At 41.0% G+C, this 125,178-nt stretch overlaps 6 protein-coding genes across 16 annotated transcripts; 2 read left to right on the forward strand and 4 right to left on the reverse strand.

The window, feature by feature from the left end:
• Positions 1–11,149: 11,149 nt before the first annotated feature.
• Positions 11,150–36,533, reverse strand: LOC117550340. 4 transcript variants are annotated; one of them, XR_004569613.1, is made up of 7 exons: positions 36,269–36,533; positions 30,280–30,642; positions 30,006–30,077; positions 23,969–24,343; positions 23,650–23,733; positions 12,667–13,250; positions 11,150–11,186 (listed from the first exon to the last, which is right to left on the reverse strand). XR_004569613.1 is itself a non-coding variant. In XM_034222739.1 (6 exons), exons 1-6 carry the CDS (start codon positions 36,345–36,347, stop codon positions 13,141–13,143), a joined length of 1,083 nt encoding a protein of 360 aa, XP_034078630.1. In that variant the 5' UTR covers positions 36,348–36,533; the 3' UTR covers positions 12,517–13,140. The 4 variants fall into 4 exon arrangements, 2 of the variants coding, with proteins under 2 accessions (XP_034078630.1, XP_034078629.1); XR_004569612.1 differs by lacking the exon at positions 11,150–11,186 and adding an exon at positions 23,275–23,536 and having other exon boundaries at positions 12,929–12,988; XM_034222739.1 differs by lacking the exon at positions 11,150–11,186 and having other exon boundaries at positions 12,517–13,250.
• On the reverse strand, positions 28,607–56,868 carry LOC117550341. 4 transcript variants are annotated; one of them, XM_034222741.1, is made up of 7 exons: positions 56,300–56,868; positions 47,779–47,930; positions 47,170–47,541; positions 46,896–46,967; positions 41,066–41,440; positions 40,747–40,830; positions 28,607–29,501 (listed from the first exon to the last, which is right to left on the reverse strand). In XM_034222741.1, exons 2-7 carry the CDS (start codon positions 47,831–47,833, stop codon positions 29,365–29,367), a joined length of 1,095 nt encoding a protein of 364 aa, XP_034078632.1. In that variant the 5' UTR covers positions 47,834–47,930; positions 56,300–56,868; the 3' UTR covers positions 28,607–29,364. The 4 variants fall into 4 exon arrangements, with proteins under 4 accessions (XP_034078632.1, XP_034078633.1, XP_034078631.1 ...); XM_034222742.1 differs by lacking the exon at positions 56,300–56,868 and adding an exon at positions 53,947–53,963; XM_034222740.1 differs by lacking the exon at positions 56,300–56,868 and adding an exon at positions 48,040–48,456 and having other exon boundaries at positions 28,608–29,501.
• A 532-nt stretch (positions 56,869–57,400) lies between these two features.
• LOC117550344 (Fc receptor-like protein 5) lies at positions 57,401–62,513 on the forward strand. 3 transcript variants are annotated; one of them, XM_034222748.1, is made up of 6 exons: positions 57,401–57,521; positions 58,454–58,711; positions 59,550–59,789; positions 60,028–60,144; positions 60,823–60,894; positions 62,367–62,513. In XM_034222748.1, the coding sequence occupies exons 1-6, from the start codon at positions 57,491–57,493 to the stop codon at positions 62,405–62,407; spliced, it is 759 nt and encodes a 252-aa protein (XP_034078639.1). In that variant the 5' UTR covers positions 57,401–57,490; the 3' UTR covers positions 62,408–62,513. The 3 variants fall into 3 exon arrangements, with proteins under 3 accessions (XP_034078639.1, XP_034078640.1, XP_034078641.1); XM_034222749.1 differs by having other exon boundaries at positions 60,031–60,144; XM_034222750.1 differs by lacking the exon at positions 60,028–60,144.
• A 3,565-nt stretch (positions 62,514–66,078) lies between these two features.
• Positions 66,079–81,840, reverse strand: LOC117550343 (crossover junction endonuclease MUS81-like). Its single transcript, XM_034222747.1, has 15 exons — positions 81,824–81,840; positions 81,519–81,651; positions 81,143–81,259; positions 80,983–81,063; positions 77,067–77,155; positions 76,724–76,921; positions 76,037–76,204; positions 75,825–75,952; positions 73,807–73,919; positions 73,056–73,175; positions 69,701–69,796; positions 69,327–69,455; positions 68,353–68,456; positions 66,656–66,739; positions 66,079–66,465 (listed from the first exon to the last, which is right to left on the reverse strand). The coding sequence occupies exons 1-15, from the start codon at positions 81,838–81,840 to the stop codon at positions 66,399–66,401; spliced, it is 1,644 nt and encodes a 547-aa protein (XP_034078638.1). The 3' UTR covers positions 66,079–66,398.
• Positions 81,841–95,369: 13,529 nt separating this feature from the next.
• On the forward strand, positions 95,370–102,619 carry LOC117550342 (Fc receptor-like protein 5). 3 transcript variants are annotated; one of them, XM_034222744.1, is made up of 5 exons: positions 95,370–95,425; positions 96,997–97,254; positions 97,955–98,194; positions 100,258–100,374; positions 102,413–102,619. In XM_034222744.1, exons 1-5 carry the CDS (start codon positions 95,395–95,397, stop codon positions 102,475–102,477), a joined length of 711 nt encoding a protein of 236 aa, XP_034078635.1. In that variant the 5' UTR covers positions 95,370–95,394; the 3' UTR covers positions 102,478–102,619. The 3 variants fall into 3 exon arrangements, with proteins under 3 accessions (XP_034078635.1, XP_034078636.1, XP_034078637.1); XM_034222745.1 differs by having other exon boundaries at positions 100,261–100,374; XM_034222746.1 differs by lacking the exon at positions 100,258–100,374.
• Positions 102,620–103,380: 761 nt separating this feature from the next.
• LOC117550345 (high affinity immunoglobulin gamma Fc receptor I-like) lies at positions 103,381–110,674 on the reverse strand. The gene is made up of 5 exons (XM_034222751.1): positions 110,633–110,674; positions 108,980–109,240; positions 104,862–105,119; positions 104,166–104,300; positions 103,381–104,075 (listed from the first exon to the last, which is right to left on the reverse strand). The coding sequence occupies exons 1-5, from the start codon at positions 110,661–110,663 to the stop codon at positions 104,059–104,061; spliced, it is 702 nt and encodes a 233-aa protein (XP_034078642.1). The 5' UTR covers positions 110,664–110,674; the 3' UTR covers positions 103,381–104,058.
• Between the last annotated feature and the right edge of the window lie 14,504 nt (positions 110,675–125,178).

Below are 125,178 nucleotides of genomic sequence, written 5' to 3' on the forward strand. Positions count from 1 at the left end.
GGAACTGCTTCTTCAGCCCCGCGACAGACATCACTTTGGTGGAAACAAATGAAGAATAAATGAGATTACATTAATATTGTTCCTGCAGTTTGTTGGGAGGAAGGACCCTGAGAGAGGGGGGGTGGGGGCGGGGGGAGACACGGTGTAAAATCCTCCGGTGCTTTACGGTTTAATGCTCGGTATTATCCGTTTATTTTGGTGAAATTGGTGAAGATGATCTGCGGCCCGAACCCAGCTGGATCTGTTTCCAGAGAGAGAGAGGAGATCCTGTGATGAGAGGATGCCTCACTACAGAGGAAACCGACTCTCTGGGATCCGCTGGACGTTTTGGGAGTTTTCTGAGAAATTAATGATAAGTTTACTTTTTAGACATACGTGTTATCAGAGGGAAAAAAGCTAAATATATATGCAGTTGTTACATGGTGAAAAATATGTGAATAAAGTATGAAGACATGTCAAAATAATTAAAAATAGCCAACATTTTCCTGTAAATTGTGTGAAAAAAATCGTATGAAATGTAATTTAATACAAAAAATAAAAATAATAAGCAAGGAATCAATTAAAACAAGATTTAAATGGGACTTCATGCGTTTTAAATAATCAATAATGTGGAAATATATTTTTTTAGTTTTGTATTAATAGGTTCATTTCCGTTTTTATTTACCTCCCAGCAGACCATCTGTCAAACACTCGATCTTCGGCAAGGACCCAGCGTCACGTTATTTGACGTCACCGCGTAGCCCTGTTCTCTCCACCCGCGCGCAAAGAGACGTTTTAATGAAATAAATAAAAAGGAAATATAAACCAGTGTGATCACGTGACGTCACGAGACGGAGGGATCATTTGAATATGTAATGAGGGAGACGACGAAGAAGAGACGTTCAGGGACTTCAGCACCACGGACAGCTCATCAGGGGCTCACGGTGCGTTCAAATGCAGCTGGGAAACGGACTTCTTTATTTATATTATGTATACATATTTCTATATTATTTACACATTCATAATTTATGTTTGTATACATATATTCTTTTATTGGACATTTATAAATTACGTTATGTTCATATAAATATCTCCAATCTACACGTTATGTAACTTACTTCTGAAAACGTAGCATCTCACAAAGACAGTATTTTAATATCAATAAACAATTATTCATTATTTAGAAAACTCATGTTACTACATTAAAGATACAAATGATTGAACTCACTCAAATTAATTCTAAAACGTTTAACCATGTTCCCTTAAAATAAATACTAAATACAATCTATGATTTGAGGATGCATGCTCTCTTTGTACCACTAGAGGGAGACAACACTCACACATCTCAGTGCACTTTATAAGAACCAGTTAGTTTTATTACCAAGTATGTTGTAATTTGTTTTGGTGTAAGTGCTGCATTCAAAGTCACGGAAATAATTATACGTAACCAGAAATGAATAAAGACAATATTTACACAAAATATAATGATGTGGGAAACTGAGTGAGTGAGTACACACATAGGTGTAACAGTCAGTACTAACAGTCAGTACACACATAGGTGTAACAGTCAGTACACACATAGGTGTAACAGTCAGTACACACATAGGTGTAACAGTCAGTACACATAGGCTATAGGTGTAAAAGACAGTACACATACAGGTGTAACAGTCAGTACACATACAGGTGTAACAGTCAGTACACATACAGGTGTAACAGTCAGTACACATACAGGTGTAACAGTCAGTACACATACAGGTGTAACAGTCAGTACACATACAGGTGTAACAGTCAGTACACATACAGGTGTAACAGTGAGTACACATACAGGTGTAACAGTGAGTACACATACAGGTGTAACAGTCAGTACACATACAGGTGTCACAGTGAGTACACATACAGGTGTAACACTGTATAGGTGTTAGAGGCGATGGAGTGCAAGACGGGTTATTATATATCAACTAGATCAGGCATCCTCAAAGTCCGGACTTCGGTCCGGATCCGGACCGAAGCACAACTGTCTCTGGACTCTGAGCAAATTATACTTTTCATATGTATTATCTCATCTGTGTCATCTGCGAGACATCGCCACAACGCAACGAGTCAAAATGATCCGCTATGTCCATAGACTGCAAACAGCGCTCTGCATGTCCTGTTCCACTGTCTGTGTCTGTCAACGCTTTGGTCCAATCACATTCAGCATCCCGTCAGCGTTTCCCCCCCCAAACAATCTGCGAATCAGAGGCACAGTAAGGCGAGTCTTCGCGGAATGCGGGTGGGAAAAATGTGTGTGTCTCTTTCAACCTGTCTGAGTCAGAGCGAGAGTTTAAAAAAAAACAATTCAGATTGAGAGTTAACAGCTCATCTAGTTCCATCTGTACTGTAGCTAGTAGCCTAGTTTCACCTACCGGGGTGGCAACTGACACCCTAAAAATAGGCCTTGCCACCCCAGCTGCCACCCCAGTTGGCAGCTTTGTTTTGAAAGAAAAGTTGTGGCTCATCGGACATTTATGAGAGAAAGTCTCTAATGTCCGAGTGCAAGTGAATGCAGCACAAGATGCACGTCATGTAACCCCTCCCCCGGTTCTGGCGCGAGCGTGGACATATGATTGGCGGCGATTTCATTTGAACGGGACGGCGCAAAACGAGAAGCATTCGGACCCAAGCACTGAAGGAATGAGGTATTTGCGGTCTGACAGAGAAGAGACTGTCAGTGTGTCTGTACTCAGCATTGAATCAAAACGCACTAAAGCTCAGTAGCGTGGCGTGGGGGGAAATGTAGGGGAAGCCCATTTTTTGGGTCGGGGGGTGGTCAATAACGTAACCAGATGAGTGATTACAGCGCCTGGTATCATTTGACACACATTTGTATCACACAGATGCAGGACTTGCAGACGCCTGTTATCTAACCGAAAGGTCCGCACGCGCTCTCCAGCTGAAACTCTCTCCTTATTAATTTAAGCATTTTACTTATTAATGTATGCAGACAATAACACAATCTATGTGATTTTTGGATTTACCGTGCCTCTCAATTGCCCGTGACAGGTTGATGAATCCTGAAGTTGCCCAAGGATTGTTCAGGGAGCACGAATCCTTGTCAAAAAGAAGACATGGCCAGCAAAATAGACGCTGAAGTTTAGCGCTTCCAGTTAGCCACTCCGTGCGGACATAATTGTCCTCATTGAACGTCCGATTCCCTCCCTTTTTCCTCTGTGTACACACAGCTCGAGTGCGGGCATTGGCCTGTCATCTGATTTCATTTTTAGTTGCTGCTGTAGCGGAAGTTTAGTAAAAGTTATGTTTGATTAAGTACGCCAAATCTCCACCCTCCATAATGCTTCATTTGCTTGATCATTTCTAACGGCGGTGATGACAGTTACAGTATTAAAACTGATGTGATTTGATTGGATGGCAGTGTCCAATCAAATCGCCAGCCGCCTCTGAAGGGAAGCAAGAGGCGGCTGGCTTCCCTTGGCATGGCCTTGACCAATCACAGGTTGGCAGGGGCATCACGTGGGCCTCATCTGATTGGTCAATCCCTCCATTTTTTTTCACCAAGGGAAGCCAGATTCGGCTGGCCTCCTCTCGCAACAGTGAGTGCAATCTACTGTTTCACCATAACATCTAGAGGGGCGCTGTTTCAGTCTTTGTAAAGTACTCAATGAGAATGGGGGAGAGACGGGCCGGCAGCAACACACAGCAAAGGAGAATGATCGAAACAAAACAAAGTGTTTTTATTTATTTATTTAAATTATAACTACAATCCGAAAAAACAGGGGAAGCCTGGCTTCCCTTGGCCTCCGGGAGAAAACGCCACTGCTAAAGCTGTTGATCTTAATACGTTTGTGAGGCGTTTTGCTGAACAAGATGGTAATCGCTGCATTCAGCTGTAATAGACATGTCAACTTGATGCTCTGCTCACGGATGAGCATACACAACTATTAAGATGATGACCTTACGTGTGTATATTTTTTTCTTTGAGGGGGTCTGCCCCCAAAAAACTGTTTCCAGTCCTGAGAAAGTCAAATAAGACGGTGTTTAAAACTACACTGCCCAGCCAACAGAAAGTAACCACTTTGATTGAACTAGGCCAGTAGGTAAGGGCTTTCCACTGGATAATAACTGCAGTATAAAAGAATGACTGAAGTGATGGAGACCATGTTGAAGGCAAACAAAAAGAGGAAATAACAGGTCAAGCAAATCCCCCTCTCAGATTCCACAGCAACCAGAAGAACATAAAGACTGGCTGGTGATTTGATTCATCAGCTTTGTGATGGAATAAAAAACGCACAGTGCATTTCCTTAGCTGTGGGTGAGTCCACTGACACCACTGACAATGCTCAGTTGCTGGTGTTTGTGAGTTGTTATGATGAGGCAAAGGGAGAGTTTGTTGAAGATGTGTTGGGCCTGACAAACCTCAGTGGACACACAAGGGGGCAAGACATTTATAAAGCAATAATGGGAATGCTGAATGAAAGAGGGTGCAGCTGCCTTTATTCATAACTGTGCAGCTCTTACACTGCGACTCTGAGGGGTCAAGCACAGACACAATAACAATGAAAACGGCTGCATACAGATTATTTTTGTTTTTGCAACCTTGTGTTAAGAATCTTGTTGCAATTGTTTAAAAGTTTGAATGACCGTAATAAACGGACCTTTGTCTTATTGAAACATTTATTTTGGACCTTTAAGATTTGTATTTGAGTACCCCTGAACTAGATGTTTGAAAATGTGCTGACCGCATGCTGCTGGGCTTTTTGTTGCTTCCTCTGCTTGGTGTTGACACTGTGCAAAGGTGTGTGCTTTCTCAGAAAGGTTGGATCTGTTGAAAAGGGGAATCTGTAATCTAAGGAGGAGCTTTTCTTTCTATGTGCTGTTCACTTTGGAAAAGAGCTTTCAGCTCACCAGGAGTTAGAGCATTTTAGTTAAAGGTCACCTCTCATGCTATTTCTAGGCAATAGCAGAGGTCTCAGATATATACAAATATATAAAAACATGAAGTGTTTTGCTCCAAACACCAAACAGATCATTCTAGCCATGCCTCATATCCCTCTATTCCACTTCCTGTTTCTAAAGTGCTGATTCTGGGTATAAAGCTTTAAAGAGGAGGGGTCTGAGCTCATGCGGGACCCGGCAGCTACCGTCTAAACTAAATGCTGCCGTGATGAAACGCCATATCAAAGGCTTTCTCTCTTGCCGGTTATACCACAAGGAAAAAACCCACAGCAACACAGAAAAGATGGTCTTAACATGACCCAGCGGTCTAGTAGTTAATAAAAAACAATAATATCAAAACAAAATATTACTACTAACTTTATTGTGAAATTCAAACTGAACGGTAAAAGAATAGTTTCCGGTCTATTCTGAGCCCGATCTCTGTCGATAAATAAAAATAAAGAACTACGACAGATGTGTAATATATTTAATGCAGCCGAACCATTTATTACAATGCATTCATGTGATGACGTTCAAAGAGTAAAGCAAGCACTGCTGAATAAAGTATGATTTTATCTTTTACGAAACGTTTTTTTTCATATGGAATGCAGTTGGAGGTCAACCAATCACAGAGCTTGAGAACTAATCACGGGGTTTGTCAAACAGAGCACATGGTGTAGTCCTAAACGATAGCTGGGGATTCTGGGTAGTGTAGTGTCTTCTGCCATCCTTTACTCCGAAAAAATATTTGTTTCTCCGACTCGAAGGGGAAAAATACAAAAGCATTGCACACAATTTAAACCAATCAATGTTGTGTAATTAACAAGGATAATCTGGTGTGTTTGAGTTGATGAGTAGTGCAGATATCACTGTAAAATCAATCGACAGTAAGAGGAATACTTACTTCCGGGTGTACAATTCTCCGTTATCCAATGGGAATGGACGCTCACATTGCCTTTAAGGGCAGCCGACACAAACGAATGCCGTGCTTCCATGAGCGTCAAATCCCGCCGCAGATGGGAATACATTGCAATCAGTTGAAAGCTATTTGCGTCCCTTTATGACGCTGAAGGAGCCGAGGAGCGTCACAACTGCACGCCACGGACACTGACCAAACGTCGCTCCTGGACGCTTAGGGAGTGAGAGTGTGTTGGCCGTGAAGCTCCAGAAAGTCCAGGAGAAGCCCAGCACGAAAACCCCGAAGTGAACCATAAAAACTCTGTGTTTAAAGTCTGGAAGATAATAAAGTATTTCCACTGCTGCTCAAGGAAGGAATGAGTCATGTGTTGCGCACACTGATCTGCAAGTGTTCAATGGGGTAGATGTCAGGACTGCAGGCAAACCATAAAGGTGTTACTCTATCCGTGCGGCAATCAGCGAAGCGTTCTCCGCATCTTGACCCTACAACCCAAGTGCTGTGGGCAGAACGGAAGGGGAAGGCAGAACGGAACGGGAAGGCCCTCCTGGCCACCGTAGAGACCGGAGACTGGCCGCTGTTTGGCATTGGCAGGGGAGATTTGTCCTGGGCGTAAGCCACAGACTCCACTCTGCTGCTCATCCCACAAAGGCTTGTTCCTCACAATGTGGTACCATTGGAAAGGTAAGATAACAGGCTTTCCAACGGTATAAGACTTATTGCCAAAAAGCTTTGTTACAACAAAGACATTATCTACCAAACTCAAATGTCCTTACTTTTTGTGTTAAGTATTAACATGAGGAATTACCTTTGGTATAAGTGCTGCATTCAAAGACACAGAAAGAAGAATACATTACCAAACATTAATAAAGACAATATTTACACAAAATATAATAATGTGGGGAACTGAATGCAGTAAAATATAATAAAGTATGACAATATACAGTATTTAAGTGGAGTGGAAAGACCCCCATCACCCCAGCCACAAACGGTTCAGTCTGGCAGGCGCTACCGCAGCCTCCGGACAAGAACAACCAGACACAGAGACAGCTTCATCCCGCAGGCCATAAGACCGTTAAACACCTGAACTGCTGAAACAATTTCATAACATTCATAGTACTTAGTAATTATTTATCTATTATCTAATATATCATTCCAATAACTTGTATATAGACTCATATTGCACTATTCCACTTTTTTAAAACTATTTTTCTTTTTGTATTACTTTGAATATATACTTTAATATTGTCTGCTTATCTGTATTATTGTGTTGCATTGTTAGAGAAGCCTGTGACGTAAGATTTTCTCTGTAGCTATGTTGGTTTGACAATAAAGAACCTTGAGTTGTGCTGATTCCAAAGAGGAGCATGAGATGTTCAGGGTTTACACATTTAAAAAAGAACAAGATGTTGTTCCCATGACGCGCATTAACGTAATGCATAGTGTTATTATGGGATGGATATAAATCAGAAGCTGTCCTGATGACACATGTATGTAAAAACACAGCAGACACACACTGTAGTCGTGTTCAAAGAAATATTTATTTTCAACCTTTATGTCAGAGACTTGTCTTCTGAAGACCTCTAGCGGAACAAACGTTCCTCTTTCAATTCCTCCGTTTCTTTTGTATTCAGTGCTCAAACAGAACAGAGGAGACACATCTAACCCTTCTCTTGCGTTTCGGGTCAAAAGTGACCGAGTGACTTTGTTTTATTCATAAATATTGTGTTTTTCATCCAACTGCCTCAAGACCTTATGATCCTCCACACTAGGCCTCTGAACACTTGCTTTGATTTTTTAGTGATTTATTCAACAGTGAAACACCCTTGATGTTTTCGGTCAGAATTGGCCGCCATTGAAAATGAATAGGTATAAGTTGCAGATGGAAAACATCTATATATACACACAACTCTCTACACACACACACACACACACACACACACACACACACACACACACACACACACACACACACACACACACACACACACACACACACACACACACACACACACACACACACCACACACACACACACACACACACACACACACACACACACACACACACACACACACACCACACACACACACACACACACACACACACACACACACACACACACACACACACACACACACACACACACACACACACACACACACACACACACACACACCACACACCACACACACACACACACACACCTCATCGGGGTTTAAATGCTAAACAGAATCTATTGTTTTTTTAAGGATGCATGCTCTGTTTGGTACCACTAGAGGGAGACAAACCTCAGTGCACTTATTCAGAATCAGAATGGATTTTATTACCAAGTATGTTTACATCTACGAAGAATTAGCAGCGACGTGCAGTCAGGGGAAAAACAACTAAAGAAAAACTAAATAGTAATAATAATAAAATGTCTCCACTGATCTGTGTTGTAAATGTGATTTATCTTTGATTCCAATCGCTTTTTATAGTCAAAATCAGCAAATTGGCCGAGCTCCGCTACAACTACGGGTAGCGATGAGGAGTGACGCAGGGACGAGCTCTGCCTCACGTAAGCCCACAGTAACTGGCTGGAGCGCGGGCACTAATTTAGCGCGGGCACTTATTTTGTGAGCGCGCTCAAGCCAGTTACTGTGGGGTGAGGTGAGGCACAGATGAGCTCTGCCTCACCTCAGAAAGCGTCACCCCACAGAAACTGGCTGGAAAGCGGGCCCTAAGCGCATGCCTGCACCATCTCACTGTATGTCACCAATGTAATGTTTGTAGATCCCTTTATTACATTTATCCTCGCCATCCATAGTCTCTAAATAACTTATTTCACGTATATATGATATTTAGGCCCGCTGGTCTCATCATACAACGGCAATGAAAAAAGCACCAGGGGAGGCAGCCATAACCTCTGCCGCACTGAAGGGGGCGCAAGTGAGCCCACAGGTTCTTGTTGCTACTGTTATTCTACGCAGACGCAAACAACAAGTTAGACTTTTGAAACTAGAGGAAGATAAGGAGGACTTTTACAAAAAAGTAATAGAGATTGTTGTCCAGAAGGAGAGCATGGACTTCATCTTCAAGTCAAGGTGAGACCACAATTGTAATGAAAATGGGATCTTACTAAGAAAGAACAATCCCATATTTAGATGTTGGGTATCCTTTTGTTGAACGGTCTGTTTGAAATGAATCGAAGCATCAGACTAAAAAAGCTTTTGAAAATAACAGAATATTTCGATTAAGGTCAGAATATAATATTTGTAAATGTGACTCTGAAAGAGTCCGTGCCTCACCAGCCATGAACCTCACCGCTCGTCACTGAGAATTAGCTTTGGTGTAAATGCTGCATTCAAAGACAGAAAGAAGAACACGTAACCAGAAATAATTAAAGACAATATTTACACAAACTATAATAATGTGGGAAACTGAATGCAGTAAAATATGACAATATACTGCATTAAAGTGGACAGTTGTGCTGATTTCAAAGAGGTAGCATGATGTGCAGGATTTAAACATTTAAAACTGAGCATGATGTGTATTAACGTAATGCATAGTGTTATTATGGGGTGGATAAAAGTCAGTGTCACTTGTTGATGTGAGGTGCAACCTGATTTAACTTAGTTTCATTTAAGTGCAAAAACTTGTTAGACGAGGAAGTTTGAACCCACAATCATTCAGTGCAACAGGCATCTGTGGGACAATATAGTAAACAAACATGTATATTTGTAAAGGAACACTCCTTCAGGCAAGAAGAGGACGACGGACATAAAGGTTTGAGTGCAAAAGAAAATCTTCACAAATATCATTCCTTTTGTCAGTGGACTAAAGTTAAACACACTTAGAGCAAGTCGATGTCCTCTAATGTCATTTCATTTCAAACCTTTATTTAGACAGATAGGTCCCTTGAGATCACGGATCTCTTTTACAAGGGAGACCTGCATCAATGTAGTTCCACATGAAACATAAAAACAACATAAAAACAAACAATAGAGGACATCATATTCACCAACACTTACAAACACCCATAGTGTCAGAGAGCATCTCGTGCAGACGTGCCTTAAAAACATTCAGAGAAATAAAATTGCTGAAATTCAATTTGGACTGTAGGCTGTTCCAAGCAAGTGGAGCTGCGCACATAAAAGCTGTCTTACCTAAAACAGTCCTTGCTCTTGGTACATCTAACAAGACTACATCCTGCGATCTCAGACAATAGCTGCTTGCAACTTTCTGCTTTACCAGAGAACAGATGTAATACGGGAGTTTGCCCGACATGGCTTTATAAATAAAAGTGTACCAGTGACTGAGCCTCCGTACAGAGAGTGATGGTAAACCTGCCTTGGTATACAGGGTACAGTGATGTGTAAGCGCTTTACAATTTGTGACAAATTTCAGAGCACTGTGATACGCAGCATCTAACTTGCTCAGGCAATAGGCAGGTGCATTCATGTACAACAAATCACCATAGTCCAGCACAGGTCAAAAGGTCACAGAGCCTTTTCCTGGCCTCAAGCGAGAAACAGGACTTGTTCCTGTAGAAAGAAACCCTAGCCTAACCCTCAGCTTTTTAAGCAGGTTATTGACATGAAGTTTAAAAGAGAGGCAATCATCAAGCCAGATACCAAGGTATTTGTAACAGGTAACCACTTCAAGTATTATTCCTTGCGTAGTTACAATATCTAAAACAGGCTCTGGTGTCTTTTTTGCTTTAGAAAAGAGCATTACATTACATTTAGCTGACGCTTTTATCCAAAGCGACTTACAATAAGTACATTCGACCAGGAAGACACAACCTTGAAGAAAACAGAATCATATAAGTACATCAGGTTTCATAGAGCCACACATTTCAAGTGCTACTCAACTGGCTTTAGATAAGCCAGCCCTTTATTAGTATAACAGTGCTTTGTTAATAGTTCTATCGCTCAAAGTGGAGTCGAAAGAGATGAGTTTTCAGTCTGCGCCGGAAGGTGTGCAAGCTATCTGCTGTCCTGATGTCTATGGGGAGCTCATTCCACCATCTTGGAGCCAGGATAGCAAACCCACGTGTTTTTGCCAATGGGAACTTGGGTCCCCCTCGCAGCGAGGGTGCAGCGAGTCGTTTGGCTGATGCAGAGCGGAGTGCACGCGCTGGGGTGTACGGTTTAACCATGTCCTGGATGTAGGAAGGGCCAGATCCATTCGCAGCATGGTAAGCAAGTACCATTGTCTTGAAGTGGATTCTAGCAGTTACCGGAAGCCAGTGAAGGGAGCGGAGGAGCGGAGTGGTGTGGGAACATTTAGGAAGGTTGAAGACCAGACGAGCCGCTGCATTCTGGATGAGCTGCAGAGGTCGGATGGCACATGCAGGTAGACCAGCCAGCATTACCTTGGTTTTATCAACATTTAAAAGAAGCTTTAGTTCAGAGAGCTGAGTCTGAATAATGTTAAAAACAGCCTGTAATTTAACACCAGCCTCTTTAATGGAGGGACCTGCACAGTACATCACGGTATCATCAGCATAAAAATGTAAAGTAGCTTAATCCACATTTTCACCTAAACTGTTGATATATATGGAGAATAAAAGTGGACCTAAAACAGAACCTTGTGGTACACCATTAGTGATGTTTAACCACTCAGAAGACAGCCCATCAAAGTGAACACATTGGGACCTTTCAGAGAGGTAGTTCACAAACCACCCACTGCATGGCTGGACATGCCGATACTGAGTAGCCTCTGCTTTAAGATATGATGATCGACGGTATCAAACGCTTTGGACAGGTCAACAAATAGAGCTGCACAACTCTGCTTATTGTCTAAAATACTCGTAATGTCATTCACCACTTTCATTGTGGCAGTGATGGTGCTGTGTTGCTTTCTGAAGCCTGACTGATGTTTAGACAGGATGTCATTTGTACATAAAAACACCTTTACCTGTTCACTCACTAAGCGTTCAAGAACCTTAGCCAGAACTGACCACTTAGAGATTGGCCTATAGCTATTTAAAATAGTTGCCTCCCCTCCTTTTAGCAAAGGCAGGACATAAGCTGACTTCCATACTTTTGGAATTGTATTCGTGCTGAGGGAGAGGTTAAAAAGAAAGGCTCTACGTTGTCCGGACCAGCCGGCTTTTTGGGATCTAACTTGGATAATGCTTCATGAACAACATTAACAGTAAAAGGAGTAAAACTGAAAGGGTTTTCCAGACCACATTGTTCAGAGTCACGGATTGGAGCGTTCACAGAAGCAGAAGTACAGTGAGTGACAGAATCAAACAGAGAGCCACAGGACACAAAATGCTTATTAAAGCAATTTAGCATAGTAGCCCTGTCCGATATAGAGCCAGATACTGTGGTGAGGCACGGAGGTAGCTCATTACGGATCTCACCGGTGGATATCGATTTTATGGCTTTCCAAAATTTCCTAGGATTATTCAGGTTTTCTGTGGTAACTGACAGATAGTACTTTGATTTAGCACTTTTTATTTGAGATGTGAAGCTATTCCTTAGCTGCCTAAAACGTAGCCATTCTACCTCTGAGCCTGATTTCCTAGCCTTAGCCCAAGCATTACTTCTCTCATGAAGGAGACTGGACAGCTCAGCAGAAAACCAAGGATTGTCTCGTCCCTTCACTCTAAATGTACGCAGAGGTGCATGTCTATCTATAATTTTCATAAAACCAAGATAAAAATAAGACCATGCGGTTTCTACATCAGCACACAGATAGATTTGACCCCAATCAAAATCAAACAGATCATGTAAAAAACCCTGCTCCACAAAGTGTTTTTTGTCTCTCTTTGTGATGATACGTGGTTTAACCTTTTGGACCTTAGTGTCCCTAATTGTGGCGACAACACAGTGGTCACTCACATCATTAGCAAAGAAGCAGAAACAGGCAGGAGCAGACCTTCACACCGGAACCAAGACGGGTGGATGGCACCAGAGCAGGCCTCCGATCCAGCAGAACACGGGCCCTCCTCCGTGACAATCCTCCTCCGCTCCCAGCACACGACAAGCGAACACGAGCCCTCACAACGCCTCCACAAACCGCCTCCACAAACCGCCTCCACAAACCTCCGGTCCGAAGCAGCGACGAGCGCGCAGGAGCAGCGACGAGCGAGCAGGCAGAGCTCAGATGAGTACCTGGAGTCAGTGTTTGGTACTCCAACTTCTGGCTCCACTCAAAGTTGGAGTAGTGACTGATCGTCTGTCCAGAGATTTAAAGTTCCTCTAACAGGATGTTCTTCTTTCCACAAACCTGTCTTCTAGATTCCTTCTTCAAATCCACTTTGAGCAGCGAAGCAGGAATTGGTTTCATCAAATGATACAACTTTGGTTTCCTTCTCACGTACACATCGTTTTAAAAAGGAAGTGTGTAACTCCAAACCCAACAACTACCATGACGAGTACGATGCAGACGGAGAGAACCAGGGCCCGCAGTGGAGGCTGACCAACTGATGTGGAGACAAGGAACACAGAGAGATATTCAGTAACGGCTAAAACACAAATTCATCAAAGTACACACACACACACACACACACACACACACACACACACACACACACACACACACACACACACACACACACACACACACACACACACACACACACACACACACACACACACACACACACACACACACACACAACACACACACACACACACACACACACACACACACACACACACACACACACACACACACACACACACACACACACACACACACAACACACACACAGAAACAGCACCAGTAATCCAGCTCACACTGTCGGCCCCTCGAGCCTCAAAGGGCGGACAGTGTAACAGCACACATCAGAGCACAGTGGGCTCATAGGGGGGGGGGGGGGCAGGAGCTCCAACAAGCCGTGTAGGACAGAGAGTGAATACACAGACTCTACAGAGATGCTGTGAGAAACCAATGTGAGTTTGGAACATTGAACAGTTATAATCTATTCTAGTCGACTCAACAATGGAGCTATGATCAGTAGAAATGGCCATCTCATGGGACCTTTAAGACTTAGTTATTTTCCTCACCTTTAACATCCGTCTCTTGGTTTGGATCTGGAGTTTGTAATTCTGTCTTCAATGTGCTGTTGGGTTTTGCTTCTACAAAAAACAAATGTAATTATTTATAGAACAATATTCAGAAGAAGCAGCAAAAATAGTACAGTGGTACCATAACAAACATCTCAATGTCCCAGTGTGAAGTAGAGGCCAATCCGTCCCCGACTTCCTGTGTTTGGAGTCTCTGGTTCGTTCCAAACTCCCAACTTCAACTTAATAACAAATATTTGCAGAGCCGACTCACCAGTGACGTTGAGGGAGCATCTGTTCGAGTTACTCCCATCAGGTATGACGAGTATGTCACACCGATACAATCCAGAGTCACTGGTCCTGAGTCTGGAGACATGAAGTGTGAGGCGTCCTTCTGTGAGGACGTCTTTGTCCCACTGGAGTCGTCCTGCAAACTGAGGATCCTGAGACTCTGGGGATTCAACTCCTTCATTTAGATGAAACAGGACTAAGGTTCGGTCCTCAGTATAAAGGTAACAGAAGGTAGAAATGGATCTGAGTGAAGTGTCTCTTCTGGTGCTGAAGGTCCACTCCAGGGTGATGTTCTGGTTCTCCTCTGCCTGATAGGACGTCTGAGTCACATTCACTACAAATGTTCCTGTGGAGGAGAGACAGAGGGACTCTTTAAACTGCAGCTATGTTCCTGTGGAGGAGACACAGAGGGACTCTACATGACCCACAATGCATCTCGTTTTGTGACATGCGCACTGAAGAGACTTGCAATTATTTGGCCTGGACTTCTGCTTTCAAATGTAGTTAGTTATTACCCTATCCGATAATAATCCAATTCAGAGGCAATAATGTAATATAATACATTATTTTATATATATATATTATATAGTTACAACCGGCCCTTTGAGTGCAACCATAACGCTGATGTGGCCCGCGATGAAATTGAGTTTGACCCACCTGATCTAGAGAATTTGAACGGCACTTATCATGGCTGCCACTGAGGGACTTCCGGGTCATTTCACTCGGTTAGGAAGGTTCCTAAGCTGAACGGACTATTCGACTGCAGCCGAGGAGGGGTATTGAGACGAGCCTTCTGTATGTTTAGTCATCAAAATACTTCAGCGGACTGACACCAGGAACAGTAATATATGTCTGACACTAGGTGGCGCCAGATATCAACATTATCATTTATTTGAGCTGAATCAGGAAACACTTTCTGCTTTGAGATCAGTGAACAGTGAAAACAGCCATATGGCCTCTAGTCTCAACCACACCTTAATATATGATAATAATATAAAAACCCCAAAATGAAAGGGTGTGTTTTTCTTCTTGTTCACTGAACATTCTGGACAGAAATCTGCAGTTTTATACAAAATTAAATATGTATGTTAATTAACCCTTAAGAGACGACCATCACGCCGGTGTGATCAGATCATGTGACCTGTCATCTGAAGCCAGTTCAACATACCCTGGATATGTTTGAGTTATCTGAAAGGTCCCCTATTATACTGTGTTTCATCAATATATTATAGGTCTCAGATATATCCAGAGCCTGTCTCTGATTGGCTGAAACAACAAACAGATCATTGCAGCATTACCCATAATCCCCTCTGTTTCAGCCCTGTTTCCAAAGTGCTGATTCTAGTCTAGAGGCTTCTCAATACTCAAATGTCCCCTCCTCGACTCCCCTCCTCGAGACTTAGTCCCGCCCACAGGAGATGCGAGCGGAGGACCGAGGAGGGGAACCGAGGAGAGAGGAGGGGAAGCAGCAGACGTTTAAAGCAATGAGAACTCCTCTCCTCTGAGCGGTCATTTTAAAGAGACGTCTGTTCATTATTACGTGGCAACAGCTGCATCAGCTGTCGAGTGTTTTGTCATAGCGCTGTATCTCTGTTAGATCAGCTGAACATTGTTCCCCCACATATTTACTTTGAATTCATTGAGAGTGCGGTATAATGAGACAATAACAGGCTACAGACACACACACAAATATATTTATATAAATATATACAATTTAAAGTATGAGAGCACTCTCATAATAACGTAACACAATCAGAGACTGGATATATCCCCCCCTCTCTCTGGTCGCTGAAATGGGGAATTGAAATTACGGGCCAAAAGTTGTATTTACAAGTAGGCCTATTAAAAGTAAGCAGAGGACACCAAACCAACTGAGACCCGTCTGTCCGCCGCATTTACGCACTGTACAACACACACCTACACACTGTACCACACACACCTACACACTGTACCACACACACCTACACACTGTACCACACACACCTACACACTGTACCACACACATACACACACCTACACACTGTACAACACACACCTACACACTGTACCACACACACACACCTACACACTGTACCACACACACCTACACACTGTACCACACACACCTACACACTGTACCACCACACACACACCTACACACTGTACCACACACACCTACACACTGTACCACACACACACACCTACACACTGTACCACACACACACACCTACACACTGTACCACACACACACACCTACACACTGTACCACACACACCTACACACTGTACCACACACACCTACAGCTCCTAAAGCATAAGCCGTTGTGTATTTTATTTTGTGAAGCACTAAATGGTCTTAGAAACATCTGGACTCTTTGTTTGTAGATATCTACTAAACTAAAGCAAATAAAGAGAGTAGGCCTGTTATACTGAGTGATATTATACACACTGCTCTGCTTTCTGCACGGACCTCTCAGCTGTTCTCTCTGGAAACATCGCGACGCGATGAAAGCAGTTTCTAAAATAATATCCAGGGGATGCATGCAGAGCTGTGATTGGCTGAGATAAGTCCGGCCGTGCGTCACGCCTCCACCGTTCCCGGAAATGCATCCGTGGAGGAGCCGTGGAGGAACCATCAGTGTATCCTCGGTTAGAGCTCCTCCAGAGAGCCTCCTCGACGCTCGATCCTCGGTCCTCGATCCTCGAAGTGCATTTAGAGAAATGAGACGTCCTTCAACATGGCGCGCTGAAATTCATTTCCGGGTCACTACCCGAGGACCGAGGAGTCGAGGAGCGGAAATTTGAGTATTGAGAAGCCTCTCTTGTCTGTTACTTTAGATGAACATAAGGAGCCCCTGCCCACGCCCCTCTGAGAGAGATGTGGTTACAAAGAACTCAATGGTGCTCTAGAGGAGATTCAGGTGAAAAGGGGGGGGGGGGGTTACCTTGGTTGCTGATTGGCTAATGGTTACACAAGACAACACATCGTTATGACATCATAAAGTGGCCAAAATCTGATCAGTTCATTTTCAGACAGGTTTTTATAGAAATGGATCAAAAAGAGAGAGAATCTTTGTTCCTGAAACTTTCAGAGTCTCTTTCCACAGAGGGGACACATGTTGATGTAGAAGAGACATGAAGAAGAGGGGACACATGTTGATGTAGAAGAGACATGAAGAAGAGGGGACACATGTTGATGTAGAAGAGACATGAAGAAGAGGGGACACATGTTGATGTAGAAGAGACATGGAGAAGAGGGGACACATGTTGATGTAGAAGAGACATGAAGAAGAGGGGACACATGTTGATGTAGAAAAGACATGGAGAAGAGGGGACACATGTTGATGAAGAAGAGACATGAAGAAGAGGGGACACATGTTGATGTAGAAGAGACATGAAGAAGAGGGGACACATGTTGATGTAGAAGAGACATGAAGAAGAGGGGACACATGTTGATGAAGAAGAGACATGAAGAAGAGGGGACACATGTTGATGTAGAAGAGACATGAAGAAGAGGGGACACATGTTGATGTAGAAGAGACATGAAGAAGAGGGGACACATGTTGATGAAGAAGAGACATGAAGAAGAGGGGACACATGTTGATGTAGAAGAGACATGAAGAAGAGGGGACACATGTTGATGTAGAAGAGACATGAAGAAGAGGGGACACGTGTTGATGTAGAAAAGACATGAAGAAGAGGGGACACATGTTGATGTAGAAGAGACATGGAGAAGAGGGGACACATGTGATGTAGAAGAGACATGAAGAAGAGGGGACACATGTTGATGTAGAAGAGACATGAAGAAGAGGGGACACATGTTGATGTAGAAGAGACATGAAGAAGAGGGGACACATGTTGATGTAGAAGAGACATGAAGAAGAGGGGACACGTGTTGATGTAGAAAAGACATGAAGAAGAGGGGACACATGTTGATGTAGAGGAGACATGGAGAAGAGGGGACACATGTTGATGAAGAAGAGACATGGAGAAGAGGGGACACATGTTGATGTAGAGGAGACATGAAGAAGAGGGGACACATGTTGATGTAGAAGAGACATGAAGAAGAGGGGACACATGTTGATGTAGAAAGACATGAAGAAGAGGAGACACATGTTGATGTAGAAGAGACATGAAGAAGAGGGGACACATGATGATGTAGAAGAGACATGAAGAAGAGGGGACACATGTTGATGTAGAAGAGACATGAAGAAGAGGGGACACATGTTGATGTAGGAGAGACATGGAGAAGAGGGGACACATGTTGATGTAGAAGAGACATGGAGAAGAGGGGACACATGTTGATGTAGAAGAGACATGAAGAAGAGGGGACACATGTTGATGTAGAAGAGACATGAAGAAGAGGGGACACATGTTGATGTAGAAGAGACATGAAGAAGAGGGGACACATGTTGATGTAGAAGAGACATGAAGAAGAGGGGACACATGTTGATGTAGAAGAGACATGAAGAAGAGGGGACACATGTTGATGTAAAGAGACATGAAGAAGAGGGGACACATGTTGATGTAGAAGAGACATGAAGAAGAGGGGACACATGTTGATGTAGAAGAGACATGAAGAAGAGGGGACACATGTTGATGTAGAAGAGACATGAAGAAGAGGGGACACGTGTTGATGTAGAAAAGACATGAAGAAGAGGGGACACGTGTTGATGTAGAAGAGACATGGAGAAGAGGGGACACATGTTGATGTAGAAGAGACATGGAGAAGAGGGGACACATGTTGATGTAGAAGAGACATGAAGAAGAGGGGACACATGTTGATGTAGAAAAGACATGGAGAAGAGGGGACACATGTTGATGTAGAAGAGACATGGAGAAGAGAGGACACATGTTGATGTAGAAGAGACATGAAGAAGAGGGGACACGTGTTGATGTAGAAGAGACATGGAGAAGAGGGGACACATGTTGATGTAGAAAAGACATGGAGAAGAGGGGACACATGTTGATGTAGAAGAGACATGGAGAAGAGGGGACACATGTTGATGTAGAAGAGACATGAAGAAGAGGGGACACATGTTGATGTAGAAGAGACATGAAGAAGAGGGGACACGTGTTGATGTAGAAGAGACATGGAGAAGAGGGGACACATGTTGATGTAGAAGAGACATGAAGAAGAGGGGACACATGTTGATAGAATAGACAGGAGAACTTTAAGAAAATATAAATATACAAAAATGTAAACAAATATGTATATCCTATATAAACATATATATATATATATTTGACTTTTGGTTGATTTCTGGTCACAAAACTAAGATATAGCATGAGTTGAGTCTGGACTGTGTTTTGTTGGCATACTGCGAGGCTGTGGCTCAGTGGCTGATCTTCCTGCCAGTTTAACCGTCCTGCTTATCAGATAACATGTTGGACGGGCTCCAAAGGTTTAAGTTAGAAAATAAACACTACGTCAGGTCTGGGTCTAATTATAGTTAACACCCCCTCAGGGAAAGACATGATCTCTTGAGTCTTGAAATCAGTCTAGAATAGTCTAGACTGATTCTGCTGTGAGTCAGATATTGAATCAGCCTTCATTAAACAGTCCCTGTATGACCTGGAGATGAGTCAGATATTATTACAGCATGAGTATTTTTACTCTTTGTACTTTTTCATGAAGATACTTAAATACTTTTACTTCAGTACCACTCTCAATGAGTGAGGACTTTTACTTATTATAGGCTCTGGTATGTATTTACTGTTAGCATAATAACATAGAAATAAAATAACAAAATGAGGAGATAGTATTACAATGAAAAGATGACAACGTGATACGTCATCACGCACGTACATGTGAGCCATGCTATGAGCACGCAGGTCCCACTTAAAAAGAGAAAGGAGCGGTTAGAGTCGATAAGAGAAACTTAAAATGATATAACAAATTAACTTATAAAACATGTAACTGTCCGTTCCCCACTCACAGACGCTGTTTGACCGGAGTTTAGCGATATATGTCGGTTTGTGTGGTTTTTAAAAGTGATCTTCTGACAGCCGTTTGAATGAATAACAAGCAAAACAATAAATGGAGCTTACCTTCATCCTCTCTGTGAGCTGCCGTGAAGCTCCAGAAAGCCAAAGAGAAGCCCAGCACGAAAACCCCGAAGTGAACCATAAAAACTCTGTGTTTAAAGTCTGGAAGATAATAAAGTATTTCCACTGCTGCTCAAGGAAGGAATGAGTCATGTGTTGCGCACACTGATCTGCAAGTGTTCAATGGGGTAGATGTCAGGACTGCAGGCAAACCATAAAGGTGTTACTCTATCCGTGCAGCAATCAGCGAAGCGTTCTCCGCATCTTGACCCTACAACCCAAGTGCTGTAGGCAGAACGGAACGGGAAGGCAGAACGGAAGGGGAAGGCAGTCCTGGGTTGCGTTCCGATAATCCAAAAATCAGCTCCTAAATTCTAACCCTATCTCCTATTCCTTGACCTCTGAGTGAAACGTCACGGGGTTAAGGGATAGTGGATAGGAGAATTCAAAAGGACTTAGGAGAAGAGACCGCGGGTACTTTAGAGAATCCGAATGCACTTTCACTATCCGACGTGTTTATGACTACAACATGGATGTTTAATAAGAACGAGGGACTCCTGTAAACTCATCTAGAGACTCTGTGCTCTGATGCTGTTGCTTTATGCTTTATGAACGGGGACAACAGAGAAACATATTATTCAGGACTAAAGTTGGAATTGAAATAAACAAGGAAAGTGAAACTTCTGCTCGTCACCCTCTCCCTCCGGTCCACATTAATACACATGATCCCAATACGTATGATTGTATGAAAATATCTTAAAATCAATACAAATGTATTTATTATAAACGTTAGTCCTTAACATCTATCACTGTGTATATCACCATTCAAACATCTTTTAAAAGTTGAACAAACCCCCCACAGCTCAGTAAAGACTGTGAGATGTTGACTTTATTTGATCATTTCAGTAAAAACTAACGTTCATATTTCTCTCTTTGATTATAATACTGATGAACGTTCAGAACAAAGCACTTTGGCAACTTACCACCTACGTTTTAAAATGCTTAATAAGCACCGTAACTTTCATGATATAATTTCTCGGTCATAATCGGTTGTTTCCGTGAACGGCCGACTGTTGAGTGACGGCAAATGCTGCGGCTGCAATGCATTGTGGGGCAGCATTTTCTCCTCTCCTTTCGGTGAGGGAGGTCCAGTGGTTCCTAAGCTAAAGGAGGTTATAAAGGAAGTTTGAAACCTCCTTTCCTTTCATTTGGAGAATTGGAACGGCACTTATCATGGCTGCCAGTGACGTACTTCCGGGTCATTTCACTCCGTTAGGAAGGTTCCTAAGCTAAATGGACTATTGGAACGCAACCCTACATAATAATGGCCGCTGTAGAGACCGGGGAGTGGCCGCTGTTTGGCATTGGCAGAAGAGATTTGTCACATTTGTCCTGGGCGTAACCCACAGACTCCACTCTGCTGCTCATCCGACAAAGGCTTGTTCCTCACAATGTGGTACCATTGGAAAGGTAAGATAACAGGCTTTCCAACAGTAAAAGATGTATTGCAAAAAAGCTTTGTTACAACAAAGACATTATCTACCAAACTCAAATGTCCTTACTTTTTGTGTTAAGTATTTACACGAGGAATTACCTTTGGTATAAGTGCTGCATTCAAAGACACAGAAAGAAGAATACATTACCAAACATTAATAAAGACAATATTTACACAAAATATAATAATGTGGGGAACTGAATGCAGTAAAATATAATAAAGTGACAATATTCAGTATTTAAGTGGAGAGTTGTGCTGATTCCAAAGCATGGAGCAGAGATGTTCAGGGTTTACACATTTAAAAAACAACAAGATGTCGTTCCCATGATGCGCATTAACGTAATGCATAGTGTTATTATGGGATGGATAAAAGTCAGTGTCACTCAACGTTTATGTAAAGACTCAGCAGACACACTGTAGTGTTCAAACAAGTGTTTATTTGCAGCATGCATGCAGTTTAAACACTTCTGAAGACCCGAGAGGAACAAACATTTCTCCTTTCAAATCCACCGTTTCTTTTTCATTCAGTGCTAAAACAGAACAGAGGAGACACATTCAACTGAAGCATGTCTTCACCATGAACAGAGTGCGGAACCTGCTTTTTCATTCACTAAATGCCTTCCGAATGGTTTTACAATCAGTCTGTATACAAGAAATACAAAATAGCAGAACAACACATCCTAAAAAAACAACATATTCACACTTTTACAGAATATAATCCGCTTCGATAGGACGGGACATCCGTTTCCTCTGGTTGTAAGTAAGACCGTAAAAAATAATAAATAACCTTAAAAAAACAGAATATTCTTCAAGTCTGGATTTGGCTTCATCACTGATTTACTAAATCAGGTCGCACCGTGAAAACTTAGACTTTATTTGATAGAAATGGGTTGCTAAGAATGAGTTAGAATAACATAACAGAATTATAACAGATTAAAGGTGGTTTTAAATCGTGTTTAGTCCATTTATCGGGTGTCCTCAATTAGACAACTCTTAGCCGATTCTTTCAATCATACAAACAAAAGTTACTCCAAATTTAAATCAACATTTGAAATGATTTCCATATAACGTTTGCTCTCCTTCTTGCTGCACATTAATACATGTAATAACAGCAACCAAATTCACATTTAAATTGTTCCTTTCTTTTTAAACATTCATAGCGTCACTTGAATGATGTACATTTAGTATCGTCTTAATCATTCACAATATTTTCGAATTGTCTCAACATAGATTACTGCTTTTGGAGGTGTGTTATGTTCGTTAATAAACACCAATCAAAAGGCAGAGATTTCAGCAAGCTATGTTTAACAGAAGCTAGCGTTGAATGCTAAACCCTACTTTAGAAGTACTTGGTGAGGTGCACCCTGGTTCAATTCAGTTTAAGTGCAAAACTTGTTAGACGAGGAAGTTTGAACCCACAATCATTCAGTGCAACAGGCATCTGTGGGACAATATAGTAAACAAACATGTATATTTGTAAAGGTACACTCCTTCAGGCAAGAAGAGGACGACGGACATAAAGGTTTGAGGGCAAAAGAAAATCTTCACAAATATCATTCCTTTTGTCAGTGGACTAAAGTTAAACACACTTAGAGCAGCGCTGCCATGAAGTCGATGTCCTCTAATGTAGTGACTGATCGTCTGTCCAGAGATTTAAAGTTCCTCTAACAGGATGTTCTTCTTTCCACAAACCTGTCTTCTAGATTCCTTCTTCAAATCCACTTTGAGCAGCGAAGCAGGAATTGGTTTCATCAAATGATACAACGTTTGGTTTCCTTCTCACGTACACATCGTTTTAAAAGGAAATGTGCAACTCCAAACCCAACAACTACCATGACGAGTACGATGCAGACGGAGAGAACCAGGGCCCACAGTGGAGGCTGACCAACTGATGTGGAGACAAGGAAAACAGAGAGATATTCAGTAACGGCTAAAACACAAAATCATTTTTTCATCATTTTGTTCCTTTTCGTTTATTTGAAGACTTAGTTTTTCCCTCACCTTTAACATCCGTCTCTTGGTTTGGATCTGGAGTTTGAGAATTCGTTTGTGTTTCTGTCGTCAACGTGCTGTTGGCTCTGGGTTCTAAACAAAACAAAAACATGTGTTATTATTTACAGAACAATATCAAAGTCAACTTTATGGTCAATCTTTCGCTTTGTGTGCAGACAGAGACATCGAAATACCGTTTCCCACAATCCCGAATACAATTATATATATCCTATACACACAATCAACAGACACATGTATATGTCTTTATATATATTAATAAGAAGAAACACAAATAGTTCAGCGCTAACATTACAAACAATCTTCTCACCAACAACGAGTCGTACGACCGCCTCCTTCACGCCGCCCTCTAACTTTGGGATGAAACATCGGTATTTTCCGGCGTCAGCGAGCGTCACGTTGCTGATCTTTAACGAGATGTTTCCGACCTTCAGCTCGTCCTCGAACAGCTCCGTCCTCCCGATGAACTCCTGCAGCTTCATGTCCACTTCCTCTCTCCTCCTCCGGTACACAAAGACGTAGTCGACGCGACTGAGGCGGTCCGAGGGGTCGGGCTTCAGGTCGGGAAGGGACCACTCCACCGTCAGATCCTCAACGTTGTAGTCGGGCGACACAGAACACGGGAGGATTACGTCATCGCCCACAGAGGCCTCGATTGGCTGTCCTGGTCCAATCAGATGACGCCCTGAAAAACACAGAGGGGAAATATAAACCTGTTGTGAAAATACTGAATGTCCTCTTCCAATGTGAGAGTCCACATGATAACAAAGGTATCCCAACTGTAGCTGTGTGCATGATGACTGCTTCCATTCTGGAGAGGATCACAGATACATGGATCCTGATGTTGAAGCTCAAGCCGGGGACCAGGGAGACTTTTATAACAAAACCTTAGGAATTGTATCGTTTTAAAAAATTCTGCTTTCTGGGGTTTTCCCTCTCCTGTAGTTTGTTACAGGTTTGTGTGCATGTAAATGGTCTGCAAAGGCTAAAACCCCGGAGTTAAGGAACATGGTGACATCACATTGCAACACTCGTGCTCCTATTGGCTAGCACTTCAACACATTGTACGTGACATCTCTCAGCGTCTGACCCATCACAATCCAAAACACAGAGGGGAACTATAAACCTTAAAAAATAGGAGTCAAGTCGTATTTTTGATTAACTATAATCTTTCTGCTAAATACAGCGGGGCAAGGATGAAGTATCTCTGGAGGCAGCATCTCCCTGGTCCAATGGGATTTGTCCATTGGATTTGTGCAGATAATGTTCATATTTAAGAAGCAGAACAAAAACATTTTCAAGTGGTTGATTTCTGGTCACAAAACTAAGATATAGCATGAGTTGAGTCTGGACTGTGTTTTGTTGGCATACTGCGAGGCTGTGGCTCAGTGGCTGATCTTCCCGCCAGTTTAACCGTCCTGCTTATCAGATAACATGTTGGACGGGCTCCAAAGGTTGAAGTTTGAAAATAAACATTACGTCAGGTCTGGGTCTAATTATTGTTAACACCCCCTCAGGGAAAGACATGATCTCTTGAGTCTTGAAATCAGTCTAGAATAGTCTAGACTGATTCTGCTGTGAGTCAGATATTGAATCAGCCTTCATTAAACAGTCCCTGTATGACCTGGAGATGAGTCAGATATTATTACAGCATGAGTATTTTTACTCTTTGTACTTTTTCATGAAGATACTTAAATACTTTTACTTCAGTACCACTCTCAATGAGTGAGGACTTTTACTTATTATAGGCTCTGGTATGTATTTACTGTTAGCATAATAACATAGAAATAAAATCACAACAAAATGAGGAGATAGTATTACAATGAAAAGATGACAACGTGATACGTCATCACGCACGTACATATTTTCCGCGTGAGCCATGCTATGAGCACGAGGGTGCATTATTCAAAAAGAGAAAGGAGCGGTTAGTCGATAAGAGAAACTTTAAATGATATAACAAATTAACTTATAAAACATGTAACTGTCCGTTCCCCACTCACAGACGCTGTTTGACTCTTTGAGTTTAACGATATATGTCGGTTTGTCTGGTTTTTAAAAGTGATCTTCTGACAGCCGTTTGAATGAATAAAAAGCGAAACAACAAATGGAGCTTACCTTCATCCTCTCTGTGAGCTGCCGTGAAGCTCCAGAAAGCCAAAGAGAAGCCCAGAACGAAAACCCCGAAGTGAACCATAAAAACTCTCTGTTTAAAGTCTGGAAGTAGAAAGTAGCTCCACTGCCTCTCAATGAATGAATGAATGAATGAATGAAGCAGGTGTTTCCACTACGTCTTTATATCAGCGTCCCTGCTCCCCCGCCCTGCAGGTTTCACTTGCTTTCCTTGGCCCAGTTCCAAACCGCTCCCTAATCATAATACAAAACAAAGCTGCTTTATTAGCATGGTAAACATACACGTTCATTCCATTCGCGTCATGGTTACAACTTCATGGTTACCTCATATTTGTTTTACTTAGGATCATATACCTCTAGTCTAGAAAACGGGTCCATTTTATTATAATACATTATAAATATGTTGTATGGGACTATTTCAATAACTAATGAGCTATAACATCAGAAGTATTTATTAACACTGTTGAGGGACCCTGGAGTTCACTCTGTAGGAGGGGGCGGTTTGGAGTGGGGTTAGTGAGCCATGCTGAGAGCAGAACCTCCGGGTACTTTCACTCTCTACGTCATGGTTTGATTGATTGATTGAAACGTTTATTAACAGCTTGTATATTGGGTACAGTACAGTACAGCTCAAAACATACAATTGTTAAGGGGATGCAGACCAGATAAAGACTTTCGTCTTGTTTACATCAGGGCCCCCCATTTCCAATTCATCATATCCTTTAAGACATATAAGACATACAGATGGCTTATTTACAATTTACATACAGGTGGTTTTTTACATACAGATTGCTTATTTACAATTTTCATTTTAGATTTCGTTCTAATACATCCTAACCGGACATTTAAGACATACCAAGTCTACAGATATACAGTTAGTAACAGAGTCTAAAATGCGAGTATATACATAGATGGGGGGGGGGAAGCTGTCCATTGAACGACAGGTTGATTTGTACCATTACCGGGGCCAGTTTTGCAATGCTCTCCCCCGAAGGTGCTCTTTAAGAGAGGTTTTGAAGGTAAGTATAGTTTTACTTTCCTTTACAGTTGTGGGAAGAGCGTTCCACCTTGATGTGGCATAATTGCGAAACGTGTATTCCCCCTTTTTTGTGCCAAATCTGGGTTTCACATGATTTGTGGAGCTCCCTCTGGTGTTATGATCATGGTATTCCTTGACCTTTGGGAAGAATTTTGACATGTACATGGGTACCATAGAGGTGTAGTGGATCTTGTAGACCAGGCCCATTGCAAGTAGCTGTACTCTGTCGTCTACTCTAAGCCATCCTAGGTTGTCAAAGTGGGCAGAGGTGAGGTGGGTTCTAGATGAAAGGTCAAGCAGTAGTCTGACCAGTTTATTTTGCGATGTTTGAAGTTTTATTTTTAGCGCCTTGGAGGTGCTATGGTACCATGACGTGCAAGCATAGTCATAGTACCCTTGAATGAGTGCTCCTGCCAGAGTTTTCAGGGTGTTCTTGTTTACCAGAGAGGAGATCCGGTATAGGAATCTAGTTCTTTGATTGACTTTTTTTATTACATTGGATGCCATTTTGTCACAGGAGAGGTTTGCCTCAAGAATAGATCCTAGGTATGTAATTTCCTTCTTACAATAATGTCGCCCACTGCAACTGAGAAGTCGTCGGATTTGCTGAGATTATGTTTCGAAGAGAATGGACTCTGTTTTACCCAGGTGTAATGATAATTTATTATCGGCGAGCCAGGTGCAGATTCTGCCGAGCTCGGAGCTGAGGGTTTTTTCAACCTGCAACCTGTTCCTGTCAGAGACCAGCAGGGCTGAGTCGTCCGCGAACAGGAACAAGTTGCAGTCACATGCTGATGACATGTCATTTACATAAATTAGGAACAGTAACGGACCTAATATGCTTCCTTGTGGAACACCACAGCTCACTGGGAGGGGGGGAGGGGGGACAGAGTACCGTTTACCTCCACCATCTGTTCTCTCCCCTCCAGGTAGGATTGCATCCAGCTCACCGATAGTCTATTAAAACCAATTGCTTTTAGCTTGTCAATCAGAATGGGGTGATTGACAGTGTCGAAAGCCTTTTGTAGGTCCAGCATCACCATGCCGCAGTACTTGCCCTCGTCCACCTCTTGTTTGATGTGGTCGCTCAAATAAAGAAGGCATGTGTCAGTGGAGTGGGATGTTCTAAAGCCAGATTGAAATTCATAGATTAGTTTCTTTTACTGTGTGGTGAGGTGAGGCACAGATGAGCTCTGCCTCACCTCAGAATGCGTCACCCCACAGAAACTGGCTGGAAAGCGGGCCCTAAGCGCATGCCTGCACCATCTCACTGTATGTCACCAATGTAATGTTTGTAGATCCCTTTATTACATTTATCCTCGCCATCCATAGTCTCTAAATAACTTATTTCACGTATATATGATATTTAGGCTCGCTGGTCTCATGGTCTCATCATACAACGGCAATGAAAAAAGCACCAGGGGAGGCAGCCATAACCTCTGCCGCACTGAAGGGGGCGCAAGTGAGCCCACAGGTTCTTGTTGCTACTGTTATTCTACGCAGAGACGGTAGACGCAAACAACAAGCTAGACTTTTGAAACTAGAGGAAGATAAGGAGGACTTTTACAAAGAAGTAATAGAGATTGTTGTCCAGAAGGAGAGCATGGACTTCATCTTCAAGTCAAGGTAAGACCACATTGGTAATGAAAATGGGATCTTACTAAGAAAGAACAATCCAATATTTAGATGTTGGGTATCCTTTTGTTGAACGGTCTGTTTGAAATGAATCGAAACATCAGACTAAAAAAGCTTTTGAAAATAACAGAATATTTCGATTAAGGTCAGAATATAATATTTGTAAATGTGACTCTGAAAGAGTCCGTGCCTCACCAGCCATGAACCTCACCGCTCGTCACTGAGAATTAGCTTTGGTGTAAGTGCTGCATTCAAAGACAGAAAGAAGAACACGTAACCAGAAATAATTAAAGACAATATTTACACAAACTATAATAATGTGGGAAACTGAATGCAGTAAAATATGACAATATACTGCATTAAAGTGGACAGTTGTGCTGATTTCAAAGAGGTAGCATGATGTGCAGGATTTAAACATTTAAAACTGAGCATGATGTGTATTAACGTAATGCATAGTGTTATTATGGGGTGGATAAAAGTCAGTGTCACTTGTTGATGTGAGGTGCAACCTGATTTAACTTAGTTTCATTTAAGTGCAAAAACTTGTTAGACGAGGAAGTTTGAACCCACAATCATTCAGTGCAACAGGCATCTGTGGGACAATATAGTAAACAAACATGTATATTTGTAAAGGAACACTCCTTCAGGCAAGAAGAGGACGACGGACATAAAGGTTTGAGGGCAAAAGAAAATCTTCACAAATATCATTCCTTTTGTCAGTGGACTAAAGTTAAACACACTTAGAGCAGCGCTGCCATGAAGTCGATGTCCTCTAATGTAGTGACTGATCGTCTGTCCAGAGATTTAAAGTTCCTCTAACAGGATGTTCTTCTTTCCACAAACCTGTCTTCTAGATTCCTTCTTCAAATCCACTTTGAGCAGCGAAGCAGGAATTGGTTTCATCAAATGATACAACGTTTGGTTTCCTTCTCATGTACACATCGTTTTAAAAGGAAGTGTGTAACTCCAAACCCAAAAACTACCATGACGAGTACGATGCAGACGGAGAGAACCAGGGCCCGCAGTGGAGGCTGACCAACTGATGTGGAGACAAGGAAAACAGAGAGATATTCAGTACACACACACACACACACACACACACACACACACACACACACACACACACACACACACACACACACACACACACACACACACACACACACACACACACACACACACACACACACACACACACACACACACACACACACACACACACACACACACACACACACACACACACACACACACACACACACACACACACACACACACACACACACACACACACACACACACACACACACACACACACACATCAGAGCACAGTGGGCTCATGGGGGGGGGGGGGGGCAGGAGCTCCAACAAGCCGTGTAGGACAGAGAGTGAATACACAGACTCTACAGAGATGCTGTGAGAAACCAATGTGAGTTTGGAACATTGAACAGTATAAATCTATTCTAGTCGACTCAACAATGGAGCTATGATCAGTAGAAATGGCCATGTCATGGGACCTTTAAGACTTAGTTATTTTCCTCACCTTTAACATCCGTCTCTTGGTTTGGATCTGGAGTTTGTAATTCTGTCTTCAATGTGCTGTTGGGTTTTGCTTCTACAAAAAACATATGTAATTATTTACAGAACAATATTCAGAAGAAGCAGCAAAAATAGTACAGCGGTACCATAACAAACATCTCAATGTCCCAGTGTGAAGTAGAGGCCAATCCGTCCCCGACTTCCTGTGTTTGGAGTCTCTGGTTCGTTCCAAACTCCCAACTTCAACTTAATAACAAATATTTGCAGAGCCGACTCACCAGTGACGTTGAGGGAGCATCTGTTCGAGTTACTCCCATCAGGTATGACGAGTATGTCACACCGATACAATCCAGAGTCACTGGTCCTGAGTCTGGAGACATGAAGTGTGAGGCGTCCTTCTGTGAGGACGTCTTTGTCCCACTGGAGTCGTCCTGCAAACTGAGGATCCTGAGACTCTGGGGATTCAACTCCTTCATTTAGATGAAACAGGACTAAGGTTCGGTCCTCAGTATAAAGGTAACAGAAGGTAGAAATGGATCTGAGTGAAGTGTCTCTTCTGGTGCTGAAGGTCCACTCCAGGGTGATGTTCTGGTTCTCCTCTGCCTGATAGGACGTCTGAGTCACATTCACTACAAATGTTCCTGTGGAGGAGACAGAGGGACTCTTTAAACTGCAGCTATGTTCCTGTGGAGGAGACACAGAGGGACTCTACATGTCCCACAATGCATCTCGTTTTGTGACATGCGCACTGAAGAGACTTGCAATTATTTGGCCTGGACTTCTGCTTTCAAATGTAGTTAGTTATTACCCTATCCGATAATAATCCAATTCAGAGGCAATAATGTAATATAATACATTATTTTATATATATATTATATAGTTACAACCGGCCCTTTGAGTGCAACCATAACGCTGATGTGGCCCGCGATGAAATTGAGTTTGACCCACCTGATCTAGAGAATTTGAACGGCACTTATCATGGCTGCCACTGAGGGACTTCCGGGTCATTTCACTCGGTTAGGAAGGTTCCTAAGCTGAACGGACTATTCGACTGCAGCCGAGGAGGGGTATTGAGACGAGCCTTCTGTATGTTTAGTCATCAAAATACTTCAGCGGACTGACACCAGGAACAGTAATATATGTCTGACACTAGGTGGCGCCAGATATCAACATTATCATTTATTTGAGCTGAATCAGGAAACACTTTCTGCTTTGAGATCAGTGAACAGTGAAAACAGCCATATGGCCTCTAGTCTCAACCACACCTTAATATATGATAATAATATAAAAACCCCAAAATGAAAGGGTGTGTTTTTCTTCTTGTTCACTGAACATTCTGGACAGAAATCTGCAGTTTTATACAAAATTAAATATGTATGTTAATTAACCCTTAAGAGACGACCATCACGCCGGTGTGATCAGATCATGTGACCTGTCATCTGAAGCCAGTTCAACATACCCTGGATATGTTTGAGTTATCTGAAAGGTCCCCTATTATACTGTGTTTCATCAATATATTATAGGTCTCAGATATATCCAGAGCCTGTCTCTGATTGGCTGAAACAACAAACAGATCATTGCAGCATTACCCATAATCCCCTCTGTTTCAGCCCTGTTTCCAAAGTGCTGATTCTAGTCTAGAGGCTTCTCAATACTCAAATGTCCCCTCCTCGACTCCCCTCCTCGAGACTTAGTCCCGCCCACAGGAGATGCGAGCGGAGGACCGAGGAGAGGAACCGAGGAGAGAGGAGGGGAAGCAGCAGACGTTTAAAGCAATGAGAACTCCTCTCCTCTGAGCGGTCATTTTAAAGAGACGTCTGTTCATTATTACGTGGCAACAGCTGCATCAGCTGTCGAGTGTTTTGTCATAGCGCTGTATCTCTGTTAGATCAGCTGAACATTGTTCCCCCACATATTTACTTTGAATTCATTGAGAGTATAATGAGACAATAACAGGCTACAGACACACACACAAATATATTTATATAAATATATACAATTTAAAGTATGAGAGCACTCTCATAATAACGTAACACAATCAGAGACTGGATATATCCCCCCCCCTCTCTCTGGTCGCTGAAATGGGGAATTGAAATTACGGGCCAAAAGTTGTATTTACAAGTAGGCCTATTAAAAGTAAGCAGAGGACACCAAACCAACTGAGACCCGTCTGTCCGCCGCATTTACGCACTGTACAACACACACCTACACACTGTACCACACACACCTACACACTGTACCACACACACCTACACACTGTACCACACACACCTACACACTGTACCACACACATACACACACCTACACACTGTACAACACACACCTACACACTGTACCACACACACACACCTACACACTGTACCACACACCCTACACACTGTACCACCCACACCTACACACTGTACCACACACACACACCTACACACTGTACCACACACACACCTACACACTGTACACACACACACACCTACACACTGTACCACACACACACACCTACACACTGTACCACACACACACACCTACACACTGTACCACACACACACCTACACACTGTACCACACACACACCTACACACTGTACCACACACACACACCTACACACTGTACCACACACAACACCTAACTACCACACACCTACACACTGTACCACACACACCTACAGCTCCTAAAGCATAAGCCGTTGTGTATTTTATTATGTGAAGCACTAAATGGTCTTAGAAACATCTGGACTCTTTGTTTGTAGATATCAACTAAACTAAAGCAAATAAAGAGAGTAGGCCTGTTATACTGAGTGATATTATACACACTGCTCTGCTTTCTGCACGGACCTCACAGCTGTTCTCTCTGGAAACATCGCGACGCGATGAAAGCAGTTTCTAAAATAATATCCAGGGGATGCATGCAGAGCTGTGATTGGCTGAGATAAGTCCGGCCGTGCGTCACGCCTCCACCGTTCCCGGAAATGCATCCGTGGAGGAGCCGTGGAGGAACCATCAGTGTATCCTCGGTTAGAGCTCCTCCAGAGAGCCTCCTCGACGCTCGATCCTCGGTCCTCGATCCTCGAAGTGCATTTAGAGAAATGAGACGTCCTTCAACATGGCGCGCTGAAATTCATTTCCGGGTCACTACCCGAGGACCGAGGAGTCGAGGAGCGGAAATTTGAGTATTGAGAAGCCTCTCTTGTCTGTTACTTTAGATGAACATAAGGAGCCCCTGCCCACGCCCCTCTGAGAGAGATGTGGTTACAAAGAACTCAATGGTGCTCTAGAGGAGATTCAGGTGAAAAGGGGGGGGGGGGGGGTTACCTTGGTTGCTGATTGGCTAATGGTTACACAAGACAACACATCGTTATGACATCATAAAGTGGCCAAAATCTGATCAGTTCATTTTCAGACAGGTTTTTATAGAAATGGATCAAAAAGAGAGAGAATCTTTGTTCCTGAAACTTTCAGAGTCTCTTTCCACAGAGGGGACACATGTTGATGTAGAAGAGACATGAAGAAGAGGGGACACATGTTGATGTAGAAGAGACATGAAGAAGAGGGGACACATGTTGATGTAGAAGAGACATGAAGAAGAGGGGACACATGTTGATGTAGAAGAGACATGGAGAAGAGGGGACACATGTTGATGTAGAAGAGACATGAAGAAGAGGGGACACATGTTGATGTAGAAGAGACATGAAGAAGAGGGGACACATGTTGATGAAGAAGAGACATGAAGAAGAGGGGACACATGTTGATGTAGAAGAGACATGAAGAAGAGGGGACACATGTTGATGTAGAAGAGACATGAAGAAGAGGGGACACATGTTGATGAAGAAGAGACATGAAGAAGAGGGGACACATGTTGATGTAGAAGAGACATGAAGAAGAGGGGACACATGTTGATGTAGAAGAGACATGAAGAAGAGGGGACACGTGTTGATGTAGAAAAGACATGAAGAAGAGGGGACACATGTTGATGTAGAAGAGACATGGAGAAGAGGGGACACATGTTGATGTAGAAGAGACATGAAGAAGAGGGGACACATGTTGATGTAGAAGAGACATGAAGAAGAGGGGACACATGTTGATGTAGAAGAGACATGAAGAAGAGGGGACACATGTTGATGTAGAAGAGACATGAAGAAGAGGGGACACGTGTTGATGTAGAAAAGACATGAAGAAGAGGGGACACATGTTGATGTAGAGGAGACATGGAGAAGAGGGGACACATGTTGATGAAGAAGAGACATGGAGAAGAGGGGACACATGTTGATGTAGAGGAGACATGAAGAAGAGGGGACACATGTTGATGTAGAAGAGACATGAAGAAGAGGGGACACATGTTGATGTAGAAAAGACATGAAGAAGAGGAGACACATGTTGATGTAGAAGAGACATGAAGAAGAGGGGACACATGATGATGTAGAAGAGACATGAAGAAGAGGGGACACATGTTGATGTAGAAGAGACATGAAGAAGAGGGGACACATGTTGATGTAGGAGAGACATGGAGAAGAGGGGACACATGTTGATGTAGAAGAGACATGGAGAAGAGGGGACACATGTTGATGTAGAAGAGACATGAAGAAGAGGGGACACATGTTGATGTAGAAGAGACATGAAGAAGAGGGGACACATGTTGATGTAGAAGAGACATGAAGAAGAGGGGACACATGTTGATGTAGAAGAGACATGAAGAAGAGGGGACACATGTTGATGTAAAGAGACATGAAGAAGAGGGGACACATGTTGATGTAGAAGAGACATGAAGAAGAGGGGACACATGTTGATGTAGAAGAGACATGAAGAAGAGGGGACACATGTTGATGTAGAAGAGACATGAAGAAGAGGGGACACGTGTTGATGTAGAAAAGACATGAAGAAGAGGGGACACGTGTTGATGTAGAAGAGACATGGAGAAGAGGGGACACATGTTGATGTAGAAGAGACATGGAGAAGAGGGGACACATGTTGATGTAGAAGAGACATGAAGAAGAGGGGACACATGTTGATGTAGAAAAGACATGGAGAAGAGGGGACACATGTTGATGTAGAAGAGACATGGAGAAGAGAGGACACATGTTGATGTAGAAGAGACATGAAGAAGAGGGGACACGTGTTGATGTAGAAGAGACATGGAGAAGAGGGGACACATGTTGATGTAGAAAAGACATGGAGAAGAGGGGACACATGTTGATGTAGAAGAGACATGGAGAAGAGGGGACACATGTTGATGTAGAAGAGACATGAAGAAGAGGGGACACATGTTGATGTAGAAGAGACATGAAGAAGAGGGGACACGTGTTGATGTAGAAGAGACATGGAGAAGAGGGGACACATGTTGATGTAGAAGAGACATGAAGAAGAGGGGACACATGTTGATAGAATAGACAGGAGAACTTTAAGAAAATATAAATATACAAAAATGTAAACAAATATGTATATCCTATATAAACATATATATATATATATTTGACTTTTGGTTGATTTCTGGTCACAAAACTAAGATATAGCATGAGTTGAGTCTGGACTGTGTTTTGTTGGCATACTGCGAGGCTGTGGCTCAGTGGCTGATCTTCCTGCCAGTTTAACCGTCCTGCTTATCAGATAACATGTTGGACGGGCTCCAAAGGTTTAAGTTAGAAAATAAACACTACGTCAGGTCTGGGTCTAATTATAGTTAACACCCCCTCAGGGAAAGACATGATCTCTTGAGTCTTGAAATCAGTCTAGAATAGTCTAGACTGATTCTGCTGTGAGTCAGATATTGAATCAGCCTTCATTAAACAGTCCCTGTATGACCTGGAGATGAGTCAGATATTATTACAGCATGAGTATTTTTACTCTTTGTACTTTTTCATGAAGATACTTAAATACTTTTACTTCAGTACCACTCTCAATGAGTGAGGACTTTTACTTATTATAGGCTCTGGTATGTATTTACTGTTAGCATAATAACATAGAAATAAAATAACAAAATGAGGAGATAGTATTACAATGAAAAGATGACAACGTGATACGTCATCACGCACGTACATGTGAGCCATGCTATGAGCACGCAGGTCCCACTTAAAAAGAGAAAGGAGCGGTTAGAGTCGATAAGAGAAACTTAAAATGATATAACAAATTAACTTATAAAACATGTAACTGTCCGTTCCCCACTCACAGACGCTGTTTGACTCTTTGAGTTTAGCGATATATGTCGGTTTGTGTGGTTTTTAAAAGTTATCTTCTGACAGCCGTTTGAATGAATAACAAGCAAAACAATAAATGGAGCTTACCTTCATCCTCTCTGTGAGCTGCCGTGAAGCTCCAGAAAGCCAAAGAGAAGCCCAGCACGAAAACCCCGAAGTGAACCATAAAAACTCTGTGTTTAAAGTCTGGAAGATAATAAAGTATTTCCACTGCTGCTCAAGGAAGGAATGAGTCATGTGTTGCGCACACTGATCTGCAAGTGTTCAATGGGATAGATGTCAGGACTGCAGGCAAACCATAAAGGTGTTACTCTATCCGTGCAGCAATCAGCGAAGCGTTCTCCGCATCTTGACCCTACAACCCAAGTGCTGTAGGCAGAACGGAAGGGGAAGGCAGAACGGAAGGGGAAGGCAGTCCTGGGTTGCGTTCCGATAATCCAAAAATCAGCTCCTAAATTCTAACCCTATCTCCTATTCCTTGACCTCTGAGTGAAACGTCACGGGGTTAAGGGATAGTGGATAGGAGAATTCAAAAGGACTTAGGAGAAGAGACCGCGGTACTTTAGAGAATCCGAATGCACTTTCACTATCCGACGTGTTTATGACTACAACATGGATGTTCAATAAGAACGAGGGACTCCTGTAAACTCATCTAGAGACTCTGTGCTCGGATGCTGTTGCTTTATGCTTTATGAACGGGGACAACAGAGAAACATATTATTCAGGACTAAAGTTGGAATTGAAATAAACAAGGAAAGTGAAACTTCTGCTCGTCACCCTCTCCCTCCGGTCCACATTAATACAAATGATCCCAATACGTATGATTGTATGAAAATATCTTAAAATCAATACAAATGTATTTATTATAAACGTTAGTCCTTAACATCTATCACTGTGTATATCACCATTCAAACATCTTTTAAAAGTTGAACAAACCCCCCACAGCTCAGTAAAGACTGTGAGATGTTGACTTTATTTGATCATTTCAGTAAAAACTAACGTTCATATTTCTCTCTTTGATTATAATACTGATGAACGTTCAGAACAAAGCACTTTGGCAACTTACCACCTACGTTTTAAAATGCTTAATAAGCACCGTAACTTTCATGATATAATTTCTCGGTCATAATCGGTTGTTTCCGTGAACGGCCGACTGTTGAGTGACGGCAAATGCTGCGGCTGCAATGCATTGTGGGGCAGCATTTTCTCCTCTCCTTTCGGTGAGGGAGGTCCAGTGGTTCCTAAGCTAAAGGAGGTTATAAAGGAAGTTTGAAACCTCCTTTCCTTTCATTTGGAGAATTGGAACGGCACTTATCATGGCTGCCAGTGACGTACTTCCGGGTCATTTCACTCCGTTAGGAAGGTTCCTAAGCTAAATGGACTATTGGAACGCAACCCTACATAATAATGGCCGCTGTAGAGACCGGGGAGTGGCCACTGTTTGGCATTGGCAGAAGAGATTTGTCACATTTGTCCTGGGCGTAACCCACAGACTCCACTCTGCTGCTCATCCCAAAAATGCTTGTTCCTCACAATGTGGTACCATTGGAAAGGTAAGATAACAGGCTTTCCAACAGTAAAAGATGTATTGCAAAAAAGCTTTGTTACAACAAAGACATTATCTACCAAACTCAAATGTCCTTAGTTTTTGTGTTAAGTATTTACACGAGGAATTACCTTTGGTATAAGTGCTGCATTCAAAGACACAGAAAGAAGAATACATTACCAAACATTAATAAAGACAATATTTACACAAAATATAATAATGTGGGGAACTGAATGCAGTAAAATATAATAAAGTGACAATATTCAGTATTTAAGTGGAGAGTTGTGCTGATTCCAAAGCATGGAGCAGAGATGTTCAGGGTTTACACATTTAAAAAACAACAAGATGTCGTTCCCATGATGCGCATTAACGTAATGCATAGTGTTATTATGGGATGGATAAAAGTCAGTGTCACTCAACGTTTATGTAAAGACTCAGCAGACACACTGTAGTGTTCAAACAAGTGTTTATTTGCAGCATGCATGCAGTTTAAACACTTCTGAAGACCCGAGAGGAACAAACATTTCTCCTTTCAAATCCACCGTTTCTTTTTCATTCAGTGCTAAAACAGAACAGAGGAGACACATTCAACTGAAGCATGTCTTCACCATGAACAGAGTGCGGAACCTGCTTTTTCATTCACTAAATGCCTTCCGAATGGTTTTACAATCAGTCTGTATACAAGAAATACAAAACAGCAGAACAACACATCCTAAAAAAACAACATATTCACACTTTTACAGAATATAATCCGCTTCGATAGGACGGGACATCCGTTTCCTCTGGTTGTAAGTAAGACCGTAAAAAATAATAAATAACCTTAAAAAAACAGAATATTCTTCAAGTCTGGATTTGGCTTCATCACTGATTTACTAAATCAGGTCGCACCGTGAAAACTTAGACTTTATTTGATAGAAATGGGTTGCTAAGAATGAGTTAGAATAACATAACAGAATTATAACAGATTAAAGGTGGTTTTAAATCGTGTTTAGTCCATTTATCGGGTGTCCTCAATTAGACAACTCTTAGCCGATTCTTTCAATCATACAAACAAAAGTTACTCCAAATTTAAATCAACATTTGAAATGATTTCCATATAACGTTTGCTCTCCTTCTTGCTGCACATTAATACATGTAATAACAGCAACCAAATTCACATTTAAATTGTTCCTTTCTTTTTAAACATTCATAGCGTCACTTGAATGATGTACATTTAGTATCGTCTTAATCATTCACAATATTTTCGAATTGTCTCAACATAGATTACTGCTTTTGGAGGTGTGTTATGTTCGTTAATAAACACCAATCAAAAGGCAGAGATTTCAGCAAGCTATGTTTAACAGAAGCTAGCGTTGAATGCTAAACCCTACTTTAGAAGTACTTGGTGAGGTGCACCCTGGTTCAATTCAGTTTAAGTGCAAAACTTGTTAGACGAGGAAGTTTGAACCCACAATCATTCAGTGCAACAGGCATCTGTGGGACAATATAGTAAACAAACATGTATATTTGTAAAGGAACACTCCTTCAGGCAAGAAGAGGACGACGGACATAAAGGTTTGAGGGCAAAAGAAAATCTTCACAAATATCATTCCTTTTGTCAGTGGACTAAAGTTAAACACACTTAGAGCAGCGCTGCCATGAAGTCGATGTCCTCTAATGTAGTGACTGATCGTCTGTCCAGAGATTTAAAGTTCCTCTAACAGGATGTTCTTCTTCCCACATACCTGTCTTCTAGATTCCTTCTTCAAATCCACAATTTCACCAGGAGACTATGCTCCAATTCAAACACTGAGTAAGTGCATTGAACAAATCAATGACTGGATGTGTCAGAACTTTCTCCAATTAAAACAGACAAAACTGAGGTAATGGTTTTTGGAGCCAAGGCAGAACGTATAAAAGTTAGCGCTGAGCTTCAGTCTGCAATGTTCAAAACAACAGATAGAACCAGAAATCTAGGTGTAGTCATGGACTCTGACCTGAGTTTCAACAGTCACATTAAAACAGTTACTAAATCAGCCTACTATCACCTAAAGAATATATCTAGGATTAAAAGACTAATGTCACAGCAGGATCTGGAAAAACTTGTCCATGCTTTTATCTTCAGTAGACTCGACTACTGCAATGGTGTCTTCACAGGTCTCACTAAAACATCTATTAGGAAGCTGCAGCTGATTCAGAACGCCGCTGCTCGAATCCTCACTGACACTAAGAAAGTGGATCACATCACTCCTGTTCTGAAGTCTTTACACTGGCTTCCTGTGTGTCAAAGAATAGATTTCTAAATACTGCTGCTGGTTTATAAAGCACTGAATGGTTTAGGCCCAAAATACATTTTTGACTTCCTGCTAAATGATGAAGCATCCAGATCTCTCAGGTCTTCAGGGACTGGTCAGCTTTCTGTCCCCAGAGTCAGAACTAAACATGGAGAAGCAGCGTTCAGTTATTATGCTCCAAACATCTGGAACAAACTCCCAGAAACCTGCAGGTCCGCTGCAACTCTGACTACTTTCAAATCCAGCAAGAAGACTTTTCTTTTTGTCGCTGCTTTTAATTGAACTATTCATATCTTAAACTGCACTGTAACTTTTATCCATGTACTTTTTCTTTTAATGTTTATTTTATTAGCTTTTCTTTTTAATGACTGATTTTAAATGCCATCTTCTTAATCTCTTTCATTTTTTGTAAAGCACTTTGAATTGCCTTGTGTTGAAAAGTGCTATATAAATAAACTTGCCTTGTCTTTGAGCAGCGAAGCAGGAATTGGTTTCATCAAATGATACAACGTTTGGTTTCCTTCTCATGTACACATCGTTTTAAAAGGAAATGTGCAACTCCAAACCCAACAACTACCATGACGAGTACGATGCAGACGGAGAGAACCAGGGCCCACAGTGGAGGCTGACCAACTGATGTGGAGACAAGGAAAACAGAGAGATATTCAGTAACGGCTAAAACACAAAATCATTTTTTCATCATTTTGTTCCTTTTCGTTTATTTGAAGACTTAGTTTTTCCCTCACCTTTAACATCCGTCTCTTGGTTTGGATCTGGAGTTTGAGAATTCGTTTGTGTTTCTGTCGTCAACGTGCTGTTGGCTCTGGGTTCTAAACAAAACAAAAACATGTGTTATTATTTACAGAACAATATCAAAGTCAACTTTATGGTCAATCTTTCGCTTTGTGTGCAGACAGAGACATCGAAATACCGCTTCCCACAATCCCGAATACAATTATATATATCCTATACACACAATCAACAGACACATGTATATGTCTTTATATATATTAATAAGAAGAAACACAAATAGTTCAGCGCTAACATTACAAACAATCTTCTCACCAACAACGAGTCGTACGACCGCCTCCTTCACGCCGCCCTCTAACTTTGGGATGAAACATCGGTATTTTCCGGCGTCAGCGAGCGTCACGTTGCTGATCTTTAACGAGATGTTTCCGACCTTCAGCTCGTCCTCGAACAGCTCCGTCCTCCCGATGAACTCCTGCAGCTTCATGTCCACTTCCTCTCTCCTCCTCCGGTACACAAAGACGTAGTCGACGCGACTGAGGCGGTCCGAGGGGTCGGGCTTCAGGTCGGGAAGGGACCACTCCACCGTCAGATCCTCAACGTTGTAGTCGGGCGACACAGAACACGGGAGGATTACGTCATCGCCCACAGAGGCCTCGATTGGCTGTCCTGGTCCAATCAGATGACGCCCTGAAAAACACAGAGGGGAAATATAAACCTGTTGTGAAAATACTGAATGTCCTCCTCCAATGTGAGAGTCCACATGATAACAAAGGTATCCCAACTGTAGCTGTGTGCATGATGACTGCTTCCATTCTGGAGAGGATCACAGATACATGGATCCTGATGTTGAAGCTCAAGCCGGGGACCAGGGAGACTTTTATAACAAAACCTTAGGAATTGTATCGTTTTAAAAAATTCTGCTTTCTGGGGTTTTCCCTCTCCTGTAGTTTGTTACAGGTTTGTGTGCATGTAAATGGTCTGCAAAGGCTAAAACCCCGGAGTTAAGGAACATGGTGACATCACATTGCAACACTCGTGCTCCTATTGGCTAGCACTTCAACACATTGTACGTGACATCTCTCAGCGTCTGACCCATCACAATCCAAAACACAGAGGGGAACTATAAACCTTAAAAAATAGGAGTCAAGTCGTATTTTTGATTAACTATAATCTTTCTGCTAAATACAGCGGGGCAAGGATGAAGTATCTCTGGAGGCAGCATCTCCCTGGTCCAATGGGATTTCTCCATTGGATTTGTGCAGATAATGTTCATATTTAAGAAGCAGAACAAAAACATTTTCAAGTGGTTGATTTCTGGTCACAAAACTAAGATATAGCATGAGTTGAGTCTGGACTGTGTTTTGTTGGCATACTGCGAGGCTGTGGCTCAGTGGCTGATCTTCCCGCCAGTTTAACCGTCCTGCTTATCAGATAACATGTTGGACGGGCTCCAAAGGTTTAAGTTTGAAAATAAACACTACGTCAGGTCTAATTATTGTTAACACCCCCTCAGGGAAAGACATGATCTCTTGAGTCTTGAAATCAGTCTAGAATAGTCTAGACTGATTCTGCTGTGAGTCAGATATTGAATCAGCCTTCATTAAACAGTCCCTGTATGACCTGGAGATGAGTCAGATATTATTACAGCATGAGTACTTTTACTCTTTGTACTTTTTCATGAAGATACTTAAATACTTTTACTTCAGTACCACTCTCAATGAGTGAGGACTTTTACTTATTATAGGCTCTGGTATGTATTTACTGTTAGCATAATAACATAGAAATAAAATCACATCAACAAAATTCGGAGATATAATGAAAATATGACAACGTGATAAGTCTGCACGCACATACATATTTTTCCACGCGGGTCCCTTTAAAAGGAAAGAGGAGCGGTTAGAGTCGATAAGAGAAACTTAAAATGATATAACAAATTTACTTATAAAACATGTAACTGTCCGTTCCCCACTCACAGACGCTGTTTGACTCTTTGAGTTTAGCGATATATGTCGGTTTGTGTGGTTTTTAAAAGTGATCTTCTGACAGCCGTTTGAATGAATAACAAGCGAAACAACAAATGGAGCTTACCTTTATCCTCTGTGTGAGCTGCCGTGAAGCTCCAGAAAGCCAAAGAGAAGCCCAGCACGAAAACCCCGAAGTGAACCATAAAACCTCTCTGTTTAAAGTCTCAAAGTAGAAAGTAGCTCCACTTCCACTCAATGAATAAATGAATGAATGAAGCATGTGTTTCCACTACGTCTTTATATAGCGTCACTGCGTCCCTGCGTCACTGCTCCCCGCCCTGCAGGTTTCACTTGCTTTCCTTGGCCCAGTTCCAAACCGCTCCCTAATTATAATACAAAACAAAGGTGCTTTATTAGCATGGTAAACATACACGTTCATTCCATTCGCGTCATGGTTACAACTTCATGGTTACCTCATATTTGTTTTACTTAGGATCATATACCTCTAGTCTAGAAAACGGGTCCATTTTATTATAATAAATTATAAATATGTTGTATGGGACTGTTTCAAAAACTAAGGAGCTATAACATCAGAAGTATTTATTAACACTGTTGAGGGACCCTGGAGTTCACTCTGTAGGAGGGGGCGGGTTGGAATGGGGTTAGTGAGCCATGCTGAGAGCAGAACCTCCGGGTACTTTCACTCCCTACGTCATGGTCCCGCCCTTTTGGGGGGAAAGTCTATGGTGAAAAACCTAAACAATTCCCTGTCCTGTGGCTGGTGGAAAGTACAGATTATTTTCTGGGGTTTCGCTGATCATCACATCAAATAACTAATAATACTTTGACCTTTTTCTTTCTTCTAGAAGGAGACCAACTACGATGGTCACACAGCAACAATTAAACAATGTAATTTGAAATCAATGATCGGTTTCGTTAAATCAGGTTTCACTACAACAATAAACATGATACAAAAGTTATATTACAATCAATATTTTAAATCCTACCACAAAAAATCGAACAAAAGATGATTACAAATATATATATATATTAAGAATGAAAAAAAGATAAAATATACCTTTTTATTTAACAGTAAAAAGGAGAAAATATGAATATTACAATGTGATGTTTTATAATAAAGTTAATGCTGAAAATCAGATTATCCTCTCGCGAAGATAAACATTTCTGTAGTTCTTCTTTTCTATAAATGCAACACAACTACAGATAGAATGGAGGCTGTGACATATTTCACACATGTGAGGTGAGAGAGAAGCAGGAAGCTGCTGCCTCTCAATAACACTGTGACTGTATGATGAGAGTCAGCCAGTCAGCATGGAGCTCACCACACTGTGCACGGTGCTCGGTGAGTAGACTATATATCATTACAGTATCTATTCTATTTATTATCAGAGTGAGTGTCAAGGAATCTGCTTTGGAATTAAGCTGTACAAAAAGAGCAAATATAGAGCTATTTTAAACATCTACTTGTATAAAGTTAACAATTCAATTGAATATTTACAATAATATACACAAAATACAATATAATTAAAGGAATAATATGTACATTTTCGCCAATTCATGCATTTTACAAGCAGCGTAAAGTCGCTTGCACGATTGTATATATTTATTTCTTTGTCTTAAGTATGCATATTTGAATCTTGAATGACATCTACGTTAAGTGTTGTTATTTACTTTCTTATTTAAAAGTGATCCTCGCTTCATGAAACGTTCTGTTGCATCTTCACAGCGGAAACTAAAAGAGGGAATAATCTAACGAACAGCGACGTGCAGTCAGGGCAGTCAGGGGAGAGCCTCACCTGTCATACTCCAATGTAACGGAAAAACAACTAAAGAAAAACTAAATAGTAATAATAATAAAATGTCTCCACTGATCTGTGTTGTAAGTGTGATTTATGTTTGATTCCAATCGCTTTTTATAGTCAAAATCAGCAAATTTGCCGAGCTCCGCTACAACTACATGGGAGCGATGAGGAGTGAGGCAGGGACGAGCTCTGCCTCTCGTAAGCCCAAAGTAACTGGCTGGAGCGCGGGCACTAATTTAGCGCGGGCACTTATTTTGTGAGCGCGCTCAAGCCAGTTACTGTGGGGTGAGGTGAGGCACAGATGAGATCTGCCTCACCTCAGAATGCGTCACCTCACAGAAACTGGCTGGAAAGTGGGCCCTAAGCGCATGCCTGCACCATCTCACTGTATGTCACCAATGTAATGTTTGTAGATCCCTTTATTACATTTATCCTCGCCATCCATAGTCTCTAAATAACTTATTTCACGTATATATGATATTTAGGCCCGCTGGTCTCATCGTACAACGGCAATGAAAAAAGCACCAGGAGAGGCAGCCATAACCTCTGCCGCACTGAAGGGGGCGCACGTGAGCCCACAGGTCCTTGTTGCTACTGTTATTATACGCAGGGACGGTAGACCAGACGCAAACAACAAGCTAGACTTTTGAAACTAGAGGAAGATAAGGAGGACTTTTACAAAAAAGTAATAGAGATTGTTGTCCAGAAGGAGAGCATGGACTTCATCTTCAAGTCAAGGTGAGACCACAATTGTAATGAAAATGGGTTCTTACTAAGAAAGAACAATCCAATATTTAGATGTTGGGTATCCTTTTGTTGAACGGTCTGTTTGAAATGAATCGAAACATCAGACTAAAAAAGCTTTTGAAAATAACAGAATATTTCGATTAAGGTCAGAATATAATATTTGTAAATGTGACTCTGAAAGAGTCCGTGCCTCACCAGCCATGAACCTCACCGCACGTCACTGAGAATTAGCTTTGGTGTAAATGCTGCATTCAAAGACAGAAAGAAGAACACGTAACCAGAAATAATTAAAGACAATATTTACACAAACTATAATAATGTGGGAAACTGAATGCAGTAAAATATGACAATATACTGCATTAAAGTGGACAGTTGTGCTGCTTTCAAAGAGGTAGCATGATGTGCAGGATTTAAACATTTAAAACTGAGCATGATGTGTATTAACGTAATGCATAGTGTTATTATGGGGTGGATAAAAGTCAGTGTCACTTGTTGATGTGAGGTGCAACCTGATTTAACTTAGTTTCATTTAAGTGCAAAAACTTGTTAGACGAGGAAGTTTGAACCCACAATCATTCAGTGCAACAGGCATCTGTGGGACAATATAGTAAACAAACATGTATAATTGTAAAGGTACACTCCTTCAGGCAAGAAGAGGACGACGGACATAAAGGTTTGAGTGCAAAAGAAAATCTTCACAAATATCATTCCTTTTGTCAGTGGACTAAAGTTAAACACACTTAGAGCAGCGCTGCCATGAAGTCAATGTCCTCTAATGTAGTGACTGATCGTCTGTCCAGAGATTTAAAGTTCCTCTAACAGGATGTTCTTCTTTCCACAAACCTGTCTTCTAGATTCCTTCTTCAAATCCACTTTGAGCAGCGAAGCAGGAATTGGTTTCATCAAATGATACAACTTTGGTTTCCTTCTCACGTACACATCGTTTTAAAAGGAAGTGTGTAACTCCAAACCCAACAACTACCATGACGAGTACGATGCAGACGGAGAGAACCAGGGCCCGCAGTGGAGGCTGACCAACTGATGTGGAGACAAGGAAAACAGAGAGATATTCAGTACGTACACACACACACACACACACACACACACACACACACACACACACACACACACACACACACACACACACACACACACACACACACACACACACACACACACACACACACACACACACACACCACACACACACACACCACACACACACACACACACACACACACACACACACACACACACACACACACACACACACACACAACACACACACACACCACACACACACACACACACACCACACACCACACACCACACACACACACACAGTCGGCCCCTCGAGCCTCAAAGGGCGGACAGTGTAACAGCACACATCAGAGCACAGTGGGCTCATAGGGGGGGGGGGGCAGGAGCTCCAACAAGCCGTGTAGGACAGAGAGTGAATACACAGACTCTACAGAGATGCTGTGAGAAACCAATGTGAGTTTGGAACATTGAACAGTATAAATCTATTCTAGTCGACTCAACAATGGAGCTATGATCAGTAGAAATGGCCATGTCATGGGACCTTTAAGACTTAGTTATTTTCCTCACCTTTAACATCCGTCTCTTGGTTTGGATCTGGAGTTTGTAATTCTGTCTTCAATGTGCTGTTGGGTTTTGCTTCTACAAAAAACATATGTAATTATTTACGGAACAATATTCAGAAGAAGCAGCAAAAATAGTACAGCGGTACCATAACAAACATCTCAATGTCCCAGTGTGAAGTAGAGGCCAATCCGTCCCCGACTTCCTGTGTTTGGAGTCTCTGGTTCGTTCCAAACTCCCAACTTCAACTTAATAACAAATATTTGCAGAGCCGACTCACCAGTGACGTTGAGGGAGCATCTGTTCGAGTTACTCCCATCAGGTATGACGAGTATGTCACACTGATAAAATCCAGAGTCACTGGTCCTGAGTCTGGAGACATGAAGTGTGAGGCGTCCTTCTGTGAGGACGTCTTTGTCCCACTGGAGTCGTCCTGCAAACTGAGGATCCTGAGACTCTGGGGATTCAACTCCTTCATTTAGATGAAACAGGACTGAGGTTCGGTCCTCAGTATAAAGGTAACAGAAGGTAGAAATGGATCTGAGTGAAGTGTCTCTTCTGGTGCTGAAGGTCCACTCCAGGGTGATGTTCTGGTTCTCCTCTGCCTGATAGGACGTCTGAGTCACATTCACATATATAAAATGCTTCAGGGCTGGAAGCAAAGGAACACAAGAGCCGTGCATAACTTATAAAAAGGTTGATGTTTTATTTTTACAATAAATTAAGACTACTAGCGTTTGTACAAATACTAAAAGTGTTTCTTTGTTTAAGAAATGCAAATTAAATAAAAAATGTTGTTTCCTCTTATCCCTAAACCTCTTCCATAAACATGCAACTGTATAAACATTTTTGTATTTGGTCCGAGTGGGAAATAAAGGAGTAAACTAACCAGAGACACAGGAGGCGAGGAAGAGGAGCAGCAGGATGATGATCATCTTCTTCATGTGAGAGGACACTACCGAGGTGTCCCTGAGCAAGGCACCATCGCCCTACACTGCTTCCACGGGCGCCGTTCCAAATGGCAGCACACTGCTCCTAACACTAGGATGGGTCAAATGCAGAGAAACAATTTCCCCACGAGGGATTAATAAAAGTCCATCTTAACACTAACACACATCAGGGGTCAAATGTCACACATTACAAAACATACAGCAGCCTCATCTCTCATCTCTTCCTCCCAGTTTGTTGACGTCGTAGATCAGACCGCCATCTAACATCCGGGGGGGAGGAGGGGGCTTGGATGGAGGAACAATCTCATCGGATCCAAATATGGTCATTTCCTTTGTATCAGCAACCAATCGTGAAAGCACAAAGGGGTCTTAAACCAAGAAACAAAATCTCATTGGCTGGTGTAAATTTCTGACAACGTGATTCGTTCAGATGCGTCACGTGGTGTGCTAAAACACTTCCTGGTTAGCTTTCCGCTAGAAATTGAAATATCAAAATAGCAAAAGAACGGGGAAAAAAACATTCACAGAGAAGACGACAACAATTGTCACTTGCACGAAGCAAGGTTATACAAAACACAAATGACTCCGAACATGAAATACCTTCACGGAGTGCGTCGAGGCGCAAGCTGTCATCCAAAGAACAGGAGGGTTTAGCTAGCGCCTCACTGCAATCTTTAAAGGTCCTTTTCTCAAAATGAGTTTTTTCTCCTACTCTGAGTTCGAAATTTCAACTTCAGTAGCACTTACATACACCAAACCTTCCAGTTATATTCCTATCAATATTATGAAGGCTTTTACAGAAGGGTTTCTTCATATATCATTCATAGCCTGAATTATACAACATTGTATACCTAAAAACATGGCGAAAATGGATATTTTAGGGCTGTTGACAGTATTTTCTGATTTATGGAATGATAAAAAGAGATATCCAATATCCCTTCTGTAAAAGCCTTAGATACTAATATGACTACAAAATGAAACAAGAGTTTTGAATCTGGCTATATCCAAAGTTCAGATTTCGATTCCTGAAATGTGTTAAAATATGTGCATATTTAATGAGATAATGGATAATTTGCATATTTAAACATGCTATTTCAGAAAACTTGTAATACAAAAAACAATTGCCTTATTGTAAGTAATTAACTGGAGACATTTTTAGCTGATACTTTTAAGTTAAAAAAATTACCCTATTCACCTGGGGTGTCTCGCCTTAAAACATCAGCTGCAATTCAGGACATGAAGAAGGCAGTCTCTGCAGAGCATACAGGCTAATGGAGTTGCAGTTATTTCCAGTAGGGCTGTGCGATTATGGCAAAAATCATAATCACGATTATTTGGTCAATAATTGATATCACGATTATTTTGACGATTATTCATTGACCATTTATTGAACTTTAAAACAAATAATATTTTACCAATAAACAAGATCAACAAATGTGTTGGAGCACACTTCCAAAACCATACTAAACATATATTATTAATATGATAAATAAAAATAAATTAGACCAAAATAAATGAAATCAAACATGTTACAGTGCACTGTCACAACCTACTGAAAACTCCTTAACATATAGCCAACATGTTGGTAAAACATATTCAACATATTCCACTCAGTTAAACGTTGAAGGCTGGCCAACCGTCATGGTCCAGAAGTAACAGGAAATAAATGTTGAACTACAATTTAAGACCAAATAAAAATGTTTAGGCCACCATGGCAAAAGCTGGTAGGGCTGCTCATGTCATCTCTTAAAGATTGTTCGCAAGAAACACCAGCCTGTTTACATGGTCTGGTTTCAGAGATGAGCGCAGGCAGATGACGATATTGCCACCTGTACTGAAGACCCTCAGCCACGCCCCGACACATGGGGTGATGCCGGCCAATCACAAAGCTTTGATGCATTCAAGTGCATTATTCTGGCACAGGAAGATTATGTCACAGGCATGGGCGTCGCCTGGGGTAGGCATCCGGGGCTTTAGCCCCGGATACAAATTCTCCCTCAATAATATAATACATTAACCGTACTTTACCTAGAGGATGGCAGAATTGTAATTTCCCGTGTTCAGTGAATGCAACAGAGGCAACCACCAGACCAATCCGAGAGTTGCATGGAAATAAACGTGTTTTATTGGCTGACCTCTCCTCTGTGACAGTGTTTAAACTTTAAACTTTCAGCCGCGGACGCGGAGTTTCTGAAGATGGACATTAGACATTTTTTAAATAAAAAAGACAGCAATTCTCAAGTGGTGGCTCACACAACAACCCCAGAGCCACCACCTGAGCCAGGTGAACAAGATATGTAAATGTCAGTAAACTTACAAGTTATGTCAACATGTAAGCAAAGCATAAATTATAGCTACGTTGACGTTACTTTGAATCGCGGGGGTAAGCTAAACCGTTAGCAAGTAGCTATAGCTAGCCAGATATATTAAATAAACACTTTGTCATCAAATCTAAATGTTGTGTTTTTTAGCGTTACCTGGTGATTTCAAAGAAAGCTCTCTGGGAAATGTTGACTTACTGTCAGTGTTCGACATGAAGCTAGAAGCTACCTTACATTACACAGTTGATCCTGATTCCTGTCAGTTAAAGTGTTTAATAGTTAGCTTAGCTAAGCATCAACCTAGCACTGAAATATATATGGATGTTATGTGACAGTAATTCTGAGAAAAAGTCAGCTGAAACGGTGGCATAGTTGCCACTGCTTTACGTGTCAACAGCATGTTTGAACGTATTTGCAGCAGTAAATGTGGCTGTCTGGCCACTGACGTTGCCATAACAACACCTGAATTTAAATGTGCAACCTCTTTTTGTGACAGATTTTTGCATGAAATTATAATTCTTCTGATTGATATTCCTATTGACAGCTAGTTTCTATGTGTACATTATGAGATGGACAGCCAGCTAACAAGCTTTCAGATAAAAGCTAATCAAGTGGGGCTCCTGAAAGGGGGCAAGGGACACTATGCTCCCAAATATTAAGCCTTGACCCCCATCTTAAAATGGATATGATCACAAAATGATCTGCATTGTCGGAGGCCTTTTTTCCTCATTATCATGTCAAATTGTACAGCTTTCCTTAGTGTTGAATGCAGAAAGATGACTATATTAGAGTATCAAGTGAAAATGAATATATTAAAGTATGAAGTGAATATATTAAGTGAATTACTCAAACTGCATTTGTATAGGAATGATTATGTCCTATTGGCAGATAACTACTCTAACAGTGATATCTACAAGAGATGTACATTTAACTATTTTCAATTGGTTAGTATTACATTTTGTGACAGTGTGGTGACACTCATTTTAATGAAGACAAATTTGTGTATCTTGAAATTCATTTATTTGACAGAGCTGGAAACTGATTGACTTACATACTTGTTTGTGTTTACCCACAGTCATCACAGATGAGCCAAACAGAGTAGAGGATGAAGAAAGGAGAACAGGAGAAAGGGACACACAAGAAGGAGATACAACAGACAAGAATGACAATGGAGACAACAATGAACAGGAACACCAGAACAGACAAGAGTCAATGAGTAACATGACTGATTTAGGGACTGCAGATACAGGGCCAAGGCAAGTGAGACATCACGGCTTTCCATCCAGCATGTTTGGCCAGCAAAAGAGATCATTTCAACCGCAAACAGCAAGTGATGAGGGATTATTATTTCCTCCTTCCATCCCTTTTTTCTGTTTAATCTGATTACTAACAACTTCTAATCATTTGACATAGTTTATGATTTAATTGGAAAATAAAGTGTTTTTAAATAATAAACCCGTTTCTGATTCTGATTCTTTGATTTTTGTTGACATATGGGTGTTGAGAGATGTATCCATATCTCTTAATGTTGCTCTCAAAGTGCACAAGATTGATGCTTTTAACTTCAACATTTAAAAAAATTCTTCCCCCTGGACTCCAGAGGAGGTGAGTTCCCTCAAAATAGCACTTTATCTCTGCTTATGTAACTCCGGTGTAGTGTTCCCTCGGCAACAGATCACTCAGAGCTGGTGATTACTTTCCTGCATTTCAATGGACAGCATAAAAGGACACGTGAGCTGGGTTCTGGTGCTCAGATTAGCTATTGATGATCACGTTGATAAATCATATAAAACCAATCACACAAAAACATGTTGCTGTGACTGTGAGCATTAAACAATTAACATTAAACTAAACAAACACAACAGTACGTTATTGTCCTTATAAAATAAAAACATACATTTTGTCCCCCGAGATAATACAGGCACCTTACCCTCAAGAGATCCTCACGTGCTATGAGAATCTCCCACAGTCCATTGCCGTAACAAAGCTAATGCAGATACACGTTTGTGACACCAGATGGCGCAATTATGTATGTGCGTGTGGGGAGTCTTGCAGTAGAAAATTCGACTGTAGCGCCGCCACTGTGGGCTAAGCCCCGAATGTTTCCAGGTCCAGGCAACGCCCCTGGTCACAGGACATTAACGATAAAACAGAATATTGTTGTTCTATTTTTAGACACATCTCGCGATCGACTGGTTGGGCACCCCTGGGCTAGACCATAGGTCCGTTGTGGTGGCAAAGTAGTCAGCTGAAGCCACATCTCTCTCAACTTCCCCACGGCATTTGTCACATAATACCTGCTGAAATAATACCGAGACGGAATCGCGTAACGCTTGTCCAACGTGTTGACAAGTTGCTTAAAGCCCTGGTTGCTAACGGTGCTAACTGGGCACATATCTTTAGCGATGTGAAATGTAATGGCACCTGTAATATCTCTGTGTCTCTGCGAGCTCGTCGCGTAGGCCGTTGCTCTGTACAATGCGTCCTGAATCGATGACTGTGATGATGTGGTGGATGAAGTCGAGCGGGCATCTGATTTTTGTTGTATTACTGCCCGGTCGTATTGCACTTTGTGGTTGTATTTCAGATGATTAAAGAGATTGGTTGTGTTAGCGTGTGGTGCCAACACAACCTGGTAACAAATCCTGCACTGTAGGCCTACTTTGTTTTGCTCCACGTCGGACTCCTGAAAGCCAAAGTACTTCCAAATAGTGGAAATAGTTGTTCCCTTCTTTTTAACGAGTTTCTGCTTTTGTTCTGACATCTGCGCTTGCGCTGAACACTCACAACACATATCACTCCTACGTGGCCGAGTGGGCTTTTAGGGAGGGGTGAAGCACACCCAGCAAAATAATCGTATTTTGTCAATTATGCTGTTTTCATAATCGTCGCAAGCCATAATCGTAATCGCGATTAAAATACGATTAATTGCACAGCCCTAATTTCCAGCATTCTTTATTTAACATTCATTCAAGTATGTTATGCCTTTTATCTGCAAATGTACAGGAGGAAGAGAGATACACTGTCTGTCTAGTTGGCTTACATAACAGTTAAAGTTTACAGCCTAAAACACATGGAGCATTTTTCCCCCTTTTATTCATTTTTATGTCTATTTGCACATTTCATGGTGACGCTCAGCCTCTCTCCTTAAGGCAAGGCAAGGCAAGTTTATTTATACAGCACCTTTCAACACAAGGCAATTCAAGGTGCTTTACAAAAATGAAAGACATTCAGACAAAGGCATTTAAAAACAGTAAAAGATAATGAAAGAAACATCAAAAGAAAAAAATACATGAATAAAAAGTACATGAATAAAAAGTAAACTTTTACTCCTAACAGTCATCATCATGGTGACGCTCAGCCTCTCCCCTTAACCCCTAACAGTCATCATCATGTCAACCACAACACAGAGAAATACTGATAGGAATGTGTGTGTAGTTGTTGACACATTGCTGACAGAGGGAACTACAATACAGATTTAAGAAATATCAGTTTTTGAGCATGTCATAAGCATGTTTTGTCTTGACTATATTACAACTATATTATAATAAAATAATATATTTATATTATTGAATTGATGATTATTATTATTATTAGTAGAAGTAGTTTATTTGCATTAATTATATTTTAATCTTTTTGAGGCTAGTATTTGGCAGGAAATGCAGACGTACCTGTAAACGCATACTGAACGACATACATGCACATTTACCATTTACCTCACTGTATAAAAGAGTAACTGTGTTGATAATAATAATAAACAGGAATTATATTTGCAAAGTAGCCTACTTTGTTTCCAAAAACAACTGTCGGTTGGGGGGGGGGGGGCCTCATCTCACAATGTCGCTTGGGGCCCCAAGTTGGCCAGGGGCGTCCCTGTGTAGAAGAGACATGGAGAAGAGGGACACATGTTGATGTAGAAGAGACATGGAGAAGAGGGGACACTTGTTGATGTAGAAGAGACGTGAAGACGAGGGGACACATGTTGATGTAGAAGAGACATGAAGAAGAGGGGACACATGTTGATGTAGAAGAGACGTGAAGACGAGGGGACACATGTTGATGTAGAAGAGACATGAAGAAGAGGGGACACATGTTGATGTAGAAGAGACATGGAGAAGAGGGGACACATGTTGATGTAGAAGAGACATGAAGAAGAGGGGACACATGTTGATGTAGAAGAGACATGAAGAAGAGGGGACACATGTTGATGAAGAAGAGACATGAAGAAGAGGGGACACATGTTGATGTAGAAGAGACGTGAAGAAGAGGGGACATATGTTGATGTAGAAGAGACATGAAGAAGAGGGGACACATGTTGATGTAGAAGAGACATGGAGAAGAGGGGACACATGTTGATGTAGAAGAGACATGAAGAAGAGGGGACACATGTTGATGTAGAAGAGACATGAAGAAGAGGGGACACATGTTGATGTAGAAGAGACATGAAGAAGAGGGGACACATGTTGATGTAGAAGAGACATGAAGAAGAGGGGACACATGTTGATGTAGAAGAGACATGAAGAAGAGGGGACACATGTTGATGAAGAAGAGACATGAAGAAGAGGGGACACATGTTGATGTAGAAGAGACATGGAGAAGAGGGGACACATGTTTGATGTAGAAGAGACATGAAGAAGAGGGGACACATGTTGATGTAGAAGAGACATGAAGAAGAGGGGACATAGTTGATGTAGAAGAGACATGAAGAAGAGGGGACACATGTTGATGTAGAAGAGACATGGAGAAGAGGGGACACATGTTGATGTAGAAGAGACATGAAGAAGAGGGGACACATGTTGATGTAGAAGAGACATGAAGAAGAGGGGACACATGTTGATGTAGAAGAGACATGAAGAAGAGGGGACACATGTTGATGTAGAAGAGACATGAAGAAGAGGGGACACATGTTGATGTAGAAGAGACATGAAGAAGAGGGGACACATGTTGATGTATAAGTGACATGAAGAAGAGGGGACACATGTTGATGTAGAAGAGACATGAAGAAGAGGGGACACATGTTGATGTAGAAGAGACATGAAGAAGAGGGGACACATGTTGATGTAGAAGAGACATGGAGAAGAGGGGACACATGTTGATGTAGAAGACATGAGAAAGTGGATTTTGAATAATAGGTGACCTTTAACTAACCCTAACATGTTGGACGGGCTTCAAAGATTTAAATTTGAAAAAAAACTCTACATTCAATCTGTGTCTAATTATTGTTTACATACACCCCCTCAGAAAAAGAAATGATCTATATATTGATTGTTGTGTTTCATCTTAATGTGTGCAAATGTGTCTGTTGATTGTGTGTATATATATATATATATATATTTAACAAAATATAAATATACAAAAATGTAAACAAATATATATAGGATATACATATTTGACTTTTGGTTGATTTCTGGTCACAAAACTAAGATATAGCATGAGTTGAGTCTGGACTGTGTTTTGTTGGCATACTGTGAGGCTGTGGCTCAGTGGCTGATCTTCCCGCCAGTTTAACCGTCCTGCTTATCAGATAACATGTTGGACGGGCTCCAAAGTTTGAAAATAAACACTACGTCAGGTCTGGGTCTAATTATTGTTAACACCCCCTCAAGGAAAGACATGATCTCTTGAGTCTTGAAATCAGTCTAGAATAAATAGTCTATGATGATGCTTTTAGGTACATTAAACCGGTAACAATAAGTTTTGCCATGAGTACTTTTACTCTTTATACTTTTTCCTGAAGATACTTAAATACTTTTACTTCAGTACCACTCCCAATGAGTGAGTACTTTTACTTATTCTAGATTTTGGTATGTATTTACTGTTAGCATAATAACATAGAAATAAAATCACATCAACAAAATTCGGAGATATAATGAAAATATGACAACGTGATAAGTCTGCACGCACATACATATTTTTCCACGCGGGTCCCTTTAAAAGGAAAGAGGAGCGGTTAGAGTCGATAAGAGAAACTTTAAATGATATAACAAATTAACTTATAAAACATGTAACTGTCCGTTCCCCACTCACAGACGCTGTTTGACCGGAGTTTAGCGATATATGTCGGTTTGTGTGGTTTTTAAAAGTTATCTTCTGACAGCCGTTTGAATGAATAACAAGCGAAACAATAAATGGAGCTTACCTTTATCCTCTCTGTGAGCTGCCGCGAAGCTCCAGAAAGCCAAAGAGAAGCCCAGCACGAAAACCCCGAAGTGAACCATAAAACCTCTCTGTTTAAAGTCTCAAAGTAGAACGTAGCTCCACTTCCTCTCAATGAATGAATGAATGAATGAAGCATGTGTTTCCACTACGTCTTTATATCAGCGTCACTGCTCCCCCGCCCTGCAGGTTTCACTTGCTTTCCTTGGCCCAGTTCCAAACCGCTCCCTAATTATAATACAAAACAAAGGTGCTTTATTAGCATGGTAAACATACACGTTCATTCCATTCGCGTCATGGTTACAACTTCATGGTTACCTCATATTTGTTTTACTTAGGATCATATACCTCTAGTCTAGAAAACGGGTCCATTTTATTATAATAAATTATAAATATGTTGTATGGGACTGTTTCAAAAACTAAGGAGCTATAACATCAGAAGTATTTATTAACACTGTTGAGGGACCCTGGAGTTCACTCTGTAGGAGGGGGCGGGTTGGAATGGGGTTAGTGAGCCATGCTGAGAGCAGAACCTCCGGGTACTTTCACTCCCTACGTCATGGTCCCGCCCTTTTGGGGGGAAAGTCTATGGTGAAAAACCTAAACAATTCCCTGTCCTGTGGCTGGTGGGAAATACAGTCTTTTCTGGGGTTTCGCTGATCATCACATCAAATAACTAATAATACTTTGACCTTTTTCTTTCTTCTAGAAGGAGACCAACTACGATGGTCACACAGCAACAATTAAACAATGTAATTTGAAATCAATGATCGGTTTCGTTAAATCAGGTTTCACTACAACAATAAACATGATACAAAAAGTTATATTACAATCAATATCTTAAATCCTACCACAAAAAATCGAACAAAAGATTATTACAAATATATATATATTAAGAATGAAAAAAAGATAAAATATACCTTTTTATTTAACAGTAAAAATGAGAAAATATGAATATTACAATGTGATGTTTTATAATAAAGTTAATGCTGAAAATCAGATTATCCTCTCGCGAAGATAAACATTTCTGTAGTTCTTCTTTTCTATAAATGCAACACAACTACAGATAGAATGGAGGCTGTGACATATTTCACACATGTGAGGTGAGAGAGAAGCAGGAAGCTGCTGCCTCTCAATAATACTGTGACTGTATGATGAGAGTCAGCCAGTCAGCATGGAGCTCACCACACTGTGCACGGTGCTCGGTGAGTAGACTATATATCATTACAGTATCTATTCTATTTATTATCAGAGTGAGTGTCAAGGAATCTGCTTTGGAATTAAGCTGTACAAAAAGAGCAAATATAGAGCTATTTTAAACATCTACTTGTATAAAGTCAAAACAATTCAATTGAATATTTTCAATAAATACACAAAACACATACGACAAATAACTAAATTCATGCATTTTACAAGCAGCGTAAAGTCGCTTGCATGACTGTATATATTTATTTCTTTGTCTTAAGTATGCATATTTGAATCTTGAATGACATCTACGTTAAGTGTTGTTATTTACTTTCTTATTTAAAAGTGATCCTCGCTTCATGAAACGTTCTGTTGCATCTTCACAGCGGAAACTAAAAGAGGGAATAATCTAACGAATAATACTCAAAATGATCAGCAATCAACAGAAATGCTTTTATCCAATAAAGGTGAATCATCCTCATCTTTACGCAGCTCTATCTCACTGTAGCTTTGATAAACTACTTTTCACACTTTCCTCATGTGGTTCCATATGTTTGCATCACCTTAAAAGCAGAGATGTGTAGACGCAGCTCTGTCTTCAAAACGATTATCTTGTTGTGGTTTCAGGCCAACATGAAAGCAGCTAAATGCAATGTAATCTGAAGCTGCAGATCTGGCTGATTTCAGACCGAGAGGGAATTGTGTTGTAATAAATAGAGAATGTACTAAACACAATTATCTTCACATTGACCCTGACAGTGAACGCAGCTAAGAGGTTTGTTTCTGATCACATTGACGCCTCGCTTATTGCTCGAATAAGATCCGTTGTGAAACAAAAAGAAAGACCTTGTGAGGACGGTTATCGAACGTCTACACATTTAGTTTTTCTGCAAAACAGTTTTCTGGTGAGGTGCAATTACAATTTTCAAATGTATTTTTTCTTTCCTTGCAGCCACTCTGAGAGTCCAGCCCAACAAGTCCCAGTTCTTTAATTACGAGTCTGTCTCTTTTAGCTGTGAGGGAAACTCTTCTGAGTGGAAAGTGAAGAGGAACACATCTAGAAACACAAATGAAGAGTGTTCGAATTACTCAGACAGAAAAAACCCCAACCACTGTGTTATTGGGGACCTTTACAGCCTTGACTCTGGGGTTTACTGGTGTGAGTCTGAGGCAGGAAGGTGCAGCAACAGCGTCAACATCACTGTGTCCGGTGGGTTTCAACAACAACAGTTTGAACATGCTAATTCAACAGCATTGGTGGAACGTTCAAGTGCTGCTAACAAGCTGTTTCTGTGGTTTTCTGACATGCAACTTATTGTTATAGCAGGGTTTGCTTTAAGGTGGAGCTACCTTGTGATGGACAAGTTGCTTACACAGTGTTGAACATGTTTTTGTCTTAAAACTTTAACATTTTCAATTCATAAAAGTTAATTGTAAGATTTGTCTTCAGCGTTCAGTTGTAGTTCTGTTTTCGCCCTCTCGTGTACCTTCTGGTTCCGAAATAACAACGATGGCAACGGCTAAAAACCATGATGCTGATGGCCAAAGACAGAGACGGCCAAAACCCATTTCAACCAATATAGGGACTCCCAAATGGCAAAGGCCAAAAACTAGGATAGCAACAGCAAAAAAACATTCGGCGACAGCCAATAGGCGCCAAAAACAAAGATTATGAGGTCCACAAACGTCAAAAACCATGATGGCCGAAACCATGATGTTGACGACCAAAAACAACCACAAAACCGAGAAGGCCAAAAATGATTGAAATCCAAGGTGTGGACACCCAATGGGGATGGCCAAAGACCAACAATGGGGATGGCCAAAGACAAAGAAGGCAACAGCCAAAAGCAGTTAAAAACAAAGATTATGATGGTCAAAAAACACTTGAAAACTTGGAAATGCCCAAACCGCCAATCTGGATGCTTTAAACCAGAATCCACAAACCAACAGGTGATGCCACAGTGGCTAAATCCATTAAACAATCTTTGGATAGGACACTGAACTTCTAGTTTTTCTTGTTTGGTTACTTCACATGTTTCTGTCTTCAGGTGGCTCTGTGATCCTGGAGAGTCCTGCTGTTCCTGTGATGGAGGGAGAATCTGTGACCCTGATCTGCAGAAACCAGACATCTACCCTCTCAGCTGACTTCTATAAAGATGGCCGCCTCACCAGTAGCAGCTCTTCAGGAAACATCACCATCCACAGGGTTTCTAAATCTGATGAAGGACTCTACAAGTGTATCATCTCTGATGGTGGACAATCACCAGACAGTTGGCTGGCTGTCAGAGGTGAGATCAGCCTTAAAGGTCCAGAAAACATCTTCTACTATCTCTGATCCCCTCATTTCAATCCACTCCAAATTATAATGTGCTTGTCCTTGGCCTGTGATACACCTTTACACAAAATGTCAGGGATATCGGGCCAGTAATTATTCTGTTATCCTGCTAAACATTTATTGTAAAGCACTCGGAAATGGTGTATACTTTCAGTTTCTGCATGAGGCCAACCTGTGGTATTTCTGTTTAGCAGCAGTGCATCAGGAGTCGCCTGCCCCCCCCCTTGTTCTGGTTTTACTTCCTGTGTTTGGTGTGTGTCTCGCGCTGGGCTCTCTGATGCTGCTCGGCCTCTGGAGGAACCACAAAGGTCGGCCTGCATCTCCAGAAAATAACATTATGCATTCTTCCGTTTCAGCTTTACTTTGATATGAGGAGGTTGCACAAAAACTTTACTGCGGGGAAACTCCTTAACGTGGTTATGAAGTAAATACATCAAAAAAAAAGTATTAACTGTCTCTACTTTAAAGAGTCCTCTCCTGCTGATGTTCAGGTGTATATCAGTATGTAGTGTCTCTACTTTAAAGAGTCCTCTCCTGCTGATGTTCAGGTGTATATCAGTATGTAGTGTCTCTACTTTAAAGAGTCCTCTCCTGCTGATGTTCAGGTGTATATCAGTATGTAGTGTCTCTACTTTAAAGAGTCCCCTCCTGCTGATGTTCAGGTGTATATCAGTATGTAGTGTCTCTACTTTAAAGAGTCCTCTCCTGCTGATGTTCAGGTGTATATCAGTATGTAGTGTCTCTACTTTAAAGAGTCCTCTCCTGCTGATGTTCAGGTGTATATCAGTATGTAGTGTCCCTACTTTAAAGAGTCCTCTCCTGCTGATGTTCAGGTGTATATCAGTATGTAGTGTCTCTACTTTAAAGAGTCCTCTCCTGCTGATGTTCACGTATAATGTGTTGGCGCGCTAGCCAATAGAAGCATGAGTGTTACATAGTGATGTCACTGCAAGTTAAAAGTTAAATTCAGCTTGTTTGTGTTACAGGTGAAGATGAAGCAGATGTTAATTACACCAATGTTACCGTCACACAGGAAGGGCTGCCAATCAGGATCAGAGGTATTCTACTTTTAACTTCCCTATATTTATTTTAAATCTTACATCTACCTATCGTACAGATACAGATAAAGTGGTAATGTAGTATGTTTAACATGAAACCCGAGCACACCTGAAACAACGATACAGAATATCATTTTTTAGTTATTTCTGGGATAACATATTTGAAAACCCTCACATTTTGAAGATTTGCTGCTTTTTCTTTCCATTTTTTTTATTAAAACAGAATATATGTAGTTTTTACTCTTATTACATTTAGGACACTTGTTGAATACTTTAAATGAAGTGCCAATAAGAGTATTTTCCAGTGTATAGTATTAGTACTATTACTGAAATAAATGATCTAACTGTTCCTACACTATTGACATAATAATTACATCATGAAACAGAGCATAATATCACGTGATAGAAACGGCTCTCTGTTTCGCTTGTCTGTCGTTTTAAGAAGAAGCCCCGCCCCCTCACAGTTTCCTACGCTCCTATTGGTTCACACTTGGATATCACTATGGTAACAGTAATGCAAAACAGTTGGCGGGAAACCAAAGTCCCACCGTTACTATCATGAACTCAATGAACTACAATAACCAAGGTTACTTGGTGCTTTCTGTTTTTGTATGGATTAGAGTTGAGACATGATACAAACATGTAGATACAACATGGAAACATACGTGTAAATATCATGACTTTAAAACAAACCTTGTTTAATGTGTTAAAGTGGGACACTGCAAGTGAATATACACAATGCAACTTCTAGATATCACCATAAACCCCCCCACTTCATTACTGACATTAACACAATATTTTTTCTTCCATAATAAGACATGCTACAGATACAGTTTTATGATACGTTAAGTTTAAATATGCAAATGAGGCATTACTTCATTAAATATGGCTAATGTTCATATATTTCCAGTAATGTAAACGTTGGTTAAAGCCAAAATTCATATTGTATTTTGTATTTAATAATGTAGTTTAATAGCTTTTAAATTATTATTTCTTTTAATATATATTTAATTATATATTTTTAAAATTGTTTTATAATTGATTTTGATTTAACTCTCTTTTTTATTATACTTTTTTTTGTACTTCTTTTAAAAAAATGTATCATTATTTATTTGTAAGTTATAGTAGATAAAAGCAGCCTTTCCCTGCACTAATTTTAAATCTTACGTGATTTAATGCACATGAAAAGTTTCAAAGTAGTGGAAAAATCTCTCATTTCCTCTTTTAAACCAAACCGATACCTCTTTTCTTTTAGTCGACCAAAAGGGGAACCCCCCCCCCCCCCCCTCTCTGTTTCCTGTTAGCGTGAAAGTATTATGTTTAAATTAAGTTTCAAACTGTTTATTATTATATAAAATAAATGTAAAGTTAAAAATCTTCTGAAAGGCCTCGAGGTGCAGGGAACTAGTGTTTCTATTATTGTGTCCACCTAATGACAGCTGTTCAATAGTCTTTATGTGTTTCCTGCTTAGATGCTGACACGGCATCCACCTACTCCACAGTGAGAACCTGACAGGAACTACAGCTGCAGCCATTTGAAGATAATTATTGTAAAGACATGTTGTAAAAAAAAACCCTGTTAACTTTGTTTGTTTGTCAAATATATTTTAAGTCGATGTGATTTCTTTGTCTTCTTACATCCTGGGATCATTTTAACATGTTATTCTTTAGAGTTTTGTATTAATTTGAAACTAGAAATGAAATAAATGTAAAACAACCTGAATTTTTTTAATACATTTATTTATTTGTTTATTCCACTCATGGCAGTTATTTTAAAACACAACATGTTCACTTATACTTGTTGTTTTTGTTATGGTGGAAAGGAGCAGGGAGAAGAACATCGTATTTGACCTGCCCCTTCTTAAATACCAACAAAAGGTGCGACATTAGTTACAAAATAACCTAAAAGAGAAGCAAAAGTAGAGAAAAGTCGATATGCAAATACAAGATTCAAACATCAGAAAAAAGGGGCATGGTAACCACAAAGAGAACAAAATGACCAAAAAGGGCCAAAAGCATACCTAGAGACAAAAAATGACTGAAGAAATGCAAAATAAACAGAAACATCAACAGCAGCAAAATGCATCACGGATAACATTGTTATCCGTTTCTGTCGGCTGGTTCTCACAACTTTTAGAATTGAATCATCAAGTTGTCTATTTTTAGCAACTTAATACATTTTTGTTTCCTTTTATAGCTGACGAACACGTGTTTCCTCATTCCTCTTTCACTGCTTGATGGACGTCATCCAGAGAATTCCTTCCAGCACACACCTTAGCACCGAAGACGATAAATACTAAGGATAAAACTGGGATAAATATGTATTTATAGCTCCAGGATACACAATATGTGTCAACAACAGTTACAATACAGTAAATAGATGTACCGTCACTTCCTGTCAGCTGCATTTCAAACATTACATTTGTGATGTTTGAAAGTCCATTAAAAAATACCCCAAAACTCTGATTAGGGTTAGGGTTCAAGTCCCGGAAAAACCAAGTACTACCGAGGTGTCCCTGAGCAAGGCAGCGATCCCCCACTGTTCCTAACACTAGGAATGGATCAAATGTAGAATGTACATTTCCCCTCTACCATTAAGGGTTCCTTCTTCTTCTGATTAAACCTGTTTCTCTTGTTGTTTTACATGAACCCATTGGGAAACCACGTGTAGAACACTGACACCTACTGGCCAGTTATTGGTATTACAGTCTCTTAGAATACATATACAAAATATGCATAATTAATATATATATTAAAGCAATGAAATGAAATACAACTAAATAAAATACGTGAAATATAAAATGAGTGCATAAGGTAATATCCTAATGAATATTTAAAAAAATGTCTATTAAGTTTTCTATTAACATACAGTGTTATTGCACATCAGTGGTATTCCAGTGTGCTCTGTCAGTAAACTAAAATATAATAATTAAAACGTTTCGTCATTCAGAAGTCATTCAGCCCAATTTGTAAAAAAAAAAGTAGCATTGTGCAAATGTTCATAACAAATAAGTGTATGTTGATGTAATACATAGTGTCAATGGGAGGGGGGAATATTGACAGTGTTTTCTGATCCAAGTCCTGGATCAAACCGGACTGAAGTTTTTCCCTGAGAAGGAATCTGTCGCTGCTGTAAGGAGACAAAACAAAACTTTAAAAAGAAAATGAAAACTCAACAATACTTTGTATGATCTTCTGTCCCCTGAAAAGCTGCTGAATTCAACATAATAACAACGTTTTACCGAGGTAACTCACCAGTGACGTTGAGCCAGCATCCTGCAGCGTTCCTCCCATCAGGAGTGAGCATGTCACAGTGAATTGCATTATGTAGTAAGCCTCAAACAGAGCATTTACATATTAAATACTGCAAAAAGCATAATACTTGTTACCAATCCAGACTTATTTTGTAAAACTCATTATTGTTTGTGCTTAACATAAATGTATTACATCAAAATTAATTTCCTGATAAATCACTACCTGATGAGCCCCTCTGTCTCTTGTTTCATTATGCTCCGATGGTTCATTCAAAAAGGTGGTTTCAGACACAATTTCAATTGTCCCTGGGGCTTGAATAACTGGGCTCCAGGGACATCGTACGTCATTGTTGTTTCTTTTCCTACAAAGACATTTGGTGAGCCGCGGTTTGAAGACAGCGGCAGAGAGAGACAGTAGAGTTAGTGTAACTGCCAGTCCAACGTAGATCAAGATGTCTCTCCATCTCTCTGGTTGTGGACTCTCTGGTTGTGGACTCTCTGGTTGTGGACTCTCTGTTGGTCTCTGAGTTTGGATCTCAGCAGCAGCTGTAGAAAAGACACAGTTAGTAACATCATGTTGACAGATCTACTAGAGTCTGCACATTAAAGAAGTGAAGTTTGAAAGTAAATACAGCTCTAATACTGAGGCTACTCACCAGTGACATTGAGCCAGCATCTCCTATATGTTTAAATATAATCATATACACACATACAGGTCATTTGCACTATGCTTACATTTGTGTTGTACTAAAAGTACATTTGCTGTTCATTTTGTTTCCCTATTACTTAATTAAGATGTTGAATGCAGGACTTTTACTTGTAATTAAGTATTTTAATGTACTGTAGCTGACCAGAGCTAGCCTGGTGCTAAAAACAGCTGTAACGTTAGCTAGCATAAGCTAACGTTAGCGCTCCCTCATTAGCTATTTTAGCAGTTTTTCCAAGCTGAGCCGAGCCAGTGACGTCACGCAGGAGGAACCGGAGGGGTTCGTTCGATGTGTTTCACAGGGCAGCCCGGGGGGGGGGGGGGGTACCCCAAGTTGTTATTATATTTAATTAAAATATGCATTTAAGTGTCTTTGAGCATTAGGAAAATCGCTATAAAAATCCAATGTATTATTATTATTATTAGTACTATATGTACATTGTATACCGGTATTATTCTATAAAATCTTATTTTCATTTTCTATCCTTTGTCTTTTTAAAGTTACTATTTCTATTTTCTTCAGTGGTCGAAGTGCATTTACTCAAGTACACATTTGAGATACTTGTTCTTTACCTGAGTAATATAATTCATACTACTTTATACTTAATGTTGGGAGGCAATGTTATACTTTTTACTCCATTTATTATACAGATGTATTTACTAGTTACTTAATAAAATCAGATGTTGACACACACAATATAGGAAACACGTTTAAAATACAAAAAACGAAACCCATAAGAAGTATTTTGTTCAAATATATTTCACAATTCCAGCTTCTTAAATGTGAATATTTGCTGTTATCGCTTTAAAATATTTTAAAACATGAGTACTTTTACTCGGAGTACTTTAATTCCCTTATCGTACTTCAATACTTTTACTTGAAATTGAGTATTTCTACAGTGTGGTGTTAGTACTTTTACTCAAGTAAGGAATTTAAAAACCTTTCCCACCACTACCTTTAATAGTATGATATGTACATTCTTACATTTTCTATTTTTAGTCTATTTTCTTCACTTTTTAATGACTGTTTTTTTTTAATTGCATTGAATCGTCCTCTTATCAAATGTTTTTGGGACGTTTTTGAACGTTGTCTCAATGCTTTTGATGTCAAATACTTTGCATTTGTCGCTGAAAAGTGCTGTAAAAGTCATCTTGTCTTGAACAAATAGTCCATTGCGTAAATGTAAAAATGAAAGCAGGGGTCACAAAGAAAAGTACAGAGGGTTTTACAAATACAAATATTCTTCTTTATTTCATTTCTGACTGTCTAGAAGTTTACCACAGTGCTTTCTTCACAAACTGTAGTGTAAAACATCCATATGCAATAACAACAATACTATTTAAAATCTTAAACTTTATTTAAGTTTCAGGGGGCGTTTGTGAAATTCTTCATACAAGTAGCAATATGTTACGGTGATGAGAACTTAGCAGCATGTTAATATTTACATAACAAAGGACGTTTCCATCCTAAAATGTGTTTAATTCAAGTAAGGTAGGGATGGAAACTAAGTGAAAATATGTTCATGATATGTTTTTATATTAAGCTACGTCAGTGCTCCCTGAGTGCAGTACAGCTGATAAACTGTTCTGCTCAGAGCTGGACCCAGGTTCCTGGAAAAAAGGGGAAATTAAATGTGAATTAATTGCAATTTCTTACAGTACTGCCATTACGTCAATTTGTATCTGAACTGTGAGTAAAAGCCACAGTACTTTGACTCAGGTTTTCAACTTGTTATCAACAAATACTACATGGATCATTAGAGCATGCTGGGAGAAATATGAAACCAGTTGGACTACAAACCTTTTGAGCTTCCCGTATCTGATGGAGGAGAGGAGCTTCTCCTTATCAGCTTCACCTGCACATCGCTCATAGGCTGTCAGGAGACTGAGATTAAGAGAGGAAGAAAGATTTGAATTAAATGTCAACAATGTCTTACAGTAGCGCAATGTCTTGTACTCATGAATAGAAGAGAGTTTGCATAAAAATGTGTTTATAAAACGGACAAGTCAAATCAAGCAATCTGATTGGTTCTTAGCCGTAGTTACTTTTCACAAGTCAGTATCCCTCCGCGTCTGAGAAAAAGCTACAACCGTTACAGCTGTTACATTATGTCCGTTATGAAACTAACTAGCAAAGCTTAAGATGGAAACATGTAAGGTTAACTTGGACCTCCGGGGTGGCCTTACTATGGAGGAGAGGATTGAGGAGTGCCTATCTCCAGAAAGCACCTAAACGACGACATGCAGAGCTCCGTGAAGAGCAGGGAGACCAACTGGAGAAGTAGCACCATTCAAAAGCTTTCTGATGCGGGTCTTGAAAGCAGAGACATGATGAGCGTTAGTGGCCACAGGTGCGAAAGCTCTCTCCAGAGCTGCTGGAAGCCCAATCTCGGGGACCGGAGAAAGTGGAGCAATATTATCGCCACGCCAAGCAACAGCCTAGAACAACCTCAACCTATACAAGTGACCTCGTAAGCCATGCTGCTGATGCTGGACAGGTTTTCAGTGGCTGCACAATAAAAGGAAACATACAAATTAATGTAAATAAATAGCCAAATAATGGATCAACGCTCTCTGTCTAATATGTTCGCTAGCTGTTAGTGTTGTTGCATAGCAACCACCTCGCACTATGTTTCTTGCAGAAGGCAACGGAGGGACTATTTTATTTTGAACATCATTATTTACTAATAAAAACTATTTAAATTAGAGTGTGTATTTTTCTTTCATATTGCCACACTTGGTAACCGTTTTATAAAAGCAATAGCTCACTTCAGGCCGTGATATATGCTCATTATATCACAGCTCAGGGGCGTGGTTCGGCCCGACGCGAAGTATACCCTCATGTTTCAACCTTGTTGTTAATTACCCAAAGTCAGAAATGTCTCGTTTATTTCATGAGTTTCTGAACTCAATGAGGTTTTTTTTAATCTTATTCTTTATTATATGAACACATTTTTCATATTCCTTCAACTTACCTGTCCCATTTTGTCTAGTGCATTATTTTATTGGGTTTCATGTCTAACTCTTTCATGCTGGGTATATTGTTTGCTGCACTGTTGGAGGAGGAGCATGAGACTTAAGATTACAATGTAGTTTTGCGATATGAAAAATAAATGAATCCTTGAAATGTAATGTTTTAATAATAATAATAATACATTTTATTTATATAGACGCCTTTCAAGGCTCTCAAGGTCGCCATACAAGACACACAAAACTAAAAACCAGCAGAACAACAAGGCAATATAATCAATAAGGACCGAAGATGCGTCATGTGATCAGGGGTGTGAAGAGACGTGATTTGAAAATGGAGGGAGAGTCAGAAACTAAAAATCGATGCGGTATTTGACGGGCAGCAGGTGAAGTTTTGCTTCCATGATATCTATCTCTGCTAGTGCTAACTGCCTCATTCTTTGTATACGTTATCTAAAAACACCTTTGAAAGAAAGGGAGGAATACTTGAACAGGTGAGATGTGTGACTGTATCATAATGTGGGTTACCTGAGCGGGGTGCTGTAGAGCTCCAGTATAGCAGCTGCTTTGTCTCCCGACAGTCCGCTCACCTGCATCAGCTGCCGGGCAAACACTTCTTTCACCGTCTGACTCTGAGAGGGAGAGATTTATTTATTAAAATAGATTATGAACCGATGAGCTGATAACCAGTTCTATCACCAAAATAAAAAGGTTGCTTGGTCTAATTAGCAAAATATTGTAATTGCTTGTTTGTTTGTCAAGTATGCCTCTGTGACGAGACATCCCTTCTGTTATTGTATTAAGTTCATGAACATTGTATAATAATAATAATGCATTTTATTTATATAGCGCTTTTCACAACTCAAAGACGCTTTACAGTATGAGGGAGGGTAGACAAACAAGGACAGGCAAACAATTAAGTAAAAAATAAAAAGGCATTCAAGAGGAAGTTGATTGAGAGGGGGGGGGGGCTTATGGGTAGACAGAGTTGAAAAGATGTGTTTTGAGGCGGGACTGAAAGACTGTGAGGGACTCAGAGTCACGGAGATCTTGGGGGAGGGACTTCCAGAGCCGAGGAGCTGCCACTGAGAAGGCTCTGTCCCCAAAGCTGCAGAGTGTGGATGTGGGAATGGATAGGAGTCCGGCTGCGGTGGATCTGAGGGACCGTGGAGGTTGATAAGGAGTGAGAAGGTTTGTGAGATAAGGGGGGGCCAGATGGTGGAGTGCTTTGTAGGTGAGGACCAGAATGTTGTAGTTGATGCGATGGGAGACAGGAAGCCAGTGGAGGTCTTTGAGGACTGGGGTATAAGATGCACATCAGATACTGATCCCTTATTGCTAATGTCTACTACTCCCTGTAACTGGGGAAATGTTCTCAACTGTCTTCTGAATAAAGTATTGTAAAAAATAGATTATGGACCAACAGGGTAGTTGGAAATTAAAACAGGTATTGCTAAAAAGTCTTTCTTTAAATGCAAAAACAAAGAGACGGACACACACACCTTGTTTTTGATTGCACCGTGGTTGAACTCTGCAAAAGAGATAAGAGAGCAGGGGGGGGTCCCTCTCTCCTCTTCCTCATCCTCTCTATCCCCCTCCAGCTCTCTGGAGCGACACGTCAGCGTACAGTTCTGGAAAACAGATTTAAAAGTTTATTATCAGAACTATTCCACTTGTTTTGGGGCCGTCTTAGACCCCTATACAGTAATACACAATATACTCATTTCTTTATAGAACAAGGGTTCAAAAGGCTATAAGAACATGTCTAAATGATTGAAGTTGAGGCAAAACCCTACCGTAATTGTTTTATCTTTTGGGACGATTTTAAAAACATATACATGTATTGCTTTTATAAAATATGTATTTAAACGTTTACCTGGTAGAGTTTATTAAGGTATCGAGTCATGACGGTGAGGTAGGCCATCGACTCCCTCACATCCTGGACTCTCTTCACAAAGAAGCGATCAATAACCTGACACACACACACACACACACACACACACACACACACACACACACACACACACACACACACACAAAAGACAACATGTATACATCAGAGACTCAAACAAATCTTGTTTTGTGATTAATGCAGTGCACATTAAGACCCCAACGCAAACGAACCGAATACGATATCAAAAAAGTCTTCCGTTCACACGAGACCGCTCGGGAGCGCTGGAGACGTTGTAGTACACATGCCGGCCTGTAAGTGGCGCTGTACTTCTGCCACAAAATACACCAAAAGCAGCGAAGAAGACCCCTGAGCATGGTTGCCATGGTTGCCCTTCTGTTAATGCCCCGCGGTGGATTTATCCACTTGTTGCTGATGGTTGTGGTAGAGGAGCTAGTGTTGCACGGTGTACCGAAAGGTACCGCGATACCCTGCCGTTAAAAACGTTACGATTCCTCCGTTTCATTAGTATCGGTACTTTAAGAATGACGGGGGAAAGTACTCCGGTGAAAAAGCGCTGTTTTAATAAGAGCCGTGTGTTCAGCGCTCTGCTTCATGCCTGCAGTCCCGCCCCTCTCGTGCACGCTCTAAGTCCCGCCCCTCTAGTACACGCTCTAAGTCCCCCCCTCTCTCGTGCACGCTCTAAGTGCCTCCCCTCTCTCAAGCACGCTCTAAGTCCCTCCCCTCTCAAGCACGCTCTAAGTCCCTCCCCTCTCGTGCACGCTCTAAGTCCCTCCCCTCTCTCAAGCACGCTCTAAGTCCCTCCCCTCTCAAGCACGCTCTAAGTCCCTCCCCTCTCGTGCACGCTCTAAGTCCCTCCCCTCTCTCAAGCACGCTCTAAGTCCCTCCCCTCTCAAGCACGCTCTAAGTCCCGCCCCTCTCGTGCACGCTCTAAGTCCCCCCCTCTCTCGTGCACGCTCTAAGTGCCTCCCCTCTCTCAAGCACGCTCTAAGTCCCTCCCCTCTCTCAAGCACGCTCTAAGTCCCCCCCCTTTCTCGTGCACGCTCTAAGTGCCTCCCCTCTCTCAAGCACGCTCTAAGTGCCTCCCCTCCCAAGCACGCTCTAAGTGCCGGCCCTCTCAAGCACGCACTAAGTCCCCCCCTCTCTCGTGCACGATCTAAGTCCCTCCCCTCTCTCAAGCACGCTCTAAGTCCCCCCCTTTCTCGTGCACGCTCTAAGTCCCTCCCCTCTCTCAAGCACGCTCTAAGTCCCCCCCCCTTTCATGTGCACGCTCTAAGTCCCTCCCCTCTCTCAAGCACGCTCTAAGTCCCTCCCCTCTCAAGCACGCTCTAAGTCCCGCCCCTCTCGTGCACGCTCTAAGTTCCCCCCCTCTCTCGTGCACGCTCTAAGTGCCTCCCCTCTCTCAAGCACGCTCTAAGTCCCTCCCCTCTCTCAAGCACGCTCTAAGTCCCTCCCCTCTCAAGCACGCTCTAAGTCCCTCCCCTCTCTCAAGCACGCTCTAAGTCCCTCCCCTCTCTCAAGCACGCTCTAAGTCCCCCCCTTTCTCGTGCACGCTCTAAGTGCCTCCCCTCTCTCAAGCACGCTCTAAGTGCCTCCCCTCTCTCAAGCACGCTCTAAGTGCCTCCCCTCCCAAGCACGCTCTAAGTGCCGCCCCTCTCAAGCACGCACTAAGTCCCCCCCTCTCTCGTGCACGCTCTAAGTCCCTCCCCTCTCTCAAGCACGCTCTAAGTGCCTCCCCTCCCAAGCACGCTCTAAGTGCCTCCCCTCTCTCAAGCACGCTCTAAGTCCCTCCCCTCTCTCAAGCACGCTCTAAGTCCCCCCCTTTCTCGTGCACGCTCTAAGTCCCTCCCCTCTCTCAAGCACGCTCTAAGTGCCTCCCCTCCCAAGCACGCTCTAAGTGCCTCCCCTCTCTCAAGCACGCTCTAAGTCCCTCCCCTCTCTCAAGCACGCTCTAAGTCCCCCCCTTTCTCGTGCACGCTCTAAGTCCCTCCCCTCTCTCAAGCACGCTCTAAGTCCCCCCCTTTCTCGTGCACGCTCTAAGTGCCTCCCCTCTCTCAAGCACGCTCTAAGTGCCTCCCCTCTCTCAAGCACGCTCTAAGTGCCTCCCCTCCCAAGCACGCTCTAAGTGCCGCCCCTCTCAAGCACGCACTAAGTCCCCCCCTCTCTCGTGCACGCTCTAAGTCCCTCCCCTCTCTCAAGCACGCTCTAAGTGCCTCCCCTCCCAAGCACGCTCTAAGTGCCTCCCCTCTCTCAAGCACGCTCTAAGTCCCTCCCCTCTCTCAAGCACGCTCTAAGTCCCCCCCCTTTCTCGTGCACGCTCTAAGTCCCTCCCCTCTCTCAAGCACGCTCTAAGTGCCTCCCCTCCCAAGCACGCTCTAAGTGCCTCCCCTCTCTCAAGCACGCTCTAAGTGCCTCCCCTCTCTCAAGCACGCTCTAAGTCCCCCCCTTTCTCGTGCACGCTCTAAGTCCCTCCCCTCTCTCAAGCACGCTCTAAGTGCCTCCCCTCCCAAGCCCGCTCTAAGTGCCTCCCCTCTCTCAAGCACGCTCTAAGTCCCCCCCCTTTCTCGTGCACGCTCTAAGTCCCTCCCCCCTCCCAAGCCCTCTCTAAGTCCCTCCCCTCTCTCGTGCACGCGCTAGCTGCCAGAGCATGTGAGAAAGCGAGAAGCATGGCAGCAAGTGGGAGTGCAACTGCCGCTGCGCCTCGGCTTGTTGACAAAAAAGACGCCAGAAGCGAAAAACAAAAAAGTTGTTTATAGATGATGCTTAAATTAATTTAATACGAATTCTAGTCATTTATTTAATTTATTGTTCTCATTGTTTAAAAGTTTGTGTTCTGGTTCTGGTGTGAAATAAAGCACAATAATTACATTTACGACTGTTTCCCTTTTTTTAAGAAAAGTATCGAAAAAGAATCGGAATCGCAATTCTTGACTTGGTATCGAAACCAAAATGTTGGTATCGTGACAACACTAAGAGGAGCTGTAGATTTAACACTAACATCTGTAGCATGCTCAGTAGCACTAGCTACTGAGCATGCTACAGCAGTGAGCAGCAGAGACGGGGAGAGGCGGGGCTATGGCTTCATCGTTATCAGGAAATGATCGTATAGGGCGTACACACGGAGCCGTTTGGCCCCCCAGAGCGTTCCAGTTGCAGATCTATCCACCTTGGGACCCGTTATCGTTTCCGCGTCTCCGTTACAGCCTCGTGTGAACGAACGGGCTATACGAAAGAGAAAAGTAGCGGATACAACCGTTTGCGTTCTCGTGTAAACAGCACCTAAACCACCATGCAGGTGTGTGAGTGTGTGTTCTCTCACCTGTGTGTTGATGATGGCCTGCTGCAGCGTGGACTCAGGTAAACTCAGGTGAGAGGCAGCCTTCCCACACTCCTCCACCAGGTAGCAGGGGTTACGCAGACCACAGCGCTTCAGACGGAACTGATGAGGAGAAGAAAGGGACATTTCTCGCTGTGCACAGTAACACATGTAAAAAAACCACTCTTTATATCATTTGATTAACAGCATTGTAGAATATCAATTAGTGTTTTCAAATTTATAACAAGATGGAAAAGGTTTTTTTTATCAAAAGATACGGAGAGTAAAAGCAAAGAAACTCATTACAGAAGATTTAACCATTTTGATTTGCGATTAAATGTTTAAATGAATCATCAAGTTCAAATAAAACTTAAGATGCATCCTATGTACCTACTTTTGGACATGCACTTGAAGACAGACATTTATATACATTTTAAGTATCCATATATGTATGTTTACAGTTCCACCGAATTATTATATTGTTATTTTGATATATTCCGTGTTTCACTCGTATACCTGTTGCTGCTTTACCGATAGAATAACCCTATGGGGATTAATAAAGGTTTGTCTAATCTTAAATATGATAATCTTCTTGCATTTCTACATTTCATATCATAATAAACTGAAAATATCTTTGGGATTATTGACCATTTGTCGGGCAAAACAAGCCATTTCAAGTCAGCATGCAGGGCTCTGGTTAACGGAGTACACGACTAATAATTTGATGGAGTTGACGAAGATGTATTTTCTTCACCTTCTGTTCCCTGAAGCGCCCGTCGATGATGCTGCCGCACAGGTCGTCCATCCTCTTCCTCTCGATGATGTAATCCAGGACGAGCTCACGGCCAACGGGGGTCCGCAACTGACCTGGAGTCAGAGAAAGACTAAATGATTACGAGTTGGAATTTATTACAAAATTGGGACATTGCAGAAGCGGTGGACGGTTAAAGTGAAGAGGGTAAACCACGGTGAGGAAATGTTGAATACGGTTCGTCTATTTGGAGAATTGTAAGCTCTGGTTGTGCTTTTGTTGTATTTCTGTTGAATTTGTTAATTTATTTATATTCTTGGTCTGTACTTTAAACTGATTTCTACTAACTGCACACTTTTCATTTTAGCATTATTTTGTAATCTGCCATATGTCTAATGTTCGGTTGTGTTTGTGTAATGTGATAAATGTAAAAAATCAATAAATACATGTTTAAAAATAAGAATAATAATTACGAGTTTATGTAGATAGTTTTGAGACATGCTAAGGGTACAAGGTGATGGGATTCTCTTCCTCACTTCCTGTGTCTTTTACTTTATGGTAAAGGTCCCCTATTATACTGTGTTTCATCGATATATTACAGGTCTTAGATATATACAGAGCCTGTCTCTGCTTGGCTGAAACGCCAAACAGATCATTGCAGCATTACCCATAATCCCCTCTGTTTCAGCCCTGTTTCCAAAGTGCTGATTCTCTGTCTGTTAATTTAGATGAAAATAAGGAGCCCCTCCCCACGCCCCTCTGAGAGACATTTGGGTACAAAGAACACATAAGGCACTTTCACACCGGAGTACTTTTCCCTTTTAGTTCCGATACTTCCTGGGATTTTGCGTTCACACCAAAAAGAGAATTTAGTTCATGAGAACTTTTCCCAGCTTTTCAGTCCCTGCTAGAGAGGTGGGACTTTCCTGGGGAGAAAAAAGTTCCAATTTCTGATTGGCTGGGCGAATTGCAAACCACACCCCGTAAAACTCTGAAAAGTTTTGTGAAGCCGCCATTGTATTTGTGGCATTAGCATTATTAGCATTATTAGCATTCGCCCCGCGCACCAACAGAGAGAGACTAATTTATGGCAACACAAAATAAAACATGGGAGCGGTGGAGATGAGGAGGTGTCGGCGTTCTGGCGATTTACTCGGAAGGCTTCAGTAGAAGCTGCTGGGAGTCCCAGCAGCTTCTACTGAAGCCAGTCCCCAACTCCGGGGACTTTGGGCGGCAGTATACGCCGTGAAGTGGTTTGCGGCCTGCCAGTAAACCCAAAGCAGAAGAAGAAGAAGTGACGTCAGCGGCTTCATTTGCGTAATCCTCCCTCAGGGAACTTATTCCGGTGTGAACGCGATCGGCTCTTTAGTTCCATGGGGGAACTAAGTGCTGGGAACTAAGTACGGCAAAGTACTTGGTGTGAACGCGGCTATTGGTGCTCTAGGAGGAGATTCAGGCGATAAAGGGGGAGGGGGGGGGTTACCTTGGATGCTGATTGGCTAATGGTTACCCAAGCCAAAACATCGTTATGACATCATAAAGTGGCCAAAATCTGATCAGCTCATTTTCAGACAGGTTTTTATATAAATGGATCAAAAAGAGAGAGAATCTTTGTTCCTGAAACTTTCAGAGTCTCTTTCCACAGAGGGGACACATGTTGATGTAGAAGAGACATGAAGAAGAGGGGACACATGTTGATGTAGAAGAGACATGAAGAAGAGGGGACACATGTTGATGTAGAAGAGACATGAAGAAGAGGGGACACATGTTGATGTAGAAGAGACATGAAGAAGAGGGGACACATGTTGATGTAGAAGAGACATGGAGAAGAGGGGACACATGTTGATGTAGAAGAGACATGAAGAAGAGGGGACACATGTTGATGTAGAAGAGACATGAAGAAGAGGGGACACATGTTGATGTAGAAGAGACATGAAGAAGAGGGGACACATGTTGATGTAGAAGAGACATGGAGCAGTGGATTTTGCACAATAGACGAGTTGTTTTCTACGTTGTGTTACCTGGAATAGGCGCGACCTTTTCCCGAGCGACCCACAGGAAATCTCCCACGTTGAGCTTCCTCACATCGAACGTCACTCCGTTCCTCTGCAGCTCTTTGACCAGATCCTGCTTGCAGTTTTTGCTTCCGCTTCACAAACACACCGACCGTTCAGGAAACACACACACACACACACGTTTGATTCACACAGTTTAAAACACACAGCGGTCTTACCCCGTTGTCTCAATGAAGTCCACACAGAGGATGATCTCGTAGGAGCCGGGAAGGAGACTCCAGGACTTTGGGTTTCTGCTCGGTACATTTCGGGGTTTCCCTGAAAAGAACATCCCAGGAACGAGAACCCTCGGCTGGGAAGCAGAGGAGGTCGGCCTCTCTGCAGGTCTGGAAAAAGACGGTTCAATTCCTTTTATTGTATTGACAAACAGTTCAACAACACAAGTGCAATCATAAAACATAATGGAGATATTTCGGTCTTAAATATATATTACTTACACATCTACAATTGGAGAGTTCATCAGAAACATTACAAGCTAAAACACACAAAGGAAAGTCTACCTATTTTCGTATATTAAAGTAGAAAGCACCGTATTTTTCTGTATTTACTTTTTACATGTATATAGTTGACCTATTTTTGCTTTTTACTTGCACCGTTCTATATATTTTTGGACTATATTTATTCCTTGTTATGTCGTAAGTTGTTGGAGGAGGCTGGGACTTAAGATTGTCAAAACCAAGACCACGTTATCTTGAATCTTGAATGTTTAACTGGTCTCTAAACACTTAGTCTATACAACATATGACAAAAGGAAAATAAAGGTACGACTTAAATGCATTTCAGAGTAGAGTTACTTGTTGAGATAATGATACGTTTTTGTCCCAGAAGTTTTGAAGCACACTCACTGTATTCTCTCCTCTTCCTTCTCCTCTTCGTCATCATCACTAACAGTGAGGTCCACAATCCCCGGGCCACCTTCTTCTCCCTCCTCCTGCTCGTTTCCTTCACTCCTGGCCTCCTCTCTGTCTCCTTCTGGACCTTTAGTTCCCTCTAAAGACTCGAGGCGCTCCCCTAAAGCCAGACCCTCTTCTGTCAGAGAATACCTGAAGAGGGAGGAAGAGTGAACTCCATTTAAACGAAAGAGAAGCCCCCGTTTCCACTTCAAAACACTCTGAATCTGAAATCGTACAGAAATAATGTGTGTGTCAATCCATCGTGTGTGTGTGTGTGTGTGTGTTTCCTCTGTACCTTGCAGGGTTGTGGGTCTTCATCATCAGGTTCTTCTGGATCAGAGTGCTCACTGAAGACCAGGCCGTGTACTTACTGCCCAGATCTGGCTACAGACACATAAAAGTTAACTGAATTAAAATACAAATATTCAGGACGCTCTGATCAGGGTACCCTGTGCCGTCATATCAGTCAATAAATGGCCAATAAAAAATTGTTCTCAAGCTAATTTTGTACCAAAAACATTAATATGTCATGCCTACAGACTCAACATTTTTTTTGAATAAAGAGTATTATTAGGAAGTATTTTCAATTGGAGTATTTTCTCTGCTTTTGACGACAATTTTTGAGTAATAATAATGGTTTATTGTTAACAGGACATCCCAACACAAGTCCCTTTTTATATATTAGTTTCAGAACATCGGTGTGTTCATTTTCACCACATAATCCTCCACAAAGAACTCCCTTAATATTGAGTAGAATAGAGAGTAGGAGTCAGCCATCTTGTTGTTGTTTTTTCAAAAATGGAATGCCTGGGCAAAGTTACCCAGAATGCATCTTCACTGTTGCCATGGCCACATCTCTACATGTGAGCATTGTGCAGAAATTCCAAGTGATGTCATGATGATGCTGTGATGTGCTTTGTGACATCATCGATAGTTCCAAATGGGAACCTGCAAGGAGACCAGTTTGAGTTTCAAGGCACAGCATATCTTGGCTTAGCAGAAACCAGTCTGACGCTGACAACACAACCAGTTAGGTATTACCAGTTGCTACTGTGTGTGTATCATTGTCATCTTAAAAAAACATGTCCCGCAATAAGGAACAAGCGGAATTGGGAGGTGACTACGCTGGAGTTAGGAGGAGTCTTGGGGCAGTTCAAGAACATCTCAAGACCCTACATGTGGAAATGCAATCCATACAAAAACAGTTCGGCAGCTTTCCAGCGCTGGGGGAGCAGTTTGACGCTCTGAAGGCAGAGGGACATGTCGCGAGGCGCAAGTGTGCCTACCTCGAAAAAGCAGTGAGGGTTCTTAGTGAGAAGATCGAAAATAACGTTACCGTAGAGGCGATGTTCCAGGGACTAATCCAGACAAACAAGGAATTGGAGCGTGAACGACAGATCCTTGAGGAACAGATGTTTGACAAGCTAGATGAGCTGGATAGCATCGATGCTATCAAAGCCGAGCATGAAGCTGCACTACGTGTACAGAGAGAGCTCGAAGCACAGATTAAAGAGGTGCGTTCATCGATCCAAAGCTATTCTGCTGCAGAGGAAACGCTTGATGCATTGAGAAGTGACGCAGAGGAAACCATCAGAGTAAATGGTGGCCTTGAGGAAGAACTTGAGTATCTCAAACAAAGGAAAGAGCAACTTCAGGATCGTTTCCAAGTGTCTAAGGCAGAGATAGAGACGGTTTTCCAGAAGAACCAGACTCTGCAGCAGGAAGTGGACGATCTCTGCAGGGAGCTTGAAAATGAAAGCATGGTGCAGTTTGAGATGGACGAAATGAACCGGTCGAAATATGAGGAAATGAGCCAAACCGAAGACTTGCAAGAAGAGATCTTTGAGCTTTCAAAGAAGCTTCTGGGTTTAGAGGATCTTCTGGGGTCATACAACATTGCGAAGGAAGAAAAAGAGTTGATTTTCCAGCAAATGCAATTGTTGCAACAAAAGAAAGTCGAGTTGTGCCAAGAACTTGAGAACGAGGACACCATTAGGGAACGTTGCAACGCAATGGTGACAGAAAAAGCCGCCATGAGCCTCGAACATGTCTCCCTGCGAGAAGAAGTGTTGCAGCTCAAGGAAAGGCATCTGCGTTTCATGCACCTCGAGGACTCTTACAAGGAGGCGAAAGCTGAGAGAGAGGACGTTACGAGGAAGAACGAGGCTTTGTTTAAAAAGATCCAGGGTTTGAGCAATGAGGTTCACAAGGAAAAGCATCTCATGATCAAGTACGAGGCTTTGCAGGCATCCAACGAGACCTTGAGGTGTGATAGTGCCGCCATGGCGAAGGATCTTGTGGAACTTAACCTAGAGATTGGTGTTTTGAGGAAGGGTCGTTCTCAGAACAAAACCCTGGAGGAAAAGATTAACGACCTGCAGTCTATGTGTGATGAGCCGCTGAGGGAAAGAAACACAGCGGTTCAGAATCCAAACGGCGATCAGGACCGAATGAACGGCTTGAATGTGAACAACGTCAGTCTTCACAATGACTTCCTTGAATCCAAGAAAACGTTTGGGGAGAAAAGAGCTCAGCAGGCCAAAAACACCGCGGATCAGAATCCAAACGGCGAACTCGGACAAAGGGTCCAAGAAGATCAAGACCGAATGAACGGCTTGAATGTGAAGATCGTCACCGTTGACAATGACTACCTTGAACACATGAAAACGGTTCAGGAGAATCGAGCTCAGCAGGCCAGGAGATAAAAGCCACTAACTTATCCGTGGCATAACGGGTTTTCTCCGGGGGCACCGGGTTTTTCCCAAAATGTACGATTTAAAAAAACCAAACATTAGTAAAATGTCTTAGCATGACATCAGGGGGCTTAGATATTCTTCCAGCAAGCTACAATTACAACGAGATAAATACCACGGGTTAAAGTTCATTAACTTATCCGTGGCATAACGGGTTTTCTCCGGGGGCACCGGGTTTTTCCCAAAATGTACGATTTAAAAAAACCAAACATTAGTAAGATGTCTTAGCATGACATCAGGGGGCTTAGATATTCTTCCAGCAAGCTACAATTACAACGAGATAAATACCACGGGTTAAAGTTCATTAACTTGTCCGTGGCATAGCGGGATTTCTCCGGGAGCGCCGGGTTTTCCCAAATGTACGATTTAAAAAAAACAAAAATATTATTAACATGGATCTTTTTTTTATTATTACATGTTACTTGTTAGACGCTTTTATCCAAAGCGACTTACATACTCAATACTGTGGCTCCCACAGGAGCAATTTGGGGTGAAGAGTCTCAGGGACACAACGACATGCTGACTGCAGTGGGGTTTGAACCTGTGACCCCCTGACCCCAACACCTAGGCACTAACCCACTACGCCACATGCCTCCAAACAAACACGGATCTTTAATACAAGCATCGGCCGGAGAAATTCACATCACAAGTCACACAGTCAAAGGTTCTGACTGCACGGGTGGGTTGCCATGTCAAATCTGATCCGCCTCGCATCTTGGTAGACCTTTTAACTAGTATACAGAGAGTCAATTGGGGGACGGTACGTGAACACCTGGGAACAATGGAGATGTCTCTGACATCCGTGGTGCTTAGAAGCCCGCGTTCTCACAGTCGTAAAACCCCCCCTGTGCCCGCCAGGTCAGGCCATAAAACCTGGTAGTATCAACATACGACTCCATTATCACATTCCTTACGGGAGATTAGAAGCAGGGATGGTCGTAAATGTCAACACACAGAATAGGTGTGATTTTTGTATTTGTGCTGTTGTTAAGTGTTTTTATTGTAAAGTGTTTTTATTGTAAAGTATTTTGATTGTATGTACAGCACTTTGACCAAAAATCGTTTTGAAAATGTGCTATATAAATAAAACTTGATTTGATTTAAATAGTTCATTATTCTGTGTCATAATAATGCTTCGTGGTCATTTCAGAGTGTCTACCCGTGTTAAACTGTTACAGCCCACACGCAATGATCCAATACTTCTACATATTGGTGTTTAATAATGTCAAAATAAATAAAAGGAGGTAAAAGACTGACAGTTATGCACCAGAACATCTCGATTAGTGCCGTCGTCATTTTAAGTTAAGTTGCTACGCCACTATTTTATCTTAGCGAAAGCAAAACGATAATTTTCAAATATATGAAAGCATGTTTAAAATCATTAGTCGTGTCAAATCCTCAATTTATTTGGGTGTAATAAGCGGGTTTAAATGCACTTGTAACGAATACTCCACTCACCACAGAGAAGGACTTATCGCAGAGCTGCTGAGCTTCTGCTTGGAGCTCCATCTTAAACATGTAGCCTTTGCTGCCTGGGATCTGGAGGGAGAGACATCAAATGAACCCACGATGCAAAACATGGAGGTATTTTGTGTAGATGTGAAGGAGGAAGGCGTACCTGAGACACTCTGTAAAGTGTGAGCAGAACAGCGTAGCCTCCAGACCGTCTCTGGGGTACGTACTCCCTCTTCTTCCTCCCCCCTTTGTTTTTCCCTTGATCCCCGGCTGCATTCTTCTACAAGGAAAGTTCAACAAAAGAAGTCACAAATAAGAGGTTTTCAATGACATATAGGGTGAATGACACACACACACACGGAGACACTTGAACACACACACAGAGACCCTTGAACACACACACACACACATGGAGACACTTGAACACACACACGGAGACATATTATTATTGGGATTTCTTCCCCATGAAACGGTGTCTTTACACAGTGAGATGAACACACACACACACACACACACACTTCTACACACACTCCATCTACCTTTCTGGGTGGATCCAGGCTGTTGTTGTCCTGTCGGCCAGCAGGGGGCGCTCCTTCAGGGAGAGAGTGGATCGGAGCGTCTGGACCTACAGGAAAAGTAAAGAGAGCAAACAAAGACAGATTAGAACGTAAACTTCAAGACATTTTGAGACTGCTTTGTCTTTAAGATCCAAGAAGAAATCTCATGCTATCATTGAAAGACTTTTAGAGAAAATATTTGTTTTTGTACAAACAAAAAAACGCTTTTGTGTTACATTTTATTCCATCTTAGTAAGTATTTGTAGGTATTTGTTTCCTAGCTTTGCCTTTGGGTATTACTCATAGTAGTGCAGAGAAATTATAATGACATTTTTATGTATACAAATGTTATTTATTTTTGTAAAGCTACCCATCTATTCTCTTTTAGCTATCTTATGTTCTCAGTGTTTCCCCTACCATTGGACTACACAAATTAGTCATTCGAGACAAAAATGTCCACTGCAAAAGACTTTGATAAAAACATTATATTAAAAGGTTTTTTTCACAACTTTTTTGGGTTCAATCTTTAAAGCAACTTCCGCCCTAATAGAAAATACCAAAAATGTAATCATTTTCAGGATTTTAACCCTTTAAATGCCATTTTGAATACATGAAACCACTGTTTTTTTTCATGATGAAAACAGAGGAAATGAGTTATTTTCCAAAACATACATATCTGGGGACTGGCTCTTTTTTTTTTTATCACAGTCTTGGATGTGTCAAAGATTAGCAACAAAATAGATTTTTTTGCATTATTAGTTTTTGCACAAAATCAGATTGAACAAAAAAGTCACACATTAGTCATTCGGGACAAAAATGTCCGCAGTGATACCGGAGGGTTAATATATATTATATATAGCGCCAAATCGCAACTGAAGTCATCTATCTACGGTCACTTTTCCGTGTGCTCTTTTATTACATAAACTAAACGCTTATGTTATTTATCCAATGTCTGTGCATGTTTCAGTGTCCACTAGGGCTGCTCAATTAATCGTATTTTAATCGCAATTACGATTATGGCTTGCAACGATTACGAAAACAACGTAATCGAAATATAAAGATTATTTTTTTTATTATTATTAATTTCAGTTGAGTTATACTTAAAGTTCAGGGTAATCAACTGTTAAAACATACTGTTCAAATTGTTTTTCTCCAATAAATGGATGTTTTCAAAGTACATGGATAATCGTTTTTAATAATCGTGATATCAATTATTGACCCAAATAATCGAGATTATGATTTTTGCCATAATCGAGCAGCCCTAGTGTCCACTGCATTCTGAAGGGCGGGGCTCTGCTCCACACACACACACACACACACACACACACACACACACACACACACACACACACACACACACACACACACACACACACACACACACACACACACACACACACACACACACACACACACACACACACACACACACACACACACACACACCATTCTAGCCAGCGTCAGTTGATTCCGTCTTCAGTAACCCATACACTTAAGAAGACTAAGACTGCCAGAAGTCTGTCTGCTTAATATAAAGTGTGGAATCCTTCCTGAGAAGCTTGACGGTAAGATCTTCTTTTGTCAAACACAGAAAAGGGAAAATATCATAACAAACATAAAGCAAGCTAACCAGCTTAATGTTTGTTAAGCTATCTAGCTAAGTTTAACTGTCAGTTTGTTCCAACTGCCAATCAAAATTAAATTGTAGTAATTATAGACTTTGCGTATAAATGCTTCTAATTGTGTCCCATATTTTATTATCAGGTAAACTTAATGAATTAAACAGAACATTGTAGATCAATTTCCAAATGCTTTCCACTGACACATCTAAATACGCTACATGGAAGTTGAAGGAGAAGCTGCTCAAGCACTACCAAGACAAACTTGTGTTTGTGGAACGACCAGCAAATCTGATTTGGTTTTCTCAAACGATGTAGCCGTTGTTGGCCTTGCTATGAAGGAGGCTGCTCTACTCAAAGAAAAAGAAACGCATGACAATGATACAGTGCAATTGGAATGCCACCCAACAATGTCTGAAACTCAGATATTACACATGGCAGCAGGTGTATTGAGGAAAGCCATGGCAGAAGTGAAGCAAGACCCTGGCTTTTATGTGAGCAGTGAACTTCTGTCTTTCCATTCATCTCAAGAATGCACCCACATGCACATGTTACAGAAAGGCTGCCATAAACATTAACTTTCTAAAAACCATGCAGCCCCTCACACACACACTAGGCTTGTTTAGATAGAGCTGCGGCTCGCCTCGAAAGTAGACGAGAATAGCCGATCGCAGCCGGGGGAGGTCTCAAAAAGCTCGCCTGAAGTCGGACAGCTCGGAGTCGGCTTCTTCTTCTTCTCTCGATTTTTTGGCGGATTGCAAACAGCTTGAAGGTGCATACCGCCACCTCCGGAGTCGGCTTGACTCGGTTTGCATTTATAAAGAATGCACACATGTGTTTAATCGTTAATGTCAGATATGTACTAAGTAAATGCATTTGTTCCTGCTCAAGATTAGATTCAACTTTATTGTTATTGCACATATTACAGGTACTGAGAGAACGAAATGCAGTTTAGCTTCTAACCAGGTGCAACAAGCAGTAAAGTGAAAAGTAATGTACACAATCTACAGAATAAAATATAGAATGAATTGAATGATGAATAAACAGTGAGGGGTATGAATACACTAGATATACACAGCAGCCTGTGAGCAGTATGAACAGTGTGTATTAATATGCTAAGATATATAAAGTATGAAAACGGTAAGCAGCGCAAGTATAGTATAAAATATATAGATATTAATTTCATGATGATAAACATTGTGGAACAATGATGAAAAATGGGAATCGAAGTGGCGACGTAAAACTGACACAAAACAACAACAAACTTTTGCCGAGCCAATGGGAGAGCTTCATCAGCAGCACGTGGTAAAAACCACCAATGAGCGCTCAGCTCGAGATACCAGCGAGTCGTTTCCCATCAAGCATTTCGCTTCCGCAGCCCGTGGAGAGGAACTGCGCCGCCTCGCCGCGCCTCGCCGCGCCTCGCCGCGCCTCGCCGCGCCTCGCCGCGCCTCGCCGCGCCTCGCTCTCAAGGCTGCGGGCGTCTTTGTCCCGCGAGATTTCAACGTCTCATGTAGGCGAGCCTCCAGAGCAAGTCGGACAAAATGACTAACCATCATGCAACGCACTAGCAAGACGTTGATCGCAACTGCACAGGTCTCGCTTGTCTCAAACAAGCCTACTATCTTCCTCACCTTGGGCCCTTCTCACTTCTCTTATTTTTCATTTCCTCGCTCCTCGGTCTCGGTCTCACCGGAAGTTTTGATTGATTGATTGAAAAGTTTATTAACAGCTTGTATATTGGGTACAGTACAGTACAGCTCAAAACATACAATTGTTAAGGGGATGCAGACCAGAGAAAGACTTTCGTCTTGTTTACATCAGGGTCCCCCATTTCCAATTCATCATGTCATTTAAGACATATAAGACATATTTGACATACAGATGGCTTATTTACAATTTTCATTTTAGATTTCGTTCTAATACATCCTAACCTGGACATTTAAGACATACCAAGTCTACAGATATACAGTTAGTAACAGAGTCTAAAATGCGAGTATATACATAGATGGGGGGGGGGGAAGCTGTCCATTGAACGACAGGTTGAGATTTGTACCATTACCGGGGCCAGTTTTGCAATGCTCTCCCCCCGAAGGTGCTCTTTAAGAGAGGTTTTGAAAGTTGATTTGTCTGCGCCATCTTGAGTAGCGTCCCAATGGCTTTATTTCTGCCAGAGGAGCGTGGAGCGATAATGGAGGAGCTATAATCGAGGAACCACCAGACCATCCTCCGATTAAATCCTCAGACACTCGCCCCGCCCCCTTACTGTGTATCGCTCACTGATTGGACGATGCAGTGCATGCACTGATCTGATGCTTCTTGACATGAGAGCAGTTTCCCAGCGGAGTGAAGAAAATACATGAACCTCACGGGACTCACTCCTCAGTTTATACCGTGTTTTGTTTCAATTCATGTTTCATTTAGTTACAAATATGTGATATATTTGAACAACAAAGTGGTCAAAAATCATTTTATTCATTTTTTGGAAACATTTTCATGATCGCTTTTTTCGTTTTACATTTTCATTTATTGTCATTTCCATTCAGTCATTAAGTGCTATTGAAATGTTAATGTGCTACATATCCACACAAACACACAAAGTGTGCAATCCAATGAATGTTAATCTCACTGGGTTTTGATAGATAACATATCTCTTTTTCTTCTCTCAATTATTTTATTTCTATTGTGCACTCTACAACAGATGATACAAATGTTTGTGTCAGTAAATGTGTACTAACAGAGGCGGGGGGGGGTGTGTGGAAATAACGGGGACAGAGCTGCTGTCAGACGAACAGCTGTGCATGCCTCATCACAAACGGACGTCGCTTCACGTGACGCTCCGGAGGAAAGGACGTCCCATTGCTCTTAAAACTAATTTCCCTGCTTCTCGTGGTTTCCTTGGCTGCTTCTCAGGTCGACTATTTTCATTTCCTCGCTCCTCGCTCCTCGGTCTCACCGGAAGTTGATTTGCCTGCGCCATCTTGAGTACCGTCCTATGGCTCTTATTTCTGCCGGAGGACCGAGGATCGAGGAGCGAGGAGCGATCATGGAGGAGCGATAACCGAGGAACCACCAGACCATCCTCCGATGAAATCCTCAGATACTCACCCCGCCCCCTTACTGTGTATCGCTCACTGATTGGACGATGCAGTGCATGCACTGATCTCATGCTTCTTGACATGAGAGCAATACCCCAGCGGAGTGAAGAAAATACATGAACCTCACGGGACTCACTCCTCAGTTTATACCGTGTTTTGTTTCAATTAATGTATCATTTAGTCACAAATATGTGATATATCTGAACAACAGTGGTCAAAAATCATTATTGTAAAACGAAAAAAGCGATCATGAAAATTCATGATCGCTTTTTTCGTTTTACAGTTTCATTTATTGTCATTTCCATTCAGTCAGTCATTAAGTGCTATTAAAATGTTAATGTGCTACATATCCACACAAACACACAAAGTGTGCAATCCAATGAATGTTAATCTAACTGGGTTTTGATAGATAACATATCTCTTTTTCTTCTCTCAATTATGTTATTTCTTTTGTGCACTCTAATCAATATTAATCAAACTATTGTTCGTTTAAATACATTTTAAGAATGGCGTTTATCTTTTTTGAGAATTACTTCTTATTTTATTTCATGTATTTGGATCTACAACAGATGATACTAATGTTTATGTCAGTAAATGTGCACTAACAGAGGCGGGGGTGTTTGTGGAAATAACGGGTACAGAGCTGGCTGCTACCAGACGAACAGCTGTGCAGCGTCGGACGTCGCTTCACGTGACGCTCCGGAGGAAAGGACGTCCCATTGCTCTTAAAACTCATTTCCCTGCTTCTCGTGGTTGCCTTGCGTCTCTCCATGCTTCCCTGGTGGGAGGGACTAAACGCAGGGAAACGACGCAAGTGAGGGACGCAAGGAATCAATTTAACCGAAGTGAGAAGGACCCCATCTCATACTTTCAGTTGTGCGCGCTACTAAAGAGACGCGCTACCATGGAAACCAAACAATGGTGTAGCTGTAATAAAGTCAGAGTGGAAACAGTCCAGGGTAAATCTGATTTTGTCAGAAATCGGGAGAAATGCGGGAGAAATATGACCACGGGAGGAAACGGGAGAGGATAATGAAATCGGGAGTCTCCCGCGAAAATCGGGAGGGTTGGCAAGTATGCACACACTATACCGCTGGTCTTGTCACCGTCACGGGCAAAGCTACAGTCTGCTGGAGTAATGTGTAAAAATCAAACACCCAGAGCCTTACATGCCACTAACTCGATAATTGTGGAGACTTACCGGAAACGTCTCAGTCGAATATTGATTACCAAGTGAAGGGAATGCGGAAGTGGGCGGTACCTCTGTGGCGGCAAAGGTGGCCGAAAAGTGGTTTACCTCTATGGTCGGCTACATTCGGAAGTCTATAAGAAAAGTGCCTTACTTGTCACTGTGAAATCTGTGGTCTATTTTACCCTTAAAAGACGTTCAAAGCCAATGCAAAAGGCTCTTAAATCTGCAGTCTCTCTAGTATCCAGCAGGGGGCAAAGATAATTCAGATTATATAGAAGTCTATGAGAAACCACTTCGTTTATTACCTCAGTAAAGGTTTTCCTGATGAGTTTTTGGTCTCAAACCCTAGTTTTGAGTATTTTACGTTACAGGATGATGTTGATTTGGTAAACTGTGGTCCAATTAAAAGTCAAATTGACAATTAGGGCACCGTCCATCCCAGTTAAACTCATAGGAAGAAGCCTAATGCTGCGTTCACACCGGACGCGATGCGATGTTTGGGGGCGGCACGATTACATGTAAAGTCAATGCAGAGACGCGGACAGACGCGAATTCGCTCCAACGGCGAGCATGAAGAGGTGGACGCGGCGCGAATCACGCGATTGAATGGTGCCGCGTCAAACGCGAGAGTTCAATTTTTTCAACTCGAGCGTTCTCGCGGAAGCCTCTGACGTCCCTCTGACGTGCTGCTGTTGATCAGTTGTAAAGATAGAAGAGATGATCGTTGTGGCAATAGTTATTTTTGTTTTGAATGACGCGATAAAACAAACTGCAAGCCGCGGTGAAACTGGAGCGATTGGAATGCGAAGCGAATATTCACATCGCGTCCGGTGTGAACGCAGCATAAGTCAAATGCTGGCAGCAATTAAAGCTAAAAACATCACACTTGATTACTTTAATCCAGGGTTCTTGATACCATGCATTGAATACACTAACATCATTTGCACAGTATTTCTCATGGATGTTTTTGCTAATCTCCAACTTTTTAGCTGAATATTATTTCCTCTCTGACCTCCACAGTCGTCACGCCCGACCAATCCCAGTTCTTCCAGTATGAATCCATCAATCTGAAGTGTGAAGCAAACTCCACCGGCTGGAGCGTCAAGAGAAACACTTCCCGGAAGATTTCTGAGGTTTGCACGCATGGCTGGCCCGACCCGGGTAATTCCTCCTGCCTGATCGAGTACGCCTACCCCACGCATGCTGGGGTGTACTGGTGCGAGTCTCCGGAGGGCGGCTGCAGCAACTCCGTCAACATCTCAGTGAATGGTAATACCAAAACAAAAGTACATCTATGCAATAGAGTGCAGTGACGAGTCCTAAAACCAGGAAGTGAGTCAGCACTTCCTGTTCCCTCGTCTCAGAGCCAATGGGATCTCTCCATAAGATTTAGGAAAATATCTGGAACTAAGGTCTGTGGTTGACACAAAGAGACGGATCACGTTTTGTTCTTCGACATTAAATCCATCAGCAGTGACCCCACTGGTGATTTCTGAAGAGTTGACGTGTCTGAAAAACGATGGTTGTTACGTTGTACGTCATTACGCCGAACAGTAAATAAACACTCCTCTAAGTTAGTTTGCCCTGTTCTGCTTGAAAGCAAGTCCCTGCCTCCTGCAGACTGTTCAACAAATGCTTCAACTTGTACCATTTATAATCTGTGTGTTTGAATCTGGATCTTAAATTGGCGTGACGTTGAAGTCGTGCTGCTGTACTCGGCTGCCAGCCTCAGGGGACCTGTTGCTAGTTTTGCTAATTTTGTTTATTATTAAATAAACTGTTGTTATATTGTCAAACCTCGTCTCGACTCTCCGGTTTATGCTATAGCCCCAGAGCCGGGCCGTAACATAAAATGGGGGATCGTTGCTTTGAACCTGGGAAAAACGTTTTTTTAATGGATGTCCGTTGTTGGGAATCAGACTACGCACAGCTGTTGTCACTTGGTGCTGCTGATTGTTTGGGAGTAGCAGGACGAGGGTAAGTGCTTTGCAGTGTCGGTTTGATAGGTCAAGCAGTTGTTTTGTTGTGTCAACATGCAATATAATGTAAAGCTAATGCACGGGGAATTTATTTATGGCAGCGAGTACAAGCACAGTCACCTTTAGTAGTTACCGTTGGTTTCTGTCCCTGGTAGGTTGCAGTACGGTCTCCCTTTGGGAGGTCGTAAGGGGGGTTTAGTGTGGTGCGAACGTGGTTAGAGCTATTAGCTCGAGAGCACGTCCAAGGTTGCGGGTGGAGTGGCCAGATGCTGGGTGCCTCGCCGGGTTTGTGGGTTTTCATTATAGAGTTTTTTCGTTAGCGTTCTTGGGGGAAAGACCTGCCGCAAAATTGGCGGGCGGCGAGCTGGCTCGCCGTGGGTCTGTCACTGACACACCCCCGACACACCACTAGCTCGCCACGGGGTTACGAGCGTGATGACGAGCGTGATGACGAATCATAATTTTTTAAGGAAATCGTTTTTATTTTGTATTATAATTACTGTGAAATGTATTATGTTTTTGTCATTATTACAACAAATACACACTTGCAACTGATAAGACTGGCAATGATTTTATATTTATTAGACTATTAAAAAAAAGATCATGCTCCAAATAAGTGGGGGTACGGCATACCCCCGCATCCAAGGCCCACTACACCACTGATATTGAGTAAGAAAAAGGTTGATAAACGCTGTGAGAATGGGTCTGTGGAGAGCATTTCTCCGCGATCCCAACTCGTCTATTACCAACGTTCAGGGAGCTCTATGCAAGTCAATGGGACGCCCTGATAGTTGAAACTCAACGCTAAAGGTCCCCCCTTGCGTTGGAAAGTGACGACAGGGACCCTGACATAACGTCAACATAGGCCGAGTTGGGAGTGAGAATGTGTTGATTAAACAGCCACGTGTAGAGGAAGTATTCAGGTCCTTCACTTAAAGGTCTCCTATCATGTTATTTTTAGGCATATATTATGGGTCTCAGATATATACAAAATGTATAAAAAACATGTCTATGAAGTGTTTTGCTCAAAATACCAAACAGATCATGCATTTTAGACATCCCTCATATCCCTCTATTTCAGCGTTGATAGAGAAACGCTGATTCTGGGTCTAAAGCTTAAATCAGCTCCGTTGTTCCCCCATTTTTAGAGATTTGGGTACGGAGGAAGAGAGAGAGGGTTTTATTTTCTGACACTGCGTGAGTGTCCTGACACACCGGGGACACATATTTATATATAAAAAACATCAAAAAGTGCATTTTGCATGATAGGAGACCTTAAAGTAAAAGTACCAATTCATTTAAAAAGTACCACATTACAAGAAAAGGTTTTTGCAGAAAAGGTAAAGCTTTGAGAACTTGAACAATGCAAAGAAACCAAGTTGATGCTCGTTTTTAAATGGCACAGAACTAATGTCAGATTGTCTAGAAGTCTGTGAGAAAATGAACGCACTGCTCACCTGGATATTAATGGTTTGTTGCCTTTTAATATTATTTAACAGTTAAATAAGTAACAATTTTTAAAGCTGAAAACCACTTAATTTCTTTAAAAAACAATCCAGGGTTCATTACTTCCACAGTATTTTCTCTAGATGTTTTTCTGCTTATTGTCCAACATTTAAAAAAGTACATAACAAAAGTACTAATATATGACGTCCATATAGGATATATTATTTATTTTATATATCTGACATTATCAGATTGTTAATATTGTTGCATGCATATTGTTGAAATTCAGATTTTTGAAGTGTATTATATTCAATAATTGTACCTTTCTGTTCCTCAAACAGATATTCCCATGGTTTAATCTTTGGAAATGTATTATGTTAAAAGTTTATCACATATAGTTTGATGCAACATTTTCAAATGATAAGTAAATAAAGCTCTAAAATAATTATAATGGAGTAAAAAGTTATGGAAACACAATTCAGAAACAAACTGTTCTTTTTCAATAAGCAGGAAATGAAAAAAAAAGTTTCACAGTTCTACATACTTGAGTTCATGTACTTTACTTTTCAATACTGAATACAAAAGCATGGAGGTGTATGTTTTATATTCCAGCTGTCGGTGTGATCTTGGAGATTCCGACACTTCCTGTGACGGCGGGAGATGAAGTGGCGCTTCGTTGTTCCTACAAGGAGGAGAAAAAGGTTAAACCCACATCAAATTTCTCGGCGGCGTTCTACAAAAACAACGTGTTTATCGGCGACCATTCTGCAGGGAAGCTGATCTTTCAAGCAGTGTCCAAATCCGATGAAGGTTTCTACGGGTGTGAACATCCCAAGAAAGGAAAATCCCAGCAGAGCTGGCTCGCAGTGACAGGTGATGACGCATTTTCTCTGGAAACGTGTGCTAATTGGTTGATTTTACAGGTAGAAATCGAACAAAGCCAATGTAAGAAGTGGCTCGAAGCTGCATTCTCTCTCAAATCCAGCAGGGGGCAAAAAGAAAGGGGGATTTTATTGAAGTCTATGAGAAAATTATCTTACTTCTATTTTATATTTTTGGTATGTAGCCTGCAGATCTGTAATTTTAATGTTAAAATACTTTCAAAGCCATTGCTAGAGTTCCTTAATCTTACATTCTGTATGATATCTTGCAAAGGGAAAACAAAAACTGATCGTATAGAAGTCTCAGAGAATATTTCCAAACTCCTTAGAAGGAAAAGTGTGATCCGTAACTGCAAGTTGTAAAGTTATAACTTGCCTTTCAAGCCATTGTGTGCCTTAAACCTTAATCCTGCATTCTCTCTTATATCCAGAAGGGAGCAGGGAAGAGTCACATTGCATAGAAGTCTATGAGAAATGACCTTACTTCTCACTTGATTTAATACCTCAGTTAATATTCTGATGAGTTTAAAGTGTCGATCTCTACTTTCAAGTCTTCTTCAACACAGCATGATGTTCATTTTGTAAATGATGGTGCAATTTAGTGTAAAAAGACGATGAAGCAGCGTATGCTTTAGGGCGGGGCTACGTGTGATTGACAGGTCTGTGTTTTCCATTTAATTTTCCAAAAATGTTTAATTATGATATTTTAGTAATCTACAGATGTCTAAGCTCCACTCTGTCGCTTTTGGTTTTAAATAACAAGTTGTTTATTGCTAAAATGCCATCAAGCTGTCTTTTTGAAGTCACGTTGTATTGAAGTCTATGAGAAATGACCTTACTTCTCACTTGATTTAATACTTCAGTAAACATACTCCTGAGGAGTTTAAAGTGTCGATCTCTACTTTAAAGTCTTCTTCAACACAGCATGATGTTCATTTTGTAAATAATGGTCTAATTTAGAGTAAAAATAGACGATAAGAGTATATTGAACTTCAGGAAAGTGGAAATTTGCTTCGCAGCAGATGCAAATGTGAGAATTTTAAATAATAATAATGTTCTCCCTCACAGATCAGCCTAGAGTTGTCTCTACGCCTCCTCCTCCTCTCATGTCTCTGTCCAGGCTGCTGTGCTCCATCCTGATATTCATTACCTTCACCGTAATATTCATAGTGTGTATTTACATCTACCAAAGGTGGGCAAGAGGTAAGAACAACTCGGAAAATGAATAATAAAAATTAGTGATAATGGCGGATTATTTCATTCAACCTATTCTTTCGTCTTGTTTTACTTGCAGCTCGAGCTAATGCTTAAAAGAGAGCAAGAAGAAGAAGAATCTTCACTTCTACAACTCCATGCAGCAACAAATAATGTAAACATTTGAATAAAATCTGCTCTGAATACATTTCGGATAATTATGTATAAGAATAATAAAATAAATGATATTGTAATAACAGTTTTACAGATATATATATTATTATTATTTGTGTAATACATGTAATATCAATAACTGCCCAGCAGATGTCACCATGGAGTTATATTTTTAATCTGGTTTATCGATTTCGGCCGTCGATAGATGTCTGGCCGTCGATGAGCGTCCTGTTGCCCTACTCAGATTGGTGTGTCCCGCACCGTCTTGTCTTTTCGGCCGTGCCGACACCTTCCGCCGAGGCTGTCGGCAAAAGGCTGTCGTAAATCACTCTGATTGGCTGTTCAGTTTAGCGAATCAGTGCATGAGAAGCGAAACAGAGGTGAAGAAGGCACACACAGACATTTTCTAGTACCGCACTAAACGTGTGTTCGAAAATAAGTCGTTATGTGAAACTTTTTGGCTAAAGGCCCGGACACACCAAGCTGACTCCAAAGAACTGACACAGACGGACCCCGACTGTTGTGTCACCTCACGTCTCCTGCGTCTTGCCCAACAGTCACACTGGAACACACCGCAAAGACTTCAGCTGACGGCCAAGAAGCACGTACGAACTGCGCATGCGTGAGTGGCAATAACTCTCCTTACCAGCAGGCGGCGGTAGTGTGTATTCGTCATTCAAAAGAGGCAACAACCGGAAGACAGACTGCGTGATATAAACAAACAACAAATAGCGTGTGCGTTCCATGTTCACTCTACAGCGAGAAGCTCACGGGGCTTTCCCGAACCTGTCGAGAGCTGGAGTTAAATGAAATCTCAGATTTGCCTTCTTAATAGTTTGTTTGGGTCCCTCACTTCTGTTTCGCTTCTCATGCACTGATTCGCTAGCTAAACAGCCAATCAGAGTTATTTCTTTTGCCGACAGCCTTTGGCCGACTGCCCAGCGATTCGAGATGTTGAATTGGTGGGTTTTCGGCCGAAAAGGTGCGGGACACACCAATCTGTTTGTGTATGCATTTTGCTGTTTACTTTTCTGTGTATCACTTTTTCCTGATTTAAAAACAAGTAATTTTCTTATCGGCTATTTTTTTATTCATACTGTTCAAACAATTATGCATCCATTGACTAATTGATTTTATTCATAGATTAATTCAGTGGTTCTCAAACTTTTTCTGTCAGGCCCCCCCTTTGGAGAAGAAAATAAGTCGGGCCCCCCCAACACAAATAGTCAGGCTCAGTGGCGGCGCCAGAGATTTATTTTGGGGGTGCTGTGGGGTAGCTTGACATTCCATAGAGGGCAGGGCCGTGGGAAGTAGGGGTGCTGAGGGTGCTGCAGCACCCCCTGGTGGAGGACAGGGGATCTGCACTTCTACAAGATATAATACAAATATAATACAAAAATGTTCAGCCTTGATGTAACAACATTCATAATCACCCCGGTTACATTTGCCCTGTACGATGGGCGCTGTAGTGATGAAAGTGGCAGCTGAGAGAGAGAGAGAGAGAGACCGAGACCGAGACCGAGACCGAGAGAGAGAGAGAGAGAGACCGACCGACCGACCGACCGACCGAGCCTCCTCGACGCTCGATCCTCATTTAGAGAAATTAGATGTCCTTCAACATGGCGCGCTGAAATTCATTTCCGGGTCACTACCGGAGGAGTCGAGGAGGGGGAATTGATTAAATGAGAAAGGGCCACGGTCTTTTTTTGGTGAAAAACCTAAACAATTCCCTGTCCTGTGGCTGGTGGTAAATACAGTCTTTTCTGGGGTTTCGCTGATCATCACATCAAATAACTAATAATACTTTGACCTTTTTCTTTCTTCTAGAAGGAGCCCAACAACGATGGTCACACAGCAAACAATTAAACAATGTAATTCGAAATGTTCGTCTTAAAGTTTAGTTTAAATCAGGTTTCACTGCAACAATAAACATGATAAAAAAGTTATATTACAATCAATATTTTAAATCCTACCACAAAAAAATCGAATAAAAGATGATTAAAAAAAGAGATAAAATATACCTTTTTATTCAACAGTAAAAATGAGAAAATATGAATATTACAATGTGATGTTTTATAATAAAGTTAATGCTGAAAATCAGATTATCCTCTCGTGAAGATAAACATTTCTGTAGTTCTTCTTTTCTATAAATGCAACACAACTACAGATAGAATGGAGGCTGTGACATATTTCACACATGTGAGGTGAGAGAGAAGCAGGAAGCTGCTGTCTCTCAATAACACTGTGACTGTATGATGAGAGTCAGCCAGTCAGCATGGAGCTCACCACACTGTGCACGGTGCTCGGTGAGTAGACTATATATCATTACAGTAAACAGTATTTATCATATTTATTATCAGAATCAGGAATGGTGCATAATTAAGCGCAGTTAGTAAATTTACTCTCCTATAAAATGATATACCATAAATCAACAGATATGATCTTTTGCATCATACTGTTCACATGGTTATGCATCTCAACCTTTGCTTTACTACATTTACGTTTTAATCTATCTCCCCAATGTTTAAAGGCATTTTGAGGCATTATGCGTTATGCTGCTGCACACTCATTTCTCTTGGGATAAACACAGTATTATCTCATCTCAATATTGCAAACACTACAGGTTACTTTTTGCACGAAAGAAAAGAGGCTTTTATCTTACCGTAAGGGGTACAGGAGAGAAGACAACTATTATTTGCAAGACAAACAACTACTCATGAACCAATTTCCCTCCACAGCCAGATATTCTTCGTTGTTTGAAGATGTTTATCTTGTTGTGGTTTCACACAGCAGATAGGGGACATGCTAATAATTTCCACTGCTATCTTTGTCAAATGTGCATTCGCAGTAAGATATGTACATTGCTTTGGTAATAATAGAGAATAACTACGTCACCAAGTGCTCCAGTGCCAGCTGTGTACGTCACTCTTTAGTGTCCCCTGGTCTCCCAGCTGTGTACGTCACTCTTTAGTGTCCCCTGGTCTCCCAGCTGTGTACGTCACTCTTTAGTGTCCCCTGGTCTCCCAGCTGTGTGCGTCACTCTTTAGTGTCCCCTGGTCTCCTAGCTGTGTACGTCACTCTTTAGTGTCCCCTGGTCTCCCAGCTGTGTGTGTCACTCTTTAGTGTCCCCTGGTCTCCCAGCTGTGTGCGTCACTCTTTAGTGTCCCCTGGTCTCCCAGCTGTATGTGTCACTCTTTAGTGTCCCCTGGTCTCCCAGCTGTGTGAGTCACTCTTTAGTGTCCCCTGGTCTCCCAGCTGTGTGCGTCACTCTTTAGTGTCCCCTGTTCTCTCAGATGTGTGCGTCACTCTTTAGTGTCCCCTGGTCTCCCAGCTGTGTGCGTCACTCTTTAGTGTCCCCTGTTCTCCTAGCTGTGTGCGTCACTCTTTAGTGTCCCCTGGTCTCCAGCTGTGTGCGTGACTCTTTATTGTCCCTTGGTCTCCCAGCTGTGTGCGTCAATCTTTAGTGTCCCCTGGTCTCCCAGCTGTGTGCGTCACTCTTTAGTGTCCCCTAGTCTACCAGCTGTGTGCGTCACTCTTTAGTGTCCCCTGGTCTCCGTTGTGTTTGAGCTTCCTCAGCGTTTGGTTTCTGCAGCTTTTAGTAAACGCTGCATGTCTCCTCAAGTTGCGGAATGTTCTCTAAACGCTGCATGTGTTGTCAAGTTGCTGAAGATGTTTCTTCATGTGGAACCTTTGTGTTTCTATATCTGCATCCTTTCTGAAGCTGCAGGGAGTTTCTCCTGGGGGAGGAGCTTTGGGCCGTTGTAGCACGTCAGCCACCGTACTTATTGTATAAAGCCCGTAGTGAAATAGAGAAGGAAGACCATTTTCTGGTGAGGTGCAATAACAATTTTAAAATGTCTTTTTTCTTTCCTTGCAGCCACTCTGAGAGTCCTGCCCAACAAGTCCCAGTTCTTTAAGTACGAGTCTGTCTCTTTTAGCTGTGAGGGAAACTCTTCTGAGTGGAAAGTGAAGAGGAACACATCTAGAAACACAAATGAAGAGTGTTCGAATTACTCAGACAGAAAAAACCCCAACCACTGTGTTATTGGGGACCTTTACAGCCTTGACTCTGGGGTTTACTGGTGTGAGTCTGAGGCAGGAAGGTGCAGCAACAGCGTCAGCATCACTGTGTCCGGTGGGTTTCAACAACAACAGTTTGAACATGCTAATTCAACAGCATTGGTGGAACGTTCAAGTGCTGCTAACGAGCTATTTCTGTGGTTTTCTGACATGCAACTTCTTGTTATAGCAGGGTTTGCTTTAAGGTGCAGCTACCTTGTGACGGACAAGTTGCTTACACAGTGTTGAACATGTTTTTGTCTTAAAACTTTAACATTTTAAATTCAGAAAAGTAGGATTTTGGTCGCCTAGATATGTCTTCAACGTTCAGCTTTGTTCATGTTCAAGTGTCAACTGTGGTTTAAAAAAAACAGGAAGGGGACGGCAAAAAGCCAAAAAGTAATTCATAAAAGTTGGTTGTTAGACTTTGGACGTTGGGTGGTACTTATCTTTGGCCTCTCATATCACTTCTGGTTCTGTGATGGCCAAAAAACACAAAAAACCGGTTGGTGATAGTAAAAAATATAGATAGCGGTAACATTGAAATAGGAATTGAAAAAAAGAAAAACATGGAGTCAACCAGAAACCCAGATATGAACAAATGGTCAATCTTGATGCTTTGAAATAGTCCACAAATCAGCAGGTGAGGCACCACTTCAAATTATACATTTAAATGGAACAAATGTCTACAAGCAGAGTTTGCGCAACCTCAAGATGCACAGAGAAGGAAAAAGATAAAGCAGTTGTTTGGTTACTTCACATGTTTCTGTCTTCAGTTGGCTCTGTGATCCTGGAGAGTCCTTCTGTTCCTGTGATGGAGGGAGAATCTGTGACTCTGAGCTGCAGAAACCAGACCTCCATCCTGTCAGGTGACTTCTATAAAGATGGCCGCCTCATCAGGAGCAGCTCTTCAGGAAACATCACCATCCACAGGGTTTCTAAATCTGATGAAGGACTCTACAAGTGCATCATCTCTGATGGTGGAGAATCACCAGACAGTTGGCTGACCGTCAGAGGTGAGATCAGCCTTAAAGGTCCAGAAAACATCTTCTACTATCCAGTAGCGTGGCGTGGGGAAAAAATTAGGGGAAGCCAATAATACGTCCTTTCTTTTGGGTCGGGGGTGTGGTGGTCAATGTAATAATGTAACCAGATGAGTGATTACAGCACCCGGTATAATTTTACACACATTTGTATCAGATGCAGGACTTACACACGCCTGTTATCTAACCGACAGGTCCGCACGCACTCTCCAGCCCAAACTCTAATAAGCATTCATTCACAAACTAAATCAGGAGAGCTTTAACGTTTTACGTCTGATTCGCTCCTTTTTTCCTCGCTGTACACAGCTCCAGTTTGGGCATCGGCCCGTCATCAGATTGTATTTGTTGTTGCTGCTGTAGCGGAAGTTTAGTACAATTATTTTTGATGAAATACTCCAAATCTCCACCCTCCATAATTGCACTTGCTTCAGTTGCTTGCTACTCTCTAACGGCGGTGAGAGTGGTGCAGTGGCGCTATCTATCTTCTATCGATTCGATTTATGATTCGAAAATTATAAAAGTAGGGTAGACATGTGGATATTATCCGACTGAACACAACGTGCATTTATCTAACAGGTTCGTTTTCCACTGACCTTATTTCGAGCAATTTTCCAAAATCCTATGGAGAAATCTCACTGCTTTTTTGTCGAGGGAACCCGAGCGAAGCTTACTTCCGGGTTTTAGGACGCGTCACTGCCACACTAAGTTGATGCGATTTGATTGGATTGTGAGGGAAGCCAGCCGCCTCTGGCTTCCCTTGGCATGGCCCTGACCAATCACAGGTTGGCAGGGGCATCATGTGAGCCTCATCTGATTGGTCAATCCCCCAATTTTTTTTCACCAAGGGAAGCCAGATTCGGCTGGCCTCCTCTCGCAACAGAGAGTGCAATCTACTGTTTCACCATAACATCTAGAGGGGTGCTGTTTCACTCTTTGTAAAATACTCAATGAGAATGGGGGAGAGACGGGCCGGCAGCAACACACAGCAAAGGAGAATTATCGAAACTAAGTGTTTTTATTTATTTATTTAAATTATAACTACAATCCGAAAAAACAGGGGAAGCCTGGCTTCCTTTGGCCTCCGGGAGAAAACGCCACTGCTACTATCACTGACAGCACTGACAGAGTTGGAATGGAGGAGCGAAATGAATTGCATTTGAAAAGCCTTATCGATAGGCAAACCTATACTTCTTTTTAACTATTGCATTTTGAGAGTTATGTTCTCAGGGCGTCGGCGTAAAGCTCTATAGCGCCTTCTATACATTTGCTAAAATGCATCCCTTGCTCAAATTAGAAATGTGCTGTGTGTATGTAGTATTGAGAGATGCACACACAACCCTCTCTGGGGCATATCGTACACCCAACAGGAAGTCGGCAATTATGGATTTTACATCTCATGAGGGATCAGAGACCAAGCCTGACCAAACATCTGCAGGACCATATACACTGCACAAAGCGCCCCCTGCTGGGAACAGGAAGTAACATGTTTTGAACTCAAAGTCCTCCTCCTCCCAGATTATTCCGATCTCTCTCTGAAATGTAGTGCGGTGCGGCGAAGGGGTGGCACATTTCGATCCTTTGCCATGACCAAACAAATGTTGTATATCGCCTTTAACATGGATACAACTTTTCAAAACTTCACTCGTTGGATGGTCATATCGCCACCTAAATCAATAGGGATTCGGCCATTTTAAATTTAGTGTGATTTTGGCCATTTGTACACGTGAGAAAGAGCAACATACTGTTGGTTAAGGGCGTTCTCTACCCACCTAGTGGACCCAAAGGTAGTGGAAGATAGTTATTTATTTTACTAAAGCACTTTAAGAAAGAGGATAAAGGTACAACTATTGACTTATTTTCCACATTCACAAAAAAATAGGGCACTCTTTAAAGGAATATTCCAACATCATGAGAGATCTTGTTAAAATGTTGATAGCGTTTGTGTGTTTAGATTTATCGTGGGTGTATTTAAACCATGCAGTTTAACACACAGTGTATTATTTCTGCATGAGGCCAACCTGTGGTGTTTTCTTTAGAAGCAGTGCGTCAGGAGTCGCCTGCCCCCCCCCTTGTTCTGGTTTTACTTCCTGTGTGTGGTGTGTGCCTCGCGCTGGGCTCTCTGATGCTGCTCGGCCTCTGGAGGAACCACAAAGGTCAGCCTGCATCTCCAGAAAATAACATGTTGCTTTCTGCACCATGACTACCTATAGTGTGCTGCAGGGAAACATACATACGTCTTAACTCTGCAAACAATTACTAAGTTACACTCACATTATAATGCATTATAACTGTGCATTCATAATAAGATTCTAAACTATGAGATTCATAAAACACTACGATTGTTACAACAAAAAATACTTTTAAGTCATAATAAAAGGCTTTAAATGTGTCATGATTATTGTTTTAAAGCATTCTTAAGTATTAATGAGTGCTTGACAGTGCTATCCGAAGATTATACGGCATTATAATTATAGTTATGATGCATTACAGATATGGGCATCATTGATATTGTTAATATTTTTTCCATGAATTGAAACCATTTATTGTTAAAACGAGTGACGGAAGTTAAAGTCGATTGGAGTCTAACCGTAACACTAATTCATAACAGAAATTAGGATATTTTACAATTGTAAATATAGATATAAACAGGATCATAGGTATTTTACTTTTAACTTCACTATATCTAGTTTACATTTTAGTTGATTAGATATCAAGATTGTTAGACACAAAAGGTTAACAGAAAGTTTAAAGTTTAAGCTTCTCAAATGTGATAAATGTGCTCCTTTTTCTTTAAATAATAATACTAATTTATTTTTTAACTTAAAGGTGGGGTAGGTAAGTTTCAGAAACCGGCTCGAGTGCACTAAAATTTGAAAGTACACAGCCGAAAAGAATCCACCCCTTCCTTCAGACTTCCTTACAGAGCACCTCCTCCAACACACATGAACGCGCACATGACGTCAGCAGACTGGTGAAAGTGGCCGCCTGTTGCTGGCGAGTCATTGAAGTACTGCTGCAATGCACGCCCAATTACGGCACGCCCAATGAGGGCACGAGATACATTTGTGCGTGCACGAGATGGAAGGCTAACCCCCTAATCGCACCAGGAGCGTCTGCGCTGCGGCTGCGCCGCGCTGCGACCTCCTCCTGCGTCCTAACCCACCAGGCGCGTTTCAAAACGTTGCGGAAGCGGAGCGTCTTGTGTGCAGCCTCGCAGTTGTTGGATGAACATTCCACTTCATGCCTGCGCCGCGCTGCGCCACGTCAAAAATAGGATTCATCCTATATTTTAGAAATTCCTTGCGGCGAGGAGCTTCTGGGACGCTTCGAGCCGCGGCGCAGCGCGGCGCAGCGTGTCTGGTGGAATAGCACCCATTGACTAGAGTGGCCGCGATCGCTAAAAACGCCGCAGCCGCAGCGCAACGCAGCGCAGACGCTCCTGGTGGGATTAGGGGGTAACAGACAGGGCGGCAATCCAATCCGTTTAGCCGGCCCGGCTAAACGGATTGGTCGTGCTTTTTACAGTATTACAGTATTATCTCGAGCCGGTTTCTGAAACTTGCCTACCCCACCCTTAAGTACCATTCTCAATGAGAGATTTTTACCTGGAACAGAGTATTTTTAGAGTTTAGTTTTAGTACTATTACTGAAGAAAAAGGATCTAAATACTTCCTACACTATTGCCATCAGTATGTAATGTTTTGAAACTCCTCTCTATGTTTTTGTTGTGTGTCTCTTTAAGAGGAAGCCACGCCCCCTCATAGTTTCCTTCGCTCCTATTGGTCTAGACTAGATATCTCATAGGACGCCAACATTTCACCTGTATCAGAAACTCAATAAACTACAATGCGTCTACCCAGTTTACTTTCATATTGATTTGAAGTGAAGACACAAGCAGATAGATATAGGGAAACAAACGCATACTTATATTTAAAACCAAATATGTGTGTAATGAGTACTTTTACTTTTAGTATTTTAAGTACATTTTTCTGATTCAATATTATTACTTAATACCATTCTCAACACAGGAAATATTATCTGTAATATACTTTTTTTTCCAGTGTAGTATTTGACTATTACACAATTTCTCGTCTAAAGTGAAGTAATCTTTCAAATGTTTTGTCAACTTCATTAACATATATATATATATATATATATGTAATAATATTTGTTTTGCTTCTCCCTCCCCAGATGCTGACGCTGCATCGACCTATTCTACTGTTCTGTACTCTGTGAAAATGGGAAACTACAGCTAGTAGCTTGGAAGCTTTTTATAATTGTGATGTACCTGCTACTCCAGCCTAATATATTTAAGATGTATATTAAGTGCTTCTACAATTTGGGTTGCACAGTTTTGACATAAAGGGACTAATAAAAGACGTACACAGATTCAATAACCAGGTTTGTTATCCTTTCAAATTTACCTCAAATTAACCTATGAATACAATCAATTAGTCAATGGATGCATAATTGTTCGAACATTATGAATAAATAAATAGCCGATCAGAAAATAACTCAGGAAAAAGTGATACACAGAAAAGTGAACGGCAAAATGCATACACAAGCATCTGAAACACTATCAGGAAAACTGAGATCTTAACACTCCGTTTGTAATTATCTGTGTGTAATGTGTTTTTAAAGCTGAAGTGTTCCTTCACTGCAGCCACACGAGGACAATAACAGTCGTATCTGCTACAGTTCTCTATCAGATAGACGGTTCGGCCACAGGAGGCCGACACGGAAACGCAGAAAACGATAATGAAAACGGGTCCCAAGGTGGGTAGATCTGCAAAGGAAACGCTCTGGGGGGGGGGCAAACGGCTCTGTGTTTACGCCTATACACGATCATGTCCTGATAACGATGACGCTATAGCCCCGCCTCTCCCCACCTCTCCTGCTCAGAGATCAGCTGCTGGGCTGTCAGAAGAGGGGGAGGAAAAGAGAGGCTCCGTTTTTTTTTAATATTATTATATAGAGTCGTTATTCATTTGTTTTAAAGCTCAATAAATAACAAAGAAGACCTTTGACCGGCACTTTTCTAATTTTGTCCGGAAGATTTAAACTTTAACGGACATGTTGACCGGCGGAAAAAAATCAAACTGAAACTCTGCAGCACGGTCCCCTCGTCCCTTGGAAGAGGCGGAGAGGTGGGTGTTTTTCATCTGCTGGTGGCAAACCGGAGAGAATTACAGCAGGAGCAAACGCTCGCCTCGGGGGGGGAGAAAAAGAGCCAGAGCGTCCACGGCGGAGAATAAACAGAAGGGCAACCATGGCAACAATGCGCGGGAAGTCTTCTTCACTGCTTTTGTGCAGGACTACAGCGCCACTTACAGGCCTGGCATATGTACCACAGCGTCTCCAGCACTTTCGAGCAGTCTCGTGTGAACGGACACGTTTCTGGTGCCTGTTGCGTGTGGACGGAATACCTTTTTGATAACGATTGTGGCCCGTTATCGTCCTCGTGTGGCAAGGGCTTTAGAAAAAACCCAGATTAATAATATAACCCCATGGTGACATCTGCTGGGCAGTTATTGGTATTACATGTATTACACAAATAATAATATATAGATTTACATCTGTAAAAATGCTATTACAATATCATGTATTTCATTATACTTATCAAGTGATGATATTATCTGAATTGTATTACATTTTTGAACAGATTCAGAGCAGATTTGATTAAAATGTTTACATTATTTGTTGCTGCAAGGATTATTATAAAAAGCATGGAGTTGTAGCGGTGAAGATAAATCATTATCAATTAAAAAAATACACTTTAAATATAAAAACTATTTTTTGTTGTTGTTGTTCTTCTTCTTCTTCTTTATTGCTCTCTTTTAAGCATTAGCTCGAGCTGCAGATAAAACCAGACGAAAGAATATGTTGAAATGAATAATCCGCCATTATTACTCATTTTATTATATATTTTCCGAGTTGTTCTTACCTCTTGCCCACCTTTGGTAGATGTAAATACACACTATGAATATTACGGTGAAGGTATGGAATATCAGGATGGAGCACAGCAGCCTGGACAGAGACATGAGAGGAGGAGGAGGCGTAGAGACAACTCTAGGCTGATCTGTGAGGGAGAATATTATTATTTAAAATTCAAACATTTGCGTTTGCTGGGGAAGCACATTTCCACTTTCCTGATGTTTAATATACTCTTTATCGTCTATTTTCAGTCTAAATTGGACCATAATTCACAGAATGAGCCTCATACTGTGTTGAAGATTACTTTAAAGTAGAGATCGACACTTTAAACTCCTCTGGAAAATGTTTACTGACGTATTAAATCAAGTGAGAAGTAGGGTCATTTCTCATAGACTTCTATACAATGTGACTCTTCCCTGCCCCCTTCTGGATATAGGAGAGAATGCAGGATTAAGGTTTAAGGCACACAATGGCTTTGAAAGTCTTTTAACATTACAATTACAGATCTGCAGGCTATATACCACAAATATAAGATAGAAGTAAGGTCATTTTCTCATAGACTTCTGTACAATCCATCTTTCTTTTTGCCCCCTGCTGGATTTTAGAGAGAATGCAGCTTCGAGCCACTTCTTACATTGGCTTTGTTCGATTTCTACCTGTAAAATCAACCAATTAGCACACGTTTCCAGAGAAAATGCGTCATCACCTGTCACTGCGAGCCAGCTCTGCTGGGATTTTGCTTTCTTGGGATGTTCACACCCGTATAAACCTTCATCGGATTTGGACACTGCTTGAAAGATCAGCTTCCCTGCAGAATGGTCGCCAATAAACACGTTGTTTTTGTAGAACGCCGCCGAGAAATGTGATGTGGGTTTAACGCCTTTTTCCTTGTAGATACAACGAAGCGCCACTTCATCTCCCGCCGTCACAGGAAGCGTCGGAATCTCCAAGATCACACCGACAGCTGGAATATAACACATCTCCATGCTTTTATATTCAGTATTGAAAAATAAAGTACATGAACTCAAGTACGCTTCTTAAGTACAACTATGAAGAATTTTCATTTCCTGCCTATTGAAAAAGTACAGTTTGTTTCTGAATTGTAGTTCAATTACTTTTAAAGCTTTATTAATACTTATTTGAACATTTTGCATCAAACTATATGTGATAAACTTTTAACATAATGCATTTCCAAAGATTAAACCATGGGAATATCTGTTTGAGGAACAGAAAGGTACAATTATTGAATATAATACAATTCAAAAATCGGAATGTCAACAATATGCATGCAACAATATTAACAATCTAATAATGTCATATATATAAAATAAATAATATATATTATATGGATGCCATATATTAGTACTTTTGTTATGCACTTTTTTTTAACATTGGACAATATGCAGAAACATCTAGAGAAAATACTGTGGAAGTAATGAACCCTGGATTGTTTTTTAAAGAAATTAAGTGGTTTTCAACATTAAAATGTGCTACTTATTTAATTGTTAAATAATATTAAAATGCAACAAACCACAAATATCCATTAGTATTGTGATATTTAAAAATGAACTTGGTTTCTTTGCATTGTTCAATTTCTGCAAAAACCTTGTCTTGTAATGTGGTACTTTTTAAAGGAGACATGTCATGCTTTTCCGGTTAGTACCCGTCCCCTTGTGTGTTATGAAGGTTTGTATGCATGTAAACGGTCTGCAGAGTCAAAAACCCTCAAAGTGCACCCTGTAGCGAGTAAAACTCTAACACATAAAATACCTCCCCAAAACGCCTCGTTGGAGATTTCTCATTTTCCATTGTTTACTTCCTGGGTATCGCTATGTAGGGATACCCAGTAGCCACGCCCAGAGCTATGACCAGGCTGATTGGTCCAAATTAACCAATCCACGGACTTCCTCACACACACACAGTGCAGGCAGCTCTGCTGATTTCTCCTCCCTGGCTGCAGGCTGATAACAGACAGTTGGGATCACGGCGAAATTCTCTCTGCAGACCCATTCTCTCTGCAGACCCATTCTCACAGCGTTTATCAACCTTTTTCTTACTCAATATCAAGCCACACTTATTGTTTTTACTTCGGCTGTGACTTTGTGTGTGCTCAGGATGAGTTTGGCTGTGTTTCGCTGTCGCTAAACAAGGAAACAACACCTCCACGGAGCTCAGCGTGATTCACAACGTCCCGACCAATCAGAGCACACTGTGCTCACAGGGAGGGTGGGGGCTGGAGCTATTGGAGCTACAACGAGCCGTTAAAGGCAGAGAGTGAAATTCAGTGAATACACGTAGTTTACAGAGATGCTGTTTGAGAAACCAATGTGAGTTTGGAAAATTGCACAATATAAATCTATTCTAGATTCAACAATGGAATTATGATCAGTAGAAAATGGCCATGACATGTCTCCTTTAAATGGTAAATGGACTGTACTTATATAGCGCTTTATCCAGTCTTTAAGACCCCTCAAAGCACTTTACATACTACATGTCGTTCACCCATTCACACCCATTCATACAGAGCAGTGAACCTAACTCTAGGAACTAACATTCATACACATTCACACACCGCCATCGGGAGCAACTCAGGGTTAAGTATCTTGCCCAAGGATACACCGACATGTTGACTGCATGGGCTGGGATCGAACCCACAACCTTCTGGTTGAAAGACGACCGCACTCCCTCGCAGCCATAGTCGCCCGTGGTGCAGTAAATGAATTGGTACCTTTACTTAAAGGTCTCCTATTATGCAAAATGCACTTTTCGATGTCTTTTCCACATAAATATGTGTACCCGGTGTGTCAGGAGACTCACAAAGTGTCAGAAAATAAAATCCTTTTAAGCTTTAGACCCAGAATCAGCGTTTCTCTAACAGGGCTGAAATAGAGGGATATGAGGGATGTCTACAATGCATGATCAGTTTGGTATTTTGAGCAAAACACTTCATAGACATGTTTTTTTATATATAATAATTTGTATATATCTGAGACCCATAATACATGCCTAAAAATAACATGATAGGAGACCTTTAAGTGCAGGACCTGAATACTTCCTCTGGCTGTTTAATAGAGTGGTGCAGGGATGACGTATTTACCCGGGAGAAAACTGCGCATGGGTGCCCTCGACAAAAAAGGGATTTTTTTTGGAATATTGTAAAAAATAAGGTCTGTGGAAAACGAAGCTGTTAGATACAGTAAATACACGTTTTGTTCAGCCGGATAATCTCCACGTCTGCCCTACTTTTATCATTTTCGAATCATAAAGCTAATCGCCAGAAGCAAAATGCGATAAAGGAACTACAGCGAGTACAGCAGCACGACTTCAACGTCACGCCAACTTAAGATCCATATTCAAACACACAGATTCTAAATGGTACGAGTAGAAGCGTTTGTTTGAACAGTTTGCAGGAGGCAGGTACTTGCTTTCAAGCGGAACAGGGCAAACAAACTTAGAGGAGTGTTTATGTGTTCGGCGTAATGACGTACAACGGCCTCCACGACTTCTGTAGTCCTATTTAGCCACTTGGTAACAACCATCGTTTTTCAGACACGTCAACTCTTCAGAAATTACCAGTGGGGTCACTGCTGATGGATTTAATGTCGTAGAACAAAACGTGATCCGTCTCTTCAATGTGTCTCAACCACAGACCTTATTTCCAGCTCTTTTCCTAAATCCTATGGAGAAATCCCATTGGCTCTGAGACGAGGGAACAGGAAGTGGTAAAATGCTGACTCACTTCCTGGTTTTAGGACTCGTCACTGCACCACTCTGTAGAGTGGCAAAGTCACGCCCATCTACTTCCGGTCCATGGGACCTTATTTTGGAAAAATTATGTATTGAAGTCAATGGAGAGAGAAAACTTATCTTTCGATCCCGTTTGAATTGTGCCACGAATTACACATATGATGTTTGTCAATCTTAAAAAATAATTTCCATGTCAAAAAAGTCACAGTTTTTCGTAAAACTGTTGAAATATAAGACTATGAAAAATACGCAACTAGAAAGACTACAAATCCCAGAGTCGCGTAAGTCATGTCATAACTGATGTATTGCTTGTTCTTTCGCTTCCCGTCTGATGAAAGGAACAGGAGTGGCTGGATCAAGTTAGCTACCTAGCTAGTAGCAAGCACGTTAGTTAGCATTACAGCCTTAGCCTTGTCATTTGTATTAGCCTTAACATGAAGTAACATTAAGTAACCCAACATGTTAAACAGTAAGAGTAGTAGTCATATTTCGTGAACCCTTTGAAGAGTACTGTCACACCGGTGGGATCATTCTATAATATACCATTTAAGCCTGGGGGAGAAATGCTAACGCCACATTAGCATCGGCGATCTTTTGTACTTCATGCTATCTGCACAAATGGTTGACATTAAACATTAAAAAGATCAGGCAGTTCAGAGATAATCAAAGGAAGGAAGGAAGGCAGGCAGGCAGCTTTGCATGACATTCTTCTGGACGTGTTTCCTTGTGGTGATAGTGAGGGTCGATCCCTTGTTTAGCAAGTAGTGACGGCCATCTTGGGGACGTCTGTGTTGTTCTGCGAGACCAGAGATGTAGGTCTTTGAGCGTTTAACACAAAAAAAATGTGTTATTTTACAGTTTTACGACCCTTTTTTTTGACTGGCAACATTTTCTTTTAAATTGACAAACATCATATGTGGAATTCGTGGCACAATTCAAACGGGATCGAAAGATAATCTTTTTCTCTCCATTGACTTCAATACATATTTTTTCCGAAATAAGGTCCCATGGAGGTCCACCGGAAGGGGAGGGACTTCGCCACTCTATTGCATAAATGTAAAAATTTTTTGGTATTACTATTCACTGAGATGTTGACGGAGTTGCTGCTGCTGCCCTCCGGAGACTCGCACCAGTACACCCCAGCGTCCGTGGGGTAGGCGGCCTCGATCAGGCACGAGGAATTACCCGGTTTGCCCCAGCCATGCGTGCAAACCTCAGAAATCTTCCGGGAAGTGTTTCTCTTGACGCTCCAGCCGGTGGAGTTTGCTTCACACTTCAGATTGATGGATTCATACTGGAAGAACTGGGATCGGTTGGGCGTGACGACCAGCGTCGCAGCTGTGGAGGTCAGAGAGATTAGCAAAAACATCCATGAGAAATACTGTGGAAATGATGTTAGTGTCTTCAATGGTAGAAAGAACCCTGGATTGGCTTTTTTTAAGTAATCAAGTGTGATGTTTTTAGCTTTAATTGCTGCCAGCGTTTGATTTAGGCGTCTTCCTATGAGTTTAACTTGGATGGACGTTGCCCTTATTGTCAATTTCACTTTTAATTGGACCATAGTTTACAAAATCAACATCATCCTGTAACGTACAAGACTTAAAACTAGGGTTTGAGACCAAAAACTCATCAGGAAAACCTTTACTGATGTAATAAACTAAGTGGTGGAAGGCTAATTTTCTCATAGACTTCTATACAATGTGACTTTTCTTTGCCCCCTGCTGGATACTAGAGAGACAGCAGATTTAGGACCCTTTTGCAATAGCTTTGAAAGTATTTTATCTGTAAAATAGACCACAGATTTCACAGTGAGAAGTAAGGTAATCTTCTTATAGACTTCCATACAACCTGCCTTCTCTTTCCCACCTGCTGGATACTAGAGAGAATACAGGTTTAAGGAGCTATTGCATTGAATTTGTTAGTTTGTTAACTGTAAAATTAAAAAAACATGAACCACTAATATCCAGGTCAGAAGTCAGGTCCTATTTTCATAGACTTCTATACAATCTGACTTCTTCTTGCAACATTGTGCTTTTTCAAAACGAACATAAAAGTAGTTTAGGCATGTTGTCAGTAGTTCAGAGAATACAACCCAAATGTGTATTTTACCCAAAAACATACTTATCAAATGTGAAACCAGAGAAAATGTACAGTTGTGTTTTATTTTGTGTATCTCAAGAGCTGTGTTTTATATGGAGGCAATGCTGTCGTTAAATTACATTTTATTGCAGTAGTATTACTTGTACTTTTAGTGCATTGAGAAGTGTTTCTTCCTGGTATTACTCTCAACATCTACTGATACGTACCTTGTTTTTATTTCTAATTTTGAGATTGAAGTCACACTATTAACAAATTGAGATGACATATTTTAGAGTGGAAATGTTGACAATAAATCTAAAGTGTTAGCATATTAAAGATTGGACTTTATTCTCAAAATGCAAATGAAAAATCTTCCTTCTATAATTGTTGTATTTGCTGTATGCCTGGCTCTAAAACTCTTATTTACAAACCAGGGTTTTAAAGAGAGTAAAATCCAGACTTTTTACCAACATTCACAATCACTGAAATGAGAAACCAGGAAGCGCACATTCGACAAACCATGAGTTTCTCTCGGTTAACTTTCTATATTTAGAAGTTAGAAGAGGAGAAGTCAATGAAGTTTGGTTGGCACATGAGCCTGGTTACATAAACACTATTTAAATAATAGTTATACAATATAAACGTACTTACAGAGCATTAGGCAGAGTGAGGAGACTTCCATCTCGGTAATGTCGTCTCTCTTCTATCGAGTGTGACGCGGTCGGCGACCACATCCTGGCCAAACACAGGAAACATTGACAGTTAACGCTGAACGTACCAAGCTCAACTTTTAAAAACATGCATACCGAAAAAGAAGTGAAAATATCTGGTTCAGGTGCCCCACAACATGTACTATTCCTGCATTTCAAACCATACCTCGTAAAATGAACTTTTCACACGAGTACTTCTAATCAAGTGAAAGTCCGAGTGGTACTCAGACTTACTTAAAGAGGCCCTATCAAGCCAGCTAGTCTAGTGTAGAACATGTGTGCATTTGATCATAACGTTTGTACATTTACAGGGACTGGGGCCAAATCTAAGCAGCTCATAAACATCAGATTTTAAAAACAAAAAGAAGTTTACAAGAAAAGGAAACGCCATTAAAGATTGTTGGAGTTTTATTCTTGTTCAGTCAGACAACTCATGTGTTTCTGTGACATCAGGTTTCTCACCAGGTAGGTTGACACGTACGAGGAATTTGACTTGATGTCGTGGTGCATACATAAAAGTGAAACAAAAATAAATAAAAACAGATAGAGAACTATTTTAAGAACGCTATGGTAACATTAAAACATTTAAAAAATAAGATATGTGCAGTAAAAAAAACAAATGTGTTTATTAGAAGCAGCATATTGGCGTCTTGGCTCGGGCCTCATCACTCCACAGGTTAACAAAGAACTTTGAGTGATGATGAACTTTCCCCCGAGTCTTCAGGTGGAAGCAGAGTTGGCGAGGAAGAGGCAGACCTGGCAGCTTAAGTGGAGCGGCAGGTTTAGAAGAATGTGTTTAGTTGGCTGTAAGGGGTAGGCCTATAAGCGCGCCACGGGGGAAAGTATCATTGGTGCTCGAGTGACTGCCCATTTATTATTTCTAATAACCTGAAAGAAGGGAGCCTTCAGCTGTAAGTGTGACAACAGGAAGTCACTTTGCATAGTGACAGTGGATAGAGGAGAGTAAACGAGAAGTAAAGATCATATCTGTTTTTACCTGCTGGGCGCCGCACCTGTATTCCCTGCCTGTTTTTACCTTTTTCTTTTGAGGAAAAAACAACTTTTGGACTAAATGTAACCCCAATGACCTCGGAGGTAATCCATCATTTTGGGTCTTAACTGACTGGCAAGAGGTAACGCTAAATAAGGTTGATAAGTTAAAAGTGAAAGTAAAAATTGTTCACAATGACGCAGTTCTGGAAAAGGGGACTGTTTGGATTTATTGGACTGATTTTATTGTTTTTGATGACGAGCAAAGGTAGGATTTCTTCCTTAAATAAGCATTAACATAACATGTATTGGAAATTAGGATCAAAGACATGTGCATCAGTTAAAATATAGCAATACAAACCATCCACCATCTATTGCTCTTTCAAACCTTTCCTCATTGCCATCCATTCTGAAATGTGGCAAAAATAAATAAATATAATGTTATTTTTATCTCATATTTTTGCCACTGTTTTCCAGCAGGAATATAGCCAAGAGGGGTGTCGAGTAAGTACAAAAGATCTTTAATTCTCTTCCTAGTTGGTGCCTGCCTCCTTGTAGTTTTTATTTTGTCTCCTTGTAGTTTTCCTCTGTCTCCTTCTCTCCTTGTAGTTTTACACTGTCCCCTTGTAGTTTACTCTATCTCCATGTAGTTCTTATTTTGTCTCCTTGTAGTTCTTACTTTGTCTCCTTGTAGTTCTTATTGTGTCTCCTTGTAGTTCTTACTTTTTCTACTTGTAGTTCTTATTTTGTCTCCTTGTAGTTCTTATTTTGTCTCCTTGTAGTTCTTATTTTGTCTCCTTGTAGTTCTTATTTTGTCTCCTTGTAGTTCTTACTTTGTCTCCTTGTAGTTCTTACTTTGTCTCCTTGTAGTTTTTATTTTGTCTCCTTGTACTTTTTATTGTCTCTTCGTAGTTTTACTTTGTCTCCTTGTAGTTCTTATTTTGTCTCCTTGTAGTTTTATTTTGTCTCCTTGTAGTTTTAATCTGTCTCCTTTTACTCTGTCTCCTTGTAGTTCCTATTTTGTTTCCTTCTAGTTTTAATTTTGTCTCCTTGTAGTTCTTATTTTGTCTCCTTGTAGTTTTAATTTTGTCTCCTTGTAGTTCTTATTTTGTCTCCTTGTAGTTTTTATTTTGTCTCCTTGTAGTTTTACTATGTCTCCTTGTAGTTTTTATTGTCTGTTCGTAGTTTTACTCGGTCTCCTTGTAGTTCTTATTTTGTGTCCTTGTAGTTTTTATTTTGTCTCCTTGTAGTTCTTATTTTGGTTCCTTGTAGTTTTTATTTTGTCTCCTTGTAGTTTTTATTTTGTCTCTCTTTTAAAGATATGTCAAAACTGTTTGTGTTTTATGTTAGTTTACTAGATATCTGATTTTTCTCATTACCAATCATTTAATTTCAGAGACCCAAGATGCAGCGAAGGGAGAGGACGTGACTCTGGACTGCCACGTTGGATCTTATGTAATCGTCTCTATCAAATCAGTTGAATGGAAATTCAACGGTGAAGTAAATGTCCTGGTTTACAAAAGCAAAGGCTTTTCCCTCGATGATCAGGAAAGAAAATTCAGAGGCCGAGCGTCTAAAGGCGACAGCTGGGATTTCGACAAAGGGAATCTTCCTCTGAAAATCAAATCTCTGCAGGAATCTGATGCTGGGCTTTACAGCTGCTCTGTTTCAACTGGAGAAGACCCCGAAGAAATCATCTCTATACAACTGAACGTTAATGAAGGTAAGCCATGCTTTCATTGCTCGACGTGTATTCAGATAAAAACAGTATTTATAGGCCTACTGTACATTAAAGATAATTATAAAAAATGATAAACATGTATTCTTTTAACATTCTATTAAAAAAGACCACAAAAATATTCATAAGAAAAATATTCAATACAAAAATAAAGTAATAAAAAAACAATTTAGGAAGTACTTTAAAACAATTAATAATAATAACTGTTGCGTAAATTTAAAACACAAAAATGCTTAATAACAATTCTACACTCTAAATTCAAAACGAAATATTGTAAAAACACAAAAAAGCTTTACTTAAAATACACCACCGAAAAAAGATATATACAAATATACTTTAAAAAAAACAAAAATAACTTTAAATAAAAATATTTTGTAACCAAAAAAATAAAGAACTTCAAATATAAAAATGTACAATAACATTTATAATGTGTTAAACCGCATTTATGTTCAATTCCTCACTTTCCTCAAAATAATAAAATAGACATTTAATTATTTTCAGCGGGTGTTGAAGAACAACGGGTCAAGGACCGAACTGTGAGTAAAAAATGCCAGAAAATGTATTATAAATATATTATTTTAAGAATGAATCTACTTTAATAAAAACATTTCCCCGAAATGTATAAAAACGTTTTGTTACGGAAAAAATATGAATCACCCAGAATAATTTTTTAATATACATTTTTTTTTCCCACAGGCGATGGGCCAGAGCTGCAAAACTATTGGTGTAAGTTCAAATAAAAGTGGCTTCTTTACTGTGTAATATATCACTGAATTCACACATTTTGTATTGGTCCTTCATTCCTTTTTTTAAACTGGGGTCGTGATAAATTAAGGATATATTTTGTATTTGATTTTTCCTCTTTTCTTTCAGGACACTGTGTTGACTCTGTTGTTGGCCACGTCTACATTACTGAACTTTCTGCACTACTGAAGAAACATCGAAAGGTCTGTAAGTCACAACAAATAAAGATTACAAATACAAAACTGTACTGCAAAACATTGAAAAAACATGATAACTTAAATATAAATAAAATATATTTTTCCATTTAAGTTAACATTGGTTCACGAATTATTCATGATTCTTTTTTTTATTAACAAAATAAAATATTGTTAGATTTGTGTACATTGTTTTATTTGCACACATCAAAAGGTCATCCTCCACGTGCATATTAAAATAAAATCGTTTTTTGTGTCGTGTAGGTACGAGCGGAGAGGAAACCACGGGCAGAAAAACAAAACCACAAAAATCCTGAGAAAATACATATTTCTTTTTTTCGTAAATGCAATTCAAATATTTTTTTATGAGGTGCCTCTAGAAAAAAAACGATTAATCATAATAACCAAAAATGCCCATAAAACACGAATAATGTTAAAAATGAATTGATGTCATTCAGTTAAGCACTTCACTCTCCAAAGGTCCTTGTGTCAAAACTATCAAAAGCTTTATTACATTTTGTATTTTTGATGGATGTAAGTAATTTTGTATTTTCAGGTTTGACCTCATGATGGTCGGCGTTTTTACACTTAGCTGTCATTTCTCTTTCATTAAATAAATCAAATGACATCCCGAATAATATACAATTACGTGAAAAATGATGCCATATTCTTATTTTTGTTGCAGATTCAGGTCATTTTACAAATGTTCCTTTTGATATTTTGTTTATATCATGATATTGTATCCAGGGAAGGTATCTTTGTACATTTCAGGGGAAACATTTAGATGTTATACTTCAGTTGATAGGTTTAAAACTCATTTAAAGATATCATTATTAACAAGATGGGTATTTTTGTGATGAATGCTTTACTTGACCTTTTTTTCTTTCTGTGATATGTGAAGCACTTATTACCATCTGTTCTGAAAAGCACTACATACGTAGATACATATTTACATTATAATTATATTTCAACCTTTATATTTTGTGTGATGAAATGAAGTGCGTTTTGTAAGCTGTGAGACATCGAAGCCATGCTGATCTGTGATCATTGTTTATAGCAGGGGGGTCAAACTCAAATACACAGTGGGCCAAAAAAAAAAAAAAATGGGTGCTAGTCGAGGGCCGGACTGGTTCAATGTTTATTGCAAAACGTATTGAAATGAACTTATTGCACATATTAAACCTGGAACTAACAAAGCTTAAATTATTGCCTATAAAAACAACATTAAATAATCAGTTGCATTCATTTCTTACGGCTCTATCTGCAGCTTTTCCAGAGTCATTTCTTATGAGTACATTTCCACACAGGCCAACAACAGCTTCAACAAAACTATTCCCCTCAAAGAGAAACCAAACATGCCCTCTTGTCCTGAGAGAAAGTGCAGAAGGAAACATCCATTAAACTCAGTGTGCTGCTCTGTGATGCTAGCTCAGATACTTGGCATCTCATCTTGGGTGCAAGGTCATCAATGTTTGGGGTCAGGCTCTGAGCTGAGGAGACCCTCAGGATGGAGTGAAGGTGTGCGTGCAATATACCGGCGGGCCAGATCTAATAGTGATTAGAAATTATCCTGCGGGCCGAAATTAAATCCACCAAGGGCCTGATTTGGACCCTGGGCCTTGAGTTTGAGACTTGTTGTTATATTCCATGGAATGCTCTTAACATCCCGATAGCAATGAATATCTTAAATGCTTTGACAACAAATCCATAACAAAAAGTCATCGGTGGAAGCCGTAGTTCTGTAAAAAGCACGACCAATCATCTGAGCCGGCCCGGCTAAAGTAACTGGATGGCCTACCTGCCTGTCAGCCTTCCATCTGGGCACAAACTTATCTCGTGCCCTCATTGGTCATGTGTGCGTTCGTGTGTTGGAGGAAGGAAGGAAGTCTGAAGGAAGTGGCAGATTTTTTCCGGTTGTGTATTTTCAAATTCTTGCGCACTCGAGCTGGTTTCTCCGTTCTTACCTAGCCTACCTTTCAAATTAAAAGAGATGATTATACGTGTGCATGTGATTTTTTTTTCAACCATTTTTACATTAAAGGTCACCTATTATGCTAAATCTACTTTACATGTCTTTTATACATAAACATGTGCCCCTCAGTGAAATTCTCTCTGACCAATCAGCAGTCAGGAGTGTTAACGTCACTAGTTTAGCATATTCTCAGCTCGGTAAGAACCTCGATTTTGGAGGGCCAGAAAAAGAAAAAAATACCCGTGAGCCGGTACTATGTTACTTGTTAGACGATTTTATCCAAAGCGACTTACATACTCAGTTCTGTGGACAATCCCCACAGGAGCAATTTGGGGTCTCAGGGACACAACGACATGCTGACTGCAGTGGGGTTTGAACCCTGATCCCATCACCAAGGCACTATACACTGCGCCACACGCCTACTACCCCCAGTGGAAAAGCGCAAAAAAAGCGGGCCGGGCCAAACTAAACCGTACTAAACCGTGCTAAGTCCTGCAGTGGATAAGCGCCATTTGTGAGTTCCCTGACACACCGGGGACACATATTTATGGATAAAAGACATCAAAAAGTGCATTTTGTATGATAGGAAACCTTTAATGGTCAAAAAGCTCTTTATTGATCTCATACTGCCTGAGCTGCAGCACCTCTTTTCATCCTCTGTCTGAAACAAGAGCCCAGTCTGCTCTGATTGCTTAGCTGGCCGGCTCTGTTGTGATTGGTCAACCAGCTAAGAGATGTCCCGCCCCTTAGTCATGCTTGTAAAGGTGGAGCACATTTTAATAACGTTATATACTCCCGCTGTATATTCTCTAACAATATATTTCATATTTGATTTAGAGTTTTTTGTGAAAAAGAGAGAAAAAATACTATACCAAACAATAACATATTGTTTTCAAATATGAAGTGATAAAAAAAGGACTTTACCTTGAATCTACCTGATTTTATGCTTTTTATTTGGGAGAAAAGGAACTTATATTATATATAATATATATTTATCTGCAGTATTCATTCACCGAGGCAGAACGTTAATGTCACAACGGTAAATAGAAAGTGAAAGTAATTAGGAATGACGCAGCAGTTCCTTTTCAAACCTAAATATCAGACAAGATTCGACGTTTTCTCCAAAACAGATCAACGCAAGTTTGACACACAGCGATGAAGAAGAACAAGCAGATTGTAGTGTTTGGAATTCTTATTCTTATTCTTCTTATTCTTCTGGTTTTTTTTCTGTTTGAAGGTAGGATTTCTTCCTCACGTATATTGTTGTGTGGGACAATGATTAGTTTGCAACTTGTTTCTGGATTTAACTTTGTTTAAAAGCCTCTGACTTATTGTTTTAGGCAGTGGTAAAGTAACTCAGTACATTTACTCAAGTATTGTACTTAAGGTAGCCTACTTGTACTTTACTTGAGTATTTCCATGTTATGCTACTTTGCACTTCTACTCCACTTCAGTTCAGAGGTACATGGTGTACTTGTACTCAGGGGCGGACTGGGACTAAAATGTAGCCCTGGAAACTGACCCAGTCCGGCCACATGAAATGTCAAATGTTAGAAATCCGCTGTTTATTATTTAAAGTTTTATGTCCGATTCGCTCCTTTTTCCCTCTCTGTACACAGCTCCAGTTTGGGCATTGCCCTGTCATCAGATTTCGTTTTTAGTTGCGGCTGTAGCGGAAGTTTAGTAAAATTATTTTTGATGAAATATTCAAAATCTCCACCCTCCATAATTGCACTTGCTTCAGTTGCTTGCTACTTTCTAAGGGCGGTGATACAGTATTAACTGAAGTTGATGCGATTTGATTGGATTGTGAGGCGTGAGCCTCATCTGATTGGTCAATTCCTCAATGTTTTGTTCACCAAGGGAAGCCAATTTCGGCTGGCCTCCTCTCGCAACAGAGAGTGCAATCTACTGTTTCACCATAACATCTAGAGGGGCGCTGTTTCACTCTTTGTAAAATACTCAATGAGAATGGGGGAGAGACGGGCCGGCAGAATAATTACCGAAACTAAACGAAGTGTTTTTATTTATTAAAATTATATAACTACAATCCATAAAAAACAGGGGAAGCCTGGCTTCCCTTGGCCTCCAGGAGAAAACGCCACCGAGTTCAGGGGATAATTCTCACCCACCTCTTGCTCTGGCCCTGCACGTGTGCCAGTTGAGCTGGTTCTTCCAGCAGCTCAACTCTGTCCCTCATCATGAACGCAGGAGGCTGGCTGTATATCTGAACTCGGGCCCTTATCATTTTCTTCATCATCTTGCTTTTGTTTTAAGCTGCTGATGATAGTGCTCGTAGCAGCGCTGCTGCCAACAAGGTCTGTCAATTTGCGACATGTATATGCTTCACCTGCGAGTGACTTCACCTTTTTTTCTCTTGCCTTCTCAGCCCCACCTTTTTCTTTTCGTTTTCTTAGATTTGTATCCATGTTTTTTCATTCTCCCTGTCTGCCGCGGCGTCTAATCCCTTCTCTTCGTGTGGCCGGTCTTTTTTCTTCTTTGTGTGTGATTATTTGACATAAGAACCACACAACTGCATTAGTGGCCGCAGTCGCCCTCTGTCGGCCGTCAGCGCAACTTAAATGATGACGTTAAACTATTTTTTTTTTGTTGAAAGGGCCGGCCGTCAACGGCCCTTGACGACAGGCCGTTCTGTGGTTCTCCAGATTCTACAGATGGCCAGTCCGCCCCTGCGTTGTACTCCACTACATGTATTTAATCCCTTCAGTTACTTCACAGATGTGGATGAATGATGTGAAATCTAACCAAGTGTTAAATCAGACTTTAGTTCCACCTGGAGTAAATCCTCCAGCTACCCTGCAGTATACAAATTCATTCAGACTAGCTGCACCTTCACCAGCTTTGAGAACACTTTCATGATCAATCATTATAAAACATATCATATATATTATTCTGAAATGGACCAATCCGCACAATGACTACTTTACTGTCGCTACTTTCACTATATTTTGATCTCTTTGATACTTCTACTTGTACTCAAGTACTTCTCCCCCTCTGGCTTCAGGTTGATTTTCCTAATTAAATAAGTATAATGGCTGTCTGTCCACCATTGTGTAGAAGACAGGAGCTGATACAAAGTTGATTGTTATATAATATTATACCTTTTAAAGTATCTAGGAAACAATACATGACTGATAAGTGAGGATTTTGAGATTTGTGTCCATTTTATTATAATTTCATTGCACAACTAGGAAGGGACGCATTTAGGGCCAATGAACACATTCAAGCTAACGCTACTCCATACAAATTAGATTTAATATTCAATTTAGGTCACTATTCAGCAAAAACTAAATCTACTTGTTTAACTGAATTAAAGACCAAACTTTAGCATGAATCTCCTCATCTGCATAATTTTAACCATTTCATTTAATTGATTGTATTATTGTTCACCTCATTAATTTGCTTTTTTTCCTCCAAAGGAAAAAAGCCAATGAAGGCAGATGGTAAGTAAAACAAATACAAAATAAAAATAAGGAATTTCAAAGACAAACAGTAGACATAAAATATGTCAGAAAATTAATGGATGTCACGTTTTTGCAATTTCTTTCACAGTACCACAACCACAAGCGTTACAGGGTAAGTAAACATGTTTTATATGAAAGGACAAACATGCAGTCAAAACAAGAATGATAAAACAGTGCACATCAGGGCCGGTTCTGACCAATTTGCTGCCCTAGGCGAGATTTTAGCTGGCGCCCCCCCCCCCCCCCCCCCTCCCCCTCCAATGAATACACAATAGAATATATAAAGAATAAATGAAAAATCTCTACAAAAGAATACACTACCAAACATGTTGGTTATATCCATAGAGAAAGTTTTGTTGTTCATACAATTCAGTATTGTATGAACAGAACATGTTTTAATTGGAGGGTGGACATCACATCCTCTGGGGTCGGGAGGTATGCCCCCCGAGGAAGCTTTGTTTTAACATTTTAAAGTAAAATGCTTCAATCTGGTGCACTTTGAGCAGAATTACTAGAGACCTGTTCTAGGGGGTACAACTCTAAACACCCATATGAAAAAGATTGGTTTACATTTTAATAATCAAATAAGTAGGTCAACATAACCAATAACCAAAAGCATGTAACGTATTGTATTTGTGTTGTTCATTCATATCTTATTTTACCTAGTTAACATTTTGTTATCTCTATTTTTGGTCACTGTCCTATAGTATACATTGGAATGATTTCAAACCTGCTTTTATTTATCCAAAAATTATAAAGGTGTGCCTTGGAAATATTTGTTTATATAAATTGTGACCAAACCGTTTGAGACTCTTGGGAGTCGGGGGGGCAATTACTCTGACCTACTAATTGACCTAACAGAAGTTATTGAGTCTATGTAAGTTTACCGCTTGGCTCAGATCCACCAACGTCAGCAAGATCTCACCTCTATTAACTCCCTGAAGAACCAGGTTCAATTAAATGCTGTTTCAATTCAGACGACTCTCTAAATCTGTTTAAGCGATCCCGAAGGATTTTGATATCAGTAAATGAGGTGGCCCTACCTAAGTGTGAGTGTGGCAGGGTGCAATCTTACCTTTGAAGCAGGAGAGGAGAGCGCAGATGTCTTTTAAGTTGTCCCAGTCCAAAAGGTGGGATCAGTTGATTTGAAAAAAAAGAGGTCCAAACTAATACAGGGTTTTTACCTTCTCTCTTTACAACATTATAATCATACTAAACATATCATGCTGTGATCATGTTCTAATATGAAACTTTAATTCACAGTTTTACTTTTTTTTTTACATTTCATTTTACATTTTTACAGAATTTAGAGGCGGCTCCTCATAAATGACCGGTGATAATAAAAAGCACATTCAAACCAATTAATATACACCTCTAGTCCCGCATGAATTCGGAGGACCTTTCCTCACAGGTGGCAGGGTGCTAGCTAACCAATCAGAGCGATATTTACCAAGTATGAGAGAACCTTACCGAGGCAAAAACCCTGCTCTCCAGGGAGAGAGCATACCTGGGGAACCCTCTCTTACACTCAACTTAACAAACCACTTGTGTTTTGTTTATACTGTAAATATAGAAAATCATAACATATGAAGCATTTTCATTGTGGGTTATATAAGAATATAATTGATTATATTTGATTGTAACTAACTTTCGTTTTAATTATTCAACCTAATATGGAGATCTCAACAAGATCCACTGAGATAACTTAGACTAAAGTGAACTATCTAAACACTCCTTTACGTCACTGAGCTGTAGTTATCAGCCTCAATCCAACAACAATCCGCGGTACCGATGCACCCTCTCTCTCCCTCTCTCCCTCTCTCCCTCTCTCGCTCTCTCACTCTCTCGCTCTCACGCTCTCACGCTCTCTCTTTGGCTGTGAGCTGCCAGATAAGCCAACATCCCTCATTTTCATCACTTACAGCGCCCATCGTACGGGTCAAATGAAAAGTGTAACCGGGGTGAAAAGGGTGTTACATTTACTTAATTATGAATGTTGTTACATCAAGGCTGAAAATTAGGATGAGCCAAACAGTCAAACAAATTGTTTTCCTCCCAGAGCTGCAAGCGCACCGCCCCCCCAGATCTGGTGCCCTAGGCGACCGCCTATGTCACCTATGCCAAAAACCGACCCTGATGCACATGTTAATAATATAGGATCAAATACTATAATTATTTCGTGTTTCTCTTCAGTCATATCCTTTCCGAAATGTGGCAGAAATAAACAGTACTGTTTTGAATTTCATTGTTTTGCCATTTTCTACAGGGCAGGAGTCAAGAGAGGATGACGGTAAGATAAATTAAATGCATTTTATTAATTAATAATACATATGTATTTATATATTTCTCACTGTGTTGTCGTTTGGTCTATTTGTAGTCGTTTAGTGTCTCTTGGCTGTAGTTTAGTTTCTCCTTTTTGTATTTTTGTGTCTCTTTGCAGTCATGTGTGACTATTTGAGTCTCTTCCAGGTTGTTAGATGTATCCTTGCTGTCGTTTTGTATATTTATATGGTTGTTTTATTTCTCCTTGTAGTTTTATTGTGTCTCTTTTTTAAAGATATGTCAAAAGTGTTTGGGCTTTATGTTAGTTTACTAGATATCTGATTTTTCTCACTACAGATAAAGTAGATGCAGCGGTGGGAGAGGACGTGACTCTGGACTGCCACGTTGGATCTGATCTAATCGTCTCGATCAAATCAGTTGAATGGAGATTCAACGGTGAAGTCAATGTCCTGGTTTACAGAAGCAAAGACTTTTCCCCAGATGATCAGGGTGCACATTTCAGAGATCGAGCGTCCAAAGGCGACAGCTGGGATTTCAAGACAGGGAAACTTCCTGTGAAAATCAAATCTCTGCAGGAATCTGATGCTGGGATTTACAGCTGCTCTGTTTCAACTGGAGAAGACCCCAAAGAAATCATCTCTATAAAACTGAACGTTAATGAAGGTAAGCCGACGAACGTAAGCGTCATTTCTTGACTGGCAGCAAAAACAACCAATCACAGCAGTGCTTCTATGGCTGGCTCTGTCCAATCACAAACAATAAGTGTTCTCCCTAAGGAATACCCTTTCCATCCAATGTGAAATGCTGTGGTGTTTTCTGAAATGCTGTTGTGTTTTGTGAAATGCTGTGGTGTCTTGCACTTCAGGGCCACCGTATAATACATCACCATTATTTCTTTTTTTCAGCGGTTGATAAAGACAAACAGGCCAAGGATCAAACTGTGAGTAAAAAATGAAATGGATTTTGTTAAATATACATTTTTTTATTTCCAACATTGTATTTGTTTAAAATAAAATGATATTCAGATAAATCCATGCCCTCAATACACCAAATCTTAATGTTTTCAAAGTGTTTTTTTAAATGTGCCTATTTACATTTTTGTATCCCTTTTTCGCCCTCGAAGACCCTGTTACCGTTGATTAACATAAAACTAAATGGATCACCCAGAAAAGAAAAAAAATAATATTTTTTTTTCTTTCCCCCAGACGAAGAGCCAGAGCAGCAGTCCTGTCATACTGTGAGTTAAAATAAAAGTGGCTCCTCGGCTGTAAAATATAATGTACTTTCAGATTCAACACATTTTTCATTCGTCCTTAATTCCTTATTTTATACCGGGGTCCTGATAAACTAATGATATATTTTGTGTTTGATATTTCAGAGAAAATATTTATAATTTGTAACCTTTTTCTTTCAGGATACTGTGTTTACTTTGGTTTTGGCAACGTCTACATGACTGACCCTTCTTGTACGACTGAAGAAACATTGAAAGGTCTGTAAAGTCACAAAATATAGATTAAAAGCACAAAAATGTAAAAAAAAACATGAACACTTTTATGGTATAATTTAATTAGGACTTATTCATGATTTCTGTGGGGATTGTCCACAGTACTGAATGTATGTAAGTCGCTTTGGATAAAAGCGTCTAACAAGTGACATGTAATAATTTCTTATTAATTGACAAACATGTAACACATACAAATTATTGTAACATTTCTATACATATTTTATTTGCAAATATTTAAAATGTAATGCTCCACATGCATATTAAAATAAAATCTGTTTCTGTGTCATATAGGTACGAGAGGAGACGAAAAAAACGAGCGAAAAAAAAATTCTGAGAAAGTTATAGGAATCAACACAGCGTCCACAATAAAAAAGCGTTTTAATATCCAATATTTTGTATGTCAGGTGCATCTAGTAAAAACTCCTGCTGGCCAGCTTGTTTGTGATTGGTCAATCACTTAAAGATGTCCCGCCCCTTAGCCTATAACGTACAATGAGTGATGTCACTGTGTTCAGGAACTAAACAAAGGAGGCGATTTCGGGGGTGGGGGGGATTTTAGCGTTTGTAGACCATAGACATGCACTGAAACCTATAGAACACTCTACAGGAAAGGGAACACCACAGAAGAAGAACAGGGCCTCTTTAAACTTTGTGTCTCAACAGTAAAATTATAAAAGCAAAATTAGATTTTGTATTTTTGGTCGAGTACTGTTGTGTTCTCTGTTTTGACCACATGGTGGTGCTGTTTCTACTCATGGCGGCTATTTTTTCATAGATCATTTTTAATCATGTGAGCAATTATGCCATATTCTTCCTTTTACACTTCATTTTTTTATATTTGTGTATCTTTTTAAATCAAGATTTGATATCCAAGTTGGGTTGATATCTCAGGTAACAAGTTGGGTTGTTTACCCTTTTTATCCTGAAGCACTTCATAACATCGGTTCTGAAAAGCACTACAAAGATAAAATGCATTTACTGTGATATAAAACCAAATCTCAGGAAGTGAGTTGTGTAAACTGTGAAACATCGAAGCCATGTCAAACTGTGATTACTGTTACTAATATTAAAATAAATGATGTTTATCATTTTTATATTAAAGGTGCCCTATATGCAAAATCCTCTTCTTCATGTCTCTTCTACATCAACATGTGTCCCCTCTTCTTCATGTCTCTTCTACATCAACATGTGTCCCCTCTTCTTCATGTCTCTTCTACATCAACATGTGTCCCCTCTTCTTCATGTCTCTTCTACGTCAACATGTGTCCCCTCTTCTTCATGTCTCTTCTACATCAACATGTGTCCCCTCTTCTTCATGTCTCTTCTACATCAACATGTGTCCCCTCTTCTTCATGTCTCTTCTACATCAACATGTGTCCCCTCTTCTTCATGTCTCTTCTACATCAACATGTGTCCCCTCTTCTTCATGTCTCTACATCAACATGTGTCCCCTCTTCTTCATGTCTCTTCTACATCAACATGTGTCCCCTCTTCTCCATGTCTCTTCTACATCAACATGGTCCCCTCTTCTTCATGTCTCTTCTACATCAAATGTGTCCCCTCTTCCTCTACTCCAT

Source organism: Gymnodraco acuticeps, unplaced genomic scaffold (genome assembly GCF_902827175.1).
Source record: "Gymnodraco acuticeps unplaced genomic scaffold, fGymAcu1.1, whole genome shotgun sequence".
In the NCBI taxonomy this organism is placed as follows: domain Eukaryota; kingdom Metazoa; phylum Chordata; class Actinopteri; order Perciformes; family Bathydraconidae; genus Gymnodraco; species Gymnodraco acuticeps.

Excerpts from the sequence above, each read along its gene's own strand:
- LOC117550340 (XM_034222738.1), bottom strand. The coding sequence starts at position 36,347 with ATGGTTCACTTCGGGGTTTTCGTGCTGGGCTTCTCTTTGGCTTTCTGG. Across the intron at positions 24,344-30,005 it reads CCAAGAGACGGATGTTAAAG|GGCGTCATCTGATTGGACCA; the intron begins GTGAGGAAAATA and ends TGTGTTTTTCAG. Across the intron at positions 23,537-23,649 it reads CCAAGAGACGGATGTTAAAG|TTGGTCAGCCTCCACTGTGG; the intron begins GTGAGGGAAAAA and ends TCTCCACATCAG.
- LOC117550341 (XM_034222741.1), bottom strand. The coding sequence starts at position 47,833 with ATGAAGAAGATGATCATCATCCTGCTGCTCCTCTTCCTCGCCTCCTGT. Across the intron at positions 46,968-47,169 it reads ATGCTCCCTCAACGTCACTG|AAGCAAAACCCAACAGCACA; the intron begins GTGAGTCGGCTC and ends TGTTTTTTGTAG. Across the intron at positions 40,831-41,065 it reads GGTCGTACGACTCGTTGTTG|AACCCAGAGCCAACAGCACG; the intron begins GTGAGAAGATTG and ends TGTTTTGTTTAG.
- LOC117550344 (XM_034222748.1), top strand. The coding sequence starts at position 57,491 with ATGGAGCTCACCACACTGTGCACGGTGCTCG. Across the intron at positions 57,522-58,453 it reads CACACTGTGCACGGTGCTCG|CCACTCTGAGAGTCCAGCCC; the intron begins GTGAGTAGACTA and ends CTTTCCTTGCAG. Across the intron at positions 58,712-59,549 it reads CGTCAACATCACTGTGTCCG|GTGGCTCTGTGATCCTGGAG; the intron begins GTGGGTTTCAAC and ends TTCTGTCTTCAG.
- LOC117550343 (XM_034222747.1), bottom strand. Across the intron at positions 73,176-73,806 it reads GGCGCTTCAGGGAACAGAAG|TTCCGTCTGAAGCGCTGTGG; the intron begins GTGAAGAAAATA and ends TCTCCTCATCAG. Across the intron at positions 66,740-68,352 it reads CTCTACAGCACCCCGCTCAG|TCTCCTGACAGCCTATGAGC; the intron begins GTAACCCACATT and ends TCTTAATCTCAG.
- LOC117550342 (XM_034222744.1), top strand. The coding sequence starts at position 95,395 with ATGGAGCTCACCACACTGTGCACGGTGCTCG. Across the intron at positions 98,195-100,257 it reads CAGTTGGCTGACCGTCAGAG|AAGCAGTGCGTCAGGAGTCG; the intron begins GTGAGATCAGCC and ends TGTTTTCTTTAG. Across the intron at positions 100,375-102,412 it reads CCTCTGGAGGAACCACAAAG|ATGCTGACGCTGCATCGACC; the intron begins GTCAGCCTGCAT and ends CTCCCTCCCCAG.
- LOC117550345 (XM_034222751.1), bottom strand. The coding sequence starts at position 110,663 with ATGGAAGTCTCCTCACTCTGCCTAATGCTCT. Across the intron at positions 109,241-110,632 it reads CTCACTCTGCCTAATGCTCT|CTGCGACGCTGGTCGTCACG; the intron begins GTAAGTACGTTT and ends TGACCTCCACAG. Across the intron at positions 105,120-108,979 it reads CGTCAACATCTCAGTGAATA|CTGTCGGTGTGATCTTGGAG; the intron begins GTAATACCAAAA and ends GTTATATTCCAG.